Raw genomic sequence first — 144,179 nt, 5'->3', positions numbered from 1 at the left:
TACTTTGCCAAGTCTAAAAGATGAGCTCACAGAACAAGACAACCCCAAAGGGAAGCACTTATGAATTAAAAATCATGAATGTCTCCATTAGAGGTAATCTGAGTTTGTTTACATCAAGTCTTCCTGTTATGTGCTTGTTATGTGTCAATTAACATTACCCCAACAAGTAGCACTTACTGAATTTAAATGACAAGTCAGTGCTAAAGTTAAAGTAATAATAATGACAAAATCAGAGTTCATTTCAGTTTTTAGCCACCGTGGCTTAGTTCTTGTTAGATGCACTAGTCAAGTACAACTACCCCAACAAGTAGCACTTACTGCATTTAAAGGACAAGTCAGTACTAAAGTCAGAGTAATAATAGTGACAATGGATACAGGATGTCTATACAGAACCAAGACAACCCCAAAGAGATGCACTTATGAATTTATTATCAAGAATGACTCCATTTGAGGTGATCTGAGTTTGTTTGCTCCCACCAACCTTCCATGAACCTTAAAGAATTCTACTTTCCCAAGAATGTCCTCTTACCCAATGTGCCTATGTCCTGTGTCCTCCTTCAGGTATTAGGTGTGCTTTGACTGCCAAGAATTGAACACCTTAAATAGGGTCAGTATGTGGTACTTGCCCACCATCACATTACATTCAAGACATTTGCATTTGATTGGTTTACTAGTGCTTTTACTCCCCACCCATTTTACCACAGATACCTGAGTCCCACCCATGTTTTACAAGAGATTAGTTCTGTTTTTGCCTTTACTGAATTTAAAGGAAAAGTTAGTAATACGGTAGGCTAATAACAGTGTGAACATTGCTACTTTGCCATGTCTAAAAGATGTGCTCACAGAACCAAGACAACCCCAAAGGGAAGCACTTATGAATTAAAAATCATGAATGTCTCCATTAGAGGTAATCTGAGTTTGTTTACATCAAGTCTTCCTGTTATGTGCTTGTTATGTGTCAATTAAAATTACCCCAACAAGTAGCACTTACTGAATTTAAAGGACAAGTCAGTGCTAAAGTTAAAGTAATACTAATGACAAAATCAGAGTTCATTTCAGTTTCTAGCCACCGTGGCTTAGTTCTTGTTAGATGCACTAGTCAAGTACAACTACCCCAACAAGTAGCACTTACTGCATTTAAAGGACAAGTCAGTACTAAAGTCAGAGTAATAATAGTGACAATGGATACAGGATGTCTATACAGAACCAAGACAACCCCAAAGAGATGCACTTATGAATTTATCATCAAGAATGACTCCATTTGAGGTGATCTGAGTTTGTTTGCTCCCACCAACCTTCCATGAACCTTAAAGAATTCTACTTTCCCAAGAATGTCCTCTTACCCAATGTGCCTATGTCCTGTGTCCTCCTTCAGGTATTAGGTGTGCTTTGACTGCCAAGAATTGAACACCTTAAATAGGGTCAGTATGTGGTACTTGCCCACGATCACATTACATTCAAGACATTTGCATTTGATTGGTTTACTAGTGCTTTTACCCCCCACCCATTTTACAACAGATACCTGAGTCCCGCCCATTTTTTACAAGAGATTAGTTCTGTTTTTGCCTTAAAGGAAAAGTTAGTAATACAGTAGGCTAATAACAGTGTGAACATTGCTACTTTGCCAAGTCTAAAAGATGAGCTCACAGAACAAGACAACCCCAAAGGGAAGCACTTATGAATTAAAAATCATGAATGTCTCCATTAGAGGTAATCTGAGTTTGTTTACATCAAGTCTTCCTGTTATGTGCTTGTTATGTGTCAATTAACATTACCCCAACAAGTAGCACTTACTGAATTTAAAGGACAAGTCAGTGCTAAAGTTAAAGTAATACTAATGACAAAATCAGAGTTCATTTCAGTTTCTAGCCACCGTGGCTTAGTTCTGGTTAGATGCACTAGTCAAGTACAACTACCCCAACAAGTAGCACTTACTGCATTTAAAGGACAAGTCAGTACTAAAGTCAGAGTAATAATAGTGACAATGGATACAGGATGTCTATACAGAACCAAGACAACCCCAAAGAGATGCACTTATGAATTTATCATCAAGAATGACTCCATTTGAGGTGATCTGAGTTTGTTTGCTCCCACCAACCTTCCATGAACCTTAAATAATTCTACTTTCCCAAGACTGTCCTCTTACCCAATATGCCTATGTCCTGTGTCCTCCTTCAGGTATTAGGTGTGCTATGACTGCCAAGAATTGAACACCTTAAATAGGGTCAGTATGTGGTACTTGCCCACCATCACATTACATTCAAGACATTTGCATTTGATTGGTTTACTAGTGCTTTTACCCCCCACCCATTTTACCACAGATACCTGAGTCCCGCCCATTTTTTACAAGAGATTAGTTCTGTTTTTGCCTTAAAGGAAAAGTTAGTAATACAGTAGGCTAATAACAGTGTGAACATTGCTACTTTGCCAAGTCTAAAAGATGAGCTCACAGAACAAGACAACCCCAAAGGGAAGCACTTATGAATTAAAAATCATGAATGTCTCCATTAGAGGTAATCTGAGTTTGTTTACATCAAGTCTTCCTGTTATGGGCTTGTTATGTGTCAATTAAAATTACCCCAACAAGTAGCACTTACTGAATTTAAAGGACAAGTCAGTGCTAAAGTTAAAGTAATACTAATGACAAAATCAGAGTTCATTTCAGTTTCTAGCCACCGTGGCTTAGTTCTTGTTAGATGCACTAGTCAAGTACAACTACCCCAACAAGTAGCACTTACTGCATTTAAAGGACAAGTCAGTACTAAAGTCAGAGTAATAATAGTGACAATGGATACAGGATGTCTATACAGAACCAAGACAACCCCAAAGAGATGCACTTATGAATTTATCATCAAGAATGACTCCATTTGAGGTGATCTGAGTTTGTTTGCTCCCACCAACCTTCCATGAACCTTAAATAATTCTACTTTCCCAAGACTGTCCTCTTACCCAATATGCCTATGTCCTGTGTCCTCCTTCAGGTATTAGGTGTGCTATGACTGCCAAGAATTGAACACCTTAAATAGGGTCAGTATGTGGTACTTGCCCACCATCACATTACATTCAAGACATTTGCATTTGATTGGTTTACTAGTGCTTTTACCCCCCACCCATTTTACCACAGATACCTGAGTCCCGCCCATTTTTTACAAGAGATTAGTTCTGTTTTTGCCTTAAAGGAAAAGTTAGTAATACAGTAGGCTAATAACAGTGTGAACATTGCTACTTTGCCAAGTCTAAAAGATGAGCTCACAGAACAAGACAACCCCAAAGGGAAGCACTTATGAATTAAAAATCATGAATGTCTCCATTAGAGGTAATCTGAGTTTGTTTACATCAAGTCTTCCTGTTATGTGCTTGTTATGTGTCAATTAACATTACCCCAACAAGTAGCACTTACTGAATTTAAATGACAAGTCAGTGCTAAAGTTAAAGTAATAATAATGACAAAATCAGAGTTCATTTCAGTTTTTAGCCACCGTGGCTTAGTTCTTGTTAGATGCACTAGTCAAGTACAACTACCCCAACAAGTAGCACTTACTGCATTTAAAGGACAAGTCAGTACTAAAGTCAGAGTAATAATAGTGACAATGGATACAGGATGTCTATACAGAACCAAGACAACCCCAAAGAGATGCACTTATGAATTTATTATCAAGAATGACTCCATTTGAGGTGATCTGAGTTTGTTTGCTCCCACCAACCTTCCATGAACCTTAAAGAATTCTACTTTCCCAAGAATGTCCTCTTACCCAATGTGCCTATGTCCTGTGTCCTCCTTCAGGTATTAGGTGTGCTTTGACTGCCAAGAATTGAACACCTTAAATAGGGTCAGTATGTGGTACTTGCCCACCATCACATTACATTCAAGACATTTGCATTTGATTGGTTTACTAGTGCTTTTACCCCCCACCCATTTTACCACAGATACCTGAGTCCCACCCATGTTTTACAAGAGATTAGTTCTGTTTTTGCCTTTACTGAATTTAAAGGAAAAGTTAGTAATACGGTAGGCTAATAACAGTGTGAACATTGCTACTTTGCCATGTCTAAAAGATGTGCTCACAGAACCAAGACAACCCCAAAGGGAAGCACTTATGAATTAAAAATCATGAATGTCTCCATTAGAGGTAATCTGAGTTTGTTTACATCAAGTCTTCCTGTTATGTGCTTGTTATGTGTCAATTAAAATTACCCCAACAAGTAGCACTTACTGAATTTAAAGGACAAGTCAGTGCTAAAGTTTAAGTAATACTAATGACAAAATCAGAGTTCATTTCAGTTTCTAGCCACCGTGGCTTAGTTCTTGTTAGATGCACTAGTCAAGTACAACTACCCCAACAAGTAGCACTTACTGCATTTAAAGGACAGGTCAGTACTAAAGTCAGAGTAATAATAGTGACAATGGATACAGGATGTCTATACAGAACCAAGACAACCCCAAAGAGATGCACTTATGAATTTATCATCAAGAATGACTCCATTTGAGGTGATCTGAGTTTGTTTGCTCCCACCAACCTTCCATGAACCTTAAAGAATTCTACTTTCCCAAGAATGTCCTCTTACCCAATGTGCCTATGTCCTGTGTCCTCCTTCAGGTATTAGGTGTGCTTTGACTGCCAAGAATTGAACACCTTAAATAGGGTCAGTATGTGGTACTTGCCCACCATCACATTACATTCAAGACATTTGCATTTGATTGGTTTACTAGTGCTTTTACCCCCACCCATTTTACCACAGATACCTGAGTCCCGCCCATTTTTACAAGAGATTAGTTCTGTTTTTGCCTTTACTGAATTTAAAGGAAAAGTTAGTAATACGGTAGGCTAATAACAGTGTGAACATTGCTACTTTGCCATGTCTAAAAGATGTGCTCACAGAACCAAGACAACCCCAAAGGGAAGCACTTATGAATTAAAAATCATGAATGTCTCCATTAGAGGTAATCTGAGTTTGTTTACATCAAGTCTTCCTGTTATGTGCTTGTTATGTGTCAATTAAAATTACCCCAACAAGTAGCACTTACTGAATTTAAAGGACAAGTCAGTGCTAAAGTTAAAGTAATACTAATGACAAAATCAGAGTTCATTTCAGTTTCTAGCCACCGTGGCTTAGTTCTTGTTAGATGCACTAGTCAAGTACAACTACCCCAACAAGTAGCACTTACTGCATTTAAAGGACAAGTCAGTACTAAAGTCAGAGTAATAATAGTGACAATGGATACAGGATGTCTATACAGAACCAAGACAACCCCAAAGAGATGCACTTATGAATTTATCATCAAGAATGACTCCATTTGAGGTGATCTGAGTTTGTTTGCTCCCACCAACCTTCCATGAACCTTAAATAATTCTACTTTCCCAAGACTGTCCTCTTACCCAATATGCCTATGTCCTGTGTCCTCCTTCAGGTATTAGGTGTGCTATGACTGCCAAGAATTGAACACCTTAAATAGGGTCAGTATGTGGTACTTGCCCACCATCACATTACATTCAAGACATTTGCATTTGATTGGTTTACTAGTGCTTTTACCCCCCACCCATTTTACCACAGATACCTGAGTCCCGCCCATTTTTTACAAGAGATTAGTTCTGTTTTTGCCTTAAAGGAAAAGTTAGTAATACAGTAGGCTAATAACAGTGTGAACATTGCTACTTTGCCAAGTCTAAAAGATGAGCTCACAGAACAAGACAACCCCAAAGGGAAGCACTTATGAATTAAAAATCATGAATGTCTCCATTAGAGGTAATCTGAGTTTGTTTACATCAAGTCTTCCTGTTATGTGCTTGTTATGTGTCAATTAACATTACCCCAACAAGTAGCACTTACTGAATTTAAATGACAAGTCAGTGCTAAAGTTAAAGTAATAATAATGACAAAATCAGAGTTCATTTCAGTTTTTAGCCACCGTGGCTTAGTTCTTGTTAGATGCACTAGTCAAGTACAACTACCCCAACAAGTAGCACTTACTGCATTTAAAGGACAAGTCAGTACTAAAGTCAGAGTAATAATAGTGACAATGGATACAGGATGTCTATACAGAACCAAGACAACCCCAAAGAGATGCACTTATGAATTTATTATCAAGAATGACTCCATTTGAGGTGATCTGAGTTTGTTTGCTCCCACCAACCTTCCATGAACCTTAAAGAATTCTACTTTCCCAAGAATGTCCTCTTACCCAATGTGCCTATGTCCTGTGTCCTCCTTCAGGTATTAGGTGTGCTTTGACTGCCAAGAATTGAACACCTTAAATAGGGTCAGTATGTGGTACTTGCCCACCATCACATTACATTCAAGACATTTGCATTTGATTGGTTTACTAGTGCTTTTACTCCCCACCCATTTTACCACAGATACCTGAGTCCCACCCATGTTTTACAAGAGATTAGTTCTGTTTTTGCCTTTACTGAATTTAAAGGAAAAGTTAGTAATACGGTAGGCTAATAACAGTGTGAACATTGCTACTTTGCCATGTCTAAAAGATGTGCTCACAGAACCAAGACAACCCCAAAGGGAAGCACTTATGAATTAAAAATCATGAATGTCTCCATTAGAGGTAATCTGAGTTTGTTTACATCAAGTCTTCCTGTTATGTGCTTGTTATGTGTCAATTAAAATTACCCCAACAAGTAGCACTTACTGAATTTAAAGGACAAGTCAGTGCTAAAGTTAAAGTAATACTAATGACAAAATCAGAGTTCATTTCAGTTTCTAGCCACCGTGGCTTAGTTCTTGTTAGATGCACTAGTCAAGTACAACTACCCCAACAAGTAGCACTTACTGCATTTAAAGGACAAGTCAGTACTAAAGTCAGAGTAATAATAGTGACAATGGATACAGGATGTCTATACAGAACCAAGACAACCCCAAAGAGATGCACTTATGAATTTATCATCAAGAATGACTCCATTTGAGGTGATCTGAGTTTGTTTGCTCCCACCAACCTTCCATGAACCTTAAAGAATTCTACTTTCCCAAGAATGTCCTCTTACCCAATGTGCCTATGTCCTGTGTCCTCCTTCAGGTATTAGGTGTGCTTTGACTGCCAAGAATTGAACACCTTAAATAGGGTCAGTATGTGGTACTTGCCCACGATCACATTACATTCAAGACATTTGCATTTGATTGGTTTACTAGTGCTTTTACCCCCCACCCATTTTACAACAGATACCTGAGTCCCGCCCATTTTTTACAAGAGATTAGTTCTGTTTTTGCCTTAAAGGAAAAGTTAGTAATACAGTAGGCTAATAACAGTGTGAACATTGCTACTTTGCCAAGTCTAAAAGATGAGCTCACAGAACAAGACAACCCCAAAGGGAAGCACTTATGAATTAAAAATCATGAATGTCTCCATTAGAGGTAATCTGAGTTTGTTTACATCAAGTCTTCCTGTTATGTGCTTGTTATGTGTCAATTAACATTACCCCAACAAGTAGCACTTACTGAATTTAAAGGACAAGTCAGTGCTAAAGTTAAAGTAATACTAATGACAAAATCAGAGTTCATTTCAGTTTCTAGCCACCGTGGCTTAGTTCTGGTTAGATGCACTAGTCAAGTACAACTACCCCAACAAGTAGCACTTACTGCATTTAAAGGACAAGTCAGTACTAAAGTCAGAGTAATAATAGTGACAATGGATACAGGATGTCTATACAGAACCAAGACAACCCCAAAGAGATGCACTTATGAATTTATCATCAAGAATGACTCCATTTGAGGTGATCTGAGTTTGTTTGCTCCCACCAACCTTCCATGAACCTTAAATAATTCTACTTTCCCAAGACTGTCCTCTTACCCAATATGCCTATGTCCTGTGTCCTCCTTCAGGTATTAGGTGTGCTATGACTGCCAAGAATTGAACACCTTAAATAGGGTCAGTATGTGGTACTTGCCCACCATCACATTACATTCAAGACATTTGCATTTGATTGGTTTACTAGTGCTTTTACCCCCCACCCATTTTACCACAGATACCTGAGTCCCGCCCATTTTTTACAAGAGATTAGTTCTGTTTTTGCCTTAAAGGAAAAGTTAGTAATACAGTAGGCTAATAACAGTGTGAACATTGCTACTTTGCCAAGTCTAAAAGATGAGCTCACAGAACAAGACAACCCCAAAGGGAAGCACTTATGAATTAAAAATCATGAATGTCTCCATTAGAGGTAATCTGAGTTTGTTTACATCAAGTCTTCCTGTTATGTGCTTGTTATGTGTCAATTAACATTACCCCAACAAGTAGCACTTACTGAATTTAAATGACAAGTCAGTGCTAAAGTTAAAGTAATAATAATGACAAAATCAGAGTTCATTTCAGTTTTTAGCCATCGTGGCTTAGTTCTTGTTAGATGCACTAGTCAAGTACAACTACCCCAACAAGTAGCACTTACTGCATTTAAAGGACAAGTCAGTACTAAAGTCAGAGTAATAATAGTGACAATGGATACAGGATGTCTATACAGAACCAAGACAACCCCAAAGAGATGCACTTATGAATTTATTATCAAGAATGACTCCATTTGAGGTGATCTGAGTTTGTTTGCTCCCACCAACCTTCCATGAACCTTAAATAATTCTACTTTCCCAAGAATGTCCTCTTACCCAATGTGCCTATGTCCTGTGTCCTCCTTCAGGTATTAGGTGTGCTTTGACTGCCAAGAATTGAACACCTTAAATAGGGTCAGTATGTGGTACTTGCCCACCATCACATTACATTCAAGACATTTGCATTTGATTGGTTTACTAGTGCTTTTACCCCCCACCCATTTTACCACAGATACCTGAGTCCCGCCCATTTTTTACAAGAGATTAGTTCTGTTTTTGCCTTTACTGAATTTAAAGGAAAAGTTAGTAATACAGTAGGCTAATAACAGTGTGAACATTGCTACTTTGCCATGTCTAAAATATGTGCTCACAGAACCAAGACAACCCCAAAGGGAAGCACTTATGAATTAAAAATCATGAATGTCTCCATTAGAAGTAATCTGAGTTTGTTTACATCAAGTCTTCCTGTTATGTGCTTGTTATGTGTCAATTAAAATTACCCCAACAAGTAGCACTTACTGAATTTAAAGGACAAGTCAGTGCTAAAGTTAAAGTAATACTAATGATAAAATCAGAGTTCATTTCAGTTTCTAGCCACCGTGGCTTAGTTCTTGTTAGATGCACTAGTCAAGTACAACTACCCCAACAAGTAGCACTTACTGCATTTAAAGGACAAGTCAGTACTAAAGTCAGAGTAATAATAGTGACAATGGATACAGGATGTCTATACAGAACCAAGACAACCCCAAAGAGATACACTTATGAATTTATTATCAAGAATGACTCCATTTGAGGTGATCTGAGTTTGTTTGCTCCCACCAACCTTCCATGAACCTTAAAGAATTCTACTTTCCCAAGAATGTCCTCTTACCCAATGTGCCTATGTCCTGTGTCCTCCTTCAGGTATTAGGTGTGCTTTGACTGCCAAGAATTGAACACCTTAAATAGGGTCAGTATGTGGTACTTGCCCACGATCACATTACATTCAAGACATTTGCATTTGATTGGTTTACTAGTGCTTTTACCCCCCACCCATTTTACCACAGATACCTGAGTCCCACCCATGTTTTACAAGAGATTAGTTCTGTTTTTGCCTTTACTGAATTTAAAGGAAAAGTTAGTAATACGGTAGGCTAATAACAGTGTGAACATTGCTACTTTGCCATGTCTAAAAGATGTGCTCACAGAACCAAGACAACCCCAAATGGAAGCACTTATGAATTAAAAATCATGAATGTCTCCATTAGAGGTAATCTGAGTTTGTTTACATCAAGTCTTCCTGTTATGTGCTTGTTATGTGTCAATTAAAATTACCCCAACAAGTAGCACTTACTGAATTTAAAGGACAAGTCAGTGCTAAAGTTAAAGTAATACTAATGACAAAATCAGAGTTCATTTCAGTTTCTAGCCACCGTGGCTTAGTTCTTGTTAGATGCACTAGTCAAGTACAACTACCCAACAAGTAGCACTTACTGCATTTAAAGGACAAGTCAGTACTAAAGTCAGAGTAATAATAGTGACAATGGATACAGGATGTCTATACAGAACCAAGACAACCCCAAAGAGATGCACTTATGAATTTATCATCAAGAATGACTCCATTTGAGGTGATCTGAGTTTGTTTGCTCCCACCAACCTTCCATGAACCTTAAATAATTCTACTTTCCCAAGACTGTCCTCTTACCCAATGTGCCTATGTCCTGTGTCCTCCTTCAGGTATTAGGTGTGCTATGACTGCCAAGAATTGAACACCTTAAATAGGGTCAGTATGTGGTACTTGCCCACCATCACATTACATTCAAGACATTTGCATTTGATTGGTTTACTAGTGCTTTTACCCCCCACCCATTTTACCACAGATACCTGAGTCCCGCCCATTTTTTACAAGAGATTAGTTCTGTTTTTGCCTTTACTGAATTTAAAGGAAAAGTTAGTAATACAGTAGGCTAATAACCGTGTGAACATTGCTACTTTGCCAAGTCTAAAAGATGAGCTCACAGAACCAAGACAACCCCAAAGGGAAGCACTTATGAATTAAAAATCATGAATGTCTCCATTAGAGGTAATCTGAGTTTGTTTACATCAAGTCTTCCTGTTATGTGCTTGTTATGTGTCAATTAACATTACCCCAACAAGTAGCACTTACTGAATTTAAATGACAAGTCAGTGCTAAAGTTAAAGTAATACTAATGACAAAATCAGAGTTCATTTCAGTTTTTAGCCACCGTGGCTTAGTTCTTGTTAGATGCACTAGTCAAGTACAACTACCCCAACAAGTAGCACTTACTGCATTTAAAGGACAAGTCAGTACTAAAGTCAGAGTAATAATAGTGACAATGGATACAGGATGTCTATACAGACCCAAGACAACCCCAAAGAGATGCACTTATGAATTTATCATCAAGAATGACTCCATTTGAGGTGATCTGAGTTTGTTTGCTCCCACCAACCTTCCATGAACCTTAAAGAATTCTACTTTCCCAAGAATGTCCTCTTACCCAATGTGCCTATGTCCTGTGTCCTCCTTCAGGTATTAGGTGTGCTTTGACTGCCAAGAATTGAACACCTTAAATAGGGTCAGTATGTGGTACTTGCCCACGATCACATTACATTCAAGACATTTGCATTTGATTGGTTTACTAGTGCTTTTACCCCCCACCCATTTTACAACAGATACCTGAGTCCCACCCATGTTTTACAAGAGAGTAGTTCTGTTTTTGCCTTTACTGAATTTAAAGGAAAAGTTAGTAATACGGTAGGCTAATAACAGTGTGAACATTGCTACTTTGCCATGTCTAAAAGATGTGCTCACAGAACCAAGACAACCCCAAAGGGAAGCACTTATGAATTAAAAATCATGAATGTCTCCATTAGAGGTAATCTGAGTTTGTTTACATCAAGTCTTCCTGTTATGTGCTTGTTATGTGTCAATTAAAATTACCCCAACAAGTAGCACTTACTGAATTTAAAGGACAAGTCAGTGCTAAAGTTAAAGTAATACTAATGACAAAATCAGAGTTCATTTCAGTTTCTAGCCACCGTGGCTTAGTTCTTGTTAGATGCACTAGTCAAGTACAACTACCCCAACAAGTAGCACTTACTGCATTTAAAGGACAAGTCAGTACTAAAGTCAGAGTAATAATAGTGACAATGGATACAGGATGTCTATACAGAACCAAGACAACCCCAAAGAGATGCACTTATGAATTTATCATCAAGAATGACTCCATTTGAGGTGATCTGAGTTTGTTTGCTCCCACCAACCTTCCATGAACCTTAAATAATTCTACTTTCCCAAGACTGTCCTCTTACCCAATATGCCTATGTCCTGTGTCCTCCTTCAGGTATTAGGTGTGCTATGACTGCCAAGAATTGAACACCTTAAATAGGGTCAGTATGTGGTACTTGCCCACCATCACATTACATTCAAGACATTTGCATTTGATTGGTTTACTAGTGCTTTTACCCCCCACCCATTTTACCACAGATACCTGAGTCCCGCCCATTTTTTACAAGAGATTAGTTCTGTTTTTGCCTTAAAGGAAAAGTTAGTAATACAGTAGGCTAATAACAGTGTGAACATTGCTACTTTGCCAAGTCTAAAAGATGAGCTCACAGAACAAGACAACCCCAAAGGGAAGCACTTATGAATTAAAAATCATGAATGTCTCCATTAGAGGTAATCTGAGTTTGTTTACATCAAGTCTTCCTGTTATGTGCTTGTTATGTGTCAATTAACATTACCCCAACAAGTAGCACTTACTGAATTTAAATGACAAGTCAGTGCTAAAGTTAAAGTAATAATAATGACAAAATCAGAGTTCATTTCAGTTTTTAGCCACCGTGGCTTAGTTCTTGTTAGATGCACTAGTCAAGTACAACTACCCCAACAAGTAGCACTTACTGCATTTAAAGGACAAGTCAGTACTAAAGTCAGAGTAATAATAGTGACAATGGATACAGGATGTCTATACAGAACCAAGACAACCCCAAAGAGATGCACTTATGAATTTATTATCAAGAATGACTCCATTTGAGGTGATCTGAGTTTGTTTGCTCCCACCAACCTTCCATGAACCTTAAAGAATTCTACTTTCCCAAGAATGTCCTCTTACCCAATGTGCCTATGTCCTGTGTCCTCCTTCAGGTATTAGGTGTGCTTTGACTGCCAAGAATTGAACACCTTAAATAGGGTCAGTATGTGGTACTTGCCCACCATCACATTACATTCAAGACATTTGCATTTGATTGGTTTACTAGTGCTTTTACCCCCCACCCATTTTACCACAGATACCTGAGTCCCACCCATGTTTTACAAGAGATTAGTTCTGTTTTTGCCTTTACTGAATTTAAAGGAAAAGTTAGTAATACGGTAGGCTAATAACAGTGTGAACATTGCTACTTTGCCATGTCTAAAAGATGTGCTCACAGAACCAAGACAACCCCAAAGGGAAGCACTTATGAATTAAAAATCATGAATGTCTCCATTAGAGGTAATCTGAGTTTGTTTACATCAAGTCTTCCTGTTATGTGCTTGTTATGTGTCAATTAAAATTACCCCAACAAGTAGCACTTACTGAATTTAAAGGACAAGTCAGTGCTAAAGTTAAAGTAATACTAATGACAAAATCAGAGTTCATTTCAGTTTCTAGCCACCGTGGCTTAGTTCTTGTTAGATGCACTAGTCAAGTACAACTACCCCAACAAGTAGCACTTACTGCATTTAAAGGACAAGTCAGTACTAAAGTCAGAGTAATAATAGTGACAATGGATACAGGATGTCTATACAGAACCAAGACAACCCCAAAGAGATGCACTTATGAATTTATTATCAATTTATTATCAAGAATGACTCCATTTGAGGTGATCTGAGTTTGTTTGCTCCCACCAACCTTCCATGAACCTTAAAGAATTCTACTTTCCCAAGAATGTCCTCTTACCCAATGTGCCTATGTCCTGTGTCCTCCTTCAGGTATTAGGTGTGCTTTGACTGCCAAGAATTGAACACCTTAAATAGGGTCAGTATGTGGTACTTGCCCACCATCACATTACATTCAAGACATTTGCATTTGATTGGTTTACTAGTGCTTTTACCCCCCACCCATTTTAGCACAGATACCTGAGTCCCGCCCATTTTTTACAAGAGATTAGTTCTGTTTTTGCCTTTACTGAATTTAAAGGAAAAGTTAGTAATACAGTAGGCTAATAACAGTGTGAACATTGCTACTTTGCCATGTCTAAAATATGTGCTCACAGAACCAAGACAACCCCAAAGGGAAGCACTTATGAATTAAAAATCATGAATGTCTCCATTAGAGGTAATCTGAGTTTGTTTACATCAAGTCTTCCTGTTATGTGCTTGTTATGTGTCAATTAAAATTACCCCAACAAGTAGCACTTATTGAATTTAAAGGACAAGTCAGTGCTAAAGTTAAAGTAATACTAATGACAAAATCAGAGTTCATTTCAGTTTCTAGCCACCGTGGCTTAGTTCTTGTTAGATGCACTAGTCAAGTACAACTACCCCAACAAGTAGCACTTACTGCATTTAAAGGACAAGTCAGTACTAAAGTCAGAGTAATAATAGTGACAATGGATACAGGATGTCTATACAGAACCAAGACAACCCCAAAGAGATACACTTATGAATTTATTATCAAGAATGACTCCATTTGAGGTGATCTGAGTTTGTTTGCTCCCACCAACCTTCCATGAACCTTAAAGAATTCTACTTTCCCAAGACTGTCCTCTTACCCAATGTGCCTATGTCCTGTGTCCTCCTTCAGGTATTAGGTGTGCTATGACTGCCAAGAATTGAACACCTTAAATAGGGTCAGTATGTGGTACTTGCCCACCATCACATTACATTCAAGACATTTGCATTTGATTGGTTTACTAGTGCTTTTACCCCCCACCCATTTTACCACAGATACCTGAGTCCCGCCCATTTTTTACAAGAGATTAGTTCTGTTTTTGCCTTAAAGGAAAAGTTAGTAATACAGTAGGCTAATAACAGTGTGAACATTGCTACTTTGCCAAGTCTAAAAGATGAGCTCACAGAACAAGACAACCCCAAAGGGAAGCACTTATGAATTAAAAATCATGAATGTCTCCATTAGAGGTAATCTGAGTTTGTTTACATCAAGTCTTCCTGTTATGTGCTTGTTATGTGTCAATTAACATTACCCCAACAAGTAGCACTTACTGAATTTAAATGACAAGTCAGTGCTAAAGTTAAAGTAATAATAATGACAAAATCAGAGTTCATTTCAGTTTTTAGCCACCGTGGCTTAGTTCTTGTTAGATGCACTAGTCAAGTACAACTACCCCAACAAGTAGCACTTACTGCATTTAAAGGACAAGTCAGTACTAAAGTCAGAGTAATAATAGTGACAATGGATACAGGATGTCTATACAGAACCAAGACAACCCCAAAGAGATGCACTTATGAATTTATTATCAAGAATGACTCCATTTGAGGTGATCTGAGTTTGTTTGCTCCCACCAACCTTCCATGAACCTTAAAGAATTCTACTTTCCCAAGAATGTCCTCTTACCCAATGTGCCTATGTCCTGTGTCCTCCTTCAGGTATTAGGTGTGCTTTGACTGCCAAGAATTGAACACCTTAAATAGGGTCAGTATGTGGTACTTGCCCACCATCACATTACATTCAAGACATTTGCATTTGATTGGTTTACTAGTGCTTTTACCCCCCACCCATTTTACCACAGATACCTGAGTCCCACCCATGTTTTACAAGAGATTAGTTCTGTTTTTGCCTTTACTGAATTTAAAGGAAAAGTTAGTAATACGGTAGGCTAATAACAGTGTGAACATTGCTACTTTGCCATGTCTAAAAGATGTGCTCACAGAACCAAGACAACCCCAAAGGGAAGCACTTATGAATTAAAAATCATGAATGTCTCCATTAGAGGTAATCTGAGTTTGTTTACATCAAGTCTTCCTGTTATGTGCTTGTTATGTGTCAATTAACATTACCCCAACAAGTAGCACTTACTGAATTTAAATGACAAGTCAGTGCTAAAGTTAAAGTAATACTAATGACAAAATCAGAGTTCATTTCAGTTTTTAGCCACCGTGGCTTAGTTCTTGTTAGATGCACTAGTCAAGTACAACTACCCCAACAAGTAGCACTTACTGCATTTAAAGGACAAGTCAGTACTAAAGTCAGAGTAATAATAGTGACAATGGATACAGGATGTCTATACAGAACCAAGACAACCCCAAAGAGATGCACTTATGAATTTATCATCAAGAATGACTCCATTTGAGGTGATCTGAGTTTGTTTGCTCCCACCAACCTTCCATGAACCTTAAAGAATTCTACTTTCCCAAGAATGTCCTCTTACCCAATGTGCCTATGTCCTGTGTCCTCCTTCAGGTATTAGGTGTGCTTTGACTGCCAAGAATTGAACACCTTAAATAGGGTCAGTATGTGGTACTTGCCCACGATCACATTACATTCAAGACATTTGCATTTGATTGGTTTACTAGTGCTTTTACCCCCCACCCATTTTACAACAGATACCTGAGTCCCACCCATGTTTTACAAGAGATTAGTTCTGTTTTTGCCTTTACTGAATTTAAAGGAAAAGTTAGTAATACGGTAGGCTAATAACAGTGTGAACATTGCTACTTTGCCATGTCTAAAAGATGTGCTCACAGAACCAAGACAACCCCAAAGGGAAGCACTTATGAATTAAAAATCATGAATGTCTCCATTAGAGGTAATCTGAGTTTGTTTACATCAAGTCTTCCTGTTATGTGCTTGTTATGTGTCAATTAAAATTACCCCAACAAGTAGCACTTACTGAATTTAAAGGACAAGTCAGTGCTAAAGTTAAAGTAATACTAATGACAAAATCAGAGTTCATTTCAGTTTCTAGCCACCGTGGCTTAGTTCTTGTTAGATGCACTAGTCAAGTACAACTACCCCAACAAGTAGCACTTACTGCATTTAAAGGACAAGTCAGTACTAAAGTCAGAGTAATAATAGTGACAATGGATACAGGATGTCTATACAGAACCAAGACAACCCCAAAGAGATGCACTTATGAATTTATCATCAAGAATGACTCCATTTGAGGTGATCTGAGTTTGTTTGCTCCCACCAACCTTCCATGAACCTTAAATAATTCTACTTTCCCAAGACTGTCCTCTTACCCAATATGCCTATGTCCTGTGTCCTCCTTCAGGTATTAGGTGTGCTATGACTGCCAAGAATTGAACACCTTAAATAGGGTCAGTATGTGGTACTTGCCCACCATCACATTACATTCAAGACATTTGCATTTGATTGGTTTACTAGTGCTTTTACCCCCCACCCATTTTACCACAGATACCTGAGTCCCGCCCATTTTTTACAAGAGATTAGTTCTGTTTTTGCCTTAAAGGAAAAGTTAGTAATACAGTAGGCTAATAACAGTGTGAACATTGCTACTTTGCCAAGTCTAAAAGATGAGCTCACAGAACAAGACAACCCCAAAGGGAAGCACTTATGAATTAAAAATCATGAATGTCTCCATTAGAGGTAATCTGAGTTTGTTTACATCAAGTCTTCCTGTTATGTGCTTGTTATGTGTCAATTAACATTACCCCAACAAGTAGCACTTACTGAATTTAAATGACAAGTCAGTGCTAAAGTTAAAGTAATAATAATGACAAAATCAGAGTTCATTTCAGTTTTTAGCCACCGTGGCTTAGTTCTTGTTAGATGCACTAGTCAAGTACAACTACCCCAACAAGTAGCACTTACTGCATTTAAAGGACAAGTCAGTACTAAAGTCAGAGTAATAATAGTGACAATGGATACAGGATGTCTATACAGAACCAAGACAACCCCAAAGAGATGCACTTATGAATTTATTATCAAGAATGACTCCATTTGAGGTGATCTGAGTTTGTTTGCTCCCACCAACCTTCCATGAACCTTAAAGAATTCTACTTTCCCAAGAATGTCCTCTTACCCAATGTGCCTATGTCCTGTGTCCTCCTTCAGGTATTAGGTGTGCTTTGACTGCCAAGAATTGAACACCTTAAATAGGGTCAGTATGTGGTACTTGCCCACCATCACATTACATTCAAGACATTTGCATTTGATTGGTTTACTAGTGCTTTTACCCCCCACCCATTTTACCACAGATACCTGAGTCCCACCCATGTTTTACAAGAGATTAGTTCTGTTTTTGCCTTTACTGAATTTAAAGGAAAAGTTAGTAATACGGTAGGCTAATAACAGTGTGAACATTGCTACTTTGCCATGTCTAAAAGATGTGCTCACAGAACCAAGACAACCCCAAAGGGAAGCACTTATGAATTAAAAATCATGAATGTCTCCATTAGAGGTAATCTGAGTTTGTTTACATCAAGTCTTCCTGTTATGTGCTTGTTATGTGTCAATTAAAATTACCCCAACAAGTAGCACTTACTGAATTTAAAGGACAAGTCAGTGCTAAAGTTAAAGTAATACTAATGACAAAATCAGAGTTCATTTCAGTTTCTAGCCACCGTGGCTTAGTTCTTGTTAGATGCACTAGTCAAGTACAACTACCCCAACAAGTAGCACTTACTGCATTTAAAGGACAAGTCAGTACTAAAGTCAGAGTAATAATAGTGACAATGGATACAGGATGTATATACAGAACCAAGACAACCCCAAAGAGATGCACTTATGAATTTATTATCAATTTATTATCAAGAATGACTCCATTTGAGGTGATCTGAGTTTGTTTGCTCCCACCAACCTTCCATGAACCTTAAAGAATTCTACTTTCCCAAGAATGTCCTCTTACCCAATGTGCCTATGTCCTGTGTCCTCCTTCAGGTATTAGGTGTGCTTTGACTGCCAAGAATTGAACACCTTAAATAGGGTCAGTATGTGGTACTTGCCCACCATCACATTACATTCAAGACATTTGCATTTGATTGGTTTACTAGTGCTTTTACCCCCCACCCATTTTAGCACAGATACCTGAGTCCCGCCCATTTTTTACAAGAGATTAGTTCTGTTTTTGCCTTTACTGAATTTAAAGGAAAAGTTAGTAATACAGTAGGCTAATAACAGTGTGAACATTGCTACTTTGCCATGTCTAAAATATGTGCTCACAGAACCAAGACAACCCCAAAGGGAAGCACTTATGAATTAAAAATCATGAATGTCTCCATTAGAGGTAATCTGAGTTTGTTTACATCAAGTCTTCCTGTTATGTGCTTGTTATGTGTCAATTAAAATTACCCCAACAAGTAGCACTTACTGAATTTAAAGGACAAGTCAGTGCTAAAGTTAAAGTAATACTAATGACAAAATCAGAGTTCATTTCAGTTTCTAGCCACCGTGGCTTAGTTCTTGTTAGATGCACTAGTCAAGTACAACTACCCCAACAAGTAGCACTTACTGCATTTAAAGGACAAGTCAGTACTAAAGTCAGAGTAATAATAGTGACAATGGATACAGGATGTCTATACAGAACCAAGACAACCCCAAAGAGATACACTTATGAATTTATTATCAAGAATGACTCCATTTGAGGTGATCTGAGTTTGTTTGCTCCCACCAACCTTCCATGAACCTTAAAGAATTCTACTTTCCCAAGACTGTCCTCTTACCCAATGTGCCTATGTCCTGTGTCCTCCTTCAGGTATTAGGTGTGCTATGACTGCCAAGAATTGAACACCTTAAATAGGGTCAGTATGTGGTACTTGCCCACCATCACATTACATTCAAGACATTTGCATTTGATTGGTTTACTAGTGCTTTTACTCCCACCCATTTTACCACAGATACCTGAGTCCCGCCCATTTTTTACAAGAGATTAGTTCTGTTTTTGCCTTTACTGAATTTAAAGGAAAAGTTAGTAATACAGTAGGCTAATAACAGTGTGAACATTGCTACTTTGCCAAGTCTAAAAGATGAGCTCACAGAACCAAGACAACCCCAAAGGGAAGCACTTATGAATTAAAAATCATGAATGTCTCCATTAGAGGTAATCTGAGTTTGTTTACATCAAGTCTTCCTGTTATGTGCTTGTTATGTGTCAATTAAAATTACCCCAACAAGTAGCACTTACTGAATTTAAATGACAAGTCAGTGCTAAAGTTAAAGTAATACTAATGACAAAATCAGAGTTCATTTCAGTTTCTAGCCACCGTGGCTTAGTTCTTGTTAGATGCACTAGTCAAGTACAACTACCCCAACAAGTAGCACTTACTGCATTTAAAGGACAAGTCAGTACTAAAGTCAGAGTAATAATAGTGACAATGGATACAGGATGTCTATACAGAACCAAGACAACCCCAAAGAGATGCACTTATGAATTTATCATCAAGAATGACTCCATTTGAGGTGATCTGAGTTTGTTTGCTCCCACCAACCTTCCATGAACCTTAAATAATTCTACTTTCCCAAGAATGTCCTCTTACCCAATATGCCTATGTCCTGTGTCCTCCTTCAGGTATTAGGTGTGCTATGACTGCCAAGAATTGAACACCTTAAATAGGGTCAGTATGTGGTACTTGCCCACCATCACATTACATTCAAGACATTTGCATTTGATTGGTTTACTAGTGCTTTTACCCCCCACCCATTTTACCACAGATACCTGAGTCCCGCCCATTTTTTACAAGAGATTAGTTCTGTTTTTGCCTTAAAGGAAAAGTTAGTAATACAGTAGGCTAATAACAGTGTGAACATTGCTACTTTGCCAAGTCTAAAAGATGAGCTCACAGAACAAGACAACCCCAAAGGGAAGCACTTATGAATTAAAAATCATGAATGTCTCCATTAGAGGTAATCTGAGTTTGTTTACATCAAGTCTTCCTGTTATGTGCTTGTTATGTGTCAATTAACATTACCCCAACAAGTAGCACTTACTGAATTTAAATGACAAGTCAGTGCTAAAGTTAAAGTAATAATAATGACAAAATCAGAGTTCATTTCAGTTTTTAGCCACCGTGGCTTAGTTCTTGTTAGATGCACTAGTCAAGTACAACTACCCCAACAAGTAGCACTTACTGCATTTAAAGGACAAGTCAGTACTAAAGTCAGAGTAATAATAGTGACAATGGATACAGGATGTCTATACAGAACCAAGACAACCCCAAAGAGATGCACTTATGAATTTATTATCAAGAATGACTCCATTTGAGGTGATCTGAGTTTGTTTGCTCCCACCAACCTTCCATGAACCTTAAAGAATTCTACTTTCCCAAGAATGTCCTCTTACCCAATGTGCCTATGTCCTGTGTCCTCCTTCAGGTATTAGGTGTGCTTTGACTGCCAAGAATTGAACACCTTAAATAGGGTCAGTATGTGGTACTTGCCCACCATCACATTACATTCAAGACATTTGCATTTGATTGGTTTACTAGTGCTTTTACCCCCCACCCATTTTACCACAGATACCTGAGTCCCACCCATGTTTTACAAGAGATTAGTTCTGTTTTTGCCTTTACTGAATTTAAAGGAAAAGTTAGTAATACGGTAGGCTAATAACAGTGTGAACATTGCTACTTTGCCATGTCTAAAAGATGTGCTCACAGAACCAAGACAACCCCAAAGGGAAGCACTTATGAATTAAAAATCATGAATGTCTCCATTAGAGGTAATCTGAGTTTGTTTACATCAAGTCTTCCTGTTATGTGCTTGTTATGTGTCAATTAAAATTACCCCAACAAGTAGCACTTACTGAATTTAAAGGACAAGTCAGTGCTAAAGTTAAAGTAATACTAGTGACAAAATCAGAGTTCATTTCAGTTTCTAGCCACCGTGGCTTAGTTCTTGTTAGATGCACTAGTCAAGTACAACTACCCCAACAAGTAGCACTTACTGCATTTAAAGGACAAGTCAGTACTAAAGTCAGAGTAATAATAGTGACAATGGATACAGGATGTCTATACAGAACCAAGACAACCCCAAAGAGATGCACTTATGAATTTATTATCAATTTATTATCAAGAATGACTCCATTTGAGGTGATCTGAGTTTGTTTGCTCCCACCAACCTTCCATGAACCTTAAAGAATTCTACTTTCCCAAGAATGTCCTCTTACCCAATGTGCCTATGTCCTGTGTCCTCCTTCAGGTATTAGGTGTGCTTTGACTGCCAAGAATTGAACACCTTAAATAGGGTCAGTATGTGGTACTTGCCCACCATCACATTACATTCAAGACATTTGCATTTGATTGGTTTACTAGTGCTTTTACCCCCCACCCATTTTAGCACAGATACCTGAGTCCCGCCCATTTTTTACAAGAGATTAGTTCTGTTTTTGCCTTTACTGAATTTAAAGGAAAAGTTAGTAATACAGTAGGCTAATAACAGTGTGAACATTGCTACTTTGCCATGTCTAAAATATGTGCTCACAGAACCAAGACAACCCCAAAGGGAAGCACTTATGAATTAAAAATCATGAATGTCTCCATTAGAGGTAATCTGAGTTTGTTTACATCAAGTCTTCCTGTTATGTGCTTGTTATGTGTCAATTAAAATTACCCCAACAAGTAGCACTTACTGAATTTAAAGGACAAGTCAGTGCTAAAGTTAAAGTAATACTAATGACAAAATCAGAGTTCATTTCAGTTTCTAGCCACCGTGGCTTAGTTCTTGTTAGATGCACTAGTCAAGTACAACTACCCCAACAAGTAGCACTTACTGCATTTAAAGGACAAGTCAGTACTAAAGTCAGAGTAATAATAGTGACAATGGATACAGGATGTCTATACAGAACCAAGACAACCCCAAAGAGATACACTTATGAATTTATTATCAAGAATGACTCCATTTGAGGTGATCTGAGTTTGTTTGCTCCCACCAACCTTCCATGAACCTTAAAGAATTCTACTTTCCCAAGAATGTCCTCTTACCCAATGTGCCTATGTCCTGTGTCCTCCTTCAGGTATTAGGTGTGCTTTGACTGCCAAGAATTGAACACCTTAAATAGGGTCAGTATGTGGTACTTGCCCACGATCACATTACATTCAAGACATTTGCATTTGATTGGTTTACTAGTGCTTTTACCCCCCACCCATTTTACCACAGATACCTGAGTCCCACCCATGTTTTACAAGAGATTAGTTCTGTTTTTGCCTTTACTGAATTTAAAGGAAAAGTTAGTAATACGGTAGGCTAATAACAGTGTGAACATTGCTACTTTGCCATGTCTAAAAGATGTGCTCACAGAACCAAGACAACCCCAAAGGGAAGCACTTATGAATTAAAAATCATGAATGTCTCCATTAGAGGTAATCTGAGTTTGTTTACATCAAGTCTTCCTGTTATGTGCTTGTTATGTGTCAATTAAAATTACCCCAACAAGTAGCACTTACTGAATTTAAAGGACAAGTCAGTGCTAAAGTTAAAGTAATACTAATGACAAAATCAGAGTTCATTTCAGTTTCTAGCCACCGTGGCTTAGTTCTTGTTAGATGCACTAGTCAAGTACAACTACCCAACAAGTAGCACTTACTGCATTTAAAGGACAAGTCAGTACTAAAGTCAGAGTAATAATAGTGACAATGGATACAGGATGTCTATACAGAACCAAGACAACCCCAAAGAGATGCACTTATGAATTTATTATCAAGAATGACTCCATTTGAGGTGATCTGAGTTTGTTTGCTCCCACCAACCTTCCATGAACCTTAAAGAATTCTACTTTCCCAAGAATGTCCTCTTACCCAATGTGCCTATGTCCTGTGTCCTCCTTCAGGTATTAGGTGTGCTTTGACTGCCAAGAATTGAACACCTTAAATAGGGTCAGTATGTGGTACTTGCCCACCATCACATTACATTCAAGACATTTGCATTTGATTGGTTTACTAGTGCTTTTACCCCCCACCCATTTTACCACAGATACCTGAGTCCCACCCATGTTTTACAAGAGATTAGTTCTGTTTTTGCCTTTACTGAATTTAAAGGAAAAGTTAGTAATACGGTAGGCTAATAACAGTGTGAACATTGCTACTTTGCCATGTCTAAAAGATGTGCTCACAGAACCAAGACAACCCCAAAGGGAAGCACTTATGAATTAAAAATCATGAATGTCTCCATTAGAGGTAATCTGAGTTTGTTTACATCAAGTCTTCCTGTTATGTGCTTGTTATGTGTCAATTAAAATTACCCCAACAAGTAGCACTTACTGAATTTAAAGGACAAGTCAGTGCTAAAGTTAAAGTAATACTAATGACAAAATCAGAGTTCATTTCAGTTTCTAGCCACCGTGGCTTAGTTCTTGTTAGATGCACTAGTCAAGTACAACTACCCCAACAAGTAGCACTTACTGCATTTAAAGGACAAGTCAGTACTAAAGTCAGAGTAATAATAGTGACAATGGATACAGGATGTCTATACAGAACCAAGACAACCCCAAAGAGATGCACTTATGAATTTATTATCAATTTATTATCAAGAATGACTCCATTTGAGGTGATCTGAGTTTGTTTGCTCCCACCAACCTTCCATGAACCTTAAAGAATTCTACTTTCCCAAGAATGTCCTCTTACCCAATGTGCCTATGTCCTGTGTCCTCCTTCAGGTATTAGGTGTGCTTTGACTGCCAAGAATTGAACACCTTAAATAGGGTCAGTATGTGGTACTTGCCCACCATCACATTACATTCAAGACATTTGCATTTGATTGGTTTACTAGTGCTTTTACCCCCCACCCATTTTAGCACAGATACCTGAGTCCCGCCCATTTTTTACAAGAGATTAGTTCTGTTTTTGCCTTTACTGAATTTAAAGGAAAAGTTAGTAATACAGTAGGCTAATAACAGTGTGAACATTGCTACTTTGCCATGTCTAAAATATGTGCTCACAGAACCAAGACAACCCCAAAGGGAAGCACTTATGAATTAAAAATCATGAATGTCTCCATTAGAGGTAATCTGAGTTTGTTTACATCAAGTCTTCCTGTTATGTGCTTGTTATGTGTCAATTAAAATTACCCCAACAAGTAGCACTTACTGAATTTAAAGGACAAGTCAGTGCTAAAGTTAAAGTAATACTAATGACAAAATCAGAGTTCATTTCAGTTTCTAGCCACCGTGGCTTAGTTCTTGTTAGATGCACTAGTCAAGTACAACTACCCCAACAAGTAGCACTTACTGCATTTAAAGGACAAGTCAGTACTAAAGTCAGAGTAATAATAGTGACAATGGATACAGGATGTCTATACAGAACCAAGACAACCCCAAAGAGATACACTTATGAATTTATTATCAAGAATGACTCCATTTGAGGTGATCTGAGTTTGTTTGCTCCCACCAACCTTCCATGAACCTTAAAGAATTCTACTTTCCCAAGAATGTCCTCTTACCCAATGTGCCTATGTCCTGTGTCCTCCTTCAGGTATTAGGTGTGCTTTGACTGCCAAGAATTGAACACCTTAAATAGGGTCAGTATGTGGTACTTGCCCACGATCACATTACATTCAAGACATTTGCATTTGATTGGTTTACTAGTGCTTTTACCCCCCACCCATTTTACCACAGATACCTGAGTCCCACCCATGTTTTACAAGAGATTAGTTCTGTTTTTGCCTTTACTGAATTTAAAGGAAAAGTTAGTAATACGGTAGGCTAATAACAGTGTGAACATTGCTACTTTGCCATGTCTAAAAGATGTGCTCACAGAACCAAGACAACCCCAAAGGGAAGCACTTATGAATTAAAAATCATGAATGTCTCCATTAGAGGTAATCTGAGTTTGTTTACATCAAGTCTTCCTGTTATGTGCTTGTTATGTGTCAATTAAAATTACCCCAACAAGTAGCACTTACTGAATTTAAAGGACAAGTCAGTGCTAAAGTTAAAGTAATACTAATGACAAAATCAGAGTTCATTTCAGTTTCTAGCCACCGTGGCTTAGTTCTTGTTAGATGCACTAGTCAAGTACAACTACCCAACAAGTAGCACTTACTGCATTTAAAGGACAAGTCAGTACTAAAGTCAGAGTAATAATAGTGACAATGGATACAGGATGTCTATACAGAACCAAGACAACCCCAAAGAGATGCACTTATGAATTTATTATCAAGAATGACTCCATTTGAGGTGATCTGAGTTTGTTTGCTCCCACCAACCTTCCATGAACCTTAAAGAATTCTACTTTCCCAAGAATGTCCTCTTACCCAATGTGCCTATGTCCTGTGTCCTCCTTCAGGTATTAGGTGTGCTTTGACTGCCAAGAATTGAACACCTTAAATAGGGTCAGTATGTGGTACTTGCCCACCATCACATTACATTCAAGACATTTGCATTTGATTGGTTTACTAGTGCTTTTACCCCCCACCCATTTTACCACAGATACCTGAGTCCCACCCATGTTTTACAAGAGATTAGTTCTGTTTTTGCCTTTACTGAATTTAAAGGAAAAGTTAGTAATACGGTAGGCTAATAACAGTGTGAACATTGCTACTTTGCCATGTCTAAAAGATGTGCTCACAGAACCAAGACAACCCCAAAGGGAAGCACTTATGAATTAAAAATCATGAATGTCTCCATTAGAGTCTATACAGAACCAAGACAACCCCAAAGAGATGCACTTATGAATTTATTATCAATTTATTATCAAGAATGACTCCATTTGAGGTGATCTGAGTTTGTTTGCTCCCACCAACCTTCCATGAACCTTAAAGAATTCTACTTTCCCAAGAATGTCCTCTTACCCAATGTGCCTATGTCCTGTGTCCTCCTTCAGGTATTAGGTGTGCTTTGACTGCCAAGAATTGAACACCTTAAATAGGGTCAGTATGTGGTACTTGCCCACCATCACATTACATTCAAGACATTTGCATTTGATTGGTTTACTAGTGCTTTTACCCCCCACCCATTTTAGCACAGATACCTGAGTCCCGCCCATTTTTTACAAGAGATTAGTTCTGTTTTTGCCTTTACTGAATTTAAAGGAAAAGTTAGTAATACAGTAGGCTAATAACAGTGTGAACATTGCTACTTTGCCATGTCTAAAATATGTGCTCACAGAACCAAGACAACCCCAAAGGGAAGCACTTATGAATTAAAAATCATGAATGTCTCCATTAGAGGTAATCTGAGTTTGTTTACATCAAGTCTTCCTGTTATGTGCTTGTTATGTGTCAATTAAAATTACCCCAACAAGTAGCACTTACTGAATTTAAAGGACAAGTCAGTGCTAAAGTTAAAGTAATACTAATGACAAAATCAGAGTTCATTTCAGTTTCTAGCCACCGTGGCTTAGTTCTTGTTAGATGCACTAGTCAAGTACAACTACCCCAACAAGTAGCACTTACTGCATTTAAAGGACAAGTCAGTACTAAAGTCAGAGTAATAATAGTGACAATGGATACAGGATGTCTATACAGAACCAAGACAACCCCAAAGAGATACACTTATGAATTTATTATCAAGAATGACTCCATTTGAGGTGATCTGAGTTTGTTTGCTCCCACCAACCTTCCATGAACCTTAAAGAATTCTACTTTCCCAAGAATGTCCTCTTACCCAATGTGCCTATGTCCTGTGTCCTCCTTCAGGTATTAGGTGTGCTTTGACTGCCAAGAATTGAACACCTTAAATAGGGTCAGTATGTGGTACTTGCCCACGATCACATTACATTCAAGACATTTGCATTTGATTGGTTTACTAGTGCTTTTACCCCCCACCCATTTTAGCACAGATACCTGAGTCCCGCCCATTTTTTACAAGAGATTAGTTCTGTTTTTGCCTTTACTGAATTTAAAGGAAAAGTTAGTAATACGGTAGGCTAATAACAGTGTGAACATTGCTACTTTGCCATGTCTAAAAGATGTGCTCACAGAACCAAGACAACCCCAAAGGGAAGCACTTATGAATTAAAAATCATGAATGTCTCCATTAGAGGTAATCTGAGTTTGTTTACATCAAGTCTTCCTGTTATGTGCTTGTTATGTGTCAATTAAAATTACCCCAACAAGTAGCACTTACTGAATTTAAAGGACAAGTCAGTGCTAAAGTTAAAGTAATACTAATGACAAAATCAGAGTTCATTTCAGTTTCTAGCCACCGTGGCTTAGTTCTTGTTAGATGCACTAGTCAAGTACAACTACCCAACAAGTAGCACTTACTGCATTTAAAGGACAAGTCAGTACTAAAGTCAGAGTAATAATAGTGACAATGGATACAGGATGTCTATACAGAACCAAGACAACCCCAAAGAGATGCACTTATGAATTTATTATCAAGAATGACTCCATTTGAGGTGATCTGAGTTTGTTTGCTCCCACCAACCTTCCATGAACCTTAAAGAATTCTACTTTCCCAAGAATGTCCTCTTACCCAATGTGCCTATGTCCTGTGTCCTCCTTCAGGTATTAGGTGTGCTTTGACTGCCAAGAATTGAACACCTTAAATAGGGTCAGTATGTGGTACTTGCCCACGATCACATTACATTCAAGACATTTGCATTTGATTGGTTTACTAGTGCTTTTACCCCCCACCCATTTTACCACAGATACCTGAGTCCCACCCATGTTTTACAAGAGATTAGTTCTGTTTTTGCCTTTACTGAATTTAAAGGAAAAGTTAGTAATACGGTAGGCTAATAACAGTGTGAACATTGCTACTTTGCCATGTCTAAAAGATGTGCTCACAGAACCAAGACAACCCCAAAGGGAAGCACTTATGAATTAAAAATCATGAATGTCTCCATTAGAGGTAATCTGAGTTTGTTTACATCAAGTCTTCCTGTTATGTGCTTGTTATGTGTCAATTAAAATTACCCCAACAAGTAGCACTTACTGAATTTAAAGGACAAGTCAGTGCTAAAGTTAAAGTAATACTAATGACAAAATCAGAGTTCATTTCAGTTTCTAGCCACCGTGGCTTAGTTCTTGTTAGATGCACTAGTCAAGTACAACTACCCAACAAGTAGCACTTACTGCATTTAAAGGACAAGTCAGTACTAAAGTCAGAGTAATAATAGTGACAATGGATACAGGATGTCTATACAGAACCAAGACAACCCCAAAGAGATGCACTTATGAATTTATCATCAAGAATGACTCCATTTGAGGTGATCTGAGTTTGTTTGCTCCCACCAACCTTCCATGAACCTTAAATAATTCTACTTTCCCAAGACTGTCCTCTTACCCAATGTGCCTATGTCCTGTGTCCTCCTTCAGGTATTAGGTGTGCTATGACTGCCAAGAATTGAACACCTTAAATAGGGTCAGTATGTGGTACTTGCCCACCATCACATTACATTCAAGACATTTGCATTTGATTGGTTTACTAGTGCTTTTACCCCCCACCCATTTTACCACAGATACCTGAGTCCCGCCCATTTTTTACAAGAGATTAGTTCTGTTTTTGCCTTTACTGAATTTAAAGGAAAAGTTAGTAATACAGTAGGCTAATAACAGTGTGAACATTGCTACTTTGCCAAGTCTAAAAGATGAGCTCACAGAACCAAGACAACCCCAAAGGGAAGCACTTATGAATTAAAAATCATGAATGTCTCCATTAGAGGTAATCTGAGTTTGTTTACATCAAGTCTTCCTGTTATGTGCTTGTTATGTGTCAATTAACATTACCCCAACAAGTAGCACTTACTGAATTTAAATGACAAGTCAGTGCTAAAGTTAAAGTAATACTAATGACAAAATCAGAGTTCATTTCAGTTTCTAGCCACCGTGGCTTAGTTCTTGTTAGATGCACTAGTCAAGTACAACTACCCCAACAAGTAGCACTTACTGCATTTAAAGGACAAGTCAGTACTAAAGTCAGAGTAATAATAGTGACAATGGATACAGGATGTCTATACAGAACCAAGACAACCCCAAAGAGATGCACTTATGAATTTATTATCAAGAATGACTCCATTTGAGGTGATCTGAGTTTGTTTGCTCCCACCAACCTTCCATGAACCTTAAAGAATTCTACTTTCCTAAGAATGTCCTCTTACCCAATGTGCCTATGTCCTGTGTCCTCCTTCAGGTATTAGGTGTGATTTGACTGCCAAGAATTGAACACCTTAAATAGGATCAGTATGTGGTACTTGCCCACCATCACATTACATTCAAGACATTTGCATTTGATTGGTTTACTAGTGATTTTGACAAAATCAGAGTTCATTTCAGTTTTTAGCCACCGTGGCTTAGTTCTTGTTAGATGCACTAGTCAAGTACAACTACCCCAACAAGTAGCACTTACTGCATTTAAAGGACAAGTCAGTACTAAAGTCAGAGTAATAATAGTGACAATGGATACAGGATGTCTATACAGAACCAAGACAACCCCAAAGAGATGCACTTATGAATTTATTATCAAGAATGACTCCATTTGAGGTGATCTGAGTTTGTTTGCTCCCACCAACCTTCCATGAACCTTAAAGAATTCTACTTTCCCAAGAATGTCCTCTTACCCAATGTGCCTATGTCCTGTGCCCTCCTTCAGGTATTAGGTGTGCTTTGACTGCCAAGAATTGAACACCTTAAATAGGGTCAGTATGTGGTACTTGCCCACCATCACATTACATTCAAGACATTTGCATTTGATTGGTTTACTAGTGCTTTTACCCCCCACCCATTTTACCACAGATACCTGAGTCCCACCCATGTTTTACAAGAGATTAGTTCTGTTTTTGCCTTTACTGAATTTAAAGGAAAAGTTAGTAATACGGTAGGCTAATAACAGTGTGAACATTGCTACTTTGCCATGTCTAAAAGATGTGCTCACAGAACCAAGACAACCCCAAAGGGAAGCACTTATGAATTAAAAATCATGAATGTCTCCATTAGAGGTAATCTGAGTTTGTTTACATCAAGTCTTCCTGTTATGTGCTTGTTATGTGTCAATTAAAATTACCCCAACAAGTAGCACTTACTGAATTTAAAGGACAAGTCAGTGCTAAAGTTAAAGTAATACTAATGACAAAATCAGAGTTCATTTCAGTTTCTAGCCACCGTGGCTTAGTTCTTGTTAGATGCACTAGTCAAGTACAACTACCCAACAAGTAGCACTTACTGCATTTAAAGGACAAGTCAGTACTAAAGTCAGAGTAATAATAGTGACAATGGATACAGGATGTCTATACAGAACCAAGACAACCCCAAAGAGATGCACTTATGAATTTATCATCAAGAATGACTCCATTTGAGGTGATCTGAGTTTGTTTGCTCCCACCAACCTTCCATGAACCTTAAATAATTCTACTTTCCCAAGAATGTCCTCTTACCCAATATGCCTATGTCCTGTGTCCTCCTTCAGGTATTAGGTGTGCTATGACTGCCAAGAATTGAACACCTTAAATAGGGTCAGTATGTGGTACTTGCCCACCATCACATTACATTCAAGACATTTGCATTTGATTGGTTTACTAGTGCTTTTACCCCCCACCCATTTTACCACAGATACCTGAGTCCCGCCCATTTTTTACAAGAGATTAGTTCTGTTTTTGCCTTAAAGGAAAAGTTAGTAATACAGTAGGCTAATAACAGTGTGAACATTGCTACTTTGCCAAGTCTAAAAGATGAGCTCACAGAACAAGACAACCCCAAAGGGAAGCACTTATGAATTAAAAATCATGAATGTCTCCATTAGAGGTAATCTGAGTTTGTTTACATCAAGTCTTCCTGTTATGTGCTTGTTATGTGTCAATTAACATTACCCCAACAAGTAGCACTTACTGAATTTAAATGACAAGTCAGTGCTAAAGTTAAAGTAATAATAATGACAAAATCAGAGTTCATTTCAGTTTTTAGCCACCGTGGCTTAGTTCTTGTTAGATGCACTAGTCAAGTACAACTACCCCAACAAGTAGCACTTACTGCATTTAAAGGACAAGTCAGTACTAAAGTCAGAGTAATAATAGTGACAATGGATACAGGATGTCTATACAGAACCAAGACAACCCCAAAGAGATGCACTTATGAATTTATTATCAAGAATGACTCCATTTGAGGTGATCTGAGTTTGTTTGCTCCCACCAACCTTCCATGAACCTTAAAGAATTCTACTTTCCCAAGAATGTCCTCTTACCGAGTCCCACCCATGTTTTACAAGAGATTAGTTCTGTTTTTGCCTTTACTGAATTTAAAGGAAAAGTTAGTAATACGGTAGGCTAATAACAGTGTGAACATTGCTACTTTGCCATGTCTAAAAGATGTGCTCACAGAACCAAGACAACCCCAAAGGGAAGCACTTATGAATTAAAAATCATGAATGTCTCCATTAGAGGTAATCTGAGTTTGTTTACATCAAGTCTTCCTGTTATGTGCTTGTTATGTGTCAATTAAAATTACCCCAACAAGTAGCACTTACTGAATTTAAAGGACAAGTCAGTGCTAAAGTTAAAGTAATACTAATGACAAAATCAGAGTTCATTTCAGTTTCTAGCCACCGTGGCTTAGTTCTTGTTAGATGCACTAGTCAAGTACAACTACCCAACAAGTAGCACTTACTGCATTTAAAGGACAAGTCAGTACTAAAGTCAGAGTAATAATAGTGACAATGGATACAGGATGTCTATACAGAACCAAGACAACCCCAAAGAGATGCACTTATGAATTTATCATCAAGAATGACTCCATTTGAGGTGATCTGAGTTTGTTTGCTCCCACCAACCTTCCATGAACCTTAAATAATTCTACTTTCCCAAGACTGTCCTCTTACCCAATGTGCCTATGTCCTGTGTCCTCCTTCAGGTATTAGGTGTGCTATGACTGCCAAGAATTGAACACCTTAAATAGGGTCAGTATGTGGTACTTGCCCACCATCACATTACATTCAAGACATTTGCATTTGATTGGTTTACTAGTGCTTTTACCCCCACCCATTTTACCACAGATACCTGAGTCCCGCCCATTTTTTACAAGAGATTAGTTCTGTTTTTGCCTTTACTGAATTTAAAGGAAAAGTTAGTAATACAGTAGGCTAATAACAGTGTGAACATTGCTACTTTGCCAAGTCTAAAAGATGAGCTCACAGAACCAAGACAACCCCAAAGGGAAGCACTTATGAATTAAAAATCATGAATGTCTCCATTAGAGGTAATCTGAGTTTGTTTACATCAAGTCTTCCTGTTATGTGCTTGTTATGTGTCAATTAACATTACCCCAACAAGTAGCACTTACTGAATTTAAATGACAAGTCAGTGCTAAAGTTAAAGTAATACTAATGACAAAATCAGAGTTCATTTCAGTTTTTAGCCACCGTGGCTTAGTTCTTGTTAGATGCACTAGTCAAGTACAACTACCCCAACAAGTAGCACTTACTGCATTTAAAGGACAAGTCAGTACTAAAGTCAGAGTAATAATAGTGACAATGGATACAGGATGTCTATACAGAACCAAGACAACCCCAAAGAGATGCACTTATGAATTTATTATCAAGAATGACTCCATTTGAGGTGATCTGAGTTTGTTTGCTCCCACCAACCTTCCATGAACCTTAAAGAATTCTACTTTCCTAAGAATGTCCTCTTACCCAATGTGCCTATGTCCTGTGTCCTCCTTCAGGTATTAGGTGTGATTTGACTGCCAAGAATTGAACACCTTAAATAGGATCAGTATGTGGTACTTGCCCACCATCACATTACATTCAAGACATTTGCATTTGATTGGTTTACTAGTGATTTTGACAAAATCAGAGTTCATTTCAGTTTTTAGCCACCGTGGCTTAGTTCTTGTTAGATGCACTAGTCAAGTACAACTACCCCAACAAGTAGCACTTACTGCATTTAAAGGACAAGTCAGTACTAAAGTCAGAGTAATAATAGTGACAATGGATACAGGATGTCTATACAGAACCAAGACAACCCCAAAGAGATGCACTTATGAATTTATTATCAAGAATGACTCCATTTGAGGTGATCTGAGTTTGTTTGCTCCCACCAACCTTCCATGAACCTTAAAGAATTCTACTTTCCCAAGAATGTCCTCTTACCCAATGTGCCTATGTCCTGTGTCCTCCTTCAGGTATTAGGTGTGCTTTGACTGCCAAGAATTGAACACCTTAAATAGGGTCAGTATGTGGTACTTGCCCACCATCACATTACATTCAAGACATTTGCATTTGATTGGTTTACTAGTGCTTTTACCCCCCACCCATTTTACCACAGATACCTGAGTCCCACCCATGTTTTACAAGAGATTAGTTCTGTTTTTGCCTTTACTGAATTTAAAGGAAAAGTTAGTAATACGGTAGGCTAATAACAGTGTGAACATTGCTACTTTGCCATGTCTAAAAGATGTGCTCACAGAACCAAGACAACCCCAAAGGGAAGCACTTATGAATTAAAAATCATGAATGTCTCCATTAGAGGTAATCTGAGTTTGTTTACATCAAGTCTTCCTGTTATGTGCTTGTTATGTGTCAATTAAAATTACCCCAACAAGTAGCACTTACTGAATTTAAAGGACAAGTCAGTGCTAAAGTTAAAGTAATACTAATGACAAAATCAGAGTTCATTTCAGTTTCTAGCCACCGTGGCTTAGTTCTTGTTAGATGCACTAGTCAAGTACAACTACCCAACAAGTAGCACTTACTGCATTTAAAGGACAAGTCAGTACTAAAGTCAGAGTAATAATAGTGACAATGGATACAGGATGTCTATACAGAACCAAGACAACCCCAAAGAGATGCACTTATGAATTTATCATCAAGAATGACTCCATTTGAGGTGATCTGAGTTTGTTTGCTCCCACCAACCTTCCATGAACCTTAAATAATTCTACTTTCCCAAGAATGTCCTCTTACCCAATATGCCTATGTCCTGTGTCCTCCTTCAGGTATTAGGTGTGCTATGACTGCCAAGAATTGAACACCTTAAATAGGGTCAGTATGTGGTACTTGCCCACCATCACATTACATTCAAGACATTTGCATTTGATTGGTTTACTAGTGCTTTTACCCCCCACCCATTTTACCACAGATACCTGAGTCCCGCCCATTTTTTACAAGAGATTAGTTCTGTTTTTGCCTTAAAGGAAAAGTTAGTAATACAGTAGGCTAATAACAGTGTGAACATTGCTACTTTGCCAAGTCTAAAAGATGAGCTCACAGAACAAGACAACCCCAAAGGGAAGCACTTATGAATTAAAAATCATGAATGTCTCCATTAGAGGTAATCTGAGTTTGTTTACATCAAGTCTTCCTGTTATGTGCTTGTTATGTGTCAATTAACATTACCCCAACAAGTAGCACTTACTGAATTTAAATGACAAGTCAGTGCTAAAGTTAAAGTAATAATAATGACAAAATCAGAGTTCATTTCAGTTTTTAGCCACCGTGGCTTAGTTCTTGTTAGATGCACTAGTCAAGTACAACTACCCCAACAAGTAGCACTTACTGCATTTAAAGGACAAGTCAGTACTAAAGTCAGAGTAATAATAGTGACAATGGATACAGGATGTCTATACAGAACCAAGACAACCCCAAAGAGATGCACTTATGAATTTATTATCAAGAATGACTCCATTTGAGGTGATCTGAGTTTGTTTGCTCCCACCAACCTTCCATGAACCTTAAAGAATTCTACTTTCCCAAGAATGTCCTCTTACCGAGTCCCACCCATGTTTTACAAGAGATTAGTTCTGTTTTTGCCTTTACTGAATTTAAAGGAAAAGTTAGTAATACGGTAGGCTAATAACAGTGTGAACATTGCTACTTTGCCATGTCTAAAAGATGTGCTCACAGAACCAAGACAACCCCAAAGGGAAGCACTTATGAATTAAAAATCATGAATGTCTCCATTAGAGGTAATCTGAGTTTGTTTACATCAAGTCTTCCTGTTATGTGCTTGTTATGTGTCAATTAAAATTACCCCAACAAGTAGCACTTACTGAATTTAAAGGACAAGTCAGTGCTAAAGTTAAAGTAATACTAATGACAAAATCAGAGTTCATTTCAGTTTCTAGCCACCGTGGCTTAGTTCTTGTTAGATGCACTAGTCAAGTACAACTACCCAACAAGTAGCACTTACTGCATTTAAAGGACAAGTCAGTACTAAAGTCAGAGTAATAATAGTGACAATGGATACAGGATGTCTATACAGAACCAAGACAACCCCAAAGAGATGCACTTATGAATTTATCATCAAGAATGACTCCATTTGAGGTGATCTGAGTTTGTTTGCTCCCACCAACCTTCCATGAACCTTAAATAATTCTACTTTCCCAAGACTGTCCTCTTACCCAATGTGCCTATGTCCTGTGTCCTCCTTCAGGTATTAGGTGTGCTATGACTGCCAAGAATTGAACACCTTAAATAGGGTCAGTATGTGGTACTTGCCCACCATCACATTACATTCAAGACATTTGCATTTGATTGGTTTACTAGTGCTTTTACCCCCACCCATTTTACCACAGATACCTGAGTCCCGCCCATTTTTTACAAGAGATTAGTTCTGTTTTTGCCTTTACTGAATTTAAAGGAAAAGTTAGTAATACAGTAGGCTAATAACAGTGTGAACATTGCTACTTTGCCAAGTCTAAAAGATGAGCTCACAGAACCAAGACAACCCCAAAGGGAAGCACTTATGAATTAAAAATCATGAATGTCTCCATTAGAGGTAATCTGAGTTTGTTTACATCAAGTCTTCCTGTTATGTGCTTGTTATGTGTCAATTAACATTACCCCAACAAGTAGCACTTACTGAATTTAAATGACAAGTCAGTGCTAAAGTTAAAGTAATACTAATGACAAAATCAGAGTTCATTTCAGTTTTTAGCCACCGTGGCTTAGTTCTTGTTAGATGCACTAGTCAAGTACAACTACCCCAACAAGTAGCACTTACTGCATTTAAAGGACAAGTCAGTACTAAAGTCAGAGTAATAATAGTGACAATGGATACAGGATGTCTATACAGAACCAAGACAACCCCAAAGAGATGCACTTATGAATTTATTATCAAGAATGACTCCATTTGAGGTGATCTGAGTTTGTTTGCTCCCACCAACCTTCCATGAACCTTAAAGAATTCTACTTTCCCAAGAATGTCCTCTTACCCAATGTGCCTATGTCCTGTGTCCTCCTTCAGGTATTAGGTGTGATTTGACTGCCAAGAATTGAACACCTTAAATAGGATCAGTATGTGGTACTTGCCCACCATCACATTACATTCAAGACATTTGCATTTGATTGGTTTACTAGTGATTTTGACAAAATCAGAGTTCATTTCAGTTTTAGCCACCGTGGCTTAGTTCTTGTTAGATGCACTAGTCAAGTACAACTACCCCAACAAGTAGCACTTACTGCATTTAAAGGACAAGTCAGTACTAAAGTCAGAGTAATAATAGTGACAATGGATACAGGATGTCTATACAGAACCAAGACAACCCCAAAGAGATGCACTTATGAATTTATTATCAAGAATGACTCCATTTGAGGTGATCTGAGTTTGTTTGCTCCCACCAACCTTCCATGAACCTTAAAGAATTCTACTTTCCCAAGAATGTCCTCTTACCCAATGTGCCTATGTCCTGTGTCCTCCTTCAGGTATTAGGTGTGCTTTGACTGCCAAGAATTGAACACCTTAAATAGGGTCAGTATGTGGTACTTGCCCACCATCACATTACATTCAAGACATTTGCATTTGATTGGTTTACTAGTGCTTTTACTCCCTCCCATTTTACCACAGATACCTGAGTCCCACCCATGTTTTACAAGAGATTAGTTCTGTTTTTGCCTTTACTGAATTTAAAGGAAAAGTTAGTAATACGGTAGGCTAATAACAGTGTGAACATTGCTACTTTGCCATGTCTAAAAGATGTGCTCACAGAACCAAGACAACCCCAAAGGGAAGCACTTATGAATTAAAAATCATGAATGTCTCCATTAGAGGTAATCTGAGTTTGTTTACATCAAGTCTTCCTGTTATGTGCTTGTTATGTGTCAATTAAAATTACCCCAACAAGTAGCACTTACTGAATTTAAAGGACAAGTCAGTGCTAAAGTTAAAGTAATACTAATGACAAAATCAGAGTTCATTTCAGTTTCTAGCCACCGTGGCTTAGTTCTTGTTAGATGCACTAGTCAAGTACAACTACCCAACAAGTAGCACTTACTGCATTTAAAGGACAAGTCAGTACTAAAGTCAGAGTAATAATAGTGACAATGGATACAGGATGTCTATACAGAACCAAGACAACCCCAAAGAGATGCACTTATGAATTTATCATCAAGAATGACTCCATTTGAGGTGATCTGAGTTTGTTTGCTCCCACCAACCTTCCATGAACCTTAAATAATTCTACTTTCCCAAGAATGTCCTCTTACCCAATATGCCTATGTCCTGTGTCCTCCTTCAGGTATTAGGTGTGCTATGACTGCCAAGAATTGAACACCTTAAATAGGGTCAGTATGTGGTACTTGCCCACCATCACATTACATTCAAGACATTTGCATTTGATTGGTTTACTAGTGCTTTTACCCCCCACCCATTTTACCAGATACCTGAGTCCCGCCCATTTTTTACAAGAGATTAGTTCTGTTTTTGCCTTAAAGGAAAAGTTAGTAATACAGTAGGCTAATAACAGTGTGAACATTGCTACTTTGCCAAGTCTAAAAGATGAGCTCACAGAACAAGACAACCCCAAAGGGAAGCACTTATGAATTAAAAATCATGAATGTCTCCATTAGAGGTAATCTGAGTTTGTTTACATCAAGTCTTCCTGTTATGTGCTTGTTATGTGTCAATTAACATTACCCCAACAAGTAGCACTTACTGAATTTAAATGACAAGTCAGTGCTAAAGTTAAAGTAATAATAATGACAAAATCAGAGTTCATTTCAGTTTTTAGCCACCGTGGCTTAGTTCTTGTTAGATGCACTAGTCAAGTACAACTACCCCAACAAGTAGCACTTACTGCATTTAAAGGACAAGTCAGTACTAAAGTCAGAGTAATAATAGTGACAATGGATACAGGATGTCTATACAGAACCAAGACAACCCCAAAGAGATGCACTTATGAATTTATTATCAAGAATGACTCCATTTGAGGTGATCTGAGTTTGTTTGCTCCCACCAACCTTCCATGAACCTTAAAGAATTCTACTTTCCCAAGAATGTCCTCTTACCCAATGTGCCTATGTCCTGTGTCCTCCTTCAGGTATTAGGTGTGCTTTGACTGCCAAGAATTGAACACCTTAAATAGGGTCAGTATGTGGTACTTGCCCACCATCACATTACATTCAAGACATTTGCATTTGATTGGTTTACTAGTGATTTTGACAAAATCAGAGTTCATTTCAGTTTTTAGCCACCGTGGCTTAGTTCTTGTTAGATGCACTAGTCAAGTACAACTACCCCAACAAGTAGCACTTACTGCATTTAAAGGACAAGTCAGTACTAAAGTCAGAGTAATAATAGTGACAATGGATACAGGATGTCTATACAGAACCAAGACAACCCCAAAGAGATGCACTTATGAATTTATTATCAAGAATGACTCCATTTGAGGTGATCTGAGTTTGTTTGCTCCCACCAACCTTCCATGAACCTTAAAGAATTCTACTTTCCCAAGAATGTCCTCTTACCCAATGTGCCTATGTCCTGTGTCCTCCTTCAGGTATTAGGTGTGCTTTGACTGCCAAGAATTGAACACCTTAAATAGGGTCAGTATGTGGTACTTGCCCACCATCACATTACATTCAAGACATTTGCATTTGATTGGTTTACTAGTGCTTTTACCCCCCACCCATTTTACCACAGATACCTGAGTCCCACCCATGTTTTACAAGAGATTAGTTCTGTTTTTGCCTTTACTGAATTTAAAGGAAAAGTTAGTAATACGGTAGGCTAATAACAGTGTGAACATTGCTACTTTGCCATGTCTAAAAGATGTGCTCACAGAACCAAGACAACCCCAAAGGGAAGCACTTATGAATTAAAAATCATGAATGTCTCCATTAGAGGTAATCTGAGTTTGTTTACATCAAGTCTTCCTGTTATGTGCTTGTTATGTGTCAATTAAAATTACCCCAACAAGTAGCACTTACTGAATTTAAAGGACAAGTCAGTGCTAAAGTTAAAGTAATACTAATGACAAAATCAGAGTTCATTTCAGTTTCTAGCCACCGTGGCTTAGTTCTTGTTAGATGCACTAGTCAAGTACAACTACCCAACAAGTAGCACTTACTGCATTTAAAGGACAAGTCAGTACTAAAGTCAGAGTAATAATAGTGACAATGGATACAGGATGTCTATACAGAACCAAGACAACCCCAAAGAGATGCACTTATGAATTTATCATCAAGAATGACTCCATTTGAGGTGATCTGAGTTTGTTTGCTCCCACCAACCTTCCATGAACCTTAAATAATTATACTTTCCCAAGACTGTCCTCTTACCCAATGTGCCTATGTCCTGTGTCCTCCTTCAGGTATTAGGTGTGCTATGACTGCCAAGAATTGAACACCTTAAATAGGGTCAGTATGTGGTACTTGCCCACCATCACATTACATTCAAGACATTTGCATTTGATTGGTTTACTAGTGCTTTTACCCCCACCCATTTTACCACAGATACCTGAGTCCCGCCCATTTTTTACAAGAGATTAGTTCTGTTTTTGCCTTTACTGAATTTAAAGGAAAAGTTAGTAATACAGTAGGCTAATAACAGTGTGAACATTGCTACTTTGCCAAGTCTAAAAGATGAGCTCACAGAACCAAGACAACCCCAAAGGGAAGCACTTATGAATTAAAAATCATGAATGTCTCCATTAGAGGTAATCTGAGTTTGTTTACATCAAGTCTTCCTGTTATGTGCTTGTTATGTGTCAATTAACATTACCCCAACAAGTAGCACTTACTGAATTTAAATGACAAGTCAGTGCTAAAGTTAAAGTAATACTAATGACAAAATCAGAGTTCATTTCAGTTTTTAGCCACCGTGGCTTAGTTCTTGTTAGATGCACTAGTCAAGTACAACTACCCCAACAAGTAGCACTTACTGCATTTAAAGGACAAGTCAGTACTAAAGTCAGAGTAATAATAGTGACAATGGATACAGGATGTCTATACAGAACCAAGACAACCCCAAAGAGATGCACTTATGAATTTATTATCAAGAATGACTCCATTTGAGGTGATCTGAGTTTGTTTGCTCCCACCAACCTTCCATGAACCTTAAAGAATTCTACTTTCCCAAGAATGTCCTCTTACCCAATGTGCCTATGTCCTGTGTCCTCCTTCAGGTATTAGGTGTGCTTTGACTGCCAAGAATTGAACACCTTAAATAGGGTCAGTATGTGGTACTTGCCCACCATCACATTACATTCAAGACATTTGCATTTGATTGGTTTACTAGTGCTTTTACCCCCCACCCATTTTACCACAGATACCTGAGTCCCACCCATGTTTTACAAGAGATTAGTTCTGTTTTTGCCTTTACTGAATTTAAAGGAAAAGTTAGTAATACGGTAGGCTAATAACAGTGTGAACATTGCTACTTTGCCATGTCTAAAAGATGTGCTCACAGAACCAAGACAACCCCAAAGGGAAGCACTTATGAATTAAAAATCATGAATGTCTCCATTAGAGGTAATCTGAGTTTGTTTACATCAAGTCTTCCTGTTATGTGCTTGTTATGTGTCAATTAAAATTACCCCAACAAGTAGCACTTACTGAATTTAAAGGACAAGTCAGTGCTAAAGTTAAAGTAATACTAATGACAAAATCAGAGTTCATTTCAGTTTCTAGCCACCGTGGCTTAGTTCTTGTTAGATGCACTAGTCAAGTACAACTACCCAACAAGTAGCACTTACTGCATTTAAAGGACAAGTCAGTACTAAAGTCAGAGTAATAATAGTGACAATGGATACAGGATGTCTATACAGAACCAAGACAACCCCAAAGAGATGCACTTATGAATTTATCATCAAGAATGACTCCATTTGAGGTGATCTGAGTTTGTTTGCTCCCACCAACCTTCCATGAACCTTAAAGAATTCTACTTTCCCAAGAATGTCCTCTTACCGAGTCCCACCCATGTTTTACAAGAGATTAGTTCTGTTTTTGCCTTTACTGAATTTAAAGGAAAAGTTAGTAATACGGTAGGCTAATAACAGTGTGAACATTGCTACTTTGCCATGTCTAAAAGATGTGCTCACAGAACCAAGACAACCCCAAAGGGAAGCACTTATGAATTAAAAATCATGAATGTCTCCATTAGAGGTAATCTGAGTTTGTTTACATCAAGTCTTCCTGTTATGTGCTTGTTATGTGTCAATTAAAATTACCCCAACAAGTAGCACTTACTGAATTTAAAGGACAAGTCAGTGCTAAAGTTAAAGTAATACTAATGACAAAATCAGAGTTCATTTCAGTTTCTAGCCACCGTGGCTTAGTTCTTGTTAGATGCACTAGTCAAGTACAACTACCCAACAAGTAGCACTTACTGCATTTAAAGGACAAGTCAGTACTAAAGTCAGAGTAATAATAGTGACAATGGATACAGGATGTCTATACAGAACCAAGACAACCCCAAAGAGATGCACTTATGAATTTATCATCAAGAATGACTCCATTTGAGGTGATCTGAGTTTGTTTGCTCCCACCAACCTTCCATGAACCTTAAATAATTCTACTTTCCCAAGACTGTCCTCTTACCCAATGTGCCTATGTCCTGTGTCCTCCTTCAGGTATTAGGTGTGCTATGACTGCCAAGAATTGAACACCTTAAATAGGGTCAGTATGTGGTACTTGCCCACCATCACATTACATTCAAGACATTTGCATTTGATTGGTTTACTAGTGCTTTTACCCCCACCCATTTTACCACAGATACCTGAGTCCCGCCCATTTTTTACAAGAGATTAGTTCTGTTTTTGCCTTTACTGAATTTAAAGGAAAAGTTAGTAATACAGTAGGCTAATAACAGTGTGAACATTGCTACTTTGCCAAGTCTAAAAGATGAGCTCACAGAACCAAGACAACCCCAAAGGGAAGCACTTATGAATTAAAAATCATGAATGTCTCCATTAGAGGTAATCTGAGTTTGTTTACATCAAGTCTTCCTGTTATGTGCTTGTTATGTGTCAATTAACATTACCCCAACAAGTAGCACTTACTGAATTTAAATGACAAGTCAGTGCTAAAGTTAAAGTAATACTAATGACAAAATCAGAGTTCATTTCAGTTTTTAGCCACCGTGGCTTAGTTCTTGTTAGATGCACTAGTCAAGTACAACTACCCCAACAAGTAGCACTTACTGCATTTAAAGGACAAGTCAGTACTAAAGTCAGAGTAATAATAGTGACAATGGATACAGGATGTCTATACAGAACCAAGACAACCCCAAAGAGATGCACTTATGAATTTATTATCAAGAATGACTCCATTTGAGGTGATCTGAGTTTGTTTGCTCCCACCAACCTTCCATGAACCTTAAAGAATTCTACTTTCCCAAGAATGTCCTCTTACCCAATGTGCCTATGTCCTGTGTCCTCCTTCAGGTATTAGGTGTGATTTGACTGCCAAGAATTGAACACCTTAAATAGGATCAGTATGTGGTACTTGCCCACCATCACATTACATTCAAGACATTTGCATTTGATTGGTTTACTAGTGATTTTGACAAAATCAGAGTTCATTTCAGTTTTAGCCACCGTGGCTTAGTTCTTGTTAGATGCACTAGTCAAGTACAACTACCCCAACAAGTAGCACTTACTGCATTTAAAGGACAAGTCAGTACTAAAGTCAGAGTAATAATAGTGACAATGGATACAGGATGTCTATACAGAACCAAGACAACCCCAAAGAGATGCACTTATGAATTTATTATCAAGAATGACTCCATTTGAGGTGATCTGAGTTTGTTTGCTCCCACCAACCTTCCATGAACCTTAAAGAATTCTACTTTCCCAAGAATGTCCTCTTACCCAATGTGCCTATGTCCTGTGTCCTCCTTCAGGTATTAGGTGTGCTTTGACTGCCAAGAATTGAACACCTTAAATAGGGTCAGTATGTGGTACTTGCCCACCATCACATTACATTCAAGACATTTGCATTTGATTGGTTTACTAGTGCTTTTACCCCCTCCCATTTTACCACAGATACCTGAGTCCCACCCATGTTTTACAAGAGATTAGTTCTGTTTTTGCCTTTACTGAATTTAAAGGAAAAGTTAGTAATACGGTAGGCTAATAACAGTGTGAACATTGCTACTTTGCCATGTCTAAAAGATGTGCTCACAGAACCAAGACAACCCCAAAGGGAAGCACTTATGAATTAAAAATCATGAATGTCTCCATTAGAGGTAATCTGAGTTTGTTTACATCAAGTCTTCCTGTTATGTGCTTGTTATGTGTCAATTAAAATTACCCCAACAAGTAGCACTTACTGAATTTAAAGGACAAGTCAGTGCTAAAGTTAAAGTAATACTAATGACAAAATCAGAGTTCATTTCAGTTTCTAGCCACCGTGGCTTAGTTCTTGTTAGATGCACTAGTCAAGTACAACTACCCAACAAGTAGCACTTACTGCATTTAAAGGACAAGTCAGTACTAAAGTCAGAGTAATAATAGTGACAATGGATACAGGATGTCTATACAGAACCAAGACAACCCCAAAGAGATGCACTTATGAATTTATCATCAAGAATGACTCCATTTGAGGTGATCTGAGTTTGTTTGCTCCCACCAACCTTCCATGAACCTTAAATAATTCTACTTTCCCAAGAATGTCCTCTTACCCAATATGCCTATGTCCTGTGTCCTCCTTCAGGTATTAGGTGTGCTATGACTGCCAAGAATTGAACACCTTAAATAGGGTCAGTATGTGGTACTTGCCCACCATCACATTACATTCAAGACATTTGCATTTGATTGGTTTACTAGTGCTTTTACCCCCCACCCATTTTACCAGATACCTGAGTCCCGCCCATTTTTTACAAGAGATTAGTTCTGTTTTTGCCTTAAAGGAAAAGTTAGTAATACAGTAGGCTAATAACAGTGTGAACATTGCTACTTTGCCAAGTCTAAAAGATGAGCTCACAGAACAAGACAACCCCAAAGGGAAGCACTTATGAATTAAAAATCATGAATGTCTCCATTAGAGGTAATCTGAGTTTGTTTACATCAAGTCTTCCTGTTATGTGCTTGTTATGTGTCAATTAACATTACCCCAACAAGTAGCACTTACTGAATTTAAATGACAAGTCAGTGCTAAAGTTAAAGTAATAATAATGACAAAATCAGAGTTCATTTCAGTTTTTAGCCACCGTGGCTTAGTTCTTGTTAGATGCACTAGTCAAGTACAACTACCCCAACAAGTAGCACTTACTGCATTTAAAGGACAAGTCAGTACTAAAGTCAGAGTAATAATAGTGACAATGGATACAGGATGTCTATACAGAACCAAGACAACCCCAAAGAGATGCACGTATGAATTTATTATCAAGAATGACTCCATTTGAGGTGATCTGAGTTTGTTTGCTCCCACCAACCTTCCATGAACCTTAAAGAATTCTACTTTCCCAAGAATGTCCTCTTACCCAATGTGCCTATGTCCTGTGTCCTCCTTCAGGTATTAGGTGTGCTTTGACTGCCAAGAATTGAACACCTTAAATAGGGTCAGTATGTGGTACTTGCCCACCATCACATTACATTCAAGACATTTGCATTTGATTGGTTTACTAGTGCTTTTACCCCCACCCATTTTACCACAGATACCTGAGTCCCGCCCATTTTTTACAAGAGATTAGTTCTGTTTTTGCCTTTACTGAATTTAAAGGAAAAGTTAGTAATACAGTAGGCTAATAACAGTGTGAACATTGCTACTTTGCCAAGTCTAAAAGATGAGCTCACAGAACCAAGACAACCCCAAAGGGAAGCACTTATGAATTAAAAATCATGAATGTCTCCATTAGAGGTAATCTGAGTTTGTTTACATCAAGTCTTCCTGTTATGTGCTTGTTATGTGTCAATTAACATTACCCCAACAAGTAGCACTTACTGAATTTAAATGACAAGTCAGTGCTAAAGTTAAAGTAATACTAATGACAAAATCAGAGTTCGTTTCAGTTTTTAGCCACCGTGGCTTAGTTCTTGTTAGATGCACTAGTCAAGTACAACTACCCCAACAAGTAGCACTTACTGCATTTAAAGGACAAGTCAGTACTAAAGTCAGAGTAATAATAGTGACAATGGATACAGGATGTCTATACAGAACCAAGACAACCCCAAAGAGATGCACTTATGAATTTATTATCAAGAATGACTCCATTTGAGGTGATCTGAGTTTGTTTGCTCCCACCAACCTTCCATGAACCTTAAAGAATTCTACTTTCCTAAGAATGTCCTCTTACCCAATGTGCCTATGTCCTGTGTCCTCCTTCAGGTATTAGGTGTGATTTGACTGCCAATAATTGAACACCTTAAATAGGATCAGTATGTGGTACTTGCCCACCATCACATTACATTCAAGACATTTGCATTTGATTGGTTTACTAGTGATTTTGACAAAATCAGAGTTCATTTCAGTTTTTAGCCACCGTGGCTTAGTTCTTGTTAGATGCACTAGTCAAGTACAACTACCCCAACAAGTAGCACTTACTGCATTTAAAGGACAAGTCAGTACTAAAGTCAGAGTAATAATAGTGACAATGGATACAGGATGTCTATACAGAACCAAGACAACCCCAAAGAGATGCACTTATGAATTTATTATCAAGAATGACTCCATTTGAGGTGATCTGAGTTTGTTTGCTCCCACCAACCTTCCATGAACCTTAAAGAATTCTACTTTCCCAAGAATGTCCTCTTACCCAATGTGCCTATGTCCTGTGTCCTCCTTCAGGTATTAGGTGTGCTTTGACTGCCAAGAATTGAACACCTTAAATAGGGTCAGTATGTGGTACTTGCCCACCATCACATTACATTCAAGACATTTGCATTTGATTGGTTTACTAGTGCTTTTACCCCCCACCCATTTTACCACAGATACCTGAGTCCCACCCATGTTTTACAAGAGATTAGTTCTGTTTTTGCCTTTACTGAATTTAAAGGAAAAGTTAGTAATACGGTAGGCTAATAACAGTGTGAACATTGCTACTTTGCCATGTCTAAAAGATGTGCTCACAGAACCAAGACAACCCCAAAGGGAAGCACTTATGAATTAAAAATCATGAATGTCTCCATTAGAGGTAATCTGAGTTTGTTTACATCAAGTCTTCCTGTTATGTGCTTGTTATGTGTCAATTAAAATTACCCCAACAAGTAGCACTTACTGAATTTAAAGGACAAGTCAGTGCTAAAGTTAAAGTAATACTAATGACAAAATCAGAGTTCATTTCAGTTTCTAGCCACCGTGGCTTAGTTCTTGTTAGATGCACTAGTCAAGTACAACTACCCAACAAGTAGCACTTACTGCATTTAAAGGACAAGTCAGTACTAAAGTCAGAGTAATAATAGTGACAATGGATACAGGATGTCTATACAGAACCAAGACAACCCCAAAGAGATGCACTTATGAATTTATCATCAAGAATGACTCCATTTGAGGTGATCTGAGTTTGTTTGCTCCCACCAACCTTCCATGAACCTTAAATAATTCTACTTTCCCAAGAATGTCCTCTTACCCAATATGCCTATGTCCTGTGTCCTCCTTCAGGTATTAGGTGTGCTATGACTGCCAAGAATTGAACACCTTAAATAGGGTCAGTATGTGGTACTTGCCCACCATCACATTACATTCAAGACATTTGCATTTGATTGGTTTACTAGTGCTTTTACCCCCCACCCATTTTACCAGATACCTGAGTCCCGCCCATTTTTTACAAGAGATTAGTTCTGTTTTTGCCTTAAAGGAAAAGTTAGTAATACAGTAGGCTAATAACAGTGTGAACATTGCTACTTTGCCAAGTCTAAAAGATGAGCTCACAGAACAAGACAACCCCAAAGGGAAGCACTTATGAATTAAAAATCATGAATGTCTCCATTAGAGGTAATCTGAGTTTGTTTACATCAAGTCTTCCTGTTATGTGCTTGTTATGTGTCAATTAACATTACCCCAACAAGTAGCACTTACTGAATTTAAATGACAAGTCAGTGCTAAAGTTAAAGTAATAATAATGACAAAATCAGAGTTCATTTCAGTTTTTAGCCACCGTGGCTTAGTTCTTGTTAGATGCACTAGTCAAGTACAACTACCCCAACAAGTAGCACTTACTGCATTTAAAGGACAAGTCAGTACTAAAGTCAGAGTAATAATAGTGACAATGGATACAGGATGTCTATACAGAACCAAGACAACCCCAAAGAGATGCACTTATGAATTTATTATCAAGAATGACTCCATTTGAGGTGATCTGAGTTTGTTTGCTCCCACCAACCTTCCATGAACCTTAAAGAATTCTACTTTCCCAAGAATGTCCTCTTACCCAATGTGCCTATGTCCTGTGTCCTCCTTCAGGTATTAGGTGTGCTTTGACTGCCAAGAATTGAACACCTTAAATAGGGTCAGTATGTGGTACTTGCCCACCATCACATTACATTCAAGACATTTGCATTTGATTGGTTTACTAGTGATTTTGACAAAATCAGAGTTCATTTCAGTTTTTAGCCACCGTGGCTTAGTTCTTGTTAGATGCACTAGTCAAGTACAACTACCCCAACAAGTAGCACTTACTGCATTTAAAGGACAAGTCAGTACTAAAGTCAGAGTAATAATAGTGACAATGGATACAGGATGTCTATACAGAACCAAGACAACCCCAAAGAGATGCACTTATGAATTTATTATCAAGAATGACTCCATTTGAGGTGATCTGAGTTTGTTTGCTCCCACCAACCTTCCATGAACCTTAAAGAATTCTACTTTCCCAAGAATGTCCTCTTACCCAATGTGCCTATGTCCTGTGTCCTCCTTCAGGTATTAGGTGTGCTTTGACTGCCAAGAATTGAACACCTTAAATAGGGTCAGTATGTGGTACTTGCCCACCATCACATTACATTCAAGACATTTGCATTTGATTGGTTTACTAGTGCTTTTACCCCCCACCCATTTTACCACAGATACCTGAGTCCCACCCATGTTTTACAAGAGATTAGTTCTGTTTTTGCCTTTACTGAATTTAAAGGAAAAGTTAGTAATACGGTAGGCTAATAACAGTGTGAACATTGCTACTTTGCCATGTCTAAAAGATGTGCTCACAGAACCAAGACAACCCCAAAGGGAAGCACTTATGAATTAAAAATCATGAATGTCTCCATTAGAGGTAATCTGAGTTTGTTTACATCAAGTCTTCCTGTTATGTGCTTGTTATGTGTCAATTAAAATTACCCCAACAAGTAGCACTTACTGAATTTAAAGGACAAGTCAGTGCTAAAGTTAAAGTAATACTAATGACAAAATCAGAGTTCATTTCAGTTTCTAGCCACCGTGGCTTAGTTCTTGTTAGATGCACTAGTCAAGTACAACTACCCAACAAGTAGCACTTACTGCATTTAAAGGACAAGTCAGTACTAAAGTCAGAGTAATAATAGTGACAATGGATACAGGATGTCTATACAGAACCAAGACAACCCCAAAGAGATGCACTTATGAATTTATCATCAAGAATGACTCCATTTGAGGTGATCTGAGTTTGTTTGCTCCCACCAACCTTCCATGAACCTTAAATAATTCTACTTTCCCAAGACTGTCCTCTTACCCAATATGCCTATGTCCTGTGTCCTCCTTCAGGTATTAGGTGTGCTATGACTGCCAAGAATTGAACACCTTAAATAGGGTCAGTATGTGGTACTTGCCCACCATCACATTACATTCAAGACATTTGCATTTGATTGGTTTACTAGTGCTTTTACCCCCCACCCATTTTACCACAGATACCTGAGTCCCGCCCATTTTTTACAAGAGATTAGTTCTGTTTTTGCCTTAAAGGAAAAGTTAGTAATACAGTAGGCTAATAACAGTGTGAACATTGCTACTTTGCCAAGTCTAAAAGATGAGCTCACAGAACAAGACAACCCCAAAGGGAAGCACTTATGAATTAAAAATCATGAATGTCTCCATTAGAGGTAATCTGAGTTTGTTTACATCAAGTCTTCCTGTTATGTGCTTGTTATGTGTCAATTAACATTACCCCAACAAGTAGCACTTACTGAATTTAAATGACAAGTCAGTGCTAAAGTTAAAGTAATAATAATGACAAAATCAGAGTTCATTTCAGTTTTTAGCCACCGTGGCTTAGTTCTTGTTAGATGCACTAGTCAAGTACAACTACCCCAACAAGTAGCACTTACTGCATTTAAAGGACAAGTCAGTACTAAAGTCAGAGTAATAATAGTGACAATGGATACAGGATGTCTATACAGAACCAAGACAACCCCAAAGAGATGCACTTATGAATTTATTATCAAGAATGACTCCATTTGAGGTGATCTGAGTTTGTTTGCTCCCACCAACCTTCCATGAACCTTAAAGAATTCTACTTTCCCAAGAATGTCCTCTTACCGAGTCCCACCCATGTTTTACAAGAGATTAGTTCTGTTTTTGCCTTTACTGAATTTAAAGGAAAAGTTAGTAATACGGTAGGCTAATAACAGTGTGAACATTGCTACTTTGCCATGTCTAAAAGATGTGCTCACAGAACCAAGACAACCCCAAATGGAAGCACTTATGAATTAAAAATCATGAATGTCTCCATTAGAGGTAATCTGAGTTTGTTTACATCAAGTCTTCCTGTTATGTGCTTGTTATGTGTCAATTAAAATTACCCCAACAAGTAGCACTTACTGAATTTAAAGGACAAGTCAGTGCTAAAGTTAAAGTAATACTAATGACAAAATCAGAGTTCATTTCAGTTTCTAGCCACCGTGGCTTAGTTCTTGTTAGATGCACTAGTCAAGTACAACTACCCAACAAGTAGCACTTACTGCATTTAAAGGACAAGTCAGTACTAAAGTCAGAGTAATAATAGTGACAATGGATACAGGATGTCTATACAGAACCAAGACAACCCCAAAGAGATGCACTTATGAATTTATCATCAAGAATGACTCCATTTGAGGTGATCTGAGTTTGTTTGCTCCCACCAACCTTCCATGAACCTTAAATAATTCTACTTTCCCAAGACTGTCCTCTTACCCAATGTGCCTATGTCCTGTGTCCTCCTTCAGGTATTAGGTGTGCTATGACTGCCAAGAATTGAACACCTTAAATAGGGTCAGTATGTGGTACTTTCCCACCATCACATTACATTCAAGACATTTGCATTTGATTGGTTTACTAGTGCTTTTACCCCCACCCATTTTACCACAGATACCTGAGTCCCGCCCATTTTTTACAAGAGATTAGTTCTGTTTTTGCCTTTACTGAATTTAAAGGAAAAGTTAGTAATACAGTAGGCTAATAACAGTGTGAACATTGCTACTTTGCCAAGTCTAAAAGATGAGCTCACAGAACCAAGACAACCCCAAAGGGAAGCACTTATGAATTAAAAATCATGAATGTCTCCATTAGAGGTAATCTGAGTTTGTTTACATCAAGTCTTCCTGTTATGTGCTTGTTATGTGTCAATTAACATTACCCCAACAAGTAGCACTTACTGAATTTAAATGACAAGTCAGTGCTAAAGTTAAAGTAATACTAATGACAAAATCAGAGTTCATTTCAGTTTTTAGCCACCGTGGCTTAGTTCTTGTTAGATGCACTAGTCAAGTACAACTACCCCAACAAGTAGCACTTACTGCATTTAAAGGACAAGTCAGTACTAAAGTCAGAGTAATAATAGTGACAATGGATACAGGATGTCTATACAGAACCAAGACAACCCCAAAGAGATGCACTTATGAATTTATTATCAAGAATGACTCCATTTGAGGTGATCTGAGTTTGTTTGCTCCCACCAACCTTCCATGAACCTTAAAGAATTCTACTTTCCTAAGAATGTCCTCTTACCCAATGTGCCTATGTCCTGTGTCCTCCTTCAGGTATTAGGTGTGATTTGACTGCCAATAATTGAACACCTTAAATAGGATCAGTATGTGGTACTTGCCCACCATCACATTACATTCAAGACATTTGCATTTGATTGGTTTACTAGTGATTTTGACAAAATCAGAGTTCATTTCAGTTTTTAGCCACCGTGGCTTAGTTCTTGTTAGATGCACTAGTCAAGTACAACTACCCCAACAAGTAGCACTTACTGCATTTAAAGGACAAGTCAGTACTAAAGTCAGAGTAATAATAGTGACAATGGATACAGGATGTCTATACAGAACCAAGACAACCCCAAAGAGATGCACTTATGAATTTATTATCAAGAATGACTCCATTTGAGGTGATCTGAGTTTGTTTGCTCCCACCAACCTTCCATGAACCTTAAAGAATTCTACTTTCCCAAGAATGTCCTCTTACCCAATGTGCCTATGTCCTGTGTCCTCCTTCAGGTATTAGGTGTGCTTTGACTGCCAAGAATTGAACACCTTAAATAGGGTCAGTATGTGGTACTTGCCCACCATCACATTACATTCAATACATTTGCATTTGATTGGTTTACTAGTGCTTTTACCCCCCACCCATTTTACCACAGATACCTGAGTCCCACCCATGTTTTACAAGAGATTAGTTCTGTTTTTGCCTTTACTGAATTTAAAGGAAAAGTTAGTAATACGGTAGGCTAATAACAGTGTGAACATTGCTACTTTGCCATGTATAAAAGATGTGCTCACAGAACCAAGACAACCCCAAAGGGAAGCACTTATGAATAAAAAATCATGAATGTCTCCATTAGAGGTAATCTGAGTTTGTTTACATCAAGTCTTCCTGTTATGTGCTTGTTATGTGTCAATTAAAATTACCCCAACAAGTAGCACTTACTGAATTTAAAGGACAAGTCAGTGCTAAAGTTAAAGTAATACTAATGACAAAATCAGAGTTCATTTCAGTTTCTAGCCACCGTGGCTTAGTTCTTGTTAGATGCACTAGTCAAGTACAACTACCCAACAAGTAGCACTTACTGCATTTAAAGGACAAGTCAGTACTAAAGTCAGAGTAATAATAGTGACAATGGATACAGGATGTCTATACAGAACCAAGACAACCCCAAAGAGATGCACTTATGAATTTATTATCAAGAATGACTCCATTTGAGGTGATCTGAGTTTGTTTGCTCCCACCAACCTTCCATGAACCTTAAAGAATTCTACTTTCCCAAGAATGTCCTCTTACCCAATGTGCCTATGTCCTGTGTCCTCCTTCAGGTATTAGGTGTGCTTTGACTGCCAAGAATTGAACACCTTAAATAGGGTCAGTATGTGGTACTTGCCCACCATCACATTACATTCAAGACATTTGCATTTGATTGGTTTACTAGTGCTTTTACCCCCCACCCATTTTACCACAGATACCTGAGTCCCACCCATGTTTTACAAGAGATTAGTTCTGTTTTTGCCTTTACTGAATTTAAAGGAAAAGTTAGTAATACGGTAGGCTAATAACAGTGTGAACATTGCTACTTTGCCATGTCTAAAAGATGTGCTCACAGAACCAAGACAACCCCAAAGGGAAGCACTTATGAATAAAAAATCATGAATGTCTCCATTAGAGGTAATCTGAGTTTGTTTACATCAAGTCTTCCTGTTATGTGCTTGTTATGTGTCAATTAAAATTACCCCAACAAGTAGCACTTACTGAATTTAAAGGACAAGTCAGTGCTAAAGTTAAAGTAATACTAATGACAAAATCAGAGTTCATTTCAGTTTCTAGCCACCGTGGCTTAGTTCTTGTTAGATGCACTAGTCAAGTACAACTACCCAACAAGTAGCACTTACTGCATTTAAAGGACAAGTCAGTACTAAAGTCAGAGTAATAATAGTGACAATGGATACAGGATGTCTATACAGAACCAAGACAACCCCAAAGAGATGCACTTATGAATTTATCATCAAGAATGACTCCATTTGAGGTGATCTGAGTTTGTTTGCTCCCACCAACCTTCCATGAACCTTAAATAATTCTACTTTCCCAAGAATGTCCTCTTACCCAATATGCCTATGTCCTGTGTCCTCCTTCAGGTATTAGGTGTGCTATGACTGCCAAGAATTGAACACCTTAAATAGGGTCAGTATGTGGTACTTGCCCACCATCACATTACATTCAAGACATTTGCATTTGATTGGTTTACTAGTGCTTTTACCCCCCACCCATTTTACCACAGATACCTGAGTCCCGCCCATTTTTTACAAGAGATTAGTTCTGTTTTTGCCTTAAAGGAAAAGTTAGTAATACAGTAGGCTAATAACAGTGTGAACATTGCTACTTTGCCAAGTCTAAAAGATGAGCTCACAGAACAAGACAACCCCAAAGGGAAGCACTTATGAATTAAAAATCATGAATGTCTCCATTAGAGGTAATCTGAGTTTGTTTACATCAAGTCTTCCTGTTATGTGCTTGTTATGTGTCAATTAACATTACCCCAACAAGTAGCACTTACTGAATTTAAATGACAAGTCAGTGCTAAAGTTAAAGTAATAATAATGACAAAATCAGAGTTCATTTCAGTTTTTAGCCACCGTGGCTTAGTTCTTGTTAGATGCACTAGTCAAGTACAACTACCCCAACAAGTAGCACTTACTGCATTTAAAGGACAAGTCAGTACTAAAGTCAGAGTAATAATAGTGACAATGGATACAGGATGTCTATACAGAACCAAGACAACCCCAAAGAGATGCACTTATGAATTTATTATCAAGAATGACTCCATTTGAGGTGATCTGAGTTTGTTTGCTCCCACCAACCTTCCATGAACCTTAAAGAATTCTACTTTCCCAAGAATGTCCTCTTACCGAGTCCCACCCATGTTTTACAAGAGATTAGTTCTGTTTTTGCCTTTACTGAATTTAAAGGAAAAGTTAGTAATACGGTAGGCTAATAACAGTGTGAACATTGCTACTTTGCCATGTCTAAAAGATGTGCTCACAGAACCAAGACAACCCCAAAGGGAAGCACTTATGAATTAAAAATCATGAATGTCTCCATTAGAGGTAATCTGAGTTTGTTTACATCAAGTCTTCCTGTTATGTGCTTGTTATGTGTCAATTAAAATTACCCCAACAAGTAGCACTTACTGAATTTAAAGGACAAGTCAGTGCTAAAGTTAAAGTAATACTAATGACAAAATCAGAGTTCATTTCAGTTTCTAGCCACCGTGGCTTAGTTCTTGTTAGATGCACTAGTCAAGTACAACTACCCAACAAGTAGCACTTACTGCATTTAAAGGACAAGTCAGTACTAAAGTCAGAGTAATAATAGTGACAATGGATACAGGATGTCTATACAGAACCAAGACAACCCCAAAGAGATGCACTTATGAATTTATCATCAAGAATGACTCCATTTGAGGTGATCTGAGTTTGTTTGCTCCCACCAACCTTCCATGAACCTTAAATAATTCTACTTTCCCAAGACTGTCCTCTTACCCAATGTGCCTATGTCCTGTGTCCTCCTTCAGGTATTAGGTGTGCTATGACTGCCAAGAATTGAACACCTTAAATAGGGTCAGTATGTGGTACTTGCCCACCATCACATTACATTCAAGACATTTGCATTTGATTGGTTTACTAGTGCTTTTACCCCCACCCATTTTACCACAGATACCTGAGTCCCGCCCATTTTTTACAAGAGATTAGTTCTGTTTTTGCCTTTACTGAATTTAAAGGAAAAGTTAGTAATACAGTAGGCTAATAACAGTGTGAACATTGCTACTTTGCCAAGTCTAAAAGATGAGCTCACAGAACCAAGACAACCCCAAAGGGAAGCACTTATGAATTAAAAATCATGAATGTCTCCATTAGAGGTAATCTGAGTTTGTTTACATCAAGTCTTCCTGTTATGTGCTTGTTATGTGTCAATTAACATTACCCCAACAAGTAGCACTTACTGAATTTAAATGACAAGTCAGTGCTAAAGTTAAAGTAATACTAATGACAAAATCAGAGTTCATTTCAGTTTTTAGCCACCGTGGCTTAGTTCTTGTTAGATGCACTAGTCAAGTACAACTACCCCAACAAGTAGCACTTACTGCATTTAAAGGACAAGTCAGTACTAAAGTCAGAGTAATAATAGTGACAATGGATACAGGATGTCTATACAGAACCAAGACAACCCCAAAGAGATGCACTTATGAATTTATTATCAAGAATGACTCCATTTGAGGTGATCTGAGTTTGTTTGCTCCCACCAACCTTCCATGAACCTTAAAGAATTCTACTTTCCCAAGAATGTCCTCTTACCCAATGTGCCTATGTCCTGTGTCCTCCTTCAGGTATTAGGTGTGATTTGACTGCCAAGAATTGAACACCTTAAATAGGATCAGTATGTGGTACTTGCCCACCATCACATTACATTCAAGACATTTGCATTTGATTGGTTTACTAGTGATTTTGACAAAATCAGAGTTCATTTCAGTTTTTAGCCACCGTGGCTTAGTTCTTGTTAGATGCACTAGTCAAGTACAACTACCCCAACAAGTAGCACTTACTGCATTTAAAGGACAAGTCAGTACTAAAGTCAGAGTAATAATAGTGACAATGGATACAGGATGTCTATACAGAACCAAGACAACCCCAAAGAGATGCACTTATGAATTTATTATCAAGAATGACTCCATTTGAGGTGATCTGAGTTTGTTTGCTCCCACCAACCTTCCATGAACCTTAAAGAATTCTACTTTCCCAAGAATGTCCTCTTACCCAATGTGCCTATGTCCTGTGTCCTCCTTCAGGTATTAGGTGTGCTTTGACTGCCAAGAATTGAACACCTTAAATAGGGTCAGTATGTGGTACTTGCCCACCATCACATTACATTCAAGACATTTGCATTTGATTGGTTTACTAGTGCTTTTACCCCCTCCCATTTTACCACAGATACCTGAGTCCCACCCATGTTTTACAAGAGATTAGTTCTGTTTTTGCCTTTACTGAATTTAAAGGAAAAGTTAGTAATACGGTAGGCTAATAACAGTGTGAACATTGCTACTTTGCCATGTCTAAAAGATGTGCTCACAGAACCAAGACAACCCCAAAGGGAAGCACTTATGAATTATAAATCATGAATGTCTCCATTAGAGGTAATCTGAGTTTGTTTACATCAAGTCTTCCTGTTATGTGCTTGTTATGTGTCAATTAAAATTACCCCAACAAGTAGCACTTACTGAATTTAAAGGACAAGTCAGTGCTAAAGTTAAAGTAATACTAATGACAAAATCAGAGTTCATTTCAGTTTCTAGCCACCGTGGCTTAGTTCTTGTTAGATGCACTAGTCAAGTACAACTACCCAACAAGTAGCACTTACTGCATTTAAAGGACAAGTCAGTACTAAAGTCAGAGTAATAATAGTGACAATGGATACAGGATGTCTATACAGAACCAAGACAACCCCAAAGAGATGCACTTATGAATTTATCATCAAGAATGACTCCATTTGAGGTGATCTGAGTTTGTTTGCTCCCACCAACCTTCCATGAACCTTAAATAATTCTACTTTCCCAAGAATGTCCTCTTACCCAATATGCCTATGTCCTGTGTCCTCCTTCAGGTATTAGGTGTGCTATGACTGCCAAGAATTGAACACCTTAAATAGGGTCAGTATGTGGTACTTGCCCACCATCACATTACATTCAAGACATTTGCATTTGATTGGTTTACTAGTGCTTTTACCCCCCACCCATTTTACCACAGATACCTGAGTCCCGCCCATTTTTTACAAGAGATTAGTTCTGTTTTTGCCTTAAAGGAAAAGTTAGTAATACAGTAGGCTAATAACAGTGTGAACATTGCTACTTTGCCAAGTCTAAAAGATGAGCTCACAGAACAAGACAACCCCAAAGGGAAGCACTTATGAATTAAAAATCATGAATGTCTCCATTAGAGGTAATCTGAGTTTGTTTACATCAAGTCTTCCTGTTATGTGCTTGTTATGTGTCAATTAACATTACCCCAACAAGTAGCACTTACTGAATTTAAATGACAAGTCAGTGCTAAAGTTAAAGTAATAATAATGACAAAATCAGAGTTCATTTCAGTTTTTAGCCACCGTGGCTTAGTTCTTGTTAGATGCACTAGTCAAGTACAACTACCCCAACAAGTAGCACTTACTGCATTTAAAGGACAAGTCAGTACTAAAGTCAGAGTAATAATAGTGACAATGGATACAGGATGTCTATACAGAACCAAGACAACCCCAAAGAGATGCACTTATGAATTTATTATCAAGAATGACTCCATTTGAGGTGATCTGAGTTTGTTTGCTCCCACCAACCTTCCATGAACCTTAAAGAATTCTACTTTCCCAAGAATGTCCTCTTACCCAATGTGCCTATGTCCTGTGTCCTCCTTCAGGTATTAGGTGTGCTTTGACTGCCAAGAATTGAACACCTTAAATAGGGTCAGTATGTGGTACTTGCCCACCATCACATTACATTCAAGACATTTGCATTTGATTGGTTTACTAGTGATTTTGACAAAATCAGAGTTCATTTCAGTTTTTAGCCACCGTGGCTTAGTTCTTGTTAGATGCACTAGTCAAGTACAACTACCCCAACAAGTAGCACTTACTGCATTTAAAGGACAAGTCAGTACTAAAGTCAGAGTAATAATAGTGACAATGGATACAGGATGTCTATACAGAACCAAGACAACCCCAAAGAGATGCACTTATGAATTTATTATCAAGAATGACTCCATTTGAGGTGATCTGAGTTTGTTTGCTCCCACCAACCTTCCATGAACCTTAAAGAATTCTACTTTCCCAAGAATGTCCTCTTACCCAATGTGCCTATGTCCTGTGTCCTCCTTCAGGTATTAGGTGTGCTTTGACTGCCAAGAATTGAACACCTTAAATAGGGTCAGTATGTGGTACTTGCCCACCATCACATTACATTCAAGACATTTGCATTTGATTGGTTTACTAGTGATTTTGACAAAATCAGAGTTCATTTCAGTTTTTAGCCACCGTGGCTTAGTTCTTGTTAGATGCACTAGTCAAGTACAACTACCCCAACAAGTAGCACTTACTGCATTTAAAGGACAAGTCAGTACTAAAGTCAGAGTAATAATAGTGACAATGGATACAGGATGTCTATACAGAACCAAGACAACCCCAAAGAGATGCACTTATGAATTTATTATCAAGAATGACTCCATTTGAGGTGATCTGAGTTTGTTTGCTCCCACCAACCTTCCATGAACCTTAAAGAATTCTACTTTCCCAAGAATGTCCTCTTACCCAATGTGCCTATGTCCTGTGTCCTCCTTCGGGTATTAGGTGTGCTTTGACTGCCAAGAATTGAACACCTTAAATAGGGTCAGTATGTGGTACTTGCCCACCATCACATTACATTCAAGACATTTGCATTTGATTGGTTTACTTGTGCTTTTACCCCCCACCCATTTTACCACAGATACCTGAGTCCCGCCCATTTTTTACAAGAGATTAGTTCTGTTTTTGCCTTTACTGAATTTAAAGGAAAAGTTAGTAATACAGTAGGCTAATAACAGTGTGAACATTGCTACTTTGCCATGTCTAAAATATGTGCTCACAGAACCAAGACAACCCCAAAGGGAAGCACTTATGAATTAAAAATCATGAATGTCTCCATTAGAGGTAATCTGAGTTTGTTTACATCAAGTCTTCCTGTTATGTGCTTGTTATGTGTCAATTAAAATTACCCCAACAAGTAGCACTTACTGAATTTAAAGGACAAGTCAGTGCTAAAGTTAAAGTAATACTAATGACAAAATCAGAGTTCATTTCAGTTTCTAGCCATTGTGGCTTAGTTCTTGTTAGATGCAATAGTCAAGTACAACTACCCCAACAAGTAGCACTTACTGCATTTAAAGGACAAGTCAGTACTAAAGTCAGAGTAATAATAGTGACAATGGATACAAGATGTCTATACAGAACCAAGACAACCCCAAAAAGATGCACTTATGAATTTATCATCAAGAATGACTCCATTTGAGGTGATCTGAGTTTGTTTGCTCCCACCAACCTTCCATGAACCTTAAAGAATTCTACTTTCCCAAGAATGTCCTCTTACCCAATGTGCCTATGTCCTGTGTCCTCCTTCAGGTATTAGGTGTGCTATGACTGCCAAAAATTGAACATCTTAAATAGGGTCAGTATGTGGTACTTGCCCACCATCACATTACATTCAAGACATTTGCATTTGATTGGTTTACTAGTGCTTTTACCCCCCACCCATTTTACCACAGATACCTGAGTCCCGCCCATTTTTTACAAGAGATTAGTTCTGTTTTTGCCTTTACTGAATTTAAAGGAAAAGTTAGTAATACAGTAGGCTAATAACAGTGTGAACATTGCTACTTTGCCAAGTCTAAAAGATGAGCTCACAGAACCAAGACAACCCCAAAGGGAAGCACTTATGAATTAAAAATCATGAATGTCTCCATTAGAGGTAATCTGAGTTTGTTTACATCAAGTCTTCCTGTTATGTGCTTGTTATGTGTCAATTAAAATTACCCCAACAAGTAGCACTTACTGAATTAGTTAAAGTAATACTAATGACAAAATCAGAGTTCATTTCAGTTTCTAGCCACTGTGGCTTAGTTCTTGTTAGATGCAATAGTCAAGTACAACTACCCCAACAAGTAGCACTTACTGCATTTAAAGGACAAGTCAGTACTAAAGTCAGAGTAATAATAGTGACAATGGATACAAGATGTCTATACAGAACCAAGACAACCCCAAAGAGATGCACTTATGAATTTATCATCAAGAATGACTCCATTTGAGGTGATCTGAGTTTGTTTGCTCCCACCAACCTTCCATGAACCTTAAATAATTCTACTTTCCCAAGAATGTCCTCTTACCCAATATGCCTATGTCCTGTGTCCTCCTTCAGGTATTAGGTGTGCTATGACTGCCAAGAATTGAACACCTTAAATAGGGTCAGTATGTGGTACTTGCCCACCATCACATTACATTCAAGACATTTGCATTTGATTGGTTTACTAGTGCTTTTACCCCCACCCATTTTACCACAGATACCTGAGTCCCGCCCATTTTTTACAAGAGATTAGTTCTTTTTTTTTTTTTACTTTACTGAATTTAAAGGAAAAGTTAGTAATACAGTAGGCCAATAACAGTGTGAACATTGCTACTTTGCCAAGTCTAAAAGATGAGCTCACAGAACCAAGACAACCCCAAAGGGAAGCACTTATGAATTAAAAATCATGAATGTCTCCATTAGAGGTAATCTGAGTTTGTTTACATCAAGTCTTCCTGTTATGTGCTTGTTATGTGTCAATTAAAATTACCCCAACAAGTAGCACTTACTGAATTTAAAGGACAAGTCAGTGCTAAAGTTAAAGTAATACTAATGACAAAATCAGAGTTCATTTCAGTTTCTAGCCACTGTGGCTTAGTTCTTGTTAGATGCAATAGTCAAGTACAACTACCCCAACAAGTAGCACTTACTGCATTTAAAGGACAAGTCAGTACTAAAGTCAGAGTAATAATAGTGACAATGGATACAAGATGTCTATACAGAACCAAGACAACCCCAAAGAGATGCACTTATGAATTTATCATCAAGAATGACTCCATTTGAGGTGATCTGAGTTTGTTTGCTCCCACCAACCTTCTATGAACATTAAAGAATTCTACTTTCCCAAGAATGTCCTCTTACCCAATGTGCCTATGTCCTGTGTCCTCCTTCAGGTATTAGGTGTGCTATGACTGCCAAAAATTGAACATCTTAAATAGGGTCAGTATGTGGTACTTGCCCACCATCACATTACATTCAAGACATTTGCATTTGATTGGTTTACTAGTGCTTTTACCCCCCACCCATTTTACCACAGATACCTGAGTCCCGCCCATTTTTTACAAGAGATTAGTTCTGTTTTTGCCTTTACTGAATTTAAAGGAAAAGTTAGTAATACAGTAGGCTAATAACAGTGTGAACATTGCTACTTTGCCAAGTCTAAAAGATGAGCTCACAGAACCAAGACAACCCCAAAGGGAAGCACTTATGAATTAAAAATCATGAATGTCTCCATTAGAGGTAATCTGAGTTTGTTTACATCAAGTCTTCCTGTTATGTGCTTGTTATGTGTCAATTAAAATTACCCCAACAAGTAGCACTTACTGAATTTAAAGGACAAGTCAGTGCTAAAGTTAAAGTAATACTAATGACAAAATCAGAGTTCATTTCAGTTTCTAGACACTGTGGCTTAGTTCTTGTTAGATGCAATAGTCAAGTACAACTACCCCAACAAGTAGCACTTACTGCATTTAAAGGACAAGTCAGTACTAAAGTCAGAGTAATAATAGTGACAATGGATACAAGATGTCTATACAGAACCAAGACAACCCCAAAGAGATGCACTTATGAATTTATCATCAAGAATGACTCCATTTGAGGTGATCTGAGTTTGTTTGCTCCCACCAACCTTCTATGAACATTAAAGAATTCTACTTTCCCAAGAATGTCCTCTTACCCAATGTGCCTATTTCCTGTGTCCTCCTTCAGGTATTAGGTGTGCTATGACTGCCAAAAATTGAACATCTTAAATAGGGTCAGTATGTGGTACTTGCCCACCATCACATTACATTCAAGACATTTGCATTTGATTGGTTTACTAGTGCTTTTACCCCCCACCCATTTTACCACAGATACCTGAGTCCCGCCCATTTTTTACAAGAGATTAGTTCTGTTTTTGCCTTTACTGAATTTAAAGGAAAAGTTAGTAATACAGTAGGCTAATAACAGTGTGAACATTGCTACTTTGCCAAGTCTAAAAGATGAGCTCACAGAACCAAGACAACCCCAAAGGGAAGCACTTATGAATTAAAAATCATGAATGTCTCCATTAGAGGTAATCTGAGTTTGTTTACATCAAGTCTTCCTGTTATGTGCTTGTTATGTGTCAATTAAAATTACCCCAACAAGTAGCACTTACTGAATTAGTTAAAGTAATACTAATGACAAAATCAGAGTTCATTTCAGTTTCTAGCCACTGTGGCTTAGTTCTTGTTAGATGCAATAGTCAAGTACAACTACCCCAACAAGTAGCACTTACTGCATTTAAAGGACAAGTCAGTACTAAAGTCAGAGTAATAATAGTGACAATGGATACAAGATGTCTATACAGAACCAAGACAACCCCAAAGAGATGCACTTATGAATTTATCATCAAGAATGACTCCATTTGAGGTGATCTGAGTTTGTTTGCTCCCACCAACCTTCCATGAACCTTAAATAATTCTACTTTCCCAAGAATATCCTCTTACCCAATATGCCTATGTCCTGTGTCCTCCTTCAGGTATTAGGTGTGCTATGACTGCCAAGAATTGAACACCTTAAATAGGGTCAGTATGTGGTACTTGCCCACCATCACATTACATTCAAGACATTTGCATTTGATTGGTTTACTAGTGCTTTTACCCCCCACCCATTTTACCACAGATACCTGAGTCCCGCCCATTTTTTACAAGAGATTAGTTCTGTTTTTGCCTTAAAGGAAAAGTTAGTAATACAGTAGGCTAATAACAGTGTGAACATTGCTACTTTGCCAAGTCTAAAAGATGAGCTCACAGAACAAGACAACCCCAAAGGGAAGCACTTATGAATTAAAAATCATGAATGTCTCCATTAGAGGTAATCTGAGTTTGTTTACATCAAGTCTTCCTGTTATGTGCTTGTTATGTGTCAATTAACATTACCCCAACAAGTAGCACTTACTGAATTTAAATGACAAGTCAGTGCTAAAGTTAAAGTAATAATAATGACAAAATCAGAGTTCATTTCAGTTTTTAGCCACCGTGGCTTAGTTCTTGTTAGATGCACTAGTCAAGTACAACTACCCCAACAAGTAGCACTTACTGCATTTAAAGGACAAGTCAGTACTAAAGTCAGAGTAATAATAGTGACAATGGATACAGGATGTCTATACAGAACCAAGACAACCCCAAAGAGATGCACTTATGAATTTATTATCAAGAATGACTCCATTTGAGGTGATCTGGGTTTGTTTGCTCCCACCAACCTTCCATGAACCTTAAAGAATTCTACTTTCCCAAGAATGTCCTCTTACCCAATGTGCCTATGTCCTGTGTCCTCCTTCAGGTATTAGGTGTGCTTTGACTGCCAAGAATTGAACACCTTAAATAGGGTCAGTATGTGGTACTTGCCCACCATCACATTACATTCAAGACATTTGCATTTGATTGGTTTACAAGTGATTTTGACAAAATCAGAGTTCATTTCAGTTTTTAGCCACCGTGGCTTAGTTCTTGTTAGATGCACTAGTCAAGTACAACTACCCCAACAAGTAGCACTTACTGCATTTAAAGGACAAGTCAGTACTAAAGTCAGAGTAATAATAGTGACAATGGATACAGGATGTCTATACAGAACCAAGACAACCCCAAAGAGATGCACTTATGAATTTATTATCAAGAATGACTCCATTTGAGGTGATCTGAGTTTGTTTGCTCCCACCAACCTTCCATGAACCTTAAAGAATTCTACTTTCCCAAGAATGTCCTCTTACCCAATGTGCCTATGTCCTGTGTCCTCCTTCGGGTATTAGGTGTGCTTTGACTGCCAAGAATTGAACACCTTAAATAGGGTCAGTATGTGGTACTTGCCCACCATCACATTACATTCAAGACATTTGCATTTGATTGGTTTACTAGTGCTTTTACCCCCCACCCATTTTACCACAGATACCTGAGTCCCGCCCATTTTTTACAAGAGATTAGTTCTGTTTTTGCCTTTACTGAATTTAAAGGAAAAGTTAGTAATACAGTAGGCTAATAACAGTGTGAACATTGCTACTTTGCCATGTCTAAAATATGTGCTCACAGAACCAAGACAACCCCAAAGGGAAGCACTTATGAATTAAAAATCATGAATGTCTCCATTAGAGGTAATCTGAGTTTGTTTACATCAAGTCTTCCTGTTATGTGCTTGTTATGTGTCAATTAAAATTACCCCAACAAGTAGCACTTACTGAATTTAAAGGACAAGTCAGTGCTAAAGTTAAAGTAATACTAATGACAAAATCAGAGTTCATTTCAGTTTCTAGCCATTGTGGCTTAGTTCTTGTTAGATGCAATAGTCAAGTACAACTACCCCAACAAGTAGCACTTACTGCATTTAAAGGACAAGTCAGTACTAAAGTCAGAGTAATAATAGTGACAATGGATACAAGATGTCTATACAGAACCAAGACAACCCCAAAAAGATGCACTTATGAATTTATCATCAAGAATGACTCCATTTGAGGTGATCTGAGTTTGTTTGCTCCCACCAACCTTCCATGAACCTTAAAGAATTCTACTTTCCCAAGAATGTCCTCTTACCCAATGTGCCTATGTCCTGTGTCCTCCTTCAGGTATTAGGTGTGCTATGACTGCCAAAAATTGAACATCTTAAATAGGGTCAGTATGTGGTACTTGCCCACCATCACATTACATTCAAGACATTTGCATTTGATTGGTTTACTAGTGCTTTTACCCCCCACCCATTTTACCACAGATACCTGAGTCCCGCCCATTTTTTACAAGAGATTAGTTCTGTTTTTGCCTTTACTGAATTTAAAGGAAAAGTTAGTAATACGGTAGGCTAATAACAGTGTGAACATTGCTACTTTGCCAAGTCTAAAAGATGAGCTCACAGAACCAAGACAACCCCAAAGGGAAGCACTTATGAATTAAAAATCATGAATGTCTCCATTAGAGGTAATCTGAGTTTGTTTACATCAAGTCTTCCTGTTATGTGCTTGTTATGTGTCAATTAAAATTACCCCAACAAGTAGCACTTACTGAATTTAAAGGACAAGTCAGTGCTAAAGTTAAAGTAATACTAATGACAAAATCAGAGTTCATTTCAGTTTCTAGCCACTGTGGCTTAGTTCTTGTTAGATGCAATAGTCAAGTACAACTACCCCAACAAGTAGCACTTACTGCATTTAAAGGACAAGTCAGTACTAAAGTCAGAGTAATAATAGTGACAATGGATACAAGATGTCTATACAGAACCAAGACAACCCCAAAGAGATGCACTTATGAATTTATCATCAAGAATGACTCCATTTGAGGTGATCTGAGTTTGTTTGCTCCCACCAACCTTCTATGAACATTAAAGAATTCTACTTTCCCAAGAATGTCCTCTTACCCAATGTGCCTATGTCCTGTGTCCTCCTTCAGGTATTAGGTGTGCTATGACTGCCAAAAATTGAACATCTTAAATAGGGTCAGTATGTGGTACTTGCCCACCATCACATTACATTCAAGACATTTGCATTTGATTGGTTTACTAGTGCTTTTACCCCCCACCCATTTTACCACAGATACCTGAGTCCCGCCCATTTTTTACAAGAGATTAGTTCTGTTTTTGCCTTTACTGAATTTAAAGGAAAAGTTAGTAATACAGTAGGCTAATAACAGTGTGAACATTGCTACTTTGCCAAGTCTAAAAGATGAGCTCACAGAACCAAGACAACCCCAAAGGGAAGCACTTATGAATTAAAAATCATGAATGTCTCCATTAGAGGTAATCTGAGTTTGTTTACATCAAGTCTTCCTGTTATGTGCTTGTTATGTGTCAATTAAAATTACCCCAACAAGTAGCACTTACTGAATTAGTTAAAGTAATACTAATGACAAAATCAGAGTTCATTTCAGTTTCTAGCCACTGTGGCTTAGTTCTTGTTAGATGCAATAGTCAAGTACAACTACCCCAACAAGTAGCACTTACTGCATTTAAAGGACAAGTCAGTACTAAAGTCAGAGTAATAATAGTGACAATGGATACAAGATGTCTATACAGAACCAAGACAACCCCAAAGAGATGCACTTATGAATTTATCATCAAGAATGACTCCATTTGAGGTGATCTGAGTTTGTTTGCTCCCACCAACCTTCCATGAACCTTAAATAATTCTACTTTCCCAAGAATATCCTCTTACCCAATATGCCTATGTCCTGTGTCCTCCTTCAGGTATTAGGTGTGCTATGACTGCCAAGAATTGAACACCTTAAATAGGGTCAGTATGTGGTACTTGCCCACCATCACATTACATTCAAGACATTTGCATTTGATTGGTTTACTAGTGCTTTTACCCCCCACCCATTTTACCACAGATACCTGAGTCCCGCCCATTTTTTACAAGAGATTAGTTCTGTTTTTGCCTTAAAGGAAAAGTTAGTAATACAGTAGGCTAATAACAGTGTGAACATTGCTACTTTGCCAAGTCTAAAAGATGAGCTCACAGAACAAGACAACCCCAAAGGGAAGCACTTATGAATTAAAAATCATGAATGTCTCCATTAGAGGTAATCTGAGTTTGTTTACATCAAGTCTTCCTGTTATGTGCTTGTTATGTGTCAATTAACATTACCCCAACAAGTAGCACTTACTGAATTTAAATGACAAGTCAGTGCTAAAGTTAAAGTAATAATAATGACAAAATCAGAGTTCATTTCAGTTTTTAGCCACCGTGGCTTAGTTCTTGTTAGATGCACTAGTCAAGTACAACTACCCCAACAAGTAGCACTTACTGCATTTAAAGGACAAGTCAGTACTAAAGTCAGAGTAATAATAGTGACAATGGATACAGGATGTCTATACAGAACCAAGACAACCCCAAAGAGATGCACTTATGAATTTATTATCAAGAATGACTCCATTTGAGGTGATCTGAGTTTGTTTGCTCCCACCAACCTTCCATGAACCTTAAAGAATTCTACTTTCCCAAGAATGTCCTCTTACCCAATGTGCCTATGTCCTGTGTCCTCCTTCAGGTATTAGGTGTGCTTTGACTGCCAAGAATTGAACACCTTAAATAGGGTCAGTATGTGGTACTTGCCCACCATCACATTACATTCAAGACATTTGCATTTGATTGGTTTACAAGTGATTTTGACAAAATCAGAGTTCATTTCAGTTTTTAGCCACCGTGGCTTAGTTCTTGTTAGATGCACTAGTCAAGTACAACTACCCCAACAAGTAGCACTTACTGCATTTAAAGGACAAGTCAGTACTAAAGTCAGAGTAATAATAGTGACAATGGATACAGGATGTCTATACAGAACCAAGACAACCCCAAAGAGATGCACTTATGAATTTATTATCAAGAATGACTCCATTTGAGGTGATCTGAGTTTGTTTGCTCCCACCAACCTTCCATGAACCTTAAAGAATTCTACTTTCCCAAGAATGTCCTCTTACCCAATGTGCCTATGTCCTGTGTCCTCCTTCGGGTATTAGGTGTGCTTTGACTGCCAAGAATTGAACACCTTAAATAGGGTCAGTATGTGGTACTTGCCCACCATCACATTACATTCAAGACATTTGCATTTGATTGGTTTACTAGTGCTTTTACCCCCCACCCATTTTACCACAGATACCTGAGTCCCGCCCATTTTTTACAAGAGATTAGTTCTGTTTTTGCCTTTACTGAATTTAAAGGAAAAGTTAGTAATACAGTAGGCTAATAACAGTGTGAACATTGCTACTTTGCCATGTCTAAAATATGTGCTCACAGAACCAAGACAACCCCAAAGGGAAGCACTTATGAATTAAAAATCATGAATGTCTCCATTAGAGGTAATCTGAGTTTGTTTACATCAAGTCTTCCTGTTATGTGCTTGTTATGTGTCAATTAAAATTACCCCAACAAGTAGCACTTACTGAATTTAAAGGACAAGTCAGTGCTAAAGTTAAAGTAATACTAATGACAAAATCAGAGTTCATTTCAGTTTCTAGCCATTGTGGCTTAGTTCTTGTTAGATGCAATAGTCAAGTACAACTACCCCAACAAGTAGCACTTACTGCATTTAAAGGACAAGTCAGTACTAAAGTCAGAGTAATAATAGTGACAATGGATACAAGATGTCTATACAGAACCAAGACAACCCCAAAAAGATGCACTTATGAATTTATCATCAAGAATGACTCCATTTGAGGTGATCTGAGTTTGTTTGCTCCCACCAACCTTCCATGAACCTTAAAGAATTCTACTTTCCCAAGAATGTCCTCTTACCCAATGTGCCTATGTCCTGTGTCCTCCTTCAGGTATTAGGTGTGCTATGACTGCCAAAAATTGAACATCTTAAATAGGGTCAGTATGTGGTACTTGCCCACCATCACATTACATTCAAGACATTTGCATTTGATTGGTTTACTAGTGCTTTTACCCCCCACCCATTTTACCACAGATACCTGAGTCCCGCCCATTTTTTACAAGAGATTAGTTCTGTTTTTGCCTTTACTGAATTTAAAGGAAAAGTTAGTAATACGGTAGGCTAATAACAGTGTGAACATTGCTACTTTGCCAAGTCTAAAAGATGAGCTCACAGAACCAAGACAACCCCAAAGGGAAGCACTTATGAATTAAAAATCATGAATGTCTCCATTAGAGGTAATCTGAGTTTGTTTACATCAAGTCTTCCTGTTATGTGCTTGTTATGTGTCAATTAAAATTACCCCAACAAGTAGCACTTACTGAATTTAAAGGACAAGTCAGTGCTAAAGTTAAAGTAATACTAATGACAAAATCAGAGTTCATTTCAGTTTCTAGCCACTGTGGCTTAGTTCTTGTTAGATGCAATAGTCAAGTACAACTACCCCAACAAGTAGCACTTACTGCATTTAAAGGACAAGTCAGTACTAAAGTCAGAGTAATAATAGTGACAATGGATACAAGATGTCTATACAGAACCAAGACAACCCCAAAGAGATGCACTTATGAATTTATCATCAAGAATGACTCCATTTGAGGTGATCTGAGTTTGTTTGCTCCCACCAACCTTCTATGAACATTAAAGAATTCTACTTTCCCAAGAATGTCCTCTTACCCAATGTGCCTATGTCCTGTGTCCTCCTTCAGGTATTAGGTGTGCTATGACTGCCAAAAATTGAACATCTTAAATAGGGTCAGTATGTGGTACTTGCCCACCATCACATTACATTCAAGACATTTGCATTTGATTGGTTTACTAGTGCTTTTACCCCCCACCCATTTTACCACAGATACCTGAGTCCCGCCCATTTTTTACAAGAGATTAGTTCTGTTTTTGCCTTTACTGAATTTAAAGGAAAAGTTAGTAATACAGTAGGCTAATAACAGTGTGAACATTGCTACTTTGCCAAGTCTAAAAGATGAGCTCACAGAACCAAGACAACCCCAAAGGGAAGCACTTATGAATTAAAAATCATGAATGTCTCCATTAGAGGTAATCTGAGTTTGTTTACATCAAGTCTTCCTGTTATGTGCTTGTTATGTGTCAATTAAAATTACCCCAACAAGTAGCACTTACTGAATTAGTTAAAGTAATACTAATGACAAAATCAGAGTTCATTTCAGTTTCTAGCCACTGTGGCTTAGTTCTTGTTAGATGCAATAGTCAAGTACAACTACCCCAACAAGTAGCACTTACTGCATTTAAAGGACAAGTCAGTACTAAAGTCAGAGTAATAATAGTGACAATGGATACAAGATGTCTATACAGAACCAAGACAACCCCAAAGAGATGCACTTATGAATTTATCATCAAGAATGACTCCATTTGAGGTGATCTGAGTTTGTTTGCTCCCACCAACCTTCCATGAACCTTAAAGAATTCTACTTTCCCAAGAATGTCCTCTTACCCAATGTGCCTATGTCCTGTGTCCTCCTTCAGGTATTAGGTGTGCTATGACTGCCAAAAATTGAACATCTTAAATAGGGTCAGTATGTGGTACTTGCCCACCATCACATTACATTCAAGACATTTGCATTTTATTGGTTTACTAGTGCTTTTACCCCCCACCCATTTTACCACAGATACCTGAGTCCCGCCCATTTTTTACAAGAGATTAGTTCTGTTTTTGCCTTTACTGAATTTAAAGGAAAAGTTGTAATACAGTAGGCTAATAACAGTGTGAACATTGCTACTTTGCCAAGTCTAAAAGATGAGCTCACAGAACCAAGACAACCCCAAAGGGAAGCACTTATGAATTAAAAATCATGAATGTCTCCATTAGAGGTAATCTGAGTTTGTTTACATCAAGTCTTCCTGTTATGTGCTTGTTATGTGTCAATTAAAATTACCCCAACAAGTAGCACTTACTGAATTTAAAGGACAAGTCAGTGCTAAAGTTAAAGTAATACTAATGACAAAATCAGAGTTCATTTCAGTTTCTAGCCATTGTGGCTTAGTTCTTGTTAGATGCAATAGTCAAGTACAACTACCCCAACAAGTAGCACTTACTGCATTTAAAGGACAAGTCAGTACTAAAGTCAGAGTAATAATAGTGACAATGGATACAAGATGTCTATACAGAACCAAGACAACCCCAAAAAGATGCACTTATGAATTTATCATCAAGAATGACTCCATTTGAGGTGATCTGAGTTTGTTTGCTCCCACCAACCTTCCATGAACCTTAAATAATTCTACTTTCCCAAGAATGTCCTCTTACCCAATGTGCCTATGTCCTGTGTCCTCCTTCAGGTATTAGGTGTGCTATGACTGCCAAAAATTGAACATCTTAAATAGGGTCAGTATGTGGTACTTGCCCACCATCACATTACATTCAAGACATTTGCATTTGATTGGTTTACTAGTGCTTTTACCCCCCACCCATTTTACCACAGATACCTGAGTCCCGCCCATTTTTTACAAGAGATTAGTTCTTTTTTTTTTTACTTTACTGAATTTAAAGGAAAAGTTAGTAATACAGTAGGCCAATAACAGTGTGAACATTGCTACTTTGCCAAGTCTAAAAGATGAGCTCACAGAACCAAGACAACCCCAAAGGGAAGCACTTATGAATAAAAAATCATGAATGTCTCCATTAGAGGTAATCTGAGTTTGTTTACATCAAGTCTTCCTGTTATGTGCTTGTTATGTGTCAATTAAAATTACCCCAACAAGTAGCACTTACTGAATTTAAAGGACAAGTCAGTGCTAAAGTTAAAGTAATACTAATGACAAAATCAGAGTTCATTTCAGTTTCTAGCCACTGTGGCTTAGTTCTTGTTAGATGCAATAGTCAAGTACAACTACCCCAACAAGTAGCACTTACTGCATTTAAAGGACAAGTCAGTACTAAAGTCAGAGTAATAATAGTGACAATGGATACAAGATGTCTATACAGAACCAAGACAACCCCAAAGAGATGCACTTATGAATTTATCATCAAGAATGACTCCATTTGAGGTGATCTGAGTTTGTTTGCTCCCACCAACCTTCTATGAACATTAAAGAATTCTACTTTCCCAAGAATGTCCTCTTACCCAATGTGCCTATGTCCTGTGTCCTCCTTCAGGTATTAGGTGTGCTATGACTGCCAAAAATTGAACATCTTAAATAGGGTCAGTATGTGGTACTTGCCCACCATCACATTACATTCAAGACATTTGCATTTGATTGGTTTACTAGTGCTTTTACCCCCCACCCATTTTACCACAGATACCTGAGTCCCGCCCATTTTTTACAAGAGATTAGTTCTGTTTTTGCCTTTACTGAATTTAAAGGAAAAGTTAGTAATACAGTAGGCTAATAACAGTGTGAACATTGCTACTTTGCCAAGTCTAAAAGATGAGCTCACAGAACCAAGACAACCCCAAAGGGAAGCACTTATGAATTAAAAATCATGAATGTCTCCATTAGAGGTAATCTGAGTTTGTTTACATCAAGTCTTCCTGTTATGTGCTTGTTATGTGTCAATTAAAATTACCCCAACAAGTAGCACTTACTGAATTAGTTAAAGTAATACTAATGACAAAATCAGAGTTCATTTCAGTTTCTAGCCACTGTGGCTTAGTTCTTGTTAGATGCAATAGTCAAGTACAACTACCCCAACAAGTAGCACTTACTGCATTTAAAGGACAAGTCAGTACTAAAGTCAGAGTAATAATAGTGACAATGGATACAAGATGTCTATACAGAACCAAGACAACCCCAAAGAGATGCACTTATGAATTTATCATCAAGAATGACTCCATTTGAGGTGATCTGAGTTTGTTTGCTCCCACCAACCTTCCATGAACCTTAAATAATTCTACTTTCCCAAGAATGTCCTCTTACCCAATATGCCTATGTCCTGTGTCCTCCTTCAGGTATTAGGTGTGCTATGACTGCCAAGAATTGAACACCTTAAATAGGGTCAGTATGTGGTACTTGCCCACCATCACATTACATTCAAGACATTTGCATTTGATTGGTTTACTAGTGCTTTTACCCCCCACCCATTTTACCACAGATACCTGAGTCCCGCCCATTTTTTACAAGAGATTAGTTCTTTTTTTTTTTTTACTTTACTGAATTTAAAGGAAAAGTTAGTAATACAGTAGGCCAATAACAGTGTGAACATTGCTACTTTGCCAAGTCTAAAAGATGAGCTCACAGAACCAAGACAACCCCAAAGGGAAGCACTTATGAATTAAAAATCATGAATGTCTCCATTAGAGGTAATCTGAGTTTGTTTACATCAAGTCTTCCTGTTATGTGCTTGTTATGTGTCAATTAAAATTACCCCAACAAGTAGCACTTACTGAATTTAACGGACAAGTCAGTGCTAAAGTTAAAGTAATACTAATGACAAAATCAGAGTTCATTTCAGTTTCTAGCCACTGTGGCTTAGTTCTTGTTAGATGCAATAGTCAAGTACAACTACCCCAACAAGTAGCACTTACTGCATTTAAAGGACAAGTCAGTACTAAAGTCAGAGTAATAATAGTGACAATGGATACAAGATGTCTATACAGAACCAAGACAACCCCAAAGAGATGCACTTATGAATTTATCATCAAGAATGACTCCATTTGAGGTGATCTGAGTTTGTTTGCTCCCACCAACCTTCTATGAACATTAAAGAATTCTACTTTCCCAAGAATGTCCTCTTACCCAATGTGCCTATGTCCTGTGTCCTCCTTCAGGTATTAGGTGTGCTATGACTGCCAAAAATTGAACATCTTAAATAGGGTCAGTATGTGGTACTTGCCCACCATCACATTACATTCAAGACATTTGCATTTGATTGGTTTACTAGTGCTTTTACCCCCCACCCATTTTACCACAGATACCTGAGTCCCGCCCATTTTTTACAAGAGATTAGTTCTGTTTTTGCCTTTACTGAATTTAAAGGAAAAGTTAGTAATACAGTAGGCTAATAACAGTGTGAACATTGCTACTTTGCCAAGTCTAAAAGATGAGCTCACAGAACCAAGACAACCCCAAAGGGAAGCACCTATGAATTAAAAATCATGAATGTCTCCATTAGAGGTAATCTGAGTTTGTTTACATCAAGTCTTCCTGTTATGTGCTTGTTATGTGTCAATTAAAATTACCCCAACAAGTAGCACTTACTGAATTTAAAGGACAAGTCAGTGCTAAAGTTAAAGTAATACTAATGACAAAATCAGAGTTCATTTCAGTTTCTAGACACTGTGGCTTAGTTCTTGTTAGATGCAATAGTCAAGTACAACTACCCCAACAAGTAGCACTTACTGCATTTAAAGGACAAGTCAGTACTAAAGTCAGAGTAATAATAGTGACAATGGATACAAGATGTCTATACAGAACCAAGACAACCCCAAAGAGATGCACTTATGAATTTATCATCAAGAATGACTCCATTTGAGGTGATCTGAGTTTGTTTGCTCCCACCAACCTTCTATGAACATTAAAGAATTCTACTTTCCCAAGAATGTCCTCTTACCCAATGTGCCTATTTCCTGTGTCCTCCTTCAGGTATTAGGTGTGCTATGACTGCCAAAAATTGAACATCTTAAATAGGGTCAGTATGTGGTACTTGCCCACCATCACATTACATTCAAGACATTTGCATTTGATTGGTTTACTAGTGCTTTTACCCCCCACCCATTTTACCACAGATACCTGAGTCCCGCCCATTTTTTACAAGAGATTAGTTCTGTTTTTGCCTTTACTGAATTTAAAGGAAAAGTTAGTAATACAGTAGGCTAATAACAGTGTGAACATTGCTACTTTGCCAAGTCTAAAAGATGAGCTCACAGAACCAAGACAACCCCAAAGGGAAGCACTTATGAATTAAAAATCATGAATGTCTCCATTAGAGGTAATCTGAGTTTGTTTACATCAAGTCTTCCTGTTATGTGCTTGTTATGTGTCAATTAAAATTACCCCAACAAGTAGCACTTACTGAATTAGTTAAAGTAATACTAATGACAAAATCAGAGTTCATTTCAGTTTCTAGCCACTGTGGCTTAGTTCTTGTTAGATGCAATAGTCAAGTACAACTACCCCAACAAGTAGCACTTACTGCATTTAAAGGACAAGTCAGTACTAAAGTCAGAGTAATAATAGTGACAATGGATACAAGATGTCTATACAGAACCAAGACAACCCCAAAGAGATGCACTTATGAATTTATCATCAAGAATGACTCCATTTGAGGTGATCTGAGTTTGTTTGCTCCCACCAACCTTCCATGAACCTTAAATAATTCTACTTTCCCAAGAATGTCCTCTTACCCAATATGCCTATGTCCTGTGTCCTCCTTCAGGTATTAGGTGTGCTATGACTGCCAAGAATTGAACACCTTAAATAGGGTCAGTATGTGGTACTTGCCCACCATCACATTACATTCAAGACATTTGCATTTGATTGGTTTACTAGTGCTTTTACCCCCCACCCATTTTACCACAGATACCTGAGTCCCGCCCATTTTTTACAAGAGATTAGTTCTGTTTTTGCCTTAAAGGAAAAGTTAGTAATACAGTAGGCTAATAACAGTGTGAACATTGCTACTTTGCCAAGTCTAAAAGATGAGCTCACAGAACAAGACAACCCCAAAGGGAAGCACTTATGAATTAAAAATCATGAATGTCTCCATTAGAGGTAATCTGAGTTTGTTTACATCAAGTCTTCCTGTTATGTGCTTGTTATGTGTCAATTAACATTACCCCAACAAGTAGCACTTACTGAATTTAAATGACAAGTCAGTGCTAAAGTTAAAGTAATAATAATGACAAAATCAGAGTTCATTTCAGTTTTTAGCCACCGTGGCTTAGTTCTTGTTAGATGCACTAGTCAAGTACAACTACCCCAACAAGTAGCACTTACTGCATTTAAAGGACAAGTCAGTACTAAAGTCAGAGTAATAATAGTGACAATGGATACAGGATGTCTATACAGAACCAAGACAACCCCAAAGAGATGCACTTATGAATTTATTATCAAGAATGACTCCATTTGAGGTGATCTGAGTTTGTTTGCTCCCACCAACCTTCCATGAACCTTAAAGAATTCTACTTTCCCAAGAATGTCCTCTTACCCAATGTGCCTATGTCCTGTGTCCTCCTTCAGGTATTAGGTGTGCTTTGACTGCCAAGAATTGAACACCTTAAATAGGGTCAGTATGTGGTACTTGCCCACCATCACATTACATTCAAGACATTTGCATTTGATTGGTTTACAAGTGATTTTGACAAAATCAGAGTTCATTTCAGTTTTTAGCCACCGTGGCTTAGTTCTTGTTAGATGCACTAGTCAAGTACAACTACCCCAACAAGTAGCACTTACTGCATTTAAAGGACAAGTCAGTACTAAAGTCAGAGTAATAATAGTGACAATGGATACAGGATGTCTATACAGAACCAAGACAACCCCAAAGAGATGCACTTATGAATTTATTATCAAGAATGACTCCATTTGAGGTGATCTGAGTTTGTTTGCTCCCACCAACCTTCCATGAACCTTAAAGAATTCTACTTTCCCAAGAATGTCCTCTTACCCAATGTGCCTATGTCCTGTGTCCTCCTTCGGGTATTAGGTGTGCTTTGACTGCCAAGAATTGAACACCTTAAATAGGGTCAGTATGTGGTACTTGCCCACCATCACATTACATTCAAGACATTTGCATTTGATTGGTTTACTAGTGCTTTTACCCCCCACCCATTTTACCACAGATACCTGAGTCCCGCCCATTTTTTACAAGAGATTAGTTCTGTTTTTGCCTTTACTGAATTTAAAGGAAAAGTTAGTAATACAGTAGGCTAATAACAGTGTGAACATTGCTACTTTGCCATGTCTAAAATATGTGCTCACAGAACCAAGACAACCCCAAAGGGAAGCACTTATGAATTAAAAATCATGAATGTCTCCATTAGAGGTAATCTGAGTTTGTTTACATCAAGTCTTCCTGTTATGTGCTTGTTATGTGTCAATTAAAATTACCCCAACAAGTAGCACTTACTGAATTTAAAGGACAAGTCAGTGCTAAAGTTAAAGTAATACTAATGACAAAATCAGAGTTCATTTCAGTTTCTAGCCATTGTGGCTTAGTTCTTGTTAGATGCAATAGTCAAGTACAACTACCCCAACAAGTAGCACTTACTGCATTTAAAGGACAAGTCAGTACTAAAGTCAGAGTAATAATAGTGACAATGGATACAAGATGTCTATACAGAACCAAGACAACCCCAAAAAGATGCACTTATGAATTTATCATCAAGAATGACTCCATTTGAGGTGATCTGAGTTTGTTTGCTCCCACCAACCTTCCATGAACCTTAAAGAATTCTACTTTCCCAAGAATGTCCTCTTACCCAATGTGCCTATGTCCTGTGTCCTCCTTCAGGTATTAGGTGTGCTATGACTGCCAAAAATTGAACATCTTAAATAGGGTCAGTATGTGGTACTTGCCCACCATCACATTACATTCAAGACATTTGCATTTGATTGGTTTACTAGTGCTTTTACCCCCCACCCATTTTACCACAGATACCTGAGTCCCGCCCATTTTTTACAAGAGATTAGTTCTGTTTTTGCCTTTACTGAATTTAAAGGAAAAGTTAGTAATACGGTAGGCTAATAACAGTGTGAACATTGCTACTTTGCCAAGTCTAAAAGATGAGCTCACAGAACCAAGACAACCCCAAAGGGAAGCACTTATGAATTAAAAATCATGAATGTCTCCATTAGAGGTAATCTGAGTTTGTTTACATCAAGTCTTCCTGTTATGTGCTTGTTATGTGTCAATTAAAATTACCCCAACAAGTAGCACTTACTGAATTTAAAGGACAAGTCAGTGCTAAAGTTAAAGTAATACTAATGACAAAATCAGAGTTCATTTCAGTTTCTAGCCACTGTGGCTTAGTTCTTGTTAGATGCAATAGTCAAGTACAACTACCCCAACAAGTAGCACTTACTGCATTTAAAGGACAAGTCAGTACTAAAGTCAGAGTAATAATAGTGACAATGGATACAAGATGTCTATACAGAACCAAGACAACCCCAAAGAGATGCACTTATGAATTTATCATCAAGAATGACTCCATTTGAGGTGATCTGAGTTTGTTTGCTCCCACCAACCTTCCATGAACCTTAAAGAATTCTACTTTCCCAAGAATGTCCTCTTACCCAATGTGCCTATGTCCTGTGTCCTCCTTCAGGTATTAGGTGTGCTATGACTGCCAAAAATTGAACATCTTAAATAGGGTCAGTATGTGGTACTTGCCCACCATCACATTACATTCAAGACATTTGCATTTGATTGGTTTACTAGTGCTTTTACCCCCCCACCCATTTTACCACAGATACCTGAGTCCCGCCCATTTTTTACAAGAGATTAGTTCTGTTTTTGCCTTTTATGAATTTAAAGGAAAAGTTGTAATACAGTAGGCTAATAACAGTGTGAACATTGCTACTTTGCCAAGTCTAAAAGATGAGCTCACAGAACCAAGACAACCCCAAAGGGAAGCACTTATGAATTAAAAATCATGAATGTCTCCATTAGAGGTAATCTGAGTTTGTTTACATCAAGTCTTCCTGTTATGGGCTTGTTATGTGTCAATTAAAATTACCCCAACAAGTAGCACTTACTGAATTTAAAGGACAAGTCAGTGCTAAAGTTAAAGTAATACTAATGACAAAATCAGAGTTCATTTCAGTTTCTAGCCACTGTGGCTTAGTTCTTGTTAGATGCAATAGTCAAGTACAACTACCCCAACAAGTAGCACTTACTGCATTTAAAGGACAAGTCAGTACTAAAGTCAGAGTAATAATAGTGACAATGGATACAAGATGTCTATACAGAACCAAGACAACCCCAAAGAGATGCACTTATGAATTTATCATCAAGAATGACTCCATTTGAGGTGATCTGAGTTTGTTTGCTCCCACCAACCTTCCATGAACCTTAAAGAATTCTACTTTCCCAAGAATGTCCTCTTACCCAATGTGCCTATGTCCTGTGTCCTCCTTCAGGTATTAGGTGTGCTATGACTGCCAAAAATTGAACATCTTAAATAGGGTCAGTATGTGGTACTTGCCCACCATCACATTACATTCAAGACATTTGCATTTGATTGGTTTACTAGTGCTTTTACCCCCCCACCCATTTTACCACAGATACCTGAGTCCCGCCCATTTTTTACAAGAGATTAGTTCTGTTTTTGCCTTTTATGAATTTAAAGGAAAAGTTGTAATACAGTAGGCTAATAACAGTGTGAACATTGCTACTTTGCCAAGTCTAAAAGATGAGCTCACAGAACCAAGACAACCCCAAAGGGAAGCACTTATGAATTAAAAATCATGAATGTCTCCATTAGAGGTAATCTGAGTTTGTTTACATCAAGTCTTCCTGTTATGTGCTTGTTATGTGTCAATTAAAATTACCCCAACAAGTAGCACTTACTGAATTTAAAGGACAAGTCAGTGCTAAAGTTAAAGTAATACTAATGACAAAATCAGAGTTCATTTTCAGTTTCTAGCCACTGTGTCCTCATGGATCAGAAAGGAACAATGGAGCACACAGCTTGATGGAACTCAACAGGGAGAGGCTCAGGTAGACACTTTGAAATTTAGAACTGTATTTAGTTACAACTACTTTAGATTTTAGGTTGGTTTCTGTTGGGGGGTTTTGGCTGGCACTACATTGTTATCACCTCTGGCTCAGTTGATTGGCTGTGCTCACCACTTGTCACTCCCCCTACTATGCATCTCAACATGCATTTAAGGGCAGACAGTGGCCACACACAGACACTCATGGATCAGAAAGGAACAATGGAGCACACAGCTTGATGGAACTCAACAGGGAGAGGCTCAGGTAGACACTTTGAAATTTAGAACTGTATTTAGTTACAACTACTTTAGATTTTAGGTTGGTTTCTGTTGGGGGGTTTTGGCTGGCACTACATTGTTATCACCTCTGGCTCAGTTGATTGGCTGTGCTCACCACTTGTCACTCCCCCTACTATGCATCTCAACATGCATTTAAGGGCAGACAGTGGCCACACACAGACACTCATGGATCAGAAAGGAACAATGGAGCACACAGCTTGATGGAACTCAACAGGGAGAGGCTCAGGTAGACACTTTGAAATTTAGAACTGTATTTAGTTACAACTACTTTAGATTTTAGGTTGGTTTCTGTTGGGGGGTTTTGGCTGGCACTACATTGTTATCACCTCTGGCTCAGTTGATTGGCTGTGCTCACCACTTGTCACTCCCCCTACTATGCATCTCAACATGCATTTAAGGGCAGACAGTGGCCACACACAGACACTCATGGATCAGAAAGGAACAATGGAGCACACAGCTTGATGGAACTCAACAGGGAGAGGCTCAGGTAGACACTTTGAAATTTAGAACTGTATTTAGTTACAACTACTTTAGATTTTAGGTTGGTTTCTGTTGGGGGGTTTTGGCTGGCACTACATTGTTATCACCTCTGGCTCAGTTGATTGGCTGTGCTCACCACTTGTCACTCCCCCTACTATGCATCTCAACATGCATTTAAGGGCAGACAGTGGCCACACACAGACACTCATGGATCAGAAAGGAACAATGGAGCACACAGCTTGATGGAACTCAACAGGGAGAGGCTCAGGTAGACACTTTGAAATTTAGAACTGTATTTAGTTACAACTACTTTAGATTTTAGGTTGGTTTCTGTTGGGGGGTTTTGGCTGGCACTACATTGTTATCACCTCTGGCTCAGTTGATTGGCTGTGCTCACCACTTGTCACTCCCCCTACTATGCATCTCAACATGCATTTAAGGGCAGACAGTGGCCACACACAGACACTCATGGATCAGAAAGGAACAATGGAGCACACAGCTTGATGGAACTCAACAGGGAGAGGCTCAGGTAGACACTTTGAAATTTAGAACTGTATTTAGTTACAACTACTTTAGATTTTAGGTTGGTTTCTGTTGGGGGGTTTTGGCTGGCACTACATTGTTATCACCTCTGGCTCAGTTGATTGGCTGTGCTCACCACTTGTCACTCCCCCTACTATGCATCTCAACATGCATTTAAGGGCAGACAGTGGCCACACACAGACACTCATGGATCAGAAAGGAACAATGGAGCACACAGCTTGATGGAACTCAACAGGGAGAGGCTCAGGTAGACACTTTGAAATTTAGAACTGTATTTAGTTACAACTACTTTAGATTTTAGGTTGGTTTCTGTTGGGGGGTTTTGGCTGGCACTACATTGTTATCACCTCTGGCTCAGTTGATTGGCTGTGCTCACCACTTGTCACTCCCCCTACTATGCATCTCAACATGCATTTAAGGGCAGACAGTGGCCACACACAGACACTCATGGATCAGAAAGGAACAATGGAGCACACAGCTTGATGGAACTCAACAGGGAGAGGCTCAGGTAGACACTTTGAAATTTAGAACTGTATTTAGTTACAACTACTTTAGATTTTAGGTTGGTTTCTGTTGGGGGGTTTTGGCTGGCACTACATTGTTATCACCTCTGGCTCAGTTGATTGGCTGTGCTCACCACTTGTCACTCCCCCTACTATGCATCTCAACATGCATTTAAGGGCAGACAGTGGCCACACACAGACACTCATGGATCAGAAAGGAACAATGGAGCACACAGCTTGATGGAACTCAACAGGGAGAGGCTCAGGTAGACACTTTGAAATTTAGAACTGTATTTAGTTACAACTACTTTAGATTTTAGGTTGGTTTCTGTTGGGGGGTTTTGGCTGGCACTACATTGTTATCACCTCTGGCTCAGTTGATTGGCTGTGCTCACCACTTGTCACTCCCCCTACTATGCATCTCAACATGCATTTAAGGGCAGACAGTGGCCACACACAGACACTCATGGATCAGAAAGGAACAATGGAGCACACAGCTTGATGGAACTCAACAGGGAGAGGCTCAGGTAGACACTTTGAAATTTAGAACTGTATTTAGTTACAACTACTTTAGATTTTAGGTTGGTTTCTGTTGGGGGGTTTTGGCTGGCACTACATTGTTATCACCTCTGGCTCAGTTGATTGGCTGTGCTCACCACTTGTCACTCCCCCTACTATGCATCTCAACATGCATTTAAGGGCAGACAGTGGCCACACACAGACACTCATGGATCAGAAAGGAACAATGGAGCACACAGCTTGATGGAACTCAACAGGGAGAGGCTCAGGTAGACACTTTGAAATTTAGAACTGTATTTAGTTACAACTACTTTAGATTTTAGGTTGGTTTCTGTTGGGGGGTTTTGGCTGGCACTACATTGTTATCACCTCTGGCTCAGTTGATTGGCTGTGCTCACCACTTGTCACTCCCCCTACTATGCATCTCAACATGCATTTAAGGGCAGACAGTGGCCACACACAGACACTCATGGATCAGAAAGGAACAATGGAGCACACAGCTTGATGGAACTCAACAGGGAGAGGCTCAGGTAGACACTTTGAAATTTAGAACTGTATTTAGTTACAACTACTTTAGATTTTAGGTTGGTTTCTGTTGGGGGGTTTTGGCTGGCACTACATTGTTATCACCTCTGGCTCAGTTGATTGGCTGTGCTCACCACTTGTCACTCCCCCTACTATGCATCTCAACATGCATTTAAGGGCAGACAGTGGCCACACACAGACACTCATGGATCAGAAAGGAACAATGGAGCACACAGCTTGATGGAACTCAACAGGGAGAGGCTCAGGTAGACACTTTGAAATTTAGAACTGTATTTAGTTACAACTACTTTAGATTTTAGGTTGGTTTCTGTTGGGGGGTTTTGGCTGGCACTACATTGTTATCACCTCTGGCTCAGTTGATTGGCTGTGCTCACCACTTGTCACTCCCCCTACTATGCATCTCAACATGCATTTAAGGGCAGACAGTGGCCACACACAGACACTCATGGATCAGAAAGGAACAATGGAGCACACAGCTTGATGGAACTCAACAGGGAGAGGCTCAGGTAGACACTTTGAAATTTAGAACTGTATTTAGTTACAACTACTTTAGATTTTAGGTTGGTTTCTGTTGGGGGGTTTTGGCTGGCACTACATTGTTATCACCTCTGGCTCAGTTGATTGGCTGTGCTCACCACTTGTCACTCCCCCTACTATGCATCTCAACATGCATTTAAGGGCAGACAGTGGCCACACACAGACACTCATGGATCAGAAAGGAACAATGGAGCACACAGCTTGATGGAACTCAACAGGGAGAGGCTCAGGTAGACACTTTGAAATTTAGAACTGTATTTAGTTACAACTACTTTAGATTTTAGGTTGGTTTCTGTTGGGGGGTTTTGGCTGGCACTACATTGTTATCACCTCTGGCTCAGTTGATTGGCTGTGCTCACCACTTGTCACTCCCCCTACTATGCATCTCAACATGCATTTAAGGGCAGACAGTGGCCACACACAGACACTCATGGATCAGAAAGGAACAATGGAGCACACAGCTTGATGGAACTCAACAGGGAGAGGCTCAGGTAGACACTTTGAAATTTAGAACTGTATTTAGTTACAACTACTTTAGATTTTAGGTTGGTTTCTGTTGGGGGGTTTTGGCTGGCACTACATTGTTATCACCTCTGGCTCAGTTGATTGGCTGTGCTCACCACTTGTCACTCCCCCTACTATGCATCTCAACATGCATTTAAGGGCAGACAGTGGCCACACACAGACACTCATGGATCAGAAAGGAACAATGGAGCACACAGCTTGATGGAACTCAACAGGGAGAGGCTCAGGTAGACACTTCGAAACTTTAGAACTGTATTTAGTTACAACTACTTTAGAATTAGAACCATTCAGTGAGTGAAAACATCAGCATGTGCACCATTCAGATCCGGCAATCTGAGCTATCAGTCGGGGCGGGTGGGGCTCTTAGCCATGGTAGGCAACCCACCTAGGAGAAGGTCACTCTGAGGTAAAAACCAGGACTGTGAGAATTTGCGACCCCACAGTCCTTAACTAGCATTGAAAAGCCAACCATGAAGAACAAAGTCATCTCAAATCCTATACTTCCAGCGGCGGGAGTCCGCAGGAGCATCGCGGCGGATGGTGGTGCTGGTCCTCCTTCCGGAGGACATCATGACGACAGGGCCTCAAACCCACGGGAACGAGGGAGGGTTCTGTCTGACCACAGCATCCCATCCAATGCACTCATGCGTTGTCGGAGACCATTTGTAATGGGGACCTTCAACGCATGCACAGTGAGAGAAGAAGCTAGACTGGTGGAATTGGCACATTGTGCTGAAGAACAGGGGGTAGAGATCCTGGGAGTCCAGGAACACAGAAGAGTCCACACTGGCGACAAGATAGTTTACCACCAAGTAGAGAAACGCACGTTCATCACTGCATCTGCGGGGCGAAACGGGGCCCAGGCTGCAACAGGGGGTGTGGGAATAATGCTGGGTTCTCTGGCGCGCAGAGCTCTCCGACGGGTACACAAGCACACTGAAAGGATCCTCATAGCTGAGTTTGCAGGTAACCCAGTAACAACAGTCATAGTGGTGTACTCGCCCACTAACACGGCACTACCTGAGAAGGTTGAGGAGTTCTATGAGGACCTCACAGAAGCAGTCCGTGGTGTCCCAGCGCACAACTTCCTGGCAATCCTTGGCGACTTCAACGCCAGGATTGGACAGGAGGATGCACCATTCCCATACCATGAGTCTACCAACCGCAACGGCACATACCTCAAAGCCCTTCTCATGGAACACCAGCTCCTGGCAGCGAACACCATGTTCCGAAAGAGAACAGGGAAGAGATGGACTTTCAGAGACCGAGCCTCAAGGCCTGGGGAGCTACCTAGGCTATACCAGTTGGACTACATCCTAGTGAGGCAAAAGTGGAGGAATTCCATCCTGAACGCTGAGCCATACAGCACGTTCAGCTCTGTAGGCTCTGACCACCGTGTGGTCTCCATGAGGGTACGACTGAGCCTCAGGGTCCCCAAGCCAAGCCCCAAGATTCGGCATGACTGGAAGGCATTCACGACCAATCCGGGCCTCCAAACCAGGTACTCGGAGGAAGTCAGGAAGCGCTTTCGGCAGCTGGATAGGGGAGAGGAGCCCAGCCGTGAATATGGGAGATTCATCACAGCGAATGAGGAGGCGACCAGACTGTGCGTGCCAGTGCTGAACAGAGTAAGAGCACCACCACGGTCCAGACACCCGAAGGTTGTAGCAGCACGAGGCAGGATGGAGGAAGCACGACTCAACTTTGAGCGTGAACCAACAGAGGAGGGCCGCGAGACACTGAACAAGGCCAAACAGTCTCTCTTCAGCACCTACGACGCCATCAAAGGGGAAGAAGTGATGGAAAGTGTGCGAAGAGTGCAGGCAGCGCAAGGTGAAAGGCAATACGGGGAGGCCTGGAAGGTAATAAATGAGATGACAGGGCGGAAGAGGACCAAGGAGGGCCAGGTGGAGGGACACAGTCCAGAGGAGAGGGTGGCAACATGGTTCGACCACTTCCAGAGGCTCCTGGGAACATCAGTGGAAGAGGGAGAGGAGGAAAATATACCGACAGTCCTCCAGGGCCTGAACATCGACGATGGACCCTTCACAATCAGCGAGCTCGCCAGGGCAAAATCCACCCTAAGAGAGGGAAAGAGTGCTGGGCCGGATGGCATACCCCCAGAGGTCTTGAAGAACTGCGACCTAGACAACCTCATCCTAGACTTTTGCAACAATGCTCTACAGCACAACAAGCAACCTGAAATATGGTCTCTGTCTAATATCATCCCGGTGCCTAAAGCTGGAGACCTCTCAAAGCCAGACAACTACAGAGGCATCAGCCTGACATGTATCACTGCTAAGGTCTTCAACCGAATGATACTGAACAGGATACGGCATGCCATCGACCCTCACCTGAGAGAGAACCAAAATGGTTTTCGAGAGGAGAGAACAACCGTAGCACAGATCCTGGCATTAAGGAGATTAATAGAGGAGGTGAAAAAGAACAACCTAGCAGCTGTACTGTGCTTCATTGACTTCAAAAAGGCTTTTGATTCTATCCACAGAAGCAAGATGGTGAAGATCCTTGAGGCCTACAATGTCCCTCCCAACATTCTCCGGGCTATCGAGACCATGTACGCAAAAACAAGGGCCAAAGTGGTGACCCCAGATGGCAGCAGTGAGGTGTTTGACATCCGAGCTGGGGTAATGCAAGGAGACACCCTAGCCCCCTACCTCTTCATCATAGTTCTAGATTATGCGCTCAGGAAAGCCATAGGGGGACGGGAACAAGAGCTTGGCTTCACGCTAACACCAAGGAGGTCAAGACGGCATCCCGCAGTAGTTCTGACAGACCTGGACTATGCGGACGACATCAGCCTGCTCTCCGACAGCATGGAACAAGCACAAGAACTCCTGAACAGGGTGGAGATAGAGTGTGCCAAAGTTGGTCTCAGGCTAAACGCTAAGAAAACTGAGGTTATCACCTATAACCTACCTGATCACTCACCTCTGACAACAACAGAAGGAGCTGTGTTGAAGGAAGTCAAGGACTTCAAGTACCTGGGCGCATGGGTCGACTCAACTGAGAAAGACCTTAAAGTAAGGAAGGCACTCGCTTGGAGGGCCCTGAACGGCATGAACAGTGTATGGAACTCTAACCTCCCCCGCCAAATCAAACTTAGCTTCTTCTTTGCAACGGTGGAGTCTGTTCTCCTCTATGGCAGTGAATGCTGGACCCTGAAGCCAACCCTGCAGAAGTCTCTAGACGGGTGCTACACTAGAATGTTGCGTGCAGTACTCAACATCAACAGGAGTGCACATGTTACAAACGAGAGCCTGTATGAGGGAATACCAAAGGTAAGCGAGAAAATTGCCACCAGAAGAATGAGACTAGCAGGACACTGCCAAAGACACCAGGAGCTTCCAGCCAGCAAATTGGTACTGTGGGAGCCAACACACGGGCACCGGCCGCGAGGACGTCCCACAAAAACATACGTGGACATACTCAAGGAAGACGTAGGGACACAGAACACCAATGAGCTGGCCAGATGTATGGAGAACCGAGATGACTGGAAACAACGATGGAGGGCTCGTCTGAGGACGACCTAGATAGATAGCCACTGTGGCTTAGTTCTTGTTAGATGCAATAGTCAAGTACAACTACCCCAACAAGTAGCACTTACTGCATTTAAAGGACAAGTCAGTACTAAAGTCAGAGTAATAATAGTGACAATGGATACAAGATGTCTATACAGAACCAAGACAACCCCAAAAAGATGCACTTATGAATTTATCATCAAGAATGACTCCATTTGAGGTGATCTGAGTTTGTTTGCTCCCACCAACCTTCCATGAACCTTAAAGAATTCTACTTTCCCAAGAATGTCCTCTTACCCAATGTGCCTATGTCCTGTGTCCTCCTTCAGGTATTAGGTGTGCTATGACTGCCAAAAATTGAACATCTTAAATAGGGTCAGTATGTGGTACTTGCCCACCATCACATTACATTCAAGACATTTGCATTTGATTGGTTTACTAGTGCTTTTACCCCCCACCCATTTTACCACAGATACCTGAGTCCCGCCCATTTTTACAAGAGATTAGTTCTGTTTTTGCCTTTACTGAATTTAAAGGAAAAGTTAGTAATACAGTAGGCTAATAACAGTGTGAACATTGCTACTTTGCCAAGTCTAAAAGATGAGCTCACAGAACCAAGACAACCCCAAAGGGAAGCACTTATGAATTAAAAATCATGAATGTCTCCATTAGAGGTAATCTGAGTTTGTTTACATCAAGTCTTCCTGTTATGTGCTTGTTATGTGTCAATTAAAATTACCCCAACAAGTAGCACTTACTGAATTTAAAGGACAAGTCAGTGCTAAAGTTAAAGTAATACTAATGACAAAATCAGAGTTCATTTCAGTTTCTAGCCACTGTGGCTTAGTTCTTGTTAGATGCAATAGTCAAGTACAACTACCCCAACAAGTAGCACTTACTGCATTTAAAGGACAAGTCAGTACTAAAGTCAGAGTAATAATAGTGACAATGGATACAAGATGTCTATACAGAACCAAGACAACCCCAAAGAGATGCACTTATGAATTTATGATCAAGAATGACTCCATTTGAGGTGATCTGAGTTTGTTTGCTCCCACCAACCTTCCATGAACCTTAAAGAATTCTACTTTCCCAAGAATGTCCTCTTACCCAATGTGCCTATGTCCTGTGTCCTCCTTCAGGTATTAGGTGTGCTATGACTGCCAACAATTGAACATCTTAAATAGGGTCAGTATGTGGTACTTGCCCACCATCACATTACATTCAAGACATTTGCATTTGATTGGTTTACTAGTGCTTTTACCCCCCCACCCATTTTACCACAGATACCTGAGTCCCGCCCATTTTTTACAAGAGATTAGTTCTGTTTTTGCCTTTACTGAATTTAAAGGAAAAGTTGTAATACAGTAGGCTAATTTGCTACTTTGCCAAGTCTAAAAGATGAGCTCACAGAACCAAGACAACCCCAAAGGGAAGCACTTATGAATTAAAAATCATGAATGTCTCCATTAGAGGTAATCTGAGTTTGTTTACATCAAGTCTTCCTGTTATGTGCTTGTTATGTGTCAATTAAAATTACCCCAACAAGTAGCACTTACTGAATTTAAAGGACAAGTCAGTGCTAAAGTTAAAGTAATACTAATGACAAAATCAGAGTTCATTTCAGTTTCTAGCCACTGTGGCTTAGTTCTTGTTAGATGCAATAGTCAAGTACAACTACCCCAACAAGTAGCACTTACTGCATTTAAAGGACAAGTCAGTACTAAAGTCAGAGTAATAATAGTGACAATGGATACAAGATGTCTATACAGAACCAAGACAACCCCAAAGAGATGCACTTATGAATTTATCATCAAGAATGACTCCATTTGAGGTGATCTGAGTTTGTTTGCTCCCACCAACCTTCCATGAACCTTAAAGAATTCTACTTTCCCAAGAATGTCCTCTTACCCAATGTGCCTATGTCCTGTGTCCTCCTTCAGGTATTAGGTGTGCTATGACTGCCAAAAATTGAACATCTTAAATAAGGTCAGTATGTGGTACTTGCCCACCATCACATTACATTCAAGACATTTGCATTTGATTGGTTTACTAGTGCTTTTACCCCCCACCCATTTTACCACAGATACCTGAGTCCCGTCCATTTTTTACAAGAGATTAGTTCTGTTTTTGCCTTTACTGAATTTAAAGGAAAAGTTGTAATACAGTAGGCTAATAACAGTGTGAACATTGCTACTTTGCCAAGTCTAAAAGATGAGCTCACAGAACCAAGACAACCCCAAAGGGAAGCACTTATGAATTAAAAATCATGAATGTCTCCATTAGAGGTAATCTGAGTTTGTTTACATCAAGTCTTCCTGTTATGTGCTTGTTAGGTGTCAATTAAAATTACCCCAACAAGTAGCACTTACTGAATTTAAAGGACAAGTCAGTGCTAAAGTTAAAGTAATACTAATGACAAAATCAGAGTTCATTTCAGTTTCTAGCCACTGTGGCTTAGTTCTTGTTAGATGCAATAGTCAAGTACAACTACCCCAACAAGTAGCACTTACTGCATTTAAAGGACAAGTCAGTACTAAAGTCAGAGTAATAATAGTGACAATGGATACAAGATGTCTATACAGAACCAAGACAACCCCAAAGAGATGCACTTATGAATTTATCATCAAGAATGACTCCATTTGAGGTGATCTGAGTTTGTTTGCTCCCACCAACCTTCCATGAACCTTAAAGAATTCTACTTTCCCAAGAATGTCCTCTTACCCAATGTGCCTATGTCCTGTGTCCTCCTTCAGGTATTAGGTGTGCTATGACTGCCAAAAATTGAACATCTTAAATAAGGTCAGTATGTGATACTTGCCCACCATCACATTACATTCAAGACATTTGCATTTGATTGGTTTACTAGTGCTTTTACCCCCCACCCATTTTACCACAGATACCTGAGTCCCGTCCATTTTTTACAAGAGATTAGTTCTGTTTTTGCCTTTACTGAATTTAAAGGAAAAGTTGTAATACAGTAGGCTAATAACAGTGTGAACATTGCTACTTTGCCAAGTCTAAAAGATGAGCTCACAGAACCAAGACAACCCCAAAGGGAAGCACTTATGAATTAAAAATCATGAATGTCTCCATTAGAGGTAATCTGAGTTTGTTTACATCAAGTCTTCCTGTTATGTGCTTGTTAGGTGTCAATTAAAATTACCCCAACAAGTAGCACTTACTGAATTTAAAGGACAAGTCAGTGCTAAAGTTAAAGTAATACTAATGACAAAATCAGAGTTCATTTCAGTTTCTAGCCACTGTGGCTTAGTTCTTGTTAGATGCAATAGTCAAGTACAACTACCCCAACAAGTAGCACTTACTGCATTTAAAGGACAAGTCAGTACTAAAGTCAGAGTAATAATAGTGACAATGGATACAAGATGTCTATACAGAACCAAGACAACCCCAAAGAGATGCACTTATGAATTTATCATCAAGAATGACTCCATTTGAGGTGATCTGAGTTTGTTTGCTCCCACCAACCTTCCATGAACCTTAAAGAATTCTACTTTCCCAAGAATGTCCTCTTACCCAATGTGCCTATGTCCTGTGTCCTCCTTCAGGTATTAGGTGTGCTATGACTGCCAAGAATTGAACACCTTAAATAGGGTCAGTATGTGGTACTTGCCCACCATCACATTACATTCAAGACATTTGCATTTGATTGGTTTACTAGTGCTTTTACCCCCCCACCCATTTTACCACAGATACCTGAGTCCCGCCCATTTTTTACAAGAGATTAGTTCTGTTTTTGCCTTTACTGAATTTAAAGGAAAAGTTGTAATACAGTAGGCTAATAACAGTGTGAACATTGCTACTTTGCCAAGTCTAAAAGATGAGCTCACAGAACCAAGACAACTCCAAAGGGAAGCACTTATGAATTAAAAATCATGAATGTCTCCATTAGAGGTAATCTGAGTTTGTTTACATCAAGTCTTCCTGTTATGTGCTTGTTATGTGTCAATTAAAATTACCCCAACAAGTAGCACTTACTGAATTTAAAGGACAAGTCAGTGCTAAAGTTAAAGTAATACTAATGACAAAATCAGAGTTCATTTCAGTTTCTAGCCACTGTGGCTTAGTTCTTGTTAGATGCAATAGTCAAGTACAACTACCCCAACAAGTAGCACTTACTGCATTTAAAGGAAAGTCAGTACTAAAGTCAGAGTAATAATAGTGACAATGGATACAAGATGTCTATACAGAACCAAGACAACCCCAAAGAGATGCACTTATGAATTTATCATCAAGAATGACTCCATTTGAGGTGATCTGAGTTTGTTTGCTCCCACCAACCTTCCATGAACCTTAAAGAATTCTACTTTCCCAAGAATGTCCTCTTACCCAATGTGCCTATGTCCTGTGTCCTCCTTCAGGTATTAGGTGTGCTATGACTGCCAAAAATTGAACATCTTAAATAGGGTCAGTATGTGGTACTTGCCCACCATCACATTACATTCAAGACATTTGCATTTGATTGGTTTACTAGTGATTTTACCCACCACCCATTTTACCACAGATACCTGAGTCCCGCCCATTTTTTACAAGAGATTAGTTCTGTTTTTGCCTTTACTGAATTTAAAGGAAAAGTTGTAATACAGTAGGCTAATAACAGTGTGAACATTGCTACTTTGCCAAGTCTAAAAGATGAGCTCACAGAACCAAGACAACCCCAAAGGGAAGCACTTATGAATAAAAAATCATGAATGTCTCCATTAGAGGTAATCTGAGTTTGTTTGCATCAAGTCTTCCTGTTATGTGCTTGTTATGTGTCAATTAAAATTACCCCAACAAGTAGCACTTACTGAATTTAAAGGACAAGTCAGTGCTAAAGTTAAAGTAATACTAATGACAAAATCAGAGTTCATTTCAGTTTCTAGCCACTGTGGCTTAGTTCTTGTTAGATGCAATAGTCAAGTACAACTACCCCAACAAGTAGCACTTACTGCATTTAAAGGACAAGTCAGTACTAAAGTCAGAGTAATAATAGTGACAATGGATACAAGATGTCTATACAGAACCAATACAACCCCAAAGAGATGCACTTTTGAATTTATCATCAATAATGACTCAATTTGAGGTGATCTGAGTTTGTTTGCTCCCACCAACCTTCTATGAACATTAAAGAATTCTACTTTCCCAAGAATGTCCTCTTACCCAATGTGCCTATGTCCTGTGTCCTCCTTCAGGTATTAGGTGTGCTATGACTGCCAACAATTGAACATCTTAAATAGGGTCAGTATGTGGTACTTGCCCACCATCACATTACATTCAAGACATTTGCATTTGATTGGTTTACTAGTGATTTTACCCCCCACCCATTTTACCACAGATACCTGAGTCCTGCCCATTTTTTACAAGAGATTAGTTCTGTTTTTGCCTTTACTGAATTTAAAGGAAAAGTTAGTAATACAGTAGGCTAATAACAGTGTGAACATTGCTACTTTGCCAAGTCTAAAAGATGAGCTCACAGAACCAAGACAACCCCAAAGGGAAGCACTTATGAATAAAAAATCATGAATGTCTCCATTAGAGGTAATCTGAGTTTGTTTATATCAAGTCTTCCTGTTATGTGCTTGTTATGTGTCAATTAAAATTACCCCAACAAGTAGCACTTACTGAATTTAAAGGACAAGTCAGTGCTAAAGTTAAAGTAATACTAATGACAAAATCAGAGTTCATTTCAGTTTCTAGCCACTGTGGCTTAGTTCTTGTTAGATGCAATAGTCAAGTACAACTACCCCAACAAGTAGCACTTACTGCATTTAAAGGAAAGTCAGTACTAAAGTCAGAGTAATAATAGTGACAATGGATACAAGATGTCTATACAGAACCAAGACAACCCCAAAGAGATGCACTTATGAATTTATCATCAAGAATGACTCCATTTGAGGTGATCTGAGTTTGTTTGCTCCCACCAACCTTCCATGAACCTTAAAGAATTCTACTTTCCCAAGAATGTCCTCTTACCCAATGTGCCTATGTCCTGTGTCCTCCTTCAGGTATTAGGTGTGCTATGACTGCCAAAAATTGAACATCTTAAATAGGGTCAGTATGTGGTACTTGCCCACCATCACATTACATTCAAGACATTTGCATTTGATTGGTTTACTAGTGATTTTACCCACCACCCATTTTACCACAGATACCTGAGTCCCGCCCATTTTTTACAAGAGATTAGTTCTGTTTTTGCCTTTACTGAATTTAAAGGAAAAGTTGTAATACAGTAGGCTAATAACAGTGTGAACATTGCTACTTTGCCAAGTCTAAAAGATGAGCTCACAGAACCAAGACAACCCCAAAGGGAAGCACTTATGAATAAAAAATCATGAATGTCTCCATTAGAGGTAATCTGAGTTTGTTTGCATCAAGTCTTCCTGTTATGTGCTTGTTATGTGTCAATTAAAATTACCCCAACAAGTAGCACTTACTGAATTTAAAGGACAAGTCAGTGCTAAAGTTAAAGTAATACTAATGACAAAATCAGAGTTCATTTCAGTTTCTAGCCACTGTGGCTTAGTTCTTGTTAGATGCAATAGTCAAGTACAACTACCCCAACAAGTAGCACTTACTGCATTTAAAGGACAAGTCAGTACTAAAGTCAGAGTAATAATAGTGACAATGGATACAAGATGTCTATACAGAACCAAGACAACCCCAAAGAGATGCACTTAAGAATTTATCATCAAGAATGACTCCATTTGAGGTGATCTGAGTTTGTTTGCTCCCACCAACCTTCCATGAACCTTAAAGAATTCTACTTTCCCAAGAATGTCCTCTTACCCAATGTGCCTATGTCCTGTGTCCTCCTTCAGGTATTAGGTGTGCTATGACTGCCAAAAATTGTACATCTTAAATAGGGTCAGTATGTGGTACTTGCCCACCATCACATTACATTCAAGACATTTGCATTTGATTGGTTTACTAGTGATTTTACCCCCCACCCATTTTACCACAGATACCTGAGTCCTGCCCATTTTTTACAAGAGATTAGTTCTGTTTTTGCCTTTACTGAATTTAAAGGAAAAGTTGTAATACAGTAGGCTAATAACAGTGTGAACATTGCTACTTTGCCAAGTCTAAAAGATGAGCTCACAGAACCAAGACAACCCCAAAGGGAAGCACTTATGAATTAAAAATCATGAATGTCTCCATTAGAGGTAATCTGAGTTTGTTTACATCAAGTCTTCCTGTTATGTGCTTGTTATGTGTCAATTAAAATTACCCCAACAAGTAGCACTTACTGAATTTAAAGGACAAGTCAGTGCTAAAGTTAAAGTAATACTAATGACAAAATCAGAGTTCATTTCAGTTTCTAGCCACTGTGGCTTAGTTCTTGTTAGATGCAATAGTCAAGTACAACTACCCCAACAAGTAGCACTTACTGCATTTAAAGGACAAGTCAGTACTAAAGTCAGAGTAATAATAGTGACAATGGATACAAGATGTCTATACAGAACCAAGACAACCCCAAAGAGATGCACTTATGAATTTATCATCAATAATGACTCAATTTGAGGTGATCTGAGTTTGTTTGCTCCCACCAACCTTCTATGAACATTAAAGAATTCTACTTTCCCAAGAATGTCCTCTTACCCAATGTGCCTATGTCCTGTGTCCTCCTTCAGGTATTAGGTGTGCTATGACTGCCAAAAATTGAACATCTTAAATAGGGTCAGTATGTGGTACTTGCCCACCATCACATTACATTCAAGACATTTGCATTTGATTGGTTTACTAGTGATTTTACCCACCACCCATTTTACCACAGATACCTGAGTCCCGCCCATTTTTTACAAGAGATTAGTTCTGTTTTTGCCTTTACTGAATTTAAAGGAAAAGTTGTAATACAGTAGGCTAATAACAGTGTGAACATTGCTACTTTGCCAAGTCTAAAAGATGAGCTCACAGAACCAAGACAACCCCAAAGGGAAGCACTTATGAATAAAAAATCATGAATGTCTCCATTAGAGGTAATCTGAGTTTGTTTGCATCAAGTCTTCCTGTTATGTGCTTGTTATGTGTCAATTAAAATTACCCCAACAAGTAGCACTTACTGAATTTAAAGGACAAGTCAGTGCTAAAGTTAAAGTAATACTAATGACAAAATCAGAGTTCATTTCAGTTTCTAGCCACTGTGGCTTAGTTCTTGTTAGATGCAATAGTCAAGTACAACTACCCCAACAAGTAGCACTTACTGCATTTAAAGGACAAGTCAGTACTAAAGTCAGAGTAATAATAGTGACAATGGATACAAGATGTCTATACAGAACCAAGACAACCCCAAAGAGATGCACTTAAGAATTTATCATCAAGAATGACTCCATTTGAGGTGATCTGAGTTTGTTTGCTCCCACCAACCTTCCATGAACCTTAAAGAATTCTACTTTCCCAAGAATGTCCTCTTACCCAATGTGCCTATGTCCTGTGTCCTCCTTCAGGTATTAGGTGTGCTATGACTGCCAAAAATTGACTATCTTAAATAGGGTCAGTATGTGGTACTTGCCCACCATCACATTACATTCAAGACATTTGCATTTGATTGGTTTACTAGTGATTTTACCCCCCACCCATTTTACCACAGATACCTGAGTCCTGCCCATTTTTTACAAGAGATTAGTTCTGTTTTTGCCTTTACTGAATTTAAAGGAAAAGTTAGTAATACAGTAGGCTAATAACAGTGTGAACATTGCTACTTTGCCAAGTCTAAAATATGAGCTCACAGAACCAAGACAACCCCAAAGGGAAGTACTTATGAATTAAAAATCATGAATGTCTCCATTAGAGGTAATCTGAGTTTGTTTACATCAAGTCTTCCTGTTATGTGCTTGTTATGTGTCAATTAAAATTACCCCAACAAGTAGCACTTACTGAATTTAAAGGACAAGTCAGTGCTAAAGTTAAAGTAATACTAATGACAAAATCAGAGTTCATTTCAGTTTCTAGCCACCGTGGCTTAGTTCTTGTTAGATGCAATAGTCAAGTACAACTACCCCAACAAGTAGCACTTACTGCATTTAAAGGACAAGTCAGTACTAAAGTCAGAGTAATAATAGTGACAATGGATACAAGATGTCTATACAGAACCAAGACAACCCCAAAGAGATGCACTTATGAATTTATCATCAATGATGACTGCATTTGAGGTGATCTGAGTTTGTTTGCTCCCACCAACCTTCTATGAACATTAAAGAATTCTACTTTCCCAAGAATGTCCTCTTACCCAATGTGCCTATGTCCTGTGTCCTCCTTCAGGTATTAGGTGTGCTATGACTGCCAAAAATTGAACATCTTAAATAGGGTCAGTATGTGGTACTTGCCCACCATCACATTACATTCAAGACATTTGCATTTGATTGGTTTACTAGTGATTTTACCCCCCACCCATTTTACCACAGATACCTGAGTCCTGCCCATTTTTTACAAGAGATTAGTTCTGTTTTTGCCTTTACTGAATTTAAAGGAAAAGTTAGTAATACAGTAGGCTAATAACAGTGTGAACATTGCTACTTTGCCAAGTCTAAAAGATGAGCTCACAGAACCAAGACAACCCCAAAGGGAAGCACTTATGAATAAAAAATCATGAATGTCTCCATTAGAGGTAATCTGAGTTTGTTTACATCAAGTCTTCCTGTTATGTGCTTGTTATGTGTCAATTAAAATTACCCCAACAAGTAGCACTTACTGAATTTAAAGGACAAGTCAGTGCTAAAGTTAAAGTAATACTAATGACAAAATCAGAGTTCATTTCAGTTTCTAGCCACTGTGGCTTAGTTCTTGTTAGATGCAATAGTCAAGTACAACTGCCCCAACAAGTAGCACTTACTGCATTTAAAGGACAAGTCAGTACTAAAGTCAGAGTAATAATAGTGACAATGGATACAAGATGTCTATACAGAACCAAGACAACCCCAAAGAGATGCACTTATGAATTTATCATCAAGAATGACTCCATTTGAGGTGATCTGAGTTTGTTTGCTCCCACCAACCTTCCATGAACCTTAAAGAATTCTACTTTCCCAAGAATGTCCTCTTACCCAATGTGCCTATGTCCTGTGTCCTCCTTCAGGTATTAGGTGTGCTATGACTGCCAAAAATTGTACATCTTAAATAGGGTCAGTATGTGGTACTTGCCCACCATCACATTACATTCAAGACGTTTGCATTTGATTGGTTTACTAGTGATTTTACCCCCCACCCATTTTACCACAGATACCTGAGTCCTGCCCATTTTTTACAAGAGATTAGTTCTGTTTTTGCCTTTACTGAATTTAAAGGAAAAGTTGTAATACAGTAGGCTAATAACAGTGTGAACATTGCTACTTTGCCAAGTCTAAAAGATGAGCTCACAGAACCAAGACAACCCCAAAGGGAAGCACTTATGAATTAAAAATCATGAATGTCTCCATTAGAGGTAATCTGAGTTTGTTTACATCAAGTCTTCCTGTTATGTGCTTGTTATGTGTCAATTAAAATTACCCCAACAAGTAGCACTTACTGAATTTAAAGGACAAGTCAGTGCTAAAGTTAAAGTAATACTAATGACAAAATCAGAGTTCATTTCAGTTTCTAGCCACTGTGGCTTAGTTCTTGTTAGATGCAATAGTCAAGTACAACTACCCCAACAAGTAGCACTTACTGCATTTAAAGGACAAGTCAGTACTAAAGTCAGAGTAATAATAGTGACAATGGATACAAGATGTCTATACAGAACCAAGACAACCCCAAAGAGATGCACTTATGAATTTATCATCAATAATGACTCAATTTGAGGTGATCTGAGTTTGTTTGCTCCCACCAACCTTCTATGAACATTAAAGAATTCTACTTTCCCAAGAATGTCCTCTTACCCAATGTGCCTATGTCCTGTGTCCTCCTTCAGGTATTAGGTGTGCTATGACTGCCAAAAATTGAACATCTTAAATAGGGTCAGTATGTGGTACTTGCCCACCATCACATTACATTCAAGACATTTGCATTTGATTGGTTTACTAGTGATTTTACCCCCCACCCATTTTACCACAGATACCTGAGTCCTGCCCATTTTTTACAAGAGATTAGTTCTGTTTTTGCCTTTACTGAATTTAAAGGAAAAGTTAGTAATACAGTAGGCTAATAACAGTGTGAACATTGCTACTTTGCCAAGTCTAAAAGATGAGCTCACAGAACCAAGACAACCCCAAAGGGAAGCACTTATGAATAAAAAATCATGAATGTCTCCATTAGAGGTAATCTGAGTTTGTTTACATCAAGTCTTCCTGTTATGTGCTTGTTATGTGTCAATTAAAATTACCCCAACAATCAGCACTTACTGAATTTAAAGGACAAGTCAGTGCTAAAGTTAAAGTAATACTAATGACAAAATCAGAGTTCATTTCAGTTTCTAGCCACTGTGGCTTAGTTCTTGTTAGATGCAATAGTCAAGTACAACTACCCCAACAAGTAGCACTTACTGCATTTAAAGGACAAGTCAGTACTAAAGTCAGAGTAATAATAGTGACAATGGATACAAGATGTCTATACAGAACCAAGACAACCCCAAAGAGATGCACTTATGAATTTATCATCAATAATGACTCAATTTGAGGTGATCTGAGTTTGTTTGCTCCCACCAACCTTCTATGAACATTAAAGAATTCTACTTTCCCAAGAATGTCCTCTTACCCAATGTGCCTATGTCCTGTGTCCTCCTTCAGGTATTAGGTGTGCTATGACTGCCAAAAATTGAACATCTTAAATAGGGTCAGTATGTGGTACTTGCCCACCATCACATTACATTCAAGACATTTGCATTTGATTGGTTTACTAGTGATTTTACCCCCCACCCATTTTACCACAGATACCTGAGTCCTGCCCATTTTTTACAAGAGATTAGTTCTGTTTTTGCCTTTACTGAATTTAAAGGAAAAGTTATTAATACAGTAGGCTAATAACAGTGTGAACATTGCTACTTTGCCAAGTCTAAAAGATGAGCTCACAGAACCAAGACAACCCCAAAGGGAAGCACTTATGAATAAAAAATCATGAATGTCTCCATTAGAGGTAATCTGAGTTTGTTTACATCAAGTCTTCCTGTTATGTGCTTGTTATGTGTCAATTAAAATTACCCCAACAAGTAGCACTTACTGAATTTAAAGGACAAGTCAGTGGTAAAGTTAAAGTAATACTAATGAGAAAATCAGAGTTCATTTCAGTTTCTAGCCACTGTGGCTTAGTTCTTGTTAGATGCAATAGTCAATTACAACTACCCCAACAAGTAGCACTTACTGCATTTAAAGGACAAGTCAGTACTAAAGTCAGAGTAATAATAGTGACAATGGATACAAGATGTCTATACAGAACCAAGACAACCCCAAAGAGATGCACTTATGAATTTATCATCAATAATGACTCCATTTGAGGTGATCTGAGTTTGTTTGCTCCCACCAACCTTCTATGAACATTAAAGAATTCTACTTTCCCAAGAATGTCCTCTTACCCAATGTGCCTATGTCCTGTGTCCTCCTTCAGGTATTAGGTGTGCTATGACTGCCAAAAATTGAACATCTTAAATAGGGTCAGTATGTGGTACTTGCCCACCATCACATTACATTCAAGACATTTGCATTTGATTGGTTTACTAGTGATTTTACCCCCCACCCATTTTACCACAGATACCTGAGTCCTGCCCATTTTTTTACAAGAGATTAGTTCTGTTTTTGCCTTTACTGAATTTAAAGGAAAAGTTAGTAATACAGTAGGCTAATAACAGTGTGAACATTGCTACTTTGCCAAGTCTAAAAGATGAGCTCACAGAACCAAGACAACCCCAAAGGGAAGCACTTATGAATAAAAAATCATGAATGTCTCCATTAGAGGTAATCTGAGTTTGTTTACATCAAGTCTTCCTGTTATGTGCTTGTTATGTGTCAATTAAAATTACCCCAACAAGTAGCACTTACTGAATTTAAAGGACAAGTCAGTGCTAAAGTTAAAGTAATACTAATGAGAAAATCAGAGTTCATTTCAGTTTCTAGCCACTGTGGCTTAGTTCTTGTTAGATGCAATAGTCAAGTACAACTGCCCCAACAAGTAGCACTTACTGCATTTAAAGGACAAGTCAGTACTAAAGTCAGAGTAATAATAGTGACAATGGATACAAGATGTCTATACAGAACCAAGACAACCCCAAAGAGATGCACTTATGAATTTATCATCAAGAATGACTCCATTTGAGGTGATCTGAGTTTGTTTGCTCCCACCAACCTTCCATGAACCTTAAAGAATTCTACTTTCCCAAGAATGTCCTCTTACCCAATGTGCCTATGTCCTGTGTCCTCCTTCAGGTATTAGGTGTGCTATGACTGCCAAAAATTGAACATCTTAAATAGGGTCAGTATGTGGTACTTGCCCACCATCACATTACATTCAAGACATTTGCATTTGATTGGTTTACTAGTGATTTTACCCCCCACCCATTTTACCACAGATACCTGAGTCCTGCCCATTTTTTACAAGAGATTAGTTCTGTTTTTGCCTTTACTGAATTTAAAGGAAAAGTTATTAATACAGTAGGCTAATAACAGTGTGAACATTGCTACTTTGCCAAGTCTAAAAGATGAGCTCACAGAACCAAGACAACCCCAAAGGGAAGCACTTATGAATTAAAAATCATGAATGTCTCCATTAGAGGTAATCTGAGTTTGTTTACATCAAGTCTTCCTGTTATGTGCTTGTTATGTGTCAATTAAAATTACCCCAACAAGTAGCACTTACTGAATTTAAAGGACAAGTCAGTGCTAAAGTTAAAGTAATACTAATGAGAAAATCAGAGTTCATTTCAGTTTCTAGCCACTGTGGCTTAGTTCTTGTTAGATGCAATAGTCAAGTACAACTACCCCAACAAGTAGCACTTACTGCATTTAAAGGACAAGTCAGTACTAAAGTCAGAGTAATAATAGTGACAATGGATACAAGATGTCTATACAGAACCAAGACAACCCCAAAGAGATGCACTTATGAATTTATCATCAATAATGACTCCATTTGAGGTGATCTGAGTTTGTTTGCTCCCACCAACCTTCTATGAACATTAAAGAATTCTACTTTCCCAAGAATGTCCTCTTACCCAATGTGCCTATGTCCTGTGTCCTCCTTCAGGTATTAGGTGTGCTATGACTGCCAAAAATTGAACATCTTAAATAGGGTCAGTATGTGGTACTTGCCCACCATCACATTACATTCAAGACATTTGCATTTGATTGGTTTACTAGTGATTTTACCCCCCACCCATTTTACCACAGATACCTGAGTCCTGCCCATTTTTTACAAGAGATTAGTTCTGTTTTTGCCTTTACTGAATTTAAAGGAAAAGTTAGTAATACAGTAGGCTAATAACAGTGTGAACATTGCTACTTTGCCAAGTCTAAAAGATGAGCTCACAGAACCAAGACAACCCCAAAGGGAAGCACTTATGAATAAAAAATCATGAATGTCTCCATTAGAGGTAATCTGAGTTTGTTTACATCAAGTCTTCCTGTTATGTGCTTGTTATGTGTCAATTAAAATTACCCCAACAAGTAGCACTTACTGAATTTAAAGGACAAGTCAGTGCTAAAGTTAAAGTAATACTAATGAGAAAATCAGAGTTCATTTCAGTTTCTAGCCACTGTGGCTTAGTTCTTGTTAGATGCAATAGTCAAGTACAACTACCCCAACAAGTAGCACTTACTGCATTTAAAGGACAAGTCAGTACTAAAGTCAGAGTAATAATAGTGACAATGGATACAAGATGTCTATACAGAACCAAGACAACCCCAAAGAGATGCACTTATGAATTTATCATCAAGAATGACTCCATTTGAGGTGATCTGAGTTTGTTTGCTCCCACCAACCTTCCATGAACCTTAAAGAATTCTACTTTCCCAAGAATGTCCTCTTACCCAATGTGCCTATGTCCTGTGTCCTCCTTCAGGTATTAGGTGTGCTATGACTGCCAAAAATTGAACATCTTAAATAGGGTCAGTATGTGGTACTTGCCCACCATCACATTACATTCAAGACATTTGCATTTGATTGGTTTACTAGTGATTTTACCCCCCACCCATTTTACCACAGATACCTGAGTCCTGCCCATTTTTTACAAGAGATTAGTTCTGTTTTTGCCTTTACTGAATTTAAAGGAAAAGTTATTAATACAGTAGGCTAATAACAGTGTGAACATTGCTACTTTGCCAAGTCTAAAAGATGAGCTCACAGAACCAAGACAACCCCAAAGGGAAGCACTTATGAATTAAAAATCATGAATGTCTCCATTAGAGGTAATCTGAGTTTGTTTACATCAAGTCTTCCTGTTATGTGCTTGTTATGTGTCAATTGAAATTACCCCAACAAGTAGCACTTACTGAATTTAAAGGACAAGTCAGTGCTAAAGTTAAAGTAATACTAATGACAAAATCAGAGTTCATTTCAGTTTCTAGCCACTGTGGCTTAGTTCTTGTTAGATGCAATAGTCAAGTACAACTACCCCAACAAGTAGCACTTACTGCATTTAAAGGACAAGTCAGTACTAAAGTCAGAGTAATAATAGTGACAATGGATACAAGATGTCTATACAGAACCAAGACAACCCCAAAGAGATGCACTTATGAATTTATCATCAAGAATGACTCCATTTGAGGTGATCTGAGTTTGTTTGCTCCCACCAACCTTCCATGAACCTTAAAGAATTCTACTTTCCCAAGAATGTCCTCTTACCCAATGTGCCTATGTCCTGTGTCCTCCTTCAGGTATTAGGTGTGCTATGACTGCCAAAAATTGAACATCTTAAATAGGGTCAGTATGTGGTACTTGCCCACCATCACATTACATTCAAGACATTTGCATTTGATTGGTTTACTAGTGCTTTTACCCCCCACCCATTTTACCACAGATACCTGAGTCCCGCCCATTTTTTACAAGAGATTAGTTCTGTTTTTGCCTTTACTGAATTTAAAGGAAAAGTTAGTAATACAGTAGGCTAATAACAGTGTGAACATTGCTACTTTGCCAAGTCTAAAAGATGAGCTCACAGAACCAAGACAACCCCAAAGGGAAGCACTTATGAATTAAAAATCATGAATGTCTCCATTAGAGGTAATCTGAGTTTGTTTACATCAAGTCTTCCTGTTATGTGCTTGTTATGTGTCAATTAAAATTACCCCAACAAGTAGCACTTACTGAATTTAAAGGACAAGTCAGTGCTAAAGTTAAAGTAATACTAATGACAAAATCAGAGTTCATTTCAGTTTCTAGCCACCGTGGCTTAGTTCTTGTTAGATGCAATAGTCAAGTACAACTACCCCAACAAGTAGCACTTACTGCATTTAAAGGACAAGTCAGTACTAAAGTCAGAGTAATAATAGTGACAATGGATACAAGATGTCTATACAGAACCAATACAACCCCAAAGAGATGCACTTATGAATTTATCATCAAGTATGACTCCATTTGAGGTGATCTGAGTTTGTTTGCTCCCACCAACCTTCCATGAACCTTAAAGAATTCTACTTTCCCAAGAATGTCCTCTTACCCAATGTGCCTATGTCCTGTGTCCTCCTTCAGGTATTAGGTGTGCTATGACTGCCAATAATTGAACACCTTAAATAGGGTCAGTATGTAGCCTAGTGTAGTGTTGCCAGTCACTAAAAGTTGGACTAAAAGATACAAATACCAAACAAATTTTTCAAAAGCAAAACTACTCCGCATCAAGGAGTTTATTAGGTAGTCCCTAAAAGTGTGTCCTTGCGCGCAAGGGAATAGTTTGGGTTAAAACTGAATCCGGTTTGATATTTCCGGCTAATTGTAGTCGTTTGAGTACTACAACATGACATTTTGTGGTCCAGACCGGTTACAAGCCGGAAAAGTGAAGTGATCCCAGACTACCTCAGCAGTACCACAGGTTCATCACCTTCATGCCACGCCCCATCGATGAAAACACTAGTTCAAGCTGTACTGCATAGTGCATACATTAACATAACCTTTCAGAAATGTGACACTTCTGTATTATAAATCCTTCTTTTAATTGGCTGTGTGGAATATTATGATATTTTGAAATGTGGATTTTAGATTTTCATCAGATATATGCCAAAAAATCATTTTTTTAACAAAGCTTTTAAATATTTCACTGCATGCGTGCACAATGAACCTAAACTATTTGATTTTTAATTATATTACAGAAGAAAATGAACTCTTACACAATATTCTAAATTTATGAGAAGGTTATGTATACTTTGAACTGCTGTTTGCCTGTAAAATAGTGTTTTTTTTTTTTTTTTTTTTTGGGGAGGGGGGGGGGGGGTTATTTTATTTTTAAAATACTTAAGGTGGTGAGTTCCACAAGGTGTGCACAAGTCCAAAATAATTATTGGTCGATGATCTTCTAACAGTCTACTGTGGTTCATGTTTCCTCTTTTTATACAGTGAAGAACACAGCTGCCCTCTTCCGACAACACTACCAATAGTATGCAAAGACATACAAGCCCTAAACGTTCCATAGTCTGTCAGTTGGCTGTGTTCCTCCTTCCCTCCTGCGTACTTCACAGAAAGGTACTGTATTGATAACCAAGGGAGCGTGTCGCTGTTACTACATGTCAACTTTCGACACCCAACTAACCCTCACCTCCATGGAGTGAGTCGCCAACCCTCCTGTCGAAATCATGGTCGCTCGAAAGAGTTCATTTTACCAATAACCAATGCCATGTTGGGCCTAGCACAATACAGAATAGTAATGGCTATGTGATCGGCTCACAGTCATTGTAAAACAGATTTTGTTTTTGTTCCTAAATATAATTTTCAGTGTCAGTTAGAATGTATTTTGAGTTAATCCAACCATAGAAGCAATCACTGTTTGTTGATACTGTATAATTTAGTTTTACCTTGATATGTTTGCTGTAATTGAAAAATGGCATTTAAATGACAGGGTTTTTTTTTTCACTGTGGCTAATATCAAGTTTGTCTTTCTATATCCTTAGCTGGTAACCCCGGAGAGGTGGTTGAGCGATACAAGCTGGTGGTGAAGCAGTTCAATCGGAAGAAGTCCATGGGTGCTGCCTACACTGATGTCGGAGTGGACCGCAACACAATTGTTGGAAATGCACCTATTGCTGAATTGGCACCTGCTGTTCTTCCAGGGACCCCCATCCCCAAGATTTGAGTTATAAAAGTTGACTTTAAAAATATATATTCAGGAGGTCTGGTCCATTTCAAGATTTTTCAAAAAATGTCATCTACAAGCTCACAGCAAGGCACTCAGTGCTGTGCGGCTTGTATATCCGCTATTTTTCTATTTTTCAATAGCTAAAGTATTCAGTAATTAGATGTTAATGTGTTAAGGGCCCCAGATTTTCCACTGAGTTTTTGGGTTTTAAAATGCACTGCCTTTTTTTGTTTTAAAGGTCATCTCGGTAGGTAACTTGTAGTGTAGCTCCTAATATGGGATTGCACAACCCTCTGCGTATAATGTTAATTGTGATTTGTATCATTAATTAGTATTCATACTTTAGTCATGTCAAGTGGACCTCATACTTGGAGTTAGGACTGGGGTGTGTAAAATTGCAACCATGCAGGGGTCCTACCTAAAGTAGCTCAAATGAAGAGGGAATAAACAGTACAGCAGGTGGCACTAATGCATCCTGAACACAACAACAAAAGAAACGGAAGTGATGTAATTTGGAGGGAAAATCAAGTCCTCCGTTAGATTGATTGATTGATTGATTGAAGAATGTATTAGAAGTTTGCAATAGAAAAAAGTACAGTTTCATGACAGTACAAATCACTGGTACAAGGTCAACTAAAAGGAGATCCTAGAAAGCCGAGGCTTATTTCCACAGGAACCACACTTTAAGTATCTCATATAACATTGAAAGACAGACGGATAGAACATAGTACTTTATCTAGGATAATATCAGTTTCAAAAGCATAACATCAAATACAAAGGCAGAAAAAAGAATAATAAAAAAGGGGGGGGGGGGCATGGGGGCTTAGTCTATTTACAAGTCACGGGTAGCAGCTGTCTGAAGGTGACTTTTCATACCAATTTTGAAGGAGGCTAGGGATTTGCTCTCCTTTAGGGCTTGAGGAAGGGCGTTCCACATGTTGATGGTGTAGCAGGAGAACGAGTTAGAGCCTTGTTTAGTGTTAAATCTACGTTGATGATGATTAGTGGAGCTGCCTCTGGTGTTGTGGTCGTGAACATCCTTGACCTTTAAGAAGTAGTTTGTCAGGTACATGGGAATCTTGGAGGTGTAGTGTATCTTGTACACCAGGCCCATTGCAAGATGCTGTACTCTGTCAGCTACTTTGAGCCATCCCACGCTTTCGTGGTGATGATCGGTAAGGTGGGTCAGAGGAGGGAGACCAAGCACAACCCTAATTAGTTTGTTTTGGGCTGTTTGAAGCTTTAACTTTAAGGCGGCTGGGGCGTCGCGATACCAGACAAGGACTCCGTAATCAATGAGGGGCCCAATAAGAGCTCCTCCTAGTGTCTTTCGGGATTTAGTATTGATCAGCGGGGCAACCCTTTGCAAGAAGCGAATTCGTTGGTTGATTTTATTGATAACCTTGGTGGTCATTTTTTCACTGGATAGGTTAGCCTCCAGGATGCAACCCAGGTAGCAGATGTAGTTTTTTCTTTCTATCACAGTGTCACCTACTTTAATTGTGAAGTTCTCAACTAGGCTAAGTTTCTGACTAGATCCAAAGAGGATACATTCAGTTTTGCCTAGGTGAATTGAGAGTCTGTTGTCATTGAGCCAGGTGCAGATCTTGTTAAGTTCACAGTTAAGGGCCTTTTCAACCTGCAATAAGTCTCTGCCGGAGACTAGGAGAGCCGAGTCATCCGCGAACAGAAACAGATTGCAGTCACAAGCAGATGACATGTCGTTTACGTATATTAAGAACAACAGTGGTCCTAGTATACTCCCTTGAGGTACTCCACAGTTTACTGGGAGGGGGGGGGACAGGGTTCCGTTGACTTCCACCATCTGTTCCCTCCCCACCAAGTAAGAGTGCATCCATCTCACTGCTGTGCTATCAAGACCAATAGCTTTGAGTTTTTCGATCAGAATAGAATGATCGACGGTGTCAAATGCCTTCTGGAGGTCCAGCATGACCATGCCGCAATATTTGCCATCGTGAATTTCACGTTTGATGTAATCATTCAAATAGATGAGGCATGTATCTGTGGAATGGGACTCTCTGAAGCCAGACTGGAACTCGTAGATCAGTTTATTCTCTTCAAGATATTTAGCCACCTGTTCATAGACAATTTTGTCCATTACCTTAGAGATGGAACTAAGGATTGAGATTGGCCTGTAGTTGCCAGGGTCAAGTTTACTGCCTTTTTTGGGCAGGGGGGTTACCTTAGCTAATTTGAAGTCCTGGGGGACATAACCCTGCTTGATAGATAGATTAATAATATGGGTAATGATTGGGGCAATGGTGGCAGCTGAGTCTATGAGAAATTTGGGGGCGATTTTATCATGGCCAGCGGCCTTGAATTGAGGTAGGGTGCGAAGTTTTTTAAACACTTCATCAGTTGTCACCGTGGTAAGTTTAAAATTGTCTTTGCATACCCCAAGGTTCCTGTAGAATTTCAAGATGTGCCTAACACCAAACAGCCCAGATGGAGCGGGCAGTTTATTGACCAGATTTTTGGCCATGGTGGTGAAATAGATGTTGAGATTTTTGGCTACATCGAGACTGTCAGTGAGGAGGGTTATGGGAGTTTGGATGGATATGTTGCTGGCTATGGATCTAAGTTTAGCACCACAGCCTAGCTGGGTTTTAAATAGCTTCCATAGGTCTCGTGGTTTGTGGATGTTTTCCTCAACTTTCTCATCCAAGTAGTGTTTTTTGGCAGAAAGGATTAAGGAGGTTGTCCGATTTCTCAGTTTATTAGCCTCTAAACTGACTATTTCTAATTTGGCTTCAAGGTGTTTATTGGGGCCTTTTTTGAGTTTGTGATTATATTTGCGTTTCTCAGAGTATTTTTTGTCTCTGAGTTTCATTGATTCACAGATTTCCGAATTCCACCATGGCTGTGAGCGGGCTTTAACCCTGACCCTACGCAAAGGAGCCATTTCGTCTAGGGTAGTGTTGAAAATGGATTTAAAGCCCAGCCAGGCTTCATCGACCTGAGTGCTAGCTAGTACTGGGGACCAGTCAGATTTCTCCAGTTTGTGATTAGACCCTCCTTATAGACCAGAGAGTGCGTATCAGACAGTAGGCTATCATTTACAATGGCACCTAACGGGCTGATTCAGAAAGTACGAACATTGGCGTTTGAAGGGAAATCAAAAAGAAAAATGCTACAATTGATTAAATTTCTCCAGAAGAAAAATATTTTAAAACGGCAACCTAATTGTAAAATTTGCCGAAGAAGGATGACATTAAGTCATCAACACAGAGGCATTGACCAGTACAGATGGTAAGTGTTCATGTAATGTACACATAATGTAATGTGCCGTATTTTAATCGTTTAATTCCAGCATGTATAAGGCACCCTCAAACAGGCAGTTTGTTTGCAGAATACCGTAGGCATAATATGCAGTGGTTCTCCACTTCTTTTCATATCATGATTATTAATATTATATATTTATTATTAGATTATTATTTGTTCTACGTTAGAGCCACGAACAACCAGTGATTTAACCTCACGGACCAAAAACGTAAAATATTTTGTTATTGTTGGATAAGATTTTGGTATTCTGTATTGATGTGTTAAAGTTATACCATATAACTTTTTTTATAAAACAAATCTTAAAATTGTCCTAACTGTTAAATCGCTAAAGTTTTAGAACCCCCACTCCGTTATTTTCAGCTTCTAAAGCCTTCTCTTTATATGTTTTCTATGATCCCTACCGGGGACCGGTTTTCGCGGAAAATTTGCGTCATCACACTACCGGCCAATCACAGCGAGGGTTATACACTGCCGGCCAATCACAGCGCATCTTGGAGTGGGGTCGCTAGGGCGGCCATATTTGTAGTCTCCCGTGTGTCTCTATACTCGGGTGCACGGTGAAGCATAGGTGAAGGAGTGTATCTCCGGAATGGCTGAACGCACAGCAACCAGGGACCCCTCAAAAGATAGATCTCGGCGAGGTGGAGGCAGACGCGGGGGTGTGAGAACCGAAAAACGGCCAAAAGACGCGGACGCGACCGAGGTTTGCTATAGAGCTACTGACCACAAGTTGAGCAACTTACACAGTATAGCTTTAAGAAAGATAACAGGAACATGCTGATACATTTAAACAATACTTCTACATTATATAATTGTATAAAGCTTCTTGTTTAGTAATGCTGATGTTTAACATCTGTTAATCAGTAATCGGATTCTGCACGTCAAGCAAAGAATAATCTTGAACACATGAGGGCGCTGTTTTTCCCTTTGACGATGTGTTCCCAGGATGAGCGAACAACACAGAAAAAAATATATATTATATATATATATATATATATATATATATATATATATATATAGAGAAAGAGAGAGAGAGAGAGAGAGAGAGAGAGAGAGAGAGAGAGAGAGAGAGAGAGAGAGAGAGAGAGAGAGAGAGAGAGAGAGCTAGATATCGGACATCCTATTCAACCTTCAAATTTAAATGATATTAACATTGAACATAAACAAGATTTTCAAAATAAATTCGTACCCACTCGTGGTTATGACCCAAGGTCCCCTGAGAACCACTGACATGGCTTTTGTCAAAGCAGCTGAGAATAGTGAACATGGCCAGCAATTTATGTCAATAGGCTACCCGTGTCTGATTGATCTGCCTTACAACAATAATTGTTTCTGTCTTTTCATTGGTTGTAACCAAGTTTAGATTTATTCGGGGTCCTCCCTAAGTTCCACAGGTTCTGTCAATTCTATGTTCCCCATCCACCCTCCACACAAAAAGGTCCCATTTTCCCCACTCAACCCAAAAAAGTGCAAGTCCCAATTCAAATGCAGGAAATGGTGGGACATCTGGGCCCTAAAAACATGAGGGCAATCCTAATTTAGGTGCCCAGATGTCTCCACCCCTAAGTGCCCACAAGTCTCTATTGCCCAGATGTCCAGGTGCCCACTCGTCCAGATGCCCAGTCATGACAAAAGTATGGTGCCCAGATGTCCCTAGTGCCCCCTGTCCCACTAGTATTCGTAATTTATCCCCATTATTGTCTGTATTGAGTTGTTATTAGTGGCCAAGGGCCACGAAGTGGCCAAGCCCTTGGCCACTTATAGATATTGGACTTCATCTCCTTCTTCCGCCACTTTTTCTCTAGCGGCTAGACCGTGCAGTCGCTTTTTACGAAACTCGGCAGTATGGCAGAGGACTATGCCAAACGGCTAAAACGCGAAGCTCGCAACAATCGGCCAAAGGGTGGCGCTGTAGGAAGCCTTTGAAAAATGCCAACTTTGAACAGGTGTAGCTCATGCCCTGTTTCAGGTACAGCAATGAAACCTGTATACACTTATGCGTCTCCTCATGCCGAACAACTTTTACGCTCTGACTTTTGACCTCTGACCTTTACTTCTCCCACAATTTTGAATTATATGAAAAACAGTAAAATGTATCTCCTCCTGGGATTTTCGCGTAACGTGCGCGAAAACTTTTTTACATGAACTTTGGACCAATACGATCTGAGAAGTTAGGCGGATTTTCTTTAAAGCGAAACATTATTTTTTAATAATTCACTCAATGTTGCAGTTATATGCAAATTATTCTTCTGCCTCTAAATCATACATGCAAAGTGACACGTTCATGGCATTTGGCAAATATGTAGAGGGTTAGTCCAAATATCACTGAAAGCAATCTTACTCCAATTGGCCAAAGGGGGGCGCTATACGAAGCGTTTTAAAACTCAAACTTTAAAGGGGCATAAGTCATGCCTCGTTTCATTTAAAGACATGCAACTTGGTTACACGCGTGCCTTGACTCAAGCGGAAGCCATCCGTGTCTTTGTTAAGTAAGCTCCGTCCTTAGATTTTCCGCCATTTTGAGCAGTTTGTAAAACACTTAAACCCGCTTTTATTCCGGAACTTTCGCGTCACGTGCACGGAACTTTTTTTACATGAACTTTGGACCAACATCTAAAGATCTGTCAGATCGGATTTTTAAAAAATTGAAACATGCATTTTTAATAATTCAATCAATATTGCAAGTTGTATGCAAATTATTCTTCTGCCTCTAAAACATACATGCAAAGTAAAATTTTCATGATGAACTACTGTAGAGGGTTAGTCCAAACATCGCTGAAACCAATCTTACCCCAATTGGCCAAAAGGGGGCACTATATCATTTTGAAAGAAGGCGTCAAGTACATTACATGAAACTTTTTCTTTTTTCTTTTCTTTTTTTTTTTTAAATGACAGGTACATTATGTGTGGCTGCCGTAGTGTAGTGGTCAGTGCCTGTGCCTGGTATACGGATGGTTGTCAGTTCAAACCCCACATCGGGTTGAGTTGATGTTAACATCCTGGATGCCCATGGTATGTGCATATGTCAAACTCTTTAATGTTGACACGTCTGATCTAACTCCAGATCACGTTCATGTTTAAAATGTGAGCCCCACAACTACTGTAGATTTACATGAAACTTTTTCTTTTTTCTTTTCTTTTTTTTTTAAAATGACAGGTCCATAATGTGTGACTGCCGTAGTGTAGTGGTCAGTGCCTGTGCCTGGTATACGGATGGTTGGCAGTTCAAACCCCACGTCGGGTTGAGTTGATGTTAACATCCTGGATGCCCATGGCATGTGCATATGTCAAACTCTTTAATGTTGACACGTCTGATCTAACTCCAGATCACGTTCATGTTTAAAATGAGCCCTTCTCTACCGGCTGTTTTTTTCTGTTTTGAGTAAAAGAAAATATGATCACTCGAAAATGTCAGAAATACTCAGATTACATTTACTCAGATTGATTTCACCCCAAGCCTCCAAAATATAAAAAATAAATCAATAAAATCAAGGCAATCAGCCTACATAGAACTTTTTTTTTTTAAACAAACATGGTGAACAGATCCTGTGGCTGCCTAGTGTAGTGGTCAGGGCATATGCCTTTCATGCAGAAGGTCGTTGGATCGAATCCCACTTGGGGTTTATATAAGCATAATACCATGACATTTGGTAGACTTTACAGTTTGGTTCCTTGAATAATGTCTGATATGGAGCCTTCCTATAAATGTCCCCCAACCCCCCTTGATGCGTATTTTAATATGGCCATTACTAAATAATGTATTTTGCATCATAAATCCTGAAACAAGCATTATAATACAAACTGTCATGTCTACACCTATGTTGTGATTTTCAAGGATTGCAATGATATCATGTACCAGCTCCAGTGGCCTAGTGGTTTGAGTGTCTTCCCTGAGACTAGGAGATCCGGGTTCAAACCCGGGTCGCGTCATACCAATGATTCTAAATGGGACCCAGTGCCTCCCTGCTTGAAACTCAGCATCAAGGGTTGTATTGGGGGTTACTCCCTGCGACATACTAGCGTCATGTCCAGGGGGTGTACTTGTACATCAAGCTGCCTTACGCCACAGAAACAGGAGATAGGCTCCTGCCCTATGAGATTCATAGCCTGGCCGATTCATATGGTCTTCATAGCTCAGCAAGGCTTACTATGTACATCATCAAACTGTCCAGGTGCATAGTATCACAGTTTTTTATGTCTGTTGCATATAGGCCTACAGTCTTTTGCATACATGTTGTGTAGAGGCCAATTTGTGTTGTACCTATAGCCACCGATTAGTGTAAAACTTTGTATGCACACTTCCCAGAGGCCAAGGAAAAACCTGTGCCCTGCATTTTTCACATCTGCCATTTATAGCGCCACCAGAAGGCCGACTTACAGTATGTAAAACACATTCTTCGATATTACTCCTTCAGATTTTATCCGAAAATCACACAAATCAGTACACAGTATCTCTACAGTGATGTAATCATGACGGATTTGTCAGATATCATATTCTATCTAATTGGCTAACATTGAATTCCAAGGTTTGCAGGATTGCTCCTTTTTGAACAAAATGTCTCAAACGCAGCCTGCTATGTGTGTGAGATTTTGCACACACATTCCCACTAGGCCAAGGAACAGATGCCACCCTTCTCACATTGGACTGTTATAGCGCCACCAGCGGTTAAATTTTGCAAAACACATTTTTGGAACAAAATGCTTCAAATCCCGCATGCAGCGTCCGATTGCCGTGAAAGGCCCAAGAACACGTGGCACCCTTTTCACTTTGGCCTATTATAGAGTCACCACTAGGCCAAAAAAAAAACTATCTGACCTGCCGGGGTCCTGTTCGGAAGAACACTGCTTCTAGTTTTTCTTTGATGTCTTCTTTGCTTTCCCTTGATGCCTTTTTGCTTTCCTGCTTTTTATGCCTTGGCCACTTTATCGCTGCTTGCAGCTATATTTAATACTTAGAAATGAATGTTTCCTGCATTTTTGGATGAGCGGGGAACACTAACACGAACCTGGGGAACATAGAACCTGGGTAACATAGGTACGGTCCCGTTTATTCAACATAAGTCTGTGTTTTTCTTCTTCAGATTACTAGCATTCATCGAGTTTGTAAACTGCATCATCTCTTTGACAACTACACTTTCTTTGATTGCCAGACCCAGGGGGTCGGCCTACATAAGGCTTTGTCGGTCGGTCGGTCTGTCGGTCGGTCTGTCGGTCCCTCTTTTCCTCAGTGTGCCTGTCCCTTTTTTCCTCAGTGTGCCTGCTCATCTGCCCCTCCCTTCCCTTGCTGGGCTGATTGCCTTGAGTGCCGTCACCTGTACAGGACCAGCTGAGTTGAGTTGGCTGACGAGCTGCTGACACTATAAATTCCTCAGCCCATCTACATGCTCACAAACATTTCCAGCTGCTCAGCCTATACAATCCTGTGTGTTCATGTGTTAGTTCAGTGCCATACTAGTGAAAACAGCCGATCTACAAGCTCACTACGCTTTGTTGCTGAGACTATAAAATCCTGTGTGTTCATGTGTTAGTTCAGTGCCATACTAGTTTTCATTGCGGGTCTGGCACGACCAGGTGACCTGGTCTAGTTTTTCTAAGGACATGCCAGCGAGCAGAGCACAGAGGGAGAAAGGTCATCAGATCTGTTAGGCATAAGTCTTTATTCCAACACTCTCGGCTGATCGATCAGTGGATGCAGTTCATGTACCGGTAAAACATTTTAGACCGCTAAATAAATATAAACCTTTCTTTTAAGATAAATTAATTGAACTAAACGTGAAGATGTATTATGTGCTGTATGTGTTTTACAGATTCTCACAGGGCCTCCGGCTCCGACATGTGGACCTGATCGATGACCGAATTGCAGCAAGTAGTAGAAGCTTGTCCATGATGGCAAAAAAACTGAGGAAGGTCAGTTGGTTATTATCATTTTTTGCATAAGATACAATGTACCGTATGATGGAACTGTATTATTATTATTATTTTCTCTGTTTTACATCTGTGATGCTGTGATTTGACAATAAAATGTGTTTTTGATTCTAAGGTCTGCAGAAAGGCCGTTGAAAGAATGAGGCTAAAGACTGGACAGCTAATTGGTGGGAGAAGGCAAATCGCGGTTATAGACGAGAGCCTCTTCCGCCACAAGAGAAAGGTGTGTAGAGTTCCAGTCATTTGGATTACATACAGTCGATACATGTCTTTCTATTTGCTTTCTCTAAAACAGTGTTACTCAAATGGGGTACAGTGTTTCTCAAATGGGGGTACGTGTACCCCTACAGGTATGGGCGGGTACTGGAGAAAATGGGAATATGTATTTTACTGTTATGGGTAATGACAAACATTGACAGTCTTTGTGTGAACCTTCTCATTTATACATTGTTAAACCAAATTACATCACTAACATGACTATTACAACTGTTATTGAATAGAAAGCAATGGTTATTTGCCATTTTGCTGTTTTATTTTTGACATATTGGCATTGGAACTGGACTTTTGATGAGCTTTTGATAAGCAAAATGCTGTAGGGCAGGGAAAGGGGGCTTCAGAAATCAATATAAGGTGGTACTGAAGCCAAAAAGAATTGAGAACCACTGACCCAAAATGGGGACGGGCATCCATTCCGAAACACCACCATTCCGAAACCCCACCATTCCGAAACACCACCATTCCGAAACCCCACCATTCCAAAATTTAAATTATTTTAACTTTCACCCACTTTCAACCACTTTACCTCACCCACATTCACCCCCACCCACCTCCAACCACTTTCCCCCTCCTCCACTCACTTCCTCCCACCTCCACCCACTTTCACTCACCTCCGCCCACCCACCTCCACCCACTTTTACCCCCCCCCCCACCCACCTCTACCCACTTTCACCCAACTCCACCCACTTTCTCCCACATCCACCCACTTTGCCCCCCCCCCCCCCCCCCCCCCCCCCCCCCCCCACCTCCACCCACTTTCACCTGACTCCAAGGGGCAGGAAAGTGGGTGGAGTTGGGTAAAAGTGAGTGGGCCTGGGTGAAAGTGGGTGGAGGTTGGGGGAAAGGGAATAGAGCTGGGTGAAATTGAGCGGAGGTAGGTGGGGGTGGCTGAAACTGGTTGGATGTGGGTGAAAATGTGTGGAGGTGGGTGGGGATGGTTGGAGGTGTGTGGAGGTGGGTGAAAGTGGGTGGAGATGGGTGGGGTGGGTGGAGGGATTTGGATGGAGGTAGGTGAAAGTTAGTGGAGGTGGGTGGGGCTGGGTGAAACTTGGTGGATGTGGGTGCAGGTGGGGGTGGAGGTTGGTGGGGTGGATGGAGGTGGGTGTGAGGGGTAGGTGAAAGTGGGTAGAGGTGGGTGGAAGTGGGTGGAGATGGGTGGAATTGTGTGAAATTGGGTGGAGGTTGAGAGTGGGTGGGGGTGGGTGGAGGTGGGTGAAAGTGGATGGAGGTTGGTAGGGGTGGATGGAGGTGGGTGAAAATGAAACTGCATATCCGGAATGGTGGTGTTTCTGATATTCGGAATGGTGGGGTCTTATAGAACAATGGGAAACCCCACCATTCCGAATAATGGAAGTCAATCTTCGGAATGGTGGGGTTTCGGAATGGAGGTGTGTACCCCTCTAAAATAGGGGTCTTCTATGATTTCTTTTTTCTTGTTTTAAGCAGGGACCCCACTTCATTTTGTTTTAAAATGTGTTCATGTTAATTTTCAAACAATATTTAGCCACTTAAAACCTGCTCCAAATCTCTTTTCCTGAAAATAGCCGATCTTCAAGCTCACACCTCATCACAGTGAACACCATTAATTGTCATGTAAAATGTCATATCGTGACAGCCCAATTAGTCCAGTTCTATTTGTCCAAAAATGAAGGTTCGTTAAAATTTTCTGGAGATTAGGAAAACTATACATTTTTTGAAACTTCAGAGTGTAACAAATCAGAAAATCCATGATTCCATTTGCGCTGAAGCCAATATGGTGGTCATCTTGGACTTTGAAAAATGGCAACCTTTGAATATTCGTTTTTCAATATCTCGACTGCTAGATTATGTACCATCATGATTCTAGTGGCTAAATCAACATTTTTAGGGTCAGTAAATCCAATGGTGCTAATTAGAAATATTCACAAATGATCAATGGCACAGATGTGGGTCCTCATCCTTAATTTTGGGGGCAAAAGGTAACATTTTAATATTCGTTTTTCCACTGTTTTGAACTACAGTATAGGATCATGATTCCAGTGGTTAATCTAACATTTTTAGGAAATCAATATGAGACAGATGATTTCTCTCAATGACACAAAATTGTGTCATTTATTTACACCCAACAGTAAATTGAATTGATTAAGTAAACTATCAAGTAAAAACTGGTAGGCTATATTGTTGCTGTCGGGTGGAAACCTTGAATGAACAAAGCAGTTACTTCTCAGAAAATGGAAACAATAACCTGTTCCAATGGACCCAATGAATATATTTTTCATATGATCTTGTCTATGCTTTTTGTTCTTTCATTATTCATAAACCCCACATACAGACAATTTCTGTGATAAGTTCTTCCGCAAATAGCAAAAACTGTCACCAAACAGATATAGGACCCAATAGCAGGCAAAGAGGCAGGTACAAAGTTCAATGGATTTAATTAAACAAAAGCTGGAGGGGAGAAGGCAAAGGGACCAGGTGGAGAGAGTCAAAGGGGCAGCATAGTTCATAGTTCTGAGTGGGCAATCCGCGTGGCGCCTGGTCCAAGAGGGATAAGGCTAATCGTAGTCTGTGGGTCCGGTCCTGGTCCAAACACTGGGGATCTGTCCAAACAGGCTGGAATACAAGGGCTTTAGGCAAGGGTCAAATCCAGATACAGGCAGGGGTCAAAAACGGGCATAAATACAGGTTATAGCAAGCAAGAATAGATCAGCAGGCAGAGAATAGTGGCATAAGTGAGGCAATAAATACACTCAGTGGAAACAGTCATGCTTACCTGTAGCAATATAGCAAGAACACGGTTGTCTATACATCATCTTCAATGTTATAATTGCTGTCGCTAGCTGATGTATGTTGACAGCCTTCATCGTTTTGGAAGTCAGTACTACACTGACATAATTCCATAGAGGGTAGCTCCACTGATCTGCAAGAACATATATGTGACAGTCTGCTTTTTGCAGTGACATATGACCAGCTCAATGATTGCTGGGAGAGACTCATTTGTTTCAGCTGGCCATCCTCGTCCTTGTAATATCCATTGTTGAGTGGGTTAAGGAACTCCTGCTGAGCTATGTGTGCCTGACTCCTCACTCTGGCCTCGATATGGACTTTTAGGACATGCTGCTTAAGAGCACCAAGTGTGAGTGGAAGCTTGACCCCTTCTGCCATGTGTTTGCAGAATAGATGCCTTCTCAGCTTACCTTCGGTAAGTGCAGTGCATACAAACTTAGCTACTGTAGTTAATAGATCCTCTGTTACATCACTGGTTTGAGAAAGCATCTTCAGTGCCTTGAAGACTTCATCACCAGCTTTGAGGTAGCTGTTCCACCATGTAGTTTTGCCTATCGAAAATCTCAGTGTTCCCAGTGTTGTCTGCTCCTGTAAAGGCATGAAATCCTGGCAACGCTTTCTCACGACCAAACAAATGCTGATCTGATCTGACATCAAAGACCATTGAATACAGCAAAGACTCCCCCATGCTTGTCATTGGGTCCGCTATTAGGACACACAAAGATTAACAGTGAACTGCACTTTAAAGCCAACAACTATGAAGAAGCAGACACCTTGTTGATCCACCTTACAGTTCTGACTTCATATAGCAAACTCTTTGATGCACAGCTAATGTTCTTCTCCCCAGACACAGATGTGTTGTCCTCAAGGCTCTGAAGATGCTTTCTTAAACCATGTAACAGGATCTTCAAACTACAGTAACTAAAATTTCCACTGTAGGGCCGACCCAGAACTAGAACCAGAACTTCTGCTTTTGTTTCCATATAACTAGAACTAACCGGGGTCCGAGCAGCAGCGCTGCTGGCCCTGCCCATAGGTTCCCAGAACTCAAGTTTAGTTCTACTTCAGGAGCAGAACCGAAAAAAGGTTCCAGGAACCATGTCTGGAACCAGGCTGTGTGCAATGGAAACAACACCAGAACCAAAAAAATAGGTTCAGGTTCTGGAAAGTTCTGGTTCCACCTTGCAGTGGAAAGGGGGCTTAAGTTTGTATGCACTGCATACTTACCAAAGGGGAAACACCCCTGAACTGAGATGGCATCTACTCTGCAAACACATGGCAGAAGGGGACAAGCTTCCACCCACACTTGGTGCTCTTACGCAGCATAGAGTCCATCTCGAGGCCAGAGTGTGGTGTCAGGCACACGTAGCTCAGTAGGAGTTCCTTGACCCACTCAACAATAGCTATTTCAAGGATGAGGATGGCCAGCTGAAATCAGTTACAACTGAGTCCCTCCCAGTACCAGAGGCAATCATTGAGATGGTCAATGTCACTGTCTTAGCATTTATTGATGTCACAATGAAGACTGTCAAGATACATTGACTAGTGACAGCAATGATGATAATGAGGATGATGTATAGATTACTGTGTTCTTGCTATTTCTACAGTTAAGCTTGCCTGTTTCCACTGAGTAGCCAGAGCATTTATTGCCTCACTTATTCCACTATTCTCTGCCTGCTGATTTATTCTAGCTTACTATAACCTGTATTTGTGCCAGTTTTTGACCCCTGGGTTAGCCTGTTTAGACAGGACAGGACCCACAGACTATGACTAGCCTTACCCTCTAGAACCAGGCGCCACGCAGATTGCCCACTCAGAACTCTGATCCATGCTGCCCCTTTGACTACGTCAATCTCCACCTGGTCCCTTTGCTTCCCCCTCACTGAAAGTGTTTTTCTGTGGGTTTATGAATATTGAAAGAACAAAAAGTATTAACAAAAGCATATGACTAAATAATATCTTCATTGGATCCATTGGAACAGGTTATTGTTTAAATGTTTTGAGGATGATGACCCAAATCTGGGCCATTGATCATTTGTGACTAGGTCTGGTACTTTGTTCCTTATGTCTGCATTGGTCATTTTTCTTTTTTGTACAGATTATCCAAGTACATAATCTAAGCTTTCATATGATGTATCATTTGTTGGAATTGGAGCATATTTGAAGAAGTTATGGACATTCTAAACTTGTTGCACCATAAAACCCAGAGTGCTTAAAAAGCCATTTGAATGCATGGAACATTTTGACACCTCTAGGTAGCCAGAAGTGGGTGTGACAATGGGAGGGACAATAGGTACTTACCTACACCCCTAAATCACTCCCCCCAAGTCAAACCACACCCACAGTGGTATAGCTGTCAACTTCAAATTTACTTTTATTCCACTACAATTATTTAAAACTACTATTTAGTAGTAGACCTGTGGTAATATATTGTGCTATAGTGCTTGCAGCCATGTCAGAAATAGTGGCCAGTGGTCTTTTCTACCTCCTCCCCTCCTTATATGCTCATCCTGTCATTTTCTTCTTTTTGTAGTTTTTATTTTTCACTAAAATAGTGTATTACAAAAGTACCTACATTTTATAATTAAGTAAAAGTATCAATACTGCAATGTAGAATCACTCTGTTACAAGTAAAAGTCCAGAATTAAAAATGTACTTGAGTAAAAGTACAAAAGTATTGGTATCCAAATGTACTTAAAGTACCAAAAGTAAAAGTACAAAATGTTTGAAAATAGCAGATCTACAAGCTCACAACGCGTGCCTTGGTATAACATAGGGCTAAAGTGGTTTATGTATGTTTTAAACTGCTTTGTAGATTTTGATTTTAATATTGCTACTGCCTACTGATACTTTTACTTAAGTAAATGAGAAAAGGAAAGTATTTCTTCCTATAGTGTCACAAAGTTCTATGGGGCACCAGTTTTCGTCAGTCCACGTTGCTCTACGGGAATGCACGTGCGCAACACCTTAACTCGTGACCTATCGAAATTGGTCGGCTAACTGTGCTAACTGTGCTTCATCTAACATCATCAGTGTTTGTGTAACTTCAGTCAGAAGGATAATCTGACGGTTCTGACAGGCTTAACCGCCTCGCGCAATAGAGCAACAATTACAGTTGTGTATACGATGCCTGCGTTAGCCTGCAGCTAGCGCTAGCTAACGTTAGCGTTAACCGTTAGCCACTGCACTGCTTCTCATAATAAACAGCCAGCGCTAGAGTGAAGCTAACGCTATAGCGTATCTCGCAGCTCGTCCACTAGTCTGTAATATAACATAAAGCCCCGCCGTCCTCGAACGCTTCTTGCCTTTTGTGAACATTATATCCAAAATGTAAAGGTCCTATGACGGTCTCTCATCTGTTTACTTCATAAGCGTGGAAGAAAATCGAAGCAGCTTGTTGAAATAAAGTTTATATCGCTCATTTTGTCAGCCGGTCCTTTGTTTTTAGACACGCTACCTCCCCTGGTCACGTGGTATAGACACAACGAATAATAGTGGGGAAAATAATGCACCGGCTGACAAAATGAGCGATATAAACTCTTTATTTCAACACGCTGATTGGATTTTCTTCCACGCTTGAAAGGTAAACAGTTGAGAGAAGTGTATAGGACCTTTACTTTTTGGACAGAATGTTCACAAAAGGTAAGAAGCGTTCGTGAGCGGCGGGGTTTTATTTTTTACCACAGACGAGAGGCTGAGATGTGAGATACGCTGTCCATTACGAGAAGATCTGTGGTTTTTCCCGCAGGACAGAGAAGGCAGCTCTTTTTTTTCTTCTTCTTCTTGGTCGTAGGCTACTGTGTTAAGCAGAAGCCTACTATGATTTGTAATGTAAACGCTGAGTAAGTGAGTTCAGAGTCTCTCAGCAGTTTATTTATTTAATGCTAAAGCCAGTGAAACAATTAATAAACATCGACCGATTCAAGCGGTGTGTGCGTGAGGAGGAGGAGGAGACGCTTGACGCTATGTCACCAATGAGCCCTTACGAGGCAGGAACGGCTGCGCACCCTCTCGTCTGCATGTAATAAACATAAAATACGGTTCGTTACTCAACAAAACAAAGACGGCGTAAGGGTGATGGAAGCCTACTTTACTTAGTGGGAACACTCAGAAACCCCCACCTCACGTCTAAAATACACTTTAATACACTTTTTTACCAGAGAATAAACTTTTTCACCGGAGGTTTTAGTTACTCCACACCGCCCTCTACAGATCTTGTCAATAGAAATGTCCATTGACCACATTTTGCCTTCCGGTGAAATATTCTGTTATCTGGATAAAAAAGTGTAATTTAGACGCGATGTTGGGAACTCTGAGTGTTCCCACTAAGTAAAGTAGGCTTTCAACTCCCCAAATCCGTCTTTGTTTTGGTGAGTAGCGAAACTGTATCTTTTATTTTCACTACAGACGAGTGAGTGTGCCGCCTGTAATGCCAGCACAAGGACTCATGATGACATAGCGTTTTCAACATGCTGCTTCGATTTTCCACGCTTTCTTTGTGCGTCCGAGAGCGACTGAGATCACGATGTATACATAAAAAAATACATCCTTCCAGAATACTGTCTTCAGCAAACCGTTAACATTAGCAAGATGAAGTTAGTTACTGTGTGTAGACTGTTTACAAGCAGATAGCACGCTGTATGGGCGTGCTGAAATACGAGACAAAGCATTCCTTAAACCAATCGTGCTCCCGTGAAATCGCTATGCAAATCTAAAGAGCTCCATTCTCCGCCTCCTAAAACAGCAGTAAAACTCTCCCAAAGCAAGGCAACTTTGCTACACTAATGTTGCCATATACCGACCTTAACAAAGATATCTTATGGAATGAAAACCCTCTTCTACATTCAAACTGTTAATTATATACAAAAACGAAAAACAAAGAAAATTTTAAATCAATCTTTTTTTAGCATTTTCTGACTTTTAAAATTGCCGACATTTGGACGTTTCCTCCAGCCTCAGTCACATTTGTGAATATTTCTTATTAGCACCATTGGATTTCCTAACCCTAAAAATGTTGATTTAGCCACTAGAATCATGATCCTACATAATCTAGAAGTCGAGATATTGAAAAACGAATATTCAAAGATCGCCATTTTTCAAAGTCCAAGATGACCACCATATTGGCTTCAGTGCAAATGGAATCATGGATTTTCTGATTTGTTACACTCTGAAGTTTCCAAAAATATATAGTTTTCCTAATCTCCAGAAAATTTGAACGAAAATATAAATAGAACTGGACTAATGCACACAATTCTACAGAACACAGGAAAATATATATCTGTTAAGACGTTTTTGGGGGAGGACCACCAGACCCCTGTTGGGGAGTTCCGCACACCCCCTAAACAAGGTGTCCTAGCAAGTTGATTTGGCGAGTTGGGTTTTTGTCGAAGTGGCATGTATTCTTTTCAAATAGCCAAGCTACAAAAAAGTGTTACTTTTATGTATGTTTATTAATATTATAAATGTATAATATATCTCTGCAAAGTAACTCATTTTCAAATGTAGTGGACCAAAGGTACAACATTTGGATCAGAGATGTATTGAGTAAAAGTATTGGAAATACTCAAGTTAAAATACCTCAAAATTACAGTACAATACAGTACTTAAGTCGTGTACTTAGTTACTTTACACCACTGTGGTAGGCTAGCACAGCTACAAGCTGGCTAAACGTAGTATGAAAGCTTTTGTTACGTTTTTGTTACTAGCTAAAGTAAACATATGCATAGCATGTACATACGTGATGAATGCTGGCATGGTGCACGGACCCTTCCGTCGTGCTCGTTGGCGAGACTCAACTATCTTCATCTCCATTCAAGTCTTTCCTCTTTTTAAAGTTAAGTTTCTTACGCAGCCAAACGGCAGAATGCTCCTACGTCCCTTGTGTGTGCCTTCTCTCCACTCCATCACGGCAAACGCGGACATAGTGACATCATTTAGTTTGTAAATACGCTGTTGTTCGCAGTTAAATTGGGATTGTGTTTTGTTCTCTCTGTTGTTTTTGAATTGCGCGCCTGCGCAGTGCGGGCCAAAAGGGGGATGACGGGAGTGTGGCGCTTTTCTGTGACGTCAGCGTCCAAATGAATATTATATATATTTTTTTTAAGAATAATTATTCTACAGAAAATGAAAAGAACACTGTGATGAAGTATATTGCCTAAAATGTACAACCCCAATTTACTTTTCTTTTTATTATTATTTGACTGCTTTTTGTCCTATTCTTTTTTTTTTTTTTTTTTCATATTGTAAAGACGCTTGAACAGCTGTGGCCGTAACTCGCGTTCACAAGCAAGCTGGTTTGGCGTAGCGGGTTGTTAGCCTTGTCTCCTGAGTGGGAGGCTAGATAGATAGATAGATAGATACCTTTATTATCCCAAGGGGGAAATTTAGTTGTCCAGTTGTAGCACATCAGTATACAGTTATTTACAAAGTTACAGAGAAGTAGGAAAAAATAGATAAGAGTAAAAACAAGAGCAGTACAGTACCAAAAAAGAGAAGGTGCATCAATAGAGGGGGCGAATTAAATATAAGTATATATACATAAAGTGTCTTACAAAAAGAGACCAAAGCAGTCAATGCTAGTTAGTGCAACAAGTATCTCACTGTCATTGTTAAACAAGACACATACTCAGAAACTACCAACACAACCTAATAGTGCAATGTCGAAAAACAGTGCGAAAAAAACAACAGAAACAGCTCAGAGCAGAAGAAACTAGGCAGCGTGTCACCGCAAGACGCACATGAGCACTCTCCCTGGAAGGTCCTTAGAGGTCAAAGTCAATACAGCAATAGTTCCAACTTAATAGTGCAAAGTAAAAAAAAAAAAACAGTGCGAAAAGACAAAACAATAACAGCTCAGAGAAGAAGAAACTAGGAAGCATGTCACCGCAAGACGCACATGAGCACTTTCCCTGGAAGGTCCTTAGAGGTCAATGTCAATACAGCAATAGTTCCGTCAGTCTAAGTTAGGAAGGAAGTCCTTTTCATTCGTCCGTTATGTGTCTCGTTGTACAGTTTAAGGGCAGCCGGTACAAAAGATTTTCCTAATCTCTCGCATCTCCGTCCTGGGTAGGCAAAGCGGTCGTTTCCTCTCTTACTCCAGTAGCTGGTGATCTCAAGATGGAGGGGGTGGGAGGAGTTCTCCAAGATGGAGTCCAGCTTCCTCGCTGATCGCACCCTGGTTACTTCCTCCACCCCCTGCAGAGAGGACCCAACGACAGAGCCTGCTTTCCTCACCAGTCTGTTTAGGTTTAACGTGTCACCTGCTCTGTTGTTGCCACCCCAGCATGTTATACCAAAGAAGAGGACACTTGCCATGACAGACTGGTAGAACATCTGTAACATCCTTTTGCACACACCAAACGATCTCAGTCTTCTCAGGAGGAACAGCCTGCTTTTCCCCTTGCTGTGAATCGCCTGCGTGTTGTCCGACCAGTCCAGTGAACTATTCAGGTGTACTCTAAGGAATTTGTAGTTATCCACGAACTCAACCACCTCTCCGTTAATGGTGCTTGGCACCGGGGGGACTCTCTTGGAAGTACGGAAGTCCACCACCATCTCCTTGGTCTTGCTTGAGTTGAGCCTGAGATGGTTAGCCTCGCTCCACTGCACAAAGTCCCTAACCACACCATCGTGCTCAGCCGTGTTGTCACCCGAGATTTTGCTGACCACCACAGTATCATCTGAGAACTTCTGCAGATGACAGGTCTTGGAATTGAAGCGGAAGTCCGATGTATAGAGAGTGAACAGGAAGGGTGAGAGCACAGTTCCCTGAGGGGCCCCCGTGTTGCTCACCAGCACATCAGACCGACAGCTCTGCAGTCTCACAAACTGTGGTCTTTCTGAAAGGTAGTCTGTGATCCATGCCACAAAGCCCTTGTCCACCCCCATCAGCGCAAGCTTCTCCGCAAGCAGAGCCGGTTGGATAGTGTTGAAAGCACTGGAGAAGTCAAAAAACATAATTCTGACCGTGCTGCCCAGATCTTCCAGGTGGGTGAAAGCCTTGTGGAGCATGTAGGTGATGGCATCATCAACTCCAACGTCAGCCTGGTAGGCAAACTGAAGGGGGTCCTGGTGATCACTGACCGCCGGTCTCAGTTGGTTTAGAACCAGCTGTTCAAAGGCCTTCATGACCTGTGATGTCAGGGCGACCGGTCTGTAGTCATTGAGGACCGAGGGACGGGTCTTCTTAGGCACTGGTACAATGCAGGAGGACTTCCACAGCTGTGGTACCTTCCCCGTCCTCAGGGAGAGGTTGAAGAGATGCGTAAAGGGGACAGCGAGCTGCTCTGCGCAAACCTTAAGCACCTTAGAGTTGATGTTATCAGGTCCCGCTGCTTTCCTGGTGTTGACTTTTCCGAGTTGGCGCCTCACTTGCTCGGTGGTGAGAATCAGGGGAGGTGAAGGAGCAGGGGGAGGGACAGGAACAGGAGAGGGGGGTGCGGGGTGGGAGGGGGGATGCGGGGTGGGTTGGGGGGGAGAAGGTGCAGGGGAGGAAACAGGGCGGCAACCGAGGTCACCGTTTGACCCAGCAGCTGCTTGTTGAACACTAACAGGAGCTCTGTCGAAACGATTGAAAAATCGGTTCATCTCGTTTGCCAGCTCCTCCGTGCCTGGCACAGAAGAGGTGGCAGAGCCGTACCCCGTGATCTTCCTGAAACCCCCCCACACTTGTCTTGTGTTGTTCTCCTGTAGACAGTTCTCTAGCTTAGCTTTGTAGCTCCCTTTTGCCTGGGCCTTTTGCCTGGGGTTCGCTTCCCGTCATGGGAGTGAACTGAATCACTCTGTCCGCTAAGTATAATAGTATTTTCTGGAATAAAAAAATTATTGTAAACTTGTAAATTTTCACCATAGAGAAAACTATTTAATCATAAAGCCTAGAATCCATGACCATGAATCCTTTAAATCTGTGAAAAGAATAAAATAGAAAATTGCTAAACAAAGAGAATTAAATGCTTCATGACCGTGAGAAGGTTATTTTTTGTATTAACCCGGATGTGACATCTTATGTGAAGACAAGAGCATCTTGTATTATGTCTACATTAAATGTGATGAATCTCAATGTGGATATAGGAGCCAATCAGGTGCATTGTCTAGATATGCAATATTATGAACCTGTTTATGACAATATATCTTCGCAAATAAAAGGTAACTGTAAATGACACCACCCTAGTTTGTTGAGTAGACCAATGTTGTACCCAAAAAGTAATTTAGCTCCAGCTAGTCGCCATCATAAAAGATCTGCCAAGTGCCAACTAAAATATATTTTTTAAATGGATGATTATTGTCACATTATGGTGTGGCTTTACACAATAATAATACATCATTTATAGATGTTTGTTTCAAAAAAATTCAAAATGTTTGACCAACACAGACTGTATTCCATGTTCTTTTGATGAAGGGATACACCTTTTATATAGTAGAAAGACAAAACAAACTATATGATGGATGTTTAACATATTTTTATTTCACACTGTTAAGGGCAGTGGCTCAAGGGTAGAGAAACACAGAGGGTCCTTGAGCAAGACACTTCCCTTGTTACTTCGGGGAACGTGCACACCAAATAATGCATGCAGGTCAAAATTAGGAAGATATCCACTCATAATGAAAATAAAAAAGAGAGCATTACATTTTTATAACCACCTAAAAGAAAGTGACCCATATACACTCGATAACAAGGCTCTCACACATATATGTTTGATACTTTTATCATGCTTGCTTTACTAGCATGGGTACAATTTCAGCCTTAAAATGCCAGATGTAGGTGTACAGATTTGATGACTGAATCAAAGTAAGACACCCTTAATTATAACTTCACATGTGGGGTCCTCCCCCAGAACATATTTAACATAGTAGGTGTAATTAGCCAGTAGCTATGCCCCTCCGCTTGCCAAGGTTTGCCTTGGCAACAGCCTTGGCAAGCTGCCGGTTGCTAAGCTAGCATTGGACAAAAGCTTTTAGGGGAGGGGCATAGCTACTGGCTAATTGCCAATCATCCTGGCAAATCCAGGAGCATCGGCAAGCCTGCCCAATGAGCGAGGACAATTTGGCGAGTTGGATTTTTGGCAAAGTGACTTGTTACCTTTGAAAATAGCCGTTCTACAAGCTGTGAGCTTGTAGATCTGCTATTTTCAAACATTATGTACTTTTACCTTTGGTACTTTAAGTACTTAATGCCAACGGTTACATACTTTTCTCAAGTACATTTTGAATTCTGGACTTGTACTTGTTACAGAGTATTTCTACATTGCAGTATGGATACTTTTACTTAGGTAAAACATTTAAGAACTTTTTCCAACACTGCACTACCATGGCATAAAAAGCAGTAAAGAAACCATGTCAAAGAAAAACTAAAGTGAAATGATAAACAGGATAAAGATAAACCACATACTGTAGCATCCTGGCCAAAAAAACTCTCAATGCACCATGTTGTGAGGCGTGAAAACATTAGATTGATTTTGTTTAGCTATTGTACAGTTAACCGTATACATATTTCATGTCACTGTTTAATTTCCAGATACATGGAGAGAAAACTCAAGCTCTAAATAAAAGGGAAGCGCCAGAGATGGTAAGTAGATACATGCATTTATATTTATATATTATTAATTTGATATGCCTTGATTAACCTATCAAGGACAGGAACACCTTTTTGTGTTTTTACCCTACAGGCCGGGAACTTTTTTTTTTTTTTTTTTTTTGTAATTTGTATTATGTAATGTATATCTTTGTAATTTTTGATAAATGTTTGACGTTTTTCTGAAAACATAGGTCAGGCTTTAGAAGGCATTTTTAGAATCTGCCTAAATGGTTTAAATATATTTGTGAAAGTTGTGGAAATACTAATACATTTAGCAATGTATTTCTCATATTGTGATTTTGAAGGCGTCACGAGTCTCTTGCAAAAGGGATGGCCACTTCCCCAGCAGTGGTGCGGTCTCTCCTCATCGGCACATTTCCTCTTCAAAGCCTGCTTCAGTGCAACCTTGACGGTATCTCCTTAAAATCAATCCTGTCATTAATAAACACATTTAGTTTACACATGTTTAGATCCACCTAAGAATGAAAAAACTGTCTGCTATTCCCATACCTTTTTCTCACTGCTGCAGTTGTTGCGAGTAATGTTTATTTTATAATTGTCCCACACTCTAGCCCTGTGGTTCTCAAACAGAATCATTTTAATGACCCCCATAATTGGAGTAAAAAAGGAACCGAACATGTAAGGGTCTATTTGACATCCTTCACCTTTACAAGGAGGTACAGTTTGTAAGCAACAAGCATTCGTGGAATGAGCACCACAGCCAAACGTGTGGGTTGCGCCGACCCAAAATATGCCAACATTCGGTCCATTATATATCTCCCATTTAATTATGCCAAATGGTATTGTGGTTGACATCATTGTTATCATTGATTTGTCACCTTTACACCCTTTAGGTTGAGTCACAGGCAAACGTCTAATTTCTTTTTTTGTTTACAGGCTAAAAAGTTTGGTTTCGAATGCGCTAGGCGTTAGAACAGGGGTCCTCAACGTTTTCAGACCAAGGACCCCTTTGCTGAGAGAGAGAAATTAGGGACCACCACTATGTATTGTATACAATTGTGTTGCAGGCGTTGTGAGCTTATAGATCGGCTATTCTTGGCTAATGTTCCACACAGCATAGGGATATCAGGGTTCAAGTGGTTAGTGTAGAAAAAAATAATGTTCTTATCACACAAAGATTTGGAGGACCCCCTTTAGTAACTCTGAGGACCCCCTGTTGAAGAGGTGCATCTCTCCATTCCGACATGTCTCCTTTCCGACAGACACTAACCCTATCTCTTACCCTAACCTTAACCTCTATGGAAGTGACTATAAGAAGTCACTGTCGGAGTGACAACGTGTCGGAATGGAGAGAGCCCCCCCTGTTGAAGACCCCAGCTCTAGAAAGCCCAAGGCAATGCCTTCATAATCGGGACAACATCAGAGATCATTAGTGCCCCCTGCAGTTGGAGATAAAAATAGTTTTAAAATTGGAAATAGTTTTATGTAGAATCATGGATGTCATTTTGGGGGTTTCCGTTCAGTAAATGGAGACAACATAAACGTTAACCAAAACATTATTGGTATTGGAATTTAAAAGATTCACCTCTGAAAGTTCACCTTGTGAAAATCTCAGCTTCCACACAGAGGAGGTTGAATGAACTGAAACCAGCGCTCCCCAAAACAACAGGTTTGGGGATCTGTTGGGCAATAATGTTTGATCTTTAGGATTTAAACATCTCAACAATTAGTTTGAAAGGATAACGTTTCAGTGTAGGTGCATATTACAGACCTTTATTGAGGAGGCTTTGTTCAGTAGCAAAATGGGGACTGTCCGACATGTTGTATATCAGTCTCTGCCCTTGTTTGGTCATCGTTCTGATCATCATGAGTCGTGTCGAGCCTCTTTTAAGTCTCTAAGGAATCTTTTTCTGCCTGTTTTCCTCATTGGCATTCCCACTTAGTTCATCAGAATGACCAGTCAGGAGTACATTATCACTGATTTAAGAAACATGCACTGTTGTCCACGGTTATGAGTCAAATTCTAACTCATGTTCTTTGTATGCAGTCTACAGATAGCCAGGCAAAGAAGGGCAGTGGCACTCTGAGGACTGCATTTAATAGTGAAGACTATTTAAATCAACATGTCAGACATCAAGGAACAGATGTATCTCATTCACATTTGGGGATATTAATGAATGTTCATTTGTTAATGTACTCCAAACTAGAGAGAAAACATAGACAGGCACACCAGAGGCGCCCGAAAGAGTATCCTGGAGATTGGTAGCGCTTCCAGGAGGCCCAGATTCAGCGCTGCAAGCTACAGTGGTGTTGGAGGAAGACGTGGTCGTCGACTGCCTTCGATGTTCTCTTTGGCATTCTTGATGCTCTCCCACATTGAGTATCCTCCAAGGTTTCAAGTGTTTATTTTTAATTTCATGCATTTATTATTGGTTTTCTGATAATTTGACCAAATCTGCTGGGTAAAAAATATACATATAATACAGCAATGCTAATATGAAAGGTGACCAAATCAGCTGGGTAAAACATATAGATACAGCAATGCAAATGTCCATTGGCTGTGTAGAAGGTTGTGGCAATCAAATAAGCAACTGTGCCCCCCTTTGACACTCCTTTGTCATTGCTTCTTGCCTGTGATTATAATACAATATAAATTATCATGTATTACAACTCTAATTGTAGTACTATCTGCACCTGCTCCCCCTATTGGCCAATTCCGTTGAGTGGTGAGTTATTAAAATATTATCAGAACTGTCTACCTGGAGGTGCCAACATGACCAATGTGAATTTGTCAGAGACACACAACTTAATATTTTGAAGGGAAAATACGAATTAAAAGTAACCCACAGAAAAGGCCTTGTCTTTGTCCATCTGATCAGCCACAAACAAGATCATTTTGTTAACTTGTTTTAGAGTTATTCTATGATGAAAAAACTCGTCCATGGGTTTATTATCCATTATTTTCCATTTTGTAAAAAAAAAAAGTACAATCCATTTTAATGGCCAAGTATCAAATAAAATTATATCACCTGCAAAGACATACCAGCCCTTAATATTCCATAGTCTGTCTGTCTGGCTGTATTCCTCCTTCCTTCCTTGCGTACTTCGCAGAAAGGTACTGTATTGATAAGCAATGGAATGCTAGCACAGACACAGAATAGAATGTTTGAACTTAGATAAATTCAAAAGAGTTTTTGTCAAGTGCTCGACTTGAACAAAATATTACCGGTATGTGGTTTGTAAATGGGGAATAATAGAAATCTGTTTACAGTTGATACTAAATCTTGGCACACACAATCTTTGACAGAGCTGGCACACAAAAAAAAACAACGTTGTGGTGCTTTTTTGATGTTGATATTGGCCGCGTTTCCCAAAGCGCAGGTCGTACGAGGCCCTTCGTACGGCTGCGGTCCTTACGATTATGGCATTTCTCAAACACGCTTGTAAGCGCCCCTCTCAAAACAGCCTACGCATGCCCTTGGGCTGGCCAGAGCCTTGTATTAGAGAGTTCGGCAAACTCTGGCCCCATGTGAACGGATATGATGCAACTCTCCCTGAAACTCTCGTTGAATGGCTCTGGGCTTCAATTGATAGGACGTCAGCAGCTGCGCTCCCAAATTAATTTCAGCTGTTGGTTTGTGTGATTGTACTCGGCCCATCAATAAAACGTACAACGCTGAAAATTAACACACTTTTAGCGCTGTTGGTAGCAGCTAAACTGACTGTACAAACCCCTTGTTTTAATTTGAAACTACATGCAAAGCTGCAAAGCGCTGTTGCCTGTTGGTATAGGCCTATAACTGACTGCACAAATTGACTTAACTGCCCGTTTTAATCATTTTTTATTTTATTTTATAGGCTACGCCTACTATGACAGTATTGTAGACTAGAGCAGTGGCGCCGGCAGTGGTAAAATAGTGAGGGGACGGTGATGTGGGCGTGGCCAGGTGGTGACGTCATAACCGTAACCAAACGTACACCTCACACACCTCACAATCACTAGCACAATGTGTTGTTAGATGACAATTGTTAGTAGCTCTGGATTAAGAATTGAATTCAACTTTTTCACAATACATAACTTGTTTTATCCTGCTTTTCTTATTTCAATATTAATTATTATGCCCTACAATGTTGTACGCCTATGCCTTGTTATGCCTTCTGTAATCTCGGCATGAATGAGGGCTCTGCTGCGCTCAATGTATTTTCGAGAAAATACATTAAGTTTAAATGTGAATAAAGTAAGGGAAATTCCAGCTACTGTATAGTGAAAGTTAGAACGAACTGCTTTTACATCGTAGTCGACTGAGTGAGGAGAGAGAGAGTGACCGAGCCGACGCTGCAGCCCGGCCGACGGCCGTCAGTGAAGAAAAAAGAAAAGTAGACCTACTCACATGTTTTACTTAAGTAAGTAAAAGTAGAAATACTCTGTTAGAAGTCCCATGTCCAAAATACTTGCATAATGACGTTTTGGTATCAAAATGTAGCTACTGTATAAATAAAACATAGTCATTTGCAGAACGTCCCATTTCACAGGTTTTAAAAAATGTACCATAGATACAAATATTTTAGCAGATCTAAGCTCACAATTATAGCTAAGCGTCGCATTGTGATCTTGTATTTTCATTTCTAATGGTCTAAATATATAGACTGAACTGGTTAATGTATGCCTTTATAATAATCGAAATCTGCAAAGTAACTTAACTGTTTTCAAATATTTGTAGTGGAGTAAAAGTAGCCTACAATATTTGCCTCTGAGAAAGCCTAAACATTGTACTTACAGTAGGCTACTTGAGTATAATGCAGGCTAATTTGTTACTTTAGGCTACCATACACTGCAGCCTGGCCGTCATCAGAAGTTCAGAACCGGTTGAACATGTAAGCAGACAGGCTTGTGTATTGGAAGCAATTAGCATGAGTGACTGGGTGTCGCACTGGGCGGGGCTACTGCCCTCGCGCCGGTCGAGGAGAAAAAATACAGAAAAAAAAGAAAAAAAAGCTCGATAGCCTGAAAAGTGGGGTGGCAGTCCAGCCCAAACAGTCCATGGTCCGGCGCCTATGGACTAGAGTATTGGTTCTCAAAATGATACTCGGGGACTCTCTGTATCATTCGATCTGCTGAAGCGGGAGTCGAACCCGAGGCTCTTAATACTTAGTCCAACTCACAACTCGTCATGCTATTAAGCCTGCTGTGTTCAGCTACTAAGGCTGTTGTCCGCCACGTCTTGGCTGTAATAATTATAGGGCGACCCTCATCTTCCTAGCCTGATTTCAGACTCAGCGCTGGAGAACCAGTCCGCTCGCTCACTGAGTGTGCTGAGCCGGGCGATCGTCATCCTACACTCCCAAAATGTGGGTTGCATGCATTTTGGAACCATTTGGTTCCTGGCTTCGAACGTCCAAACAAAAATACAGCAAAAAAACAGCCCTGTCTCTGTACCTCAGTGTTGTGTTGGCACGATGCACAAGGGGCTAAGGAGGCGCAGGGTTGTTGTATTTTGGTTTGGAGGTTTGCAGGTTGGGAACCAAATGGTTCAAAAGTGTAGGCTATAGCTCTCAGAGTGTAGGATGCTGAGTGCCTGGCTCCAGCCGACTCTCTGAGCGGACTGATTCTCACTGAGTCGTGTTGGCACGAGGGGTTGTGTGTTGGACTAGCGACTGGATGAGCCGAGTTCTATCACCGCTTTCACGCATCACTGCTTGCCTTTTAGCTGGGGACAGGGGACCCCCACTGGTCCACGGACCCACTTCACAAATGAGGCAGCCTATAAGCTTGTTCTTTTTTATGTAAGTGTGTGTTGTGGTGCGCTATTTCTCAGTAGCCTATATATCAAAGCAAGCGACACGCATAACATAAAACATATAGTTAACCTTTGAATGTTTTATTTATTTATTATATAAATATATAGTTAACTTGTTTATTTTGTATAGCAGGTGTGTAGAATAGCCTACTCTACCATCCACAAGACCTAGATAGCTTTTTTAAATATACTTTCATAGTTATACTTGGATATATAGTGCTCAGTTTTCTATGCAGGGTGCTTACGGGCGCCCCAGGCGCACCCTTAAAACAACCATCGTAAGACACTTCTGCAGAACCCGTGGGAAACTTGCGGGAAAGGTGTTTGCTTCTAAAATCCTCCTTACAATGGGTTCGTATAAGGTGTGCATTCAACCGTCATCACAGCCATTTGGTTCCATTGTACACTCTCGACCGGTTTCCTGAAAGCCCTCGTTGCTCTTGATTGACAGGTGGCTGCGAGGGCGTGCTTGAAACGTTTTTGGTATCTACGACCATGCCTGAGCTTACGAGCACTCACAATCGCTTTGGGAAACGCAGCCAATGTCTGTTTTTGGACAACCCCTCATAGCAAGAGCTTGTAGAGCTGATATATATACAGGTATATTTGTTTAAATCGTGTTCTCTTAAAGAGGACATTTTTAACTTGGATCTTTGTTGTTTTTGTTTGGAAAGGAGCGATAAGCGTCCAAATATAATTTTTGGGGTCCTTGACGAAATAAAAATATGTGAAAAATAGCACCAGTGCACTACTAATACAGTGCAAACAATTTTTATATAACCGTTAAAAGATTGTCAGATCTGTATTAGTTAATTTAGCTTGTTTCTATTGACTAGAGGTATTTAAAAAGGTTTGTTTAGTATAATGGCTCTGTGATCGGCTCACCATCCGATTATTTGATTGATACAACTTTCTACATGGCCAAGGGACATTAGCATAGCTGTATCTATATTTTCGAAACAGCAGATTTGGTCAATTATTTTCTTTGTGTGTGACAAAGGAGTATTTGCTCTCATCAAAGTATCTCAACAGAATTTGTTGATGTATTTAGTTGTTTTCAAATACATTATTAAGGATTTGTTAATGTTTGTATCCAACTCTTTCCACTTTACCCCAAGCTTCAAAATGCTTATTAACTTGTTAATTATGCATATTGTTAACATTTTGTTGCTGTTAATAAGACACTGTTTAGCTGTTGTTATGGATGTGTAAATGTTTATAGATGACTGTTCCCACTTTAAAACAACTACCTGCAATACGCCTATTAAAGCGTTAATAAGTGTGTTGTTAACAATTTGTTAATGTTAATAAGACACTGTGTAGTTGTTATAAGGGGTTTCTAAATGTTTATAGATGACTGTTCCCACTTTAAACCAACTGCCTGCTTATTAATGCTTATTAACGTGTTTAGCTGATTGTTATGGATTTGTAAATGTTTATAGATGACCGTTCCGACTGTTCCCACTTTAGCCCAACTACCTGCAAAATGCCTCTTAACGCTTTAATAAGTGCATTGTTAGACAATTTGTTAATGTTAATAAGACACTTATTTGTTATAAGGGGTTTCTAAATGTTTATAGATGACTGTTCCCACTTTAAACCAACTGCCTGCTTATTAATGCATATTAACATGTTAATAATGTATTGTTTATCAGTTGATGTTTATAAGACACTGTTTAGCTGCTGTTATGGATTTGTAAATGTTTATAGATGACTGTTCCCACTTGCTTATTAATGCTTAATAACATGTTAATAATGTATTGTTAACCATTAGTTGATGTTTATAAGACACTGTTTAGCTGCTGTTGTGGATTTGTAAATGTTTATAGGTAAACCAACTGCCTGCTTATTAATGCATATTAACATGTTACCTGCGTATTACTGCTTAATAACATGTTAATAATGTATTGTTAACAATCAGTTGATGTTTATAAGACACTGTTTAGCTGCGGTTGTGGATTTGTAAATGTTTATAGATGACTGTTCCCACTTTAAAACCAACTGCTTGCTTATTAATGCTTATAAACATGTTAATAATGTATTGTTAACCATTAGTTGATGTTTATAAGTGTTACGAAACCAACTGGGCTAGAGGTTTTAAAGTTTGTAACATAAATTAAACACAGGGATGCTGAGCATTTGAGGAGCAAATAAAGGGAGTCAACACAGTTTAAGAGTACAAAAGGTGCAAGTGCTTTTTACTCTTCTTTTTTCAAGTCAAGATATTTACATAGTTACAATGAGTTCAAAAAGTATGCATAACATACTACAAATAAATGACACTACCTAGGGACACGGGCGTTGCCAAAATAACAAACGAAGCAGCTAAGTGAAACAAAGGCAAGCTAACTAACTAACTAACAAGTAACTGTCTAGTAAAACAAAAGCCTGCCTACCTAACTACTCTAACAGAAAACAGGTTCAAAAACACATGTGGTGGCAACAACCCCTTACCTAGTGTGTTTAACAAGTTTCAACCTACGTGGTGCCTGTGTATAGAGGCCTCTGTCTTTCCCTGTCCCAAGGCAGTGGCATATACAGAACTACTTCAGCAGGTGAAAATACAAAAGGTTGCTCTGGGGAAAAATAAGGGCTACGGAAAGGGCTACAAAAACATGAGACTGGTTTGGAGAGGAGACATGAACTGAGGTGAGGCACAGCCTTGTATAGGGAAGGAGAGACAGGAGGGAAGGAAGACACTAACCCAGACTAACCTACGTGGAACGTAACAATAAGACACTGTTTAGCTGCTGTTGTGGATTTGTAAATGTTTATAGATGACTGTTCCCACTTTAAACCAACTGCCTGCTTATTGATACATATTAATTTGTTAATAAATGCATTGTTGAATTTGTTGATGTTTATAAACACTGTTCAGTTGTTAATAAATACACTATTTAAGAATGGTTAATGTTTTGATGACTCTTCCCATTTGGACCAAGTAGATTCAAAATGCCTTTTTTATCAATTTGTTGATGTTTATAAGACACTTTCCATACCATATTAGTAGTTTATTAATATAATATTACAATTTAATGATCTTTGTTAAATTCCTTACTAACATCCATATAAACAAATAATAACTTTTAATAAATGTTTTATAAATAACCTATTAACAGTTAATACATGTCTTTTAAACATCTTCACTTAATACATTTTTGTAAAGTTCCTTAGTAACGTTTATAAGCCGATAATAAGGTTAATAAATGCCTTATAAATGTCTTATTAACAGTTAATATATGTCTTATAAATATCTTCTTAACTGATAATAAATGACTGTTAACATGCTTTTAAACATTTATAAACTAATAATAAGGTTAATAAGTGTCTTATAATAGCCTATTAACACCTTCTAAGCCTGGTCGTACTCCCTCGGACTTCCTACTGGGTCCCATCAGCCACACGTCTATTCCCGGACTTTTGATATAAATGATAATAATTTTTTTTAAAAACATCGGAAATTCTTCTCTGTCTTTTTGGAGCTATCTGAAACGGTTAATATGCTCTCACAGTCATTTTCTGGTGCTGGGTGTGATACTCGTAATATCCAGCAGGCCACGCCGTTGACTCACATTCTGGATGGATGGCTGGCCAGGAGTGGCCATGAACTCTCCCCAGTGTTGAAACTCAACAAGAAAGACACACAAGATGGCTACTCTTTGTCTCTGTTCGTGGATCGCGGTTTCAATCACGTTCGGGCGCCGCTTCTCTATCGCTCCTTTCCCTGCTTCGCCGCACGTAAACGAATGGAATTGATCTCCCCTCCGCCTCGCCAAAGTAAGATCGCCGACCTCTGCAGGATGAATATGTACGCTGTATCGAGCACTCCATTACGTGTTGTTATCATGTGGGCTTTGTTTTTTTAAAACATGTTTGTAAATAAATGGCTTATTTCTTCGGCGCTACCTCTGTTCAGAGGGTTCTGCCGCGGCTTGCAACGTGTTAACAGTTAATAAATGGCTTATAAAAATCTTCACTGTTTATAAATTGTTTATTAAATTCCTTACAAGCGTTTATAAATATGTTAATAAATGTTTGTTAACATCTTATAAAGGTTTGTTTAGTATAATGGCTCTGTGATCGCCCACCACCCACCCACCCTGTTTCTCACCACCGAGCAAGTGAGGCGCCAACTCGGAAAAGTCAACACCAGGAAAGCAGCGGGACCTGATAACATCAACTCTAAGGTGCTTAAGGCTTGCGCGGAGCAGCTTGCTGTCCCCCTTACGCATCTCTTCAACCTCTCCCTGAGGACGGGGAAGGTACCACAGCTGTGGAAGTCCTCCTGCATTGTCCCGGTGCCTAAGAAGACCCGTCCCTCGGTCCTCAATGATTACAGACCAGTCGCCCTGACATCACAGGTCATGAAGGTCTTTGAACGGCTGGTTCTGAACCTACTGAGACCGGCGGTCAGTGATCACCTGGACCCCCTTCAGTTTGCCTACCAGGCTGATATTGGGGTTGATGACGCCATCACCTACATGCTCCATAAGTCTCTGACCCATCTGGAAGATCTGGGCAGCACAGTCAGAATTATGTTTTTTTACTTCTCCAGTGCTTTCAACACTATCCAACCGTCTCTGCTTGCGGAGAAACTTACGCTGATGGGGGTGGACAAGGGCTTTGTGGCATGGATCACAGACTACCTTTCAGAAAGACCACAGTCTGTGAGACTGCAGGGCTGTCGGTCCGATGTGCTGGTGAGCAACACGGGGGCCCCTCAAGGAACTGTGCTCTCACCCTTCCTGTTCACTCTCTATACATCGGACTTCCGCTTCAACTCCAAGACCTGTCATCTGCAGAAGTTCTCAGATGATACCGTGGTGATCAGCAAGATCTCGGGTGACAACACGGCTGAGCACGATGGTGTGGTTAGGGACTTTGTGCAGTGGAGCGAGGACAACCATCTCAAGCTCAACGCAAGCAAGACTAAGGAGATGGTGGTGGACTTCCGCACCTCCAAGAGAGTCCCCCCGGTGCCAAGCACCATTAACGGTGAGGTGGTTGAGCTCGTGGATAACTACAAATTCCTCGGAGTACACCTGAATAGTTCACTGGACTGGTCGGACAACGCGCAGGCGATTCACAGCAAGGGGAAAAGCAGGCTGTTCCTCCTGAGAAGACGGAGATCGTTTGGGGTGTGCAATAGGATGCTACAAATGTTCTATCAGTCTGTCATGGCAAGTGTCCTCTTTTTTGGTATAACATGCTGGGGTGGCAACAACAGAGCAGGTGACACGTTTAACCTAAACAGACTGGTGAAGAAAGCAGGCTCTGTCGTTGGGTCCTCTCTGCAGGGGGTGGAGGAAGTAACCAGGGTGCGCACTGCGAAGAAGCTAGATTCCATCTTGGAGAACTCCTCCCACCCCCTCCATCTAGAGATCACCAGTTACTGGAGTAAGAGAGGAAACGACCGCTTTACCTACCCAGTACGGAGATGTGAGAGATTAGGAACATCTTTTGTACCGGCTGCCCTTAAGCTGTACAACGAGACACATAACGGACGCTTGAAAAGGTCTCCCTTCCTAACTTAGACTTACGGAACCATTGCTGTATTGACTTTTGACCTCTAAGGAACTATTGCTGTATTGACTTTGACCTCTAAGGACCTTCCAGGAAGAATGCTCATGTGCGCCTTGCGGTGACACGCTTCCTAGTTTCTTCTTTTTTCGCACTGATTTTTGACACTGCACTATTATGTTGTTAGTGTTGGTAGTTTCTGAGTATTTTTGCTTTGTTTAACAATGACAGTGAGATACTTGTTTGCACTAACTAGCATTGACTGCTATGGTCTCTTTTGCAAGACACTCTATGTATATATACTTATATATTATTCGCCCTCTCTATTGATGCACCTTCTCTTTATTGGTACTGTACTGCTCTTGTCTTTGTTTTTGTTTTTTTCCCTCTTATCTATCTTTTCTTACGTCTCTGTAACTTTGTAAATAACTGTATACTGCTGTGCTACTTCTGGACAACTGAATTTCCCCCTTGGGATAATAAAGGTATCTATCTATCTATCTATCTATCTATCTATCTATCGACCCCCATCCCAAAATAGGCCAGAAGCAAAGATTTGAGTTACAAATGTCAAACGTTCCACTTCCCACTGGACTTCAAGCGACTCCGATTTCAGATTTCTCTATTATAAATCCTTGTATTGAGTGGTCTCGTGTAATATTGTTGTACAAAAGGTTCATATTGGACAGCAACCCCACCCCCTGGCCCAACCCCATCATCATGACTCAGCTCCACCCCTCACTTGCTCACTCATACACCACACCTGTTCTCACTCACCCCAATCAGTCCTGCCTATATAACTGCCTCAGTCATTTTGTTAGCAGCAGCAGCAGCAACAACACCAACTCCCTCAAGAACTCTGGCCTGGTGGCACCCCAAAACCGGTTATGCGTCACTTGAGTTGTACCTAAATGGATGTTTGCCTTTTATTGATGGATGTGATGATGTGTAAACCTTATTTGCCTAGACACTATAGTGTTTGTAATGCACAGCAAATGTTTGAGTGCACACCCCCCTGCAGTGTTAATTGTTGATGGGTGCATTGATATATATAATTATACTAGAAAAGAAAACTTCTACGAAATTTTAAGTGTGCCTGCAGCTCGCTAAGTGTGTGCAACCTTGAATAGCAGTTGGTGTTAGCATTAGCATTTTGCATTAACATTAAAATCATTATTAGATATTTTTACATCAGCATTTTTATCATTAGCTTTAACATTAACATTTTTTTAGCATTAGCATTTGTTAACATTAGCATTTGTTAGCATTAGCATTTTTAGCATTAACATTTGTTAGCATTTGCATGTGTTAGCATAGCATTAGCATGTGTTAACATTAGCATATTTGTTAGCATTAGCATTTGTTAGCATTAGCATTAGCATTTGTTAACATTAGCATGTATTAGCATTAGCATTTGTTGGCATTAGCATTATCATTTGTTAGCATTAGCATGTTTTAGCATTAGCATGTATTAGCATTAGCATTTGTTAACATTAGCATTTGTTAGCATTAGCATTAGCATTTGTTAGCATTAGCATGTGTTAGCATTAGCATTTGTTAGCATTAGCATGTGTTAGCATTAGCATTTGTTAGCATTAGCATGTGTTAACATTAGCATTAGCATTTGTTAGCATTAGCATTCGTTAGCATTAGCTGTTGTTAGCATTAGCAAGTGTTAGCATTAGCATGTGTTATCATTAGCATTTGTTAGCATTAGCATGTGTTAGCATTAGCATTTGTTAGCATTAGCATGTGTTAACATTAGCATTAGCATTTGTTAGCATTAGCATTTGTTAGCATTAGCATTTGTTAGCATTAGCATTAGCATTAGCGGTTAGCCGTTGGGACTGTGGGACCACCCACCGAGTTTGTGACCAGTAACGTGTTGGGAAGTGGAGACATGGCTGTTTAAAGCCCAGCCAATATGAAGGCAGAGGGGGCGGGGCTTAAGCATTTACAGATAGTTCCTATTTGCCATGTAAGTACACACATCGAGTTTCGAGACGGTACCATGCTGCAAACTGGAGATAAAGCTGTTTAAAGCTAAGCCAATAGGAAGATAGGGGCGGGGCTTAAGTAATAAGTCCCTATTGGCCGTTTAAGTCCAGACACCAAGTTTCAAGACGGTACCATGCTGTGAACTGGAGTAGTGGCTGTTTAAAACCCAGCCAATAGGAATACAGAGGGGGCGGGGCTTAATCAATTACAGCTCATCCCTATTGGCCGGAAAATACCAAAGTTGGTGTGCATTTTAAAGTTTAAATCACGTTGCTAGGCAAAATTATGGCAGAGTTATGTGGCGCCAAAGTTTCTGGGTTTTTTTCTGAGTCCCCCATTCAAAGTCAATGGGGGTTTTTGCGCGTAGTTTTTTACGAATTACGTTGCCATGGTAACGCGGATCGGAAAGAAAAGTAATAGCACACTATTCCCGGCCGAGCCGCACATTTTGATATATATATTGTGGTGGTGGCGTAAATCGTGCGGCAGTTATTAAGTGGCGAAATTTTCCCCATTCTACGTCAATGGGGATTTTGGGCGTCGTTTTTTGCGAATTACGTCGCAATGGTAACGCGAATCGGGAAGAAAAGTAATAGCACACCATTCCCGGCCGAGCCGCACGTTTTGATGTATATATTGCGGGGGTGGCGTAAATCGCGCGGCAGTTATTACGTGCCGAAATTTCCCCCATTCTAAGTCAATGGGGTTTTTGGGCGTAGTTTTCTGCGAATTACGTCGCAATGGTAACGCGGATCGGAAAGAAAAGTAATAGCACACCATTCCCGGCCGAGCCGCACGTTTTGATGTATATATTGCGGGGGTGGTGTAAATCGTGCGGCAGTTATTACGTGCCGAAATTTGCAAGAACATTACTTACTGACTTACTGACTTAAGTATGGCGGATTACAATAAGTGTTTTGCCATTGCATTGCATGGCAGGCACATTTAATAATGTATTGGTATGAATTGTAATTATGAATTGTATAATGATTGCATTTTCTCTATTTGTTTGTTGTAGAATAAACAAACACTAGAAAAGAAAATTTCTATGACATTTTAAGTGTGCCTGCAGCTCGCTAAGTGTGTGCAACCTTGTGTAGTGGTCGGTGTTAGCATTAGCGTTAGATTTTTTTGGTGTTAGCATTAGCGTTAGATTTTTTTAACATTAGCATTTTTTGCATTAGCTTTAACATTATCGACTGTACGACAAACGGTTCATGAGATATAGGTTCACTTCCTGTTTGGTGAGGGGCACTTCCTGTTTGGCGAAATAGGGCCCAACTAGAAAATAAAATTTCTACGAAATTTTAAGTGTGCCTGCAGCTCGCTAAGTGTGTGCAACCTTGTATGTGTTAACATTAGCATATTTGTTAGCATTAGCATTTGTTAGCATTAGCATGTGTTAGCATTAGCATTTGTTAGCATTAGCATTTGTTAGCATTAGCATTAGCGGTTACGTTTTGCGCGTTCGTGGTGCCCCCTATGGGTCGAAGTGGAAATGCTTTTGGGTATATGTTCAGTATAGCGCCCCCCACTTGTGGTTAAAATTTGGTGTTGACTGGATGTTTCGTTTGTGATTTATGGCTACTTCTTACAAAACGGGCTCCTCCCGCTAACTTTGGAACCCTGTTACGGAAGAACGGTATGGACTATCAAAATATCGTTTAAATATGTTTATCGCATGAGTCCATAGATCGTGTGTATCGATTTTTGTGACATTTGGAGAAAATATGTAGGAAAAGGAGCAAAAAGTGTGTTTTGAAGAAAATTCAAAATGGCGGAAAATCTGTCCTGACGCAAATGGGCGAGGAGATGCGTCATGACCCAAGGAATCCAGGGAAAAAGGAATTTTTATTTTCCGACCCACGGTTCAAGAGTTACAGGCCGAAAGGTAAAGTGGACTGTTATAGCGCCACCATGAGGCCAACTGACAAAATTATTTTTTATTTAATCCTTGATATCATTATAAATCTCCCCTCCAAGTTTTGAAACTGTAGCCCCTATGGTTTGCGAGAAAAAAAATATTGAATGTGAGTTTTTGCGATTCCCATTATAAGTCAATGGGTAAAATTTATTCACTAATAAATTAATATCAATTAAACGATACAACTTTTCTCTTAGAAAAGTAATAGCACACCATTCCCGGCCGAGCCGCACGTTTTGATGTATATATTGCGTGGGTGGCGTAAATTGTGCGGCAGTTATTACGAGCAGAAATTTGCAAGAACATGACTTACTTACTGACTCAAGTATGGCGGATTACAATAAGTGTTTTGCCATTGCATGGCAGGCACACTTAATTATGGTTAAGGACTCTTAATCAAGTCATTTGACGCCACCCACAAGTCTGTACGACAAACGGTTTACGAGATAAAGGGTCACTTCCTGTTTGGTGAGGGGCACTTCCTGTTTGGTGAAATAGGCCCCAATTAAGGTTAAGGACTATTAATCAAGTCATTTGACGCCACCCACAAGTCTGTACGACAAACGGTTCACGAGACATAGGATCACCTCCTGTTTGGTGAGGGGCACTTCCTGTTTGGCGAAATACGCCCCAATTAAGGTTAAGGACTCTTAATCAAGTCATTTGACGCCATCCACAAGTCTGTACGACAAACGGTTCACGAGATAAAGGGTCACTTCCTGTTTGGTGAGGGGCACTTCCTGTTTGACGAAATAAGCCCCAATTAAGGTTAAGGATTCTTAAACAAGTCATTTGACGCCACGCACGCATCTGTACGACAAACGGTTCATGAGATATAGAGGCACTTCCTGTTTGGCGAAGGGCACTTCCTGTTACAGAGGGGGCGGGGCTTAATCAATTACAGCTCATCCCTATTGGCTGGAAAAAGACCAAAGTTGTGTGTGCATTTTAAAGTTTAAGTGACGTTGCTAGGCAAAAGTATGTCAGAGTAATGTGGGGCCAAAGTTTCTGGGGTTTTTTCAGAGTCCCCCATTCAAAGTCAATGGGGTTTTTGGGCGTCGTTTTTTGCGAATTACGTCGCCATGGTTACGCGCATCGGAAAGAAAAGTAATAGCACACCATTCCCGGCCGAGCCGCACGTTTTGATGTACATATTGCGG

Source organism: Nannobrachium achirus (assembly GCF_963921795.1).
Source record: "Nannobrachium achirus genome assembly, chromosome: 20".
Taxonomy (NCBI): Eukaryota; Metazoa; Chordata; class Actinopteri; order Myctophiformes; family Myctophidae; genus Nannobrachium; species Nannobrachium achirus.
Note: the sequence above shows the minus strand (reverse complement) of the source record.